The sequence below is a fragment of the Molothrus ater genome, chromosome 3 (assembly GCF_012460135.2).
Source record: "Molothrus ater isolate BHLD 08-10-18 breed brown headed cowbird chromosome 3, BPBGC_Mater_1.1, whole genome shotgun sequence".
NCBI lineage: Eukaryota > Metazoa > Chordata > Aves > Passeriformes > Icteridae > Molothrus > Molothrus ater.
The window spans coordinates 49,963,914-50,085,809 of record NC_050480.2 but is presented as its reverse complement, the minus strand read 5'-3'; the positions used below and the strand labels follow the sequence as shown (position 1 = coordinate 50,085,809).

General features: G+C 42.0%; 3 protein-coding genes across 3 annotated transcripts; 2 read left to right on the top strand and 1 right to left on the bottom strand.

Moving 5' to 3' along the window:
• Window positions 1–11,464: 11,464 nt before the first annotated feature.
• On the top strand, window positions 11,465–21,998 carry LOC118685757 (p53 apoptosis effector related to PMP-22-like). Its single transcript, XM_036381427.2, has 3 exons — window positions 11,465–11,675; window positions 18,782–18,925; window positions 19,559–21,998. The coding sequence occupies exons 1-3, from the start codon at window positions 11,465–11,467 to the stop codon at window positions 19,792–19,794; spliced, it is 591 nt and encodes a 196-aa protein (XP_036237320.1). The 3' UTR covers window positions 19,795–21,998.
• A 7,850-nt stretch (window positions 21,999–29,848) lies between these two features.
• On the top strand, window positions 29,849–44,260 carry LOC118685758 (p53 apoptosis effector related to PMP-22-like). Its single transcript, XM_036381429.2, has 3 exons — window positions 29,849–30,059; window positions 43,582–43,725; window positions 43,978–44,260. The coding sequence occupies exons 1-3, from the start codon at window positions 29,849–29,851 to the stop codon at window positions 44,190–44,192; spliced, it is 570 nt and encodes a 189-aa protein (XP_036237322.1). The 3' UTR covers window positions 44,193–44,260.
• A 45,514-nt stretch (window positions 44,261–89,774) lies between these two features.
• TNFAIP3 (TNF alpha induced protein 3) lies at window positions 89,775–106,161 on the bottom strand. The gene is made up of 9 exons (XM_036379301.2): window positions 105,996–106,161; window positions 102,545–102,857; window positions 98,200–98,390; window positions 97,827–97,974; window positions 97,476–97,646; window positions 96,462–96,642; window positions 94,177–95,087; window positions 92,106–92,338; window positions 89,775–91,466 (listed from the first exon to the last, which is right to left on the bottom strand). Exons 2-9 carry the CDS (start codon window positions 102,855–102,857, stop codon window positions 91,182–91,184), a joined length of 2,433 nt encoding a protein of 810 aa, XP_036235194.1. The 5' UTR covers window positions 105,996–106,161; the 3' UTR covers window positions 89,775–91,181.
• Between the last annotated feature and the right edge of the window lie 15,735 nt (window positions 106,162–121,896).

Below are 121,896 nucleotides of genomic sequence, written 5' to 3'. Positions count from 1 at the left end.
ACTTTTATCTCCTTGATGTTCTTGTGATTTGTTCTTTTTGTTTGGTTGGTGTGAGATTTTTCCGTTTACAATTGGTGGCAGAGCAGATGGCAAAGGCTTAGCTTGCTCTAATATGTCCATAAAATAAGCAAAGCTGTCAGTGAGCCTTGTTTCCAGCTGGCCTATTCCACTTTGAGAAAGATTCTTCTTCCACTGGAATCAACCTCAAAAATATGATTTTAAGAAGAAATTAGTAGCTCTACTAGGAGAAAAATTTAACAGTTCTGTTGGTCTCTCTAAGTTTGCTGTAGAACTTCTCCTTTAGGGGAGGGAGGCAATACTTTGGGATTCTCTCCTCCACAAGGCAGTGCTTTTTGGTGAAACTTGTAGGAATTCTTCAGTTTTGGCATTTCTGATCTTCTGTCATTAAAAGGTGTTTTAGGGAAGTAGGGAGTGGCAGGAAGCTGGCAAAATCATAGAGACATCAGTTCTGCGTGAGTTCATGACTTGATTAAGCAAGTCACATGATTAAGTGCACTCTCATTAAGTTCTCTTCAAGTTTCAAAAAGCAAACAAACAAACAAAAGAAACAAACAAAATACCTTAGATTTTTGCACCCATTGGATTTGAGCTAATTCCTAAGTGTCTTCTGAAACTGTAACTTCAGAAGTTTTTTCTGTGGTTATTTCTGTTGCCCGGTGTGCCCAGTGTGTGCCAACGCAAACAACCTTGCACAGATAGACAGCAAAGACAGGCTTTACCCCAAAACAACATTTGAACAGGAAACACAGGTAAAACAAACTTCAATGTTGCTTATTTCTGAGCTAAAGAAATTATGAAATGCACTGCTTAAACGATTTCCAAAAGGCCACACACCAGGTCTGAGGCAGAGCTGTGAACAGAAAACTTCTGAGCCACAGTTCAGTGCATTCACCACTGCTCAGTGCATTCACCACAGCTCATCCTTCCTTTCCAGAGGACTACCACATAGGAACATATTATTCAAAGCTGCTGACAAGTCCAGCTAGCTGTTTTTCTAACAAATGAAGGAGTGGCAGTTGGCAAAAGGTGATAATAGTACTGGGCAGCAAAGATTGTAACTGCCTGTGCCATACACTGTATTGAACATTTTATCTCTAAATGCTTCCTTAGAGAAGCACAAACAAGAATACAAAGGAAGTGGAAATCTGACACCTGCTTATAATTTATAATGCTCATTATATTTTTGGGACAGCTATCTTTGGCAAGGTGAGTTATTTTATTTATAGGCAGGGGCTGCTCATGATTTGCATGGTAATACATCCACATCTGCAAAGCCTATAAATTAGACTCCAGCTCATTACAGCAATGCCATTGTCCTACTTGCCAGTATGTAATCTGATCCCAAATGTTTCAGATGTCCACAAAATAAAACCAGCCTGAGGGAAGAGCTTCACCGTTGCAGTATTAGCACACCAAAAAAATCTTCCTCCCCCGCAAAAAAAAAGGAAAGAAAGAAAATGACTGGATGGGAGAAAACTGCTAAGTATTTCAAAAAGATGAGCCCCAAAGCCTAACACGCAAGAAACTGGAAACATTTTGCCATGTTTTAAGGTGCTTATGCCAGTTTGGCCAAAAGAATGAATTTATTGCAGCTTTTTAAGGGGTTCCAAATAAAAGCAGCTTCATAGAAGATTAAGTCACTTACTTGGCTGTGCATTCTGATTTTATCCTAATGTGTCATACTTGAGCACTTGTATTATTACTGTTTCAAGTCTGGTTGTGCACAGCTCTCTGAAACAGATGCTGATGTCCTTTATTTTGGTGAACCTTATAAAGACAGTCCCTACTTCCAGGTAGTCAAGAATTTACAATTATGTCAAGATTTTGCCCCTTCATTAAGCCACCAAAAAGATGAAATGCAGCATAGACAAAGGAGGCTTGTGGAGCACATATCCCCTTCCATCCAGATATGCAGATGCCTCCAATGTTAATTCACATTGTCAAAGGTCACTGGATGGTCAAAGATTGCTGTACCCCAACTTCAGCTTCTGAAATATCTGAGGATCAGCTTTGCTATGGTGGGTATGAAGAAGAGGGCTCTCCACTAAACTTGGATAAATGCTGGTTCACTATTATATCCTCCATCTGGCACATGAACATACCCATCCTTAAAAAAGAGAAAACTGAAACCCTTACAGTCACAAGCCCTGCCTACATCATTGGAAAGATCTTTAACAGAGTGACAATGCCGCTGTCAGCAAGCTCTCACCCACTGCCCAGACTTGCTTCTGCATTACCCTACTGCTTACCTCCTCTGGCTTTTTCATCTCTTCCATCCAACCTCTCCACCTACTCTTCCTTGGCTGTATAGTCCTCAAAAACCTCTCTTCTTTGCTGGCCTACTCTTATAGATAAATGACTGCAAATGAGAAGAAGGCCTGAAATAAGGGAGCTTCAGCAAAAGCTTCAGAGTGGGAGGGGGCAAGGCACAGGTCACTGCACAAGTGTGATGTTGGATTCAGGATCCTGATGTGCCTGCATGTAGGATGTGCACCAGTATATTAAATTTCTGTATTGAATTCTGGTTGATAATAATAACTGGTTATTTATTTATTTACTGTAGCTCTCTTGTTGGTCTCAGCAGGTGGGAGAGCAGCAGAAAAACAGGGCTCTGCATGAGTCATAACCCAGAAAAAGCTCTGCTGAGAATACAGCTCACACTCTTCTGCAGTGTAGCCCAGGTGATAAGCATCAGTGTTGCTATTCTCTCCATGTTGTTGGTCTCATATTGCCATGAATGATACTACTCACTGTGATGTAGTCTAATATTCACTGTGCTGTACTCAAATGGAGCTGTAGGGACAGATATTTAGGGATGTCTCCATTTCATTTTCTTCTTTTCCATGCTAACATGAGAGAAAGGAAATGCAGCATAAAGAAAAAGAAATACGTGTTTAGAACAAACATAGAAACATAAAAATAAAAGGTGTTACTTCTAAATCCAGGATTTTGATCTCACTTCTGTTCAGTTGTACTTTTGATCTTGCAAAGAATTGCACAAGGCTAGATCCAGCTATGGGCCCAGAGAGGGTTTATACATCTCTGCTGCATATCCCACTGCATGAGTGGGCAGTGCCCACTTATGAGCCACAGCCTGTCACCCCTGCAACCAGCAGCTAGCTGGCAGGTCTTTCTTTTAAACATAGGACAGTCCTCGTGAACTCTGTGGGACCTTTCTAGCAAAGAGCTGGGCACAGACTGAGGGAACATGAAGGCCTGGTGCTCTCCCTGAAATCTGCAGTTCCAGCACATGTTTAAAGGCAGCCTTCCTGCTCACAGTGGGAGTCAGGCTGCTCAGTGCTGAGTCTGGAATGAACTTTTCACACAGGGTCCCTGGAGTGGTCACTGCCGGATGTGGACAACTGCACACATCCAGGGTGCTCTGAATGTGCCAGGCTGGGGATGGCAGCTAGCACAGATCTGGGTACCTCTCACCCTCACATCTGTCTCACCCAGAAACTGAAAACTATTTGGGGCTGCTGAAGTGCCAACCATATCCAGCCCCGCATGTCCCACAGGGAGTGAGCAAGCTCTGGCTGTCCTTGGAGCTGCCCTCTTGGGCTGAATTTCTGCACTGGTCATTCATTTCACACACTGGCCTCCTCCTGGCCTTCATCAGACTGTACAAACAGACTGTGAGTAGTTGAAAGGGATTTCAGTATTTGAGTAGTTTATCAATTCTTCCCATGTTTAATGTGCTTCTATTCCTAGGAGAATGGAGTACAGGATATACTTGGGATTGCTGTTTAGATACTGCACTAAGAAGTATAGTGCCTGTGGCTGCACAGAGCTGATTCCTGTCCCATTTCTAATTGCATTCACTCTCTAAACATGGCATAATCTCCTTTACAATAATATGTGCAGGAAAAAAAATTTTAGTAGCATTTTCATTCAGACCTCCTGTGATAAAGACTCCTTTTCTTTTTCCTCTGCCTATTGTGCTTTAAACTTTTACTGAACCTATATTTTGTCCCTAGTTTCTTCATGCTTTGTACTACTGAGATCCAAGTAATTATTTCCTCACAAATGGTAGCAAAAGAAGCACGAAAAAACTAGAAAGAGGGATGCTGTAAAGAGAGTTTAAAAACATACATTTTCCTCTGTGTGTATTTAGCAGTTTCCATCTTTGCCATATGTTCTTTTCCTCATCATTTTGCCTTTTAGATTGTTCTTTAACGCTTGCCTGTTTTCTTGCTTCTGCAACAGAAGGGGAATTGATCTTTCATTTGTTCTGCAAATATTCCTTATTGTCCCAGGTTTTATAACCCCATCTGTTATTGAGTGATCAATTAAAGTCTCTGGTGGTCTCACTTTTCCAACAGATCATGCTATACCACAGACTATATTTCATAGTAACTGCTATCTACTGTATGATGTGTAAATGAGAGAGAGAGGAGCAAAAAGACAAGGGTATTTTTCCCCTGCCTACCATTCCTCTCTTTCTATGTAAGCACATATCTTCAGTGCTTACTTTTTATCAATGACAGCATTTAAACTAAATCCCTCATCTCCACTCTTTTCTACATGGGTCCAATGCCTGTACCTCAGTGTTTGCTACTACAAAGCACAAAAGCTTTGAGCTTTTGAGCTTACAAAATAAGCTCACCAACACTTGAGGGAAATAGGTAGATGCTGTCACACTTCCTTGCAAACATCCCCAAAATAGAAACTTCTCTGCCCAAGCAGTATTTCCCCGTTCTCTCTCATCCATCTCCCAGCCCTTTCTTACTGCTCTCAATAGTTACTCTTGGTCATGTATGTGTTAACTCTGTGTGTAGTTTTAAAATTACTTCTTCTCCCATATTTTTAGGCATATACAACACCATGTTCTGCACAGTCCTGTTTCCTCTTCCTGCAGTCAACTGTCTGTCACAGCAAGGAGCTTAAGAAAGACATGCTTTTAAAATTAGAGGTACAGCATGGTTTCTGCAAGGGGAAGTTAAACCCCACAAGTGTGATCAGCCTAGTGTGAAGAAGGTGAGTTGTCTGCAGCAGGACGAATAGATGGAAATTTCTTCTCTCTGTCCAGCACAATGGGAGAGAAAACTCAGAATTATAACTATTTATATGGTTATGCTTTTCTTAATAATAGAACAAAGTGGGTCATTGCCAGGGAGAAACACAGAAGCAGTTCCTGGTGGAACAAGGCTTGGAAGAAATTGCGTCAGAAGCAGCACCCCTGATTTGCCCCTGAAAATAATGACTCAACGTATTGACGTTCATGCATGCTGTGTTAATCCAGTGTCATATCTACATGTGCTGCTAATTTAGAGCTGTGATCTCTCATCTGAGTATATGTGCCTAAAGACCAGACTGTATCTCTGAAATCAGGCCTCAGTGAACTGAGCTATTGGGTGAGTCATTTATAAAAGCTAAACAGAGACTTCAATGTGGAGCTGTTCAATCAAAGGTACTCTGTCTTCTTCTGGAAGTGCAGGTGGTGATTACGTTTACCCAAAAAGCTCCTGATGTCACTCCTGGGAACCAAGATGCTGTTTCACAAGAGCTAACTGTGCTGAGGCTGGAAAGCACAAAAATGGCAATTCTACAATACCATGTGGGCAGCTCTGAGATACATGTGGCTTTTACAGAGAAGAAGGAGGAATGGAGACAGGAAATACAGATCGATGCAAGAAAATGCAAATGTTGGTGGAAAGAAAAACTATATATCTATCATGCCAATTTTTCCCTGAGATTTTGGAATGAAAAACTCTCGGAAACAGGGAGTTAAATACATACATACATATATACATACATACATACATACATATATATACACACAGAGGTCTGTCTGTGTGTGTGCATATATGTACATAAAGGTAAAATCTCAGGGCTAAGAACGGGCAGCAGTATAGGGGCTCCCATCTCCCTAAATGAACTCAAGCCCATGGATGGAAGGCAGTGCCACACTCGCACTGGAAGGCATACAGGTGCTAGGCCCTGCCTTGCACACACCAGTGGTGCAGGTGTCTGGGTGGAAGCTAACGCCATGGCCTGGGTGACCCTTCATCATCAGTGGTGAGACAATCAGAACTTCACTTCAGCCTCAGTCTAAAACATCTGAGTGAGAATAACTCCACTTTAGGTCCTTGGCCTGCAGTTTCAGGGGAGATGAGCACCTAAAAGCCAGAGAGTCATAGAATCATTTAGGTTGGAAAAGACGTGTATGAACATTAAGTCCAGCTATTAACCCAGCACTGCCAAGTCCACCAACAAACCATTTTCCCAAGTGCCATATTTACATACCTTTTAAATACCTCCAGGGTTGGTGACTCCACCACTTCCCTGGGCATCATGTTCTAGTGATTGACAACCATTTCCATGAAGAATTTTTTCCTAGTAGCCAATCTAAACCTCCTCTGATGCAACTTGAGGGCTTTTCCTCTTGTACTGTCACTTGATACCTGGGAGAAGAGGCTGACCCCCACCTGGCTACACTCTTCTTTCAGATACTTGTGAAGAGCAATCACCTTCTTGTAATGAGGGGCCCAGAACTCAACACAGGATCTGAAGTGTGGCCTTACCAGTGCTGAGTAGAAGGGGACAGTCCCTGCCCTGGTCCCACTGGCCACATTATTCCTGATGCAGGCCAGGATGCCATTGGCCTTCTAGACCACCTGTCTTGTTGCCAGAGGAGCAGAAATAAGGATGGCTGAAAGGGCCCCACTGAGCATAGCCAAGCTGCTCAGGAGGCTCCGGGGTGCTGGGCAGAGTGTCCCAGGACACGATAAGCCCCTCTGCGGGCAGGGGATCTTGGTGGGAGGCCGCCCTGTCCCCTGGATCGCATCCCCTGTCCCAGCTTTCCCAAGGTATCTCTGCCTCAGGATCCCATTCCCGATCCCAGCTTTCCCCAGGTGTCTCCTGTCCCCTGGCGGCAGAGGAGCCGCCGGCCCCGGCCCCGCCCCGCTTCCCCCAGTCAGCCGCGGCGCTGTGTTTAAATAAAACAGCGTCAGCGCAGGAGAAATCTTAGGTATGAAGGGGGGGGTTTAAGCGAAGAAAGATTTCCAGTTTTGCATCTGATATTGCACAAATGTGATATTTTCCAAGACACATCTTCTCTTGATTTATCAGATGTGAATACAAAAGTCGGAAGAAACACAAGCATACTGTTCTGCAATAATTAATAAATCTTTCCTGTTCTTGAATAAACCAAAGTTTATCTTAAAAGAAAACAAAGTTAAAAGCCAGAAAAACCCTCTGGCCCCTCAAGCATAAGTACGCACTGTACCTTGGGTTTCCTTGGAGGGATGGTTCAAGTGAGTAACAACTTCAGGAAAAAACGTTCACACACTGCACCAAGCTCCCATTTCTATAGGAATAGTTCCAGTGTTAGCCAGGCTATTGCTAGCATTTTGTAACATCACCCATGAAGACAGCCAGTTTGCAACCTTGGAAAAGGGTTTATGAACAAAATTGAAATCAATAAGGAGATAAAGGATGACACAGTTCTTTATTTGATGATTTCTTTTCTTACATTTTGGACATGCAAATGAGAGGATGAGGCAAAGGAGGAAAAGTTGCAGCAACAAGCCCATAGAACTTAGTTGTCTGGAGACCCTCATTATCCTCTGGGTATGATCTAAGTGAGCCTGAGGTCTTTAGAAAGCTTTGGGGTAAAATCCCTGCCACCTGGGTTTCTGCCATTTCCTTAACTTGATGCAGAATTTCACCTAGTACAACTTCAGGACAATAGAGAGATCTTCGCACAACCTAAGTGTAGAAAACTTGAGTTGGCAAGCACACATGTACCTTTACTACTGTATGGCAACCATGAGCACTGCATGCACAGAAGGAGGACTCTTTACTACTACCCTTTTATTTCTAAGATTTTAGGTCATCTCAGGCTGATGGAGTCACACAAGTTGTCCCTTGCAGGAATGAGAAAGGGTTAGTCACACCTCTGCAGGTTGAACTGTTGCTCTAGTATTTCCACAAGGCTTTTGAAGTAGGCTCCATGGCACATCAATTGCAGAGAGCTTATTTCATCTATGCCAGCCCCAGAGGAGTCTGTCATGTAAACTGAGTTCAGTTAAGGGCTACTAACAAGAGCTGGCCAGAAAAATTGCTTTCTTATAAATTCACATAATGCCAGCTTTTGAGCACACATGAGGAAATTGAAGTTAGATCTGGAAACACTGATGGAGTGGTTGTTGTGGGTTATACAAATTACATCCCATGCCTATCCTGTTTTATGGGTTGAGTGACTACCCTGTTTAGGTGATGTTTATTAGGTGGCTGTGATGCCTGAAGAGCAATTAAGTAGAATTGGGGCACTTGGACATGGAGGAAAGTGAGCATAAGACGCTGCTGAAGGGCAACACCCATGAATCACAAAGGAATTGGATTTACAACAGATATTCAGTCTGTGGACTTGTTTTTCTGATTTTTTTTTTTTTATCTGAGAGGTAAACAGGCTAGAAAAAAACAGTGTGTAAAATGGATAAAGGAAAGCATCCAGTCCCTGAGGGGACTGTGCAGGGCAGAGGGATGCCCTTGGCACTGTGCTACCCACTGTGTCCCACTCCCCTCCCCTCCCTCCAAATGCACTCTTGGTAACCAGCCTGCAGATTCCCGCTGGTGTATTTCAAAGCCTGTGAGAGCTCAGCCATACCTGTCTGGGCTGGAGCTGATCCCTGACCTTCTCTCAGTGCTACTTGGTTTTCTCTGATAGCTAGGTGAATGATTGCCAGCACCAGTAAATGATTTACTACATGTAAAGCACTGCCTGCTAGAGAGGCATATCCCTTGTTACACTGCAGAGAAAAAATATTTCTATAGGGCCACAAAGATTATGAAATTAATTTATTATTTGCATAATAAATAAATAAAGGCAAGGGTAGTGGTGGTGAAAGTAGCTTATGATGCTTTTTAACATGGCCAAAGATAAAATTGGGGAAAGTGTTCTTATTTTCATTAGTACAGAACACGTAGCTGTGTTCACAGCTGAAGATAATGTACATTTGTCAGTGCAGCTTGATCCAGAATGCTCAGCTACATTCAGGCTGGTTTGGTGTTTAGGAAAGCAAACCTCCTGTTTGTTTTAGTATGTATTAGGGCATCTTCCTCATAATCACAGCACTACTTGTTTTTCATGCGTGTATCATTGCAGCCCCACAGAGCTGACTCCTACCATCTGGTCTCTGGAAGATGTGGGTTATACAGCCCAGAGGTGAGAAAAGCTGCATATGTTGCTGGAGCTGCCTGTTTTGCTGCAGGAGGCACTGGTTTGTTAGTTCTCTAGATCTCTTTGCTAATAAATCCAAGTGTCATTGGGACTGAAGGCAGACAACTTCATTGACTGTGTTATAGGCCCTCACTCATACAGAATGGAATCTTTGGGGTATTATCTTTTAACTTCAGCTGGATTTCCTAGTTGTTGAAAAGCCAAGGATTTAAAAAGAAAAGAGAAGATGGCATTTCTTTCTTCATGGCGTCACTGGGAGTAGGAGGATAGGCCATAGGCAACACAAGCCATGAATGCCAGAGGTGGATTTGGAGGCTGCCCTCAGAGCTTCTCATCACACCACTGGCGCATCTGGGCACTGAGGCACTCCAGGTGTAGGACAGCCTTGGGAAACCAAGTGATGCAATTACTAAAAATTGGAGCCAGGTCTATACTCCTGTCTGAACTGGGGGAACTCCCTTACTTTTGACCTTATAATGAAGACACACTTTCCTGAGTGGTGCATTTCATCAATGGATGAAATTTACTCTCACTTCTCTTCCAACAGCACTCAATTTCCTGAAGAAAATACTTTCTCTATCTCCTTCTGAGGTGACTTGAGTACTGATAGTGAGACTGCTGGAAAATCACTGCTTGGTACTGCACAAACGAAGTTCTGCTGTAGTGACAAAAAGAGGGGATCATAGTGCCCAGTTCTGCCATTATTTCTCTGGCATGCAAAACCTGTGTGCGGATAACATAGGCTTGCATGCAGTTCTGGCAAATTTTATTTATGGCTCTACTTTATTATGAATTTGGAATGAAGTCTGAACAGTGGGAATGAACATCAAAAGGATGTTGAGAGAGCTGGTGAAACTCCACATGATTTGAGGTACCCTGCCTGAGATTTTTGCAGCTTGCCTATAGCGATATCATCTTATTGTTCTGATTTTAGTATCTCAGTCCATTCCCTAATATTTGTCAGCAATCAGATGTCACTCCTCACAGGTCACCTCCCATGAATATCTCTTGAGGAATTGGCGTTGGGCACAGTTTAATTATATGTGACGTAGGTGTGACAAAATCCCATTTTATACAGTCCAACAAGAACTCACATGCTCCCGTTCTCCATGAAGCACATGTAATCCCCCTCACCCGCTCTTATTTTCAGTCCTTCATATCTCAGAGATTTGTCTTCCTAATGTCTTCTTTGGTGAGGCCTGGAAGTTGCTCCAGGACTCAATCAAATGTGTGTGAGTTGTGTGCCCAAAACACACATTTCTCTAGTCCTGTCATGGGCACGTGACTGCTCAGACAAGGAGCTTGATTTGATGCTGGGCAATGGAGTGACATGATGGGATATGTAGATATCTTACTGTGGAGAAGTGCTTCTCCTATGACCAAAATTTTGGGTGTCCATTCATGCCATATGATGGGGAAACATTCATTTTGGTCATCTGGCATCTTGCAGTGCATTTCCACACACAGAATGGGAAAGGATCAGGGCGGATGGGTCCTGAGTACCACTGCTGGGCTTCATCCAGTGCCCAGAAGAGCCTACTTGGAAGCCAGAGCACAAGTGCAGTGAAACAAAGTGCTCATTAGATGGCCCATTAGGAAACATGCATTTGTTTAACGCTGACGTGATGTGAAACAAATGATGGTTTCCTAGTTAATAATGTCATATTCCCGTCCTCAAATGACACCTTTCTTTAAGATCTCTTTTTTTTGTCAACCGAAAAGGCAACTTTTTACAAGCTTTTGGTACCTGCAGTGGCTGACACCATCAGTATTATCAGTGTTGGGCAGTGCTGGTCAGTCTGTCAGAGAGGAGGACGATGGTCTCCAGCCCCTACGAGGAAGGCAGGGCTCGTGGAACCCCGAGAACCGCAAGGTTTTCCGCCGCGGTTGCGTTTTTTGCGGTGTCTGTGCCACGACGGCGGAGCGGACAGCGGGAGGAGAAGTGCGAGGGTGAGCCCGGGCGGGCCAAGAGAGGGCCCGGGGCCGAGCGGGGCCGGGCCGGCGGCCGGGCCGGGCCGAGCGGAGCGGAGCGGAGCGGGCTGGGCCCCGCTCCCTCCTCGCTCTCCGCCGGCCCCACCGGTCGGGGCTGCCGGCGGCGGCAGGCTTAGTCAGAGGAATGTGGGTGGGACTCCCTCCTCCCCGGCGCCTTAAAACCCCGCTCGGACCGGCCCGCTCGCAGTCTCCCGTCCCGGCGGAGCGTCCCCGCTGCACCACACCCGCGACGCCCGGGTTCGCTGGGCGCGCCGCCGGCCGGGCACGATGGTGGTGTGCGGCCTCGCCTGCTGGAGGTGCAGGTGGCTCCTGCCCCTGCTGCTGGGCCTGGCCATCATCATGGGCATCATCGCCCTGGCGGGCCGGGGCTGGCTGGAGTCCGAGTCGGAGCCCTACGTGCAGCAAGCGTCGCTGTGGGAGAGCTGCACGCGGGGCGAGGAGGACCTCAACTGGAACTGCGAGTCCCTGATGGACTACGGTGAGTGAGGAGCCCGCCGAGGAACCGGGGCAGCGGGTGCCAGGCTATTGACCTCCCCTAACTCTGCTGTGGAGCAGCTGCTTCCTGGAATGGAGTATCCATGCTGTTTCGGGGCTTAAACCAGCTCCGAAACACGGGGCTAGACTACTCCAGAGCGATTTTTTTTTTTTTTTAATCAGTACAACACTGAGAAGCCGGGGTGTTGATATTTTGGGTTTTTCTGAAGTTATTTTACAACCAAAGTAAGATAGCAGCTGGCTCCAAGTCTGTGTGTTTGGTTCCCCTGAACTCTCATCGGGCTGCAGTGCCAAAGCCTTACCTGGCTGCTCCCTCCCTGTGCCGCCGGATTCCCTGGTCAGGCGGCCAGTGTGGAAACCTCCATACAGGACCACGCCTGGACAGTAGTGAAATGGTATTTCCCCGACCATTTGGGGGAAGAGAGCACCTTAATTTAACCCTCCTGGCCAAGGGAGTGCAGCTATTAAAATGCCTCCTGATCTGCAGCTTAAAATGGTCTGATGTGGGTTCGAAGGCAGGAAAAAAAAATGCTCTTTCCTTTGTACCTCTCTGTTGCACTGGGGCCTAAATCAGGGATAAGTGTGCCTCTGTTTTAACTTGTTTAGCTGCTTCTGTATCTGGCATCACCACTGTAACATTCTTACTTCACACTCTCAGTTTCTAGGTCTTTTGGGGGACTTTTTGTTTTATTGCTAGGACACGTGGGTCTGATTACATCTGCTTTTCCCTCAAACAAAATATTTCTGGACAAATAAGCAGACCCGCCTTAAGATCTTGGATGAGGGTTCTTTAGGGACTGGGGGGCTGGAAGGGTGTGTTTCAGCTGGGAGAGCTGGGACTGTTTCCCTGCACAGATGACTTGCTGCCTGAGCACGGCAGAATCACTTCCAGAAGCTTTTCATTGCAGCACTCATGCACAAGCTAAATCCTGAGTATACTGTAAGAGAAGTGGCTTTGTTTCTCAGCTGGGTGATGACTTCGGGCCTTACTGCAGGTAGAAGAAATCTGGCTAGTGAGATGAAAATATCCATCTCCCCCATCAGACAGAGAAGAAAAGCTAGTGCAGTTGCTAAAATTTGCATTGCACAGGGGAAAAGTGCTAATACAGTACAGCCACTAGAATTTGTTTTCTCCTGTAGTGACATGGCTTCACACGTCCCTGAGTACTGATGGGTGTGTGCTTTGCGTCAGCCCTCAGCACTGTGGGACAAAAGCAGTTTTCTGCATTTTTTTCCTAGTTAACAGCCTGACACAGAAGAATAGCATCCTTGACTTCACTTGTTTAAGTCTTGGCTTATTTAAACCAAAACTTATTTAAATCCTTGGCTTATTTATATGAATTTGCCTGTTCTCAAATTTTCATAACATCAATGCCACTGTCTACTCAAATAGTATTTGCATCTAGAGACAGGATGTAACACATGAATTCAGGTTTGATTTGTTTTGTTTTCTTTTCTTCCATGCTAATGCAATTACTGTCAAAATAGGTGAGGGCATTTACAAAGGAAAAAATGCCTAGCAGGCATTTGTAGCACTGGAGCAGGAAAATAAAGGTTAACTAATTGAGATGCATAACTTGTGTTTTGCATACAATAATTGCTGTGGACTAACCATCCTGCACCTCTCCTGATGAAATGAAGACTTCAGAGTGGATCTCCATTAACAGAATGTGCCATTAGACAAATTCTTAATTGAGCTGTGGCATGTGTATGAGGAAGAGGTAGAAAAAAAAGCAGGCGAGTCACTTATTTTAAATGAGGGGAAAGGGGCAGGAAAAGACAAACAAAGATTTGCAAATAGGAGTGTTTCCTAAACACTCCTTAATGTAGCTCCTTAATGCACATTTGCAAATACCACATGAGAGGGAAAAAGTGAAAGGGAAAAAGAAGAGTAGGATGTCATGTGGCAGGGAGACAGGGAAGGGATATTGTTTAGAGTTCTGTGCTGGTTTGTGTCTGGGAAGTGCCCTGGCTGGCAGCGTCTATGTATTATCAAAATGTTGCAACGCAGAAGTGCTGCAGTGCACTAGAGTATGACTCAAGATGACTAGGTCTAGACCATTGCAGGATTTAACTGTTGACTGTGTGTTTAAAACATATCAGCAAGCCATCAGCTATGACAAAGATTATTTGCACTGTGTAACTTGGAAAGATGATTGTCTTTATAGTGATGAGACTGTAAGTTTAGAAGCAATATTTATGGGTGGCTGCGCCCTCCTGGTTCTGAATGACTGGTCCCAGTGACCTTGCTTTGAATTAACACTGTAAAAGATGGGTGTGTACATGTGCATTAGGTTAACTCCTTCTTAACACTAAGAGCCAATTGGTATTCATTTGGTATGTACCAGCCAACAAAGAAAAAGGGAAGCATTTTTCTGGATCCTTAGTAAGTGCCAGAAAAAATAAAAAAAGAGCCCAGCCTTTGTGAATCATGTTTCACTGGAGCTGTGCCACTGTACCTATGTCCCTAGAGGCATGGACTTTGATACCACAGATTATTGGTGAAACTGAGTGCATATGAAGACTTCACTGAGGGGCCAGGTAAATAAAGGAGGAATGCTAGGTGTGTACTTACCTTTTCAATACACCTCTTTTCAGGCACACTTTTGTCTGATTTAAGAACACCAGGATGCATTCAAGACAAACTAACATCGTGTGTAGTGTCAGGCAAGTGCAGGCACTTGGGAAATGCTGATGTGAAAGGTGTAGCAGTTGGCGTCGCTGCCTACACCCAGAAAACACTTACTGCAACTTCCTGGTAAGAGATCCCAGTGAAATGTGAGGCTGGTGTCTCTGCCAGTGCACTTTGCTGGCTCCTGAGCAGGCACACTTCCGCTGCTAACAATCCAGAGACTAAAAGCTGGAAATGTGTAGGATTGTGCCTCTCTTCAGCTCTCAGCTGAAGCCAGGTTTATACTAGAAGGCTTGCATTTAATATTTTGGTAGTTTAGTAATTGCTTTTCTTGCACTCCTAAAGTCAAAACAGATTGTGATTCCCAGTATTAATTTCCAACCTGCCCTCCCAGCAAACCTTGGATTCTGGGATCCTCTGTGCTCATGGTGGATATGCACATAGCTTCCTCTCACCAGTCATGCTACCATGGAAGTTCACACATTACCTGAGCAAGAAAGTAGTGCTGACTCTGCTCTTTTGCTTGCAGTTCACTACTCCTTTATGACGTCAAAAAAGTCCAATATTTTTGGACATTCTGTGTAATGGGCTCTTGAGGCCAAGCAAGGATTGCTACTGCCATTTACATACACAAGAACATTACAGCTACATTGCGAAAACATGCCCAGTCTCTGCAGGTTGTGATAAAAGCTTCCACTTACTCACAAGCTAACAAACTAGCTTTGGCTTCTGGAAGTGAATGAACAAATATGACAGTCTTGTTAGTTCAAATCCTGTAGCAGTTCATCTTCCTGCTAGACTATTTTCACAGCCCTTTTATTGATTTCTAAAGAGAAATCTAGATTTAAATATCTTAGCCTGTAGAGATTCCACCTCCTCCCTGGTGACGCTGGGGCATGGCCAGATGAAGTCAGGAAACACACTTAATGCTAAGGCACTGTTGCTTGCTTTCTTTTAATTTCATCATATTACTGGTGCTCATCATTAACATTTAGTAATCATGACCCCTCCTAGTTATTTGCATGATAACATTTGCAGCTGAGTTCCTTCCCATAGTAATCATTAATGTAATGTAATTCTATGTAATAAAACTCTTAAGCCTTCGTAATAATTACAGACCTTCTGAACAGTTGTTTTTTAAATGTCCTTTCAACACCACCTAATAGATAAATACTGTTCTGCTGATTAGATGCAAAGAACTTGACTATTCTTTGAGGCCAAGCTGACCTGGAAACACTAATACCCCCAACTATTTCTCTACTTTTCTGCTCTCCAATTCTTCTGCCTTTCTATTTATGCAGTTCCAAATCTCTGTGGTGTTCTTGGTTGATTTCATAAACATACATCATATTTATGTTTATTTTGCACAAGAAATACCCTCTCTGACAAATGAATGGGTCTGTGAATTTTCTATGTTTATGGAAAAGCTTAAATTCCAGCTAAATATCTTATGATTACAAGGCACTTTTGAGCATAAACCATATAGAAAATGGGGCTAATCTGTCATTCTCTGACTGTGAGCAGGTCCCTCCAGCTCTTATGGCAGCAAACAGTGAGAGGGTAAACCTGCACCTCTCCCCTCCTGGCAGCTGAGACTTGTAGGGGAAGGATCTTTCAGAAAGACAGGAGAGCTGGGTGCCTGTGGGGACTCTGTCAGCTCTCAGAAGCCTTTGGGAGGAAAAGGAGCTGGGAAAGCCTGACTTGATTGGTGTGGGGATGAGGGAGATCCTTCATGGAGAAGCAGCAATTTCAGTTTTGGCTCTGCAGCAGCCCCTCTAGTGAAAACTCTCCCTGTTGGTGGGGGTGGCAACAGATCATGTGGATAAGGAAAATCCCAGGGCTGCACCCTATGCTTGGGAAAGGTGCACCCTCCCACCCCAGTCTCTCCCATCAGTCACTTATTAAGAGACTTATATATATACACAATGTAAGAGAAATCTCAAAAATTAAGTGTAAGTCCTGTGATTCCCGCAGGGGATCAAGTGTTTGGCTGATAGTTCAGTGTCTGACTACACTCATCCAGCCAAGAGCACACCCATCTAGTGCTGTGGGCAGCACCTATGACTCAATCTTATCAAGTCTTGTCAGCATCAACCTGCTGCAAAGTGATGTTGGAAAAGATAATCCAGCTGAAGAAAGAGCAGAAGGTCCTGGGTCACCATTACTGAGCTCTGTCACACATGAGCACAAAACTCAGAATTTCATGTTGGTGCTACCTACTGCTGCCTTGTTTCTGAAGACCTGAAGCAAAGCTGAGCTTGATATTAATCTTCCTGACAAGATATCTCCTGCAGCTATCTGTGTTGTCATTTTCTTATTGCCAGAGACAAGAAAATAAATCACTGTGAGCAGAGCCTGGGCTGACCTGTATCCAAAAGCTTATTATGCTTGTAAAGACAGTACAGATGCTATGAAAATGGCAGAGAGAGCACTGGGGGCATTCTGCCTTGTACTCCTCCAGCTGTGTTTGTGTTGCTCTAAACCTCAAGGTGTCTAACATGCAGGTGTATTTGAGTTTACAACTTAAATTTTATCAAAAAGATGCCAGATTTGTCCTCCTACATCTTGTCAGCATAAATAATGCATCTGAAAGGGAAAATGCTATGGTAACTTGGTGTTCCTTCTTGTTGTGCTTTTTTTTTCTTAATAGGGCAAATATTGATAAAACCTTGTCTAAATCATCTAGTCTGAATGGGTTTTCCTGAGCTGGCTGTGTGTAATGGTTACATATCCCTTTATATTATTTATCACTAAAGAAATCCTATTGCGGAGACAATATTCAATACCTGTGTTAGATATGGCAGAGAATATTTTGTGTGAAAAGATTTTATCAAACCACTGACGTAGCTCTCCAGACACTCATCAGTCTCCTCCCCACTTCTTCCCCTCAGCATTCCCTCAGGGAAGTGGTATGAGACATGCACAACTATTTGAAGAAGAAGAAATTTGAGAAGTTTTTACTGTCTTGAGTAGCTCCAGGAAGGGAAAGGGGAAAGAAAGACTTTTCCTTATCTTTTCTATGTCAGTTTCTTTTTTTTTTTGTCTTCAGGTAGCAGTGGTGCTAGTTGGAAGTTTGGCAGAGATTTGGTTGATGTATTTTACTGCTGTATTTTACTTTTGCTGTTGGATTAGAAATAAAGAAACCAGTTCAAACAGATCTAATTAAAATAGCTGTAAAATAATGCTTTGCTTTCAGACAGAAAATTGCAGAGAAAGAGTGGAGACTACATTGAAAGCAGAACATCTCCAAAGTCACTTCAACTGTGATGGAATGGACAGCTATGATGAAAGGGATTTTTTTTTTTTCATGTTCTGACCTAGATCTCACTGGCCTCTTTATTCCTACATTAGAGGGAGCTCAGGATCCGGCCCTACCTCTGTCTGAGTGTGTGAAAGTAGAAACCCACAATATGTAGATGTGGGAATTGAACTGTGATGACAGCTGACTGGAAAACAAAGCACTAGCCAGTATGGTTTAGCCCTTGTGGGCAGGTATCCTGCCTCCAGGGCAGGAACACTTTTGCTTGTAGTTGTATGCACTGGGCTCACCTAAATTGCTTGGTTTCTGAAGAGGACAAGGTGTGCGAGAGCCTTTTCACAGGGCCGTGTTACTGCCAAAGCAGAATCGCTGCCTGTTTATTTAGGAGGTTTTCCTGCCCCTGCTGCCTTGGCCCTGCCTGTGCCGGGTGAGTTCTGGATGCTGGTGCTGTTCCGTTGGAATACAGCCCTTGCTTCATGCCTCAGCCTCTCCAGCATGCAGTAGCTTGATACTAAGTAGCTTGATACACCCTGTTCCAGCAAATGTCAAAGTAATGATTCAAAGAGGATTCATCAACTTTTACCTCAGATTTTGCTGTTTCTCCTCCACCTGCTACATTTTAGCTGTGAATAGATACTTATTTTCAAGAACATTCTTTTGTCATCTTTTCAGCTATTGCAGGTTTATTTCTTTTTGGTCATGCTTATTTTGCTTCCCATGCCCTATTCTTGTCATAAACAAACAGAAATGTTACGCAGACAGCACTATTATTTCCCAGCAGTTATCTCCTGTGGCTTTCACACTTCCTTGTGCATGGAAGTGCTTTTGTAAACTTGAATATCGAACAGGAGCTGTAGTGATAAAGGACATTGTCAGCAGTTGTGTGCCCTATCTGCTCAGGTATCTGTGGGTGTCTTATAGATACAGAGTTTGAAGGTATTATCTCTCTTGTATGCTGCACTCTATCCCCCTTTTCAGCAAGACAAGTTATCAGGCAGGGAGTCCTGTGCTGCTCCAGCAGTGATGGAGCCCCCTGCTCTGCAGCTGTGTGCTTTGCAGGCATTCAGCATTGCTTTGACATAAGGACATGCTTTTTACATGAGTTTCAATAAAAAAATGAATAAAGAAAACCAAAGAGCTGCAATGACCTACAGGAGAGTACTGCTGTGTGTAATACCTTCCTTGTTTTTTCTTCAAGGCTGGGGGAGAGCAGCAGCTGCCACATACCTCGTTGGCTTTGTGATCCTGGTCATCTGTTTCGCCCTTGCAGTCATCGCATTCTCGATCGAGATCCTCCGCTTCAACTTTGTGCGAGGAATTGGAGGCCTGCTCTTTGTTGTTGGTAAGGCTGGGCACAAAGACAAGGTTATTTTCGATGTGAAACAGGCATCAGCAGAAAAACATGCTAGATGGAGCCTCCCTTATGAAATTAGCTGTCTTTGTCTGGTTTATGACTCATTTTCGTGGGAAACAAGGGAAGGCTGAGTTGCGCTCTGAAAGCATAATGGATAGGGAAGCTCCAGTGGCCTTTGTCAGTTCTCACACTTTCCCAAAAGCAATTCATGGGGATGCCCAACACCTTTAACCCTTCACGTGACATGCTAAGACTTAAGAGCTGTGGGCGCTTCCCACCTTTCTGATGGGAGGAGGAGGAGGAAAGAACAGGGCTCTGGGAGGTAACTGGCTGGGCAGGGTTGCCGGTGCTGGCTGTGGGACAGGGCTGGTCACAGCATGCAGGTATGAGCCTTAGCAACCTGGCAATGGGCAGCTGAGGTGCTGCAGCAGCCACATGGGCGTGGGGATCTGCTTGGGACAGAAGTCACATACCTCTGTAACAATGCAGATCTGATTGCAGGTCTGAAGCTAATCCTTACATATCTTAAGTATGCAGTTATCTCCAGGTACCTTTTCTTAATGGGAACCGTAATATGTTCACTCTAACTTACTCCTGGTTTTCTTTCTTTTCTCTCTCTAGCTGCATTCCAGATCATTGGCTTGGTCATTTACCCAGTGAAATTCACAGAAGACATTCCACTGACAGGAGATAACATGTTCAGCTGGGCCTATGGTTTTGGCTGGGCTAGCACTGTTGTTGTAATAGGTTGTGCTTTCTTCTTCTGCTGCCTCCCCAACTGGGAAGATGAAGTCCTGGGAAACATCAAGCCTACCTATTACTACTCCTCCCCAGAGAGAGCACCATACTTAAATTGAAAGATTAAGTCTAAGTACAGTCAACTCTCAAAACAGAGGAGTGCCTCTGATGTGCATTTGGTGTGATTGTAGGAGACTAAAAAACTCACCTTATTTTGCCAGTGTATTTCTTACTGTGGCTGGCAATAAATTAGGAAAAACATTGGCATCTTAAACCAAATAGCTTTTACCCAAAGTATTATTTACATATTTTCATGTCAATTCAGTTTGGGTGGTTTACTTGCTCCTTCCCCTCCCAATTAATTGAGTCATCCTTATTTTATTCAAATATTTTCTTATGAATATAGATGATAGTGTTTAAAGTGTAGAAAGGAAAAGGATAGATTTTAAGCAACCCATTAGTGTGTCCTGTGAGATAGGTTGTTTTTTTTCACCTCTGACAAAATTGCTTTAAATGGAGCTAGGAAAAAACACAGCCTTCCAATGAACACTTTTTGTTCTGTTAAAGTCAGTCCCAAGAAAGAAACTTCTGTGATACTATCACAGTCATCTGCTGCCTAAAAATCTTTTCTCATTCCTGTTACTGGACTGTTGTTGACTACTAGCTATTTGAATTAAGAGGAAAATAAAATTAAAATTTATTTTCCAGCAATTGGTGCTGTTGGACAAGGTCTCATCCAAAGCATGGAGCTGGTGTGTATAACATAAGAGTGGCTAATTTAATATTGGTGGGTTTGTGGCCACAGAAGGACTTGTGATGGAATCACAAATGTGTGTTGTAATGGATTCAGATGCTAAAGTACATACATTTTTACATGCTATATGAGAGATGCTGATTTTGAAAGTATCTTTGAGCAGAAACATAAACTATTCTACTAGTCTACCTTTGTAAAGTTGAAGTGTTTTAATTATCAGTGTGCTTCGGAGGGAAATTTTAGCATAAGGTGTTTAAAAACCTCCAAAAGTTTCTAACACTGTTGGTACCTCAGAGTTTAGCAAACTTGGGCTGCTTTGTGAGTGAGTAGGGGTAACAGCTAGAAATAGAAAGGCAGTTCTGTGAGCAATTTACATATGTAAACTTCATACAGACATCAGTGTTGGAGTAATCTGGCTGCCTCCTCATTTGTGTTTCTGCAGCCAGCAGTTCCAAATAAATATTCTAGCGAGGCGTAGTCATGGACCTGCAGCATCTTACAGCAGATTTAATTGTGGTCTGTAATCTTCGTCAGGGCTTTGTTCAGCTGGGGAAGAAGGAAGAAGTTCATTTTTTGAACTCCTCTTCCAGCTATGGGGGAAGTAGCTTTAGCAAAGACAGACTGAGGAGGATATAAGTGGATTGGAAAGCAAATGCTGCATGTTTCTCTGTGTTATTTCTTACTCTCATGAACCTGGTACTTAGGAGAGGGTAAGTGGTGGGTATGTGTATTCATGCACATGTACAAAATAGAACTTAGAAAGCATTACTCAACAGACTGTAAAGCTAAAGTAATTTACAACTGATCTTTTGCAATGCCCTGTATTTCTTGTATTATATATTGTATAGCTTTCCATGTTGTAACACCTTTTTCAATTTGATAATGCAATATATTGCATGTGATCCTGTTTTAGAGAGGCCAGGTGATTCCTGAAGGTCCCTTCTAGGCCTGTATTTTATAACTTTACAGAGCATAAATGTCTGCAGATTTCAGAATTGTGTTATGAGCTCAGTTGTGGCATATACAATCAATTGTATTTATGATTCTTGCCAAATAAGAGAGTTCCATGGCAAACATGTCCTTTTAAATTTTTTTTCCCATTTCTGTACAGTACTGCCTGGTGGGGAATACCGTGTAGACTTTATCATGAGAAATGATAGTACCTACTTCTAGTGAATTCAAAAGACAGCAGAGAATCTCAGGTGGGGAAAACCCTTGCCCAACTAAAGCTGAAAAAGAGAAGAAAGTGTAAGAAAATGGACACCTTTCCTAATGACAGGGAAGATGGAATGGTAATATGGTAATCAGGATTAGCATAATTTAAGTCTTTTGTATGCTTTTTTTATAAGCATTGGCATAACTTGTCAGAAGAGGACTAATGTAAAATAAACTTGGCTCTGAATGTACTGGGAGGGGTAGAAGCATAACGAGCATGTTACACAACTTCAGTGTTCCAGAGAAAGCTATTGCAAAAAGTTATTAATGACTTTCAAGTGATATTAATGTATGTGACACTCGTTTCAAATGTGGTGGCTTAATTAAAAATGTTTTAGCTGATGGTTGTAGAAACTTGGTGATGTTTGTGGTTCATGGATTAATTTCATAAAATCAAACAAATAAGCCATTCTTTTCTTCTCCTAACTTGAATATCCAGTGTCAGGTTAATAAAATGAAGTTAAAGACCTCATGTCCAGGAGGCAGCAACTTCATTTTCCAGTCAAATAAGCTTCAGAATACACTGCAAAACATGTCTGTGCGCTTTCATTGAAGTGCCAGGTATAGAATGTTCTTTCCTAAGCCAAAACCTCTTAAGTGCATCACAGATAAGGGGGAACTCTAAACATTTTAAATACACAACAGTCTACAGGAGGTCTCGTGTGTGGGAAGCTTGTTCTTTATCAAAAATGTTCCAAGTGTCTTTCCTACAATGATCAAGAAATTTAAATAGTGAAAAAAAGATGGTGTACTGGCCTGCTATTTTCAGTGGAAGGCTGCACTTCTCCCATGATTAGAAACCTTCCCACTTCTAATCTCAGTTTATGCATGGCCCATATTATAACCCTGTCCTAGTGATGTTTTTTAAAGAGAGCAAATCAGTCAGTCACTGCTGTCTTACACCAGCCTGTGGCTTCTGATTTCTGGAAAAACAGGTTCATCATTCTCCTTTTATTATTTTTTTAATCGATCCTCTTCCCTTTTTTTTTTAATCTATCCTCTTCCCTAAGTGTCTTAATTTTAAAATTCATTTACTACCCTGAATTCTGGTGCCTTCCATGTGTTTCTTTTTGGGTTTTGGTTCCACATCTCCCCATTTTTAATTACTTCTAATTTTAAATAAACAAATAGGAAAAATATTTTGGTTTCTTTTAGATTTTCCTAAATGCTCTCAAGATAATTGCAAGGTTTCTATAATGCCTTTTTTTCAACACAAGAAAATTTGCACTCCTGTTTACCTACCAGTCTGTATTAAGCTGCAACCTAAATCTTTGCTCACTAAAATCACCTGAATATCTTCAGTGAGCTTCAGGCTGCAGGGTTGCTCCTTCTAATCCAGTTTGTGAGAAGAGAGAGCAGTTCAGGGGAATCTGAGCACACTTGACCCTTGTCCTAGGAGCAGTTATGAGCAATCAAAAATGTGCATGACTGAGTGCTAGGGAAGACTAATTGACCTGAATGGGATGATTAATGCTTAAATCTCATGGATATGGGAAACAGCTGCCACACCCCACTGGGATTTTGTATTTTTAGCTGATGTAACAAGTGACTAATTTTTTAGACAATTCATTGACAAGACAGAATTCTAAAAGATTATTCACCTGACCTTTACATCCTGCACACAAAGGCTTTTGGATGTAGAATGCATACATAAATCAAGGGAGTGTAGTAACAGATCATTTGGGAGCAGGGAGGATTGTTATGGTGATAAGCACTCCAGAAACAAAAACAACCACGTATTAAGAGAAAATGTTGCGCACACACACGCAAACAAAGAGAGTTGCTGAGGTCATTGAGCACTTACAAACTAATGATGAACCAAGCACACATATCTATGGAAACCAAAATGCTCCAGGAGATGCACAACATTTGAGAGCTGAAGTACTGGTCCCACAGCTCAGAGCAGTGGGGGTTCCTGGCAATATGGAACAGCACCCTGAAAAAACAGGTTAATCTGTGCCAGTAGGTGAAATTGCACATGTTTTTAAATGGACTTGGAAGATGATACTCACAACCAGAATAAAGTTTAATCAAATCTGGAGGATGCATTTGTCAAAAATATGGATGTTGAGTTTCAAAATTTGATTCCTGTAACAGGCATCAGTACAGAAGTAGTGAAATCCATGTGCAGTGGGTTCACAGAACCTGGTAAATGCCAGTGATACTGCACAGGTGCAGCAGTTTATATGCATAGATCCCATGTCCTGCACGTGTGCCGTGTATTTATGAGATAATTCCAATGACTCCATGATGCACATCTGCAGTGGTACAGTAGGCTGCCTTTTGTCTGGGATTCCCTGGTGTCCTAAGGTGTAGGCAAAGCTGCACCACCTATGAAGCTTGACATCTAGAAATTCCAGGCAAAAATACAATGTCCTCAAATTTGGCCTATACAAATTATATTTAAATTACTTGAGAATTGTTAGAATAATCCAAAGGATTTTTTCATTGGGATTTTTGATTGCATAAATTTTATAAGGCTGTATTTATAATAAAGACTGTAGAAGAACACACAGAAATGCCTGGAGCTTTATAATATAAATATTACGACTATAAACAAGATAAATAATAATTTGTGACAAGAACTATGCTTTACATAATATAATTAATACATAGAAATTAATTCTATTTCTCATGGGTCCATCTCTGCAGGATTGAATAACGTGAAGAGAGCTGGTATGGCTACTGCTTTTTGTTTATTCATGGGAATGGGGACAATATATGATATTTTTCACAGAATTTTTGTGAATAGAGAATATTTTATTAGTATCAAAGTTTGCTAAAACTCAAGGTGATACCTTGGAAATCAGTGTTCACTGAGTTTGAGAGGGCCCAGAAAGGTCTGGAGTGAGCATTCAGATGAAACTGAGCATAAAAGCCAGGCAAGTCCTGTCCTACAGTGTGCTGCTCTGGGAAATGATCATGGATTGAAGTAGGCTGGTTTGATGGTCACAGTCCTGAATACACATGGAGGCAGGAGCAGGAGCTGACCTTTTCAGGAAATAGCCTATTTTTAAGCTCTCTTTGGAGAGGATTTAAACAATCCCTTACAACAGGAAATAAGGAGAAATTATAATGAAAAAAATAATTTAGGTGAATTTTTATACATGAAATAGAAAGACAAAACAACTCACAAAACAAAATTTGGGAAAATCATAATTGGCATTTGGTAATAAGACAGTAAGTTGAAAATGTTGCTAGGATACTTCTGTTTTAATTTTAGCCCTCTTGTCAAATCAATTTCACATCAAACATTTAAAACTGAAGACATCATTTCCATGTAACACATTAGTTTCAGCAAAATCCTTCTTTTGGCTGAAGAATCCCAAAGTGAAAATTTGTGGCTGAAACCCCTTAAGACATGCTTAGCATGCATGTCCTATCTGTAAATCTCAGAGTGTTTAAACAAGTAGCTATTCCCAGCTGACCCATAAGACAGAGCAGATAAAAGCCATTTCTTTGACAGAGAACTGTAAGTAGCAAGGCTGTGGCACCAGGGAATTCTCTAAGTGAAGCTGATTTTATTCCTCTCCTAAGGCAAAGTAAAGCTTTATGCTTTATAAGGAGTTACTGTTATGATCCACTACAACAGGACAAGAATTTAGTTAGCTTACCTATGCCACAGAGAAGTTCTGGAGCCCAAAGAAAGTACTTTTAGTAAAATTATCCCATATGTAGAACAGGACTATGCTGTACCACTCTAACTGTTTACCCATGGGTTCATAAAATCGCTGTACACAATGTGCTATGATTCTTTCATTCTATGATTCTATGTACTCACCAGAGAGCTTGTGCTCCTGACAGCCGCTCAGGGAAAATACAGACACTCACAATGGTTACAAGTGTCCAGAGGCCATCTCAGCTCCTCACTGATTAGCTGGTTTACAGGACACCCTTGATTTCAGCCTTTTGCCTGGAGAAGGGGAGTTGACTGAACTGATTAAACTTCTACAGAGCCTCTGTAGGAAATTCCTGGGGATTAAACCTTGTTCCATCATATAACTTATCGTGTCCTTAAGCAAAAACTAGCTGACAATTAAATCCATGCTCAGGCACACAGAGTCTTTGTACTTTCCTAATCTTGTGTTTTCCTTATTTCTGTTTTCCCAATACAGTCTTGAATTGCTCACATAAAATACAGTCCTGGATGCCGCCCCATGTTTGCATCTCAGGTGTTAACACTTACTGGTTTGCACATGTAGCCTTGCTAAGGAGAGGAAGAAAGCCCTTTTAAGCCTAAGCCTTTGTCCTGTCCAGGCAAGCCTGCTTTACTGACAAGAGCCACACAGTGCTGCATGTGGGGCAGGCTTCAGAGGCCCTGCAGCAAGCTGGTCTTGGATGACTCTTGCTAAAAATCTTAACAAAACCCTGTGGGAATTTTCCTCTGAGCTCAGCAGTCAGTGAAGAGAGGAAGTATCCAACATCTGCAGAACTTTGCTGTGCTGTGTGTGAAAGCTTTCCCGAGAGCACAGCAGCAGGACTGAGCACCCACCATTCCCCAGGTCATCATAAGCATCATGGAGCAGTCACAGTGCCTGGCCACCTCAGGAGAGTTCCTCAGAAAGAGTTGGTGTAGCAGAATTACAAGATCTCAACTGTGTGCATTTTTGCAGGAGGGTGTTTTTATTTTGCAAAGATGTAAAGTCAGGTTGTGTTCAGAATGTATTTCTACATGATGACTTCTACAGTGATGTCTACAGGTCTTTTTCTACCTGTGCTTGCTATGGATGAAATATTAGTCACACGGAGAACACTATTGCCTTACTGCCCAGGGAGTGACCACAAGGTACAATTTGGCTGACTGAGTTGCACCACTGTTTGGGCTGTGGCTGTAACAATAACAGCAGTGCAGCCCTTTCCAAAGGGAAACAGTAGGCTGGCAGTACCGGCGAAAGAGAAGGACCTATGGTTGTAAATATTTTAATAAAGATAGTAATAATAGTTATGAAATTTATGCTCAGAGTGACTTGTTAGATGTAAGATAGCAAACAAGAGAACAGACCATAAAACAATTTTAGCAAAGCTTTTTAAATTCAAACTCTGGGGACTTCTTGTTTATAAGCAGTGTGACTATAAGAGAATGAAAATGTGCTTGCCGCAGAAGTCATGATCATGCACCACAGCCGGTCAGTTTATGCCAATCCAGTAATTTATACAGCTTAGCTGACTAGTCAGAGACTAAAGGTGAACAAAAGTACTCTGCCAATGACTTGTTAGCTTCTCCCACTTTTCTTCCAAGAAAACCATTTGTGTCTTGGCCAAAAATGCATATTTTTATTTCTAACTCTAATGCTGTAGAGTTGTTTGCTTTATCAATATCCTCCTGCTTACTTGGTTACCTCAAGTAATAATGAAGATTCATTAGCAATATTTTTAGGTGCAGAAAGTGCACTACAATCTAACAGTTTTAACTTTGATAATATATATCTTCATTTTCAATAGATGATGTTGGTGTTAACCAGGAGGTTCTATCCACAGATAATGGAGAAGGAGAACAAGCATTTGCTTTCGTGTAAACACCCAGCTTATACATTGTAAAAGATGAAGCATGGCGAAGATTAGTCATCACTTCACTTAAAGTTTCCAATCATTTTTCCCTGTTTGCCATAGAAGTATCAGAATTATGTGAGATAGATACAAAATTTTGTTATCTTTGGATGTATGTCCCTCTCTACTCTTCAAGATATCTCAAATTACCCTTTTATTGAACGTAATTCTGAGTTGCTTAAGGATGACAAAGGTGGGCAAGACACAGAAATATTTGTGGTGACTGAACACTACTCACCTTTCTTTCACAACATGATGATGTTCTCTGTGGTATCACCTTGCAAATGCTAACATTTGTGGCAGCATGCATTCATCCACATGTGAGCTGTAATAGAAACTGATGACAAATCCTTCAGTAAGTGCCTACCTGAAACATTGCTGAGCATTCTAAATTCAGAGAGGACCATTTTAGTCCTCAACAGACATTGGCTCTCAAATGCATGACAGCACCTGTCTTCATACTAGATTTCAGGTACAAAATTGCTTTAATTTGATTTGCCTATATCTTTATAAAGCCATAATTTTGTGAAAGGTTGAAACTTGGCAAGAGACTAGATACAGGCAGCTGAGTGAAGGCTTGTCTACACTCTACTGCCACATTCACAAGTATTTCTGAAGCTATCTTTTAAAAACCATTTAATATCCAAACCTGTGTTCTCTCAAACTTTTGGATTCTATTGTGTCCTCTTCTACCTCAGCTGTGGCAACAGAAAGAATGCATATACAGACTTGGACAACCTGTAGTAACAGCATAGCATACTAAGGTTGGTCTTCAAATGATACTGGATTTAATGTAAATATTTAAATCATGCATTTAAAAATTGTATATTGCAGTGTTATAGAGCAGGTAAATGATATTTTAAACATTAAGTAAATGATAACTGAATTTGTGGATAGCACAAATGTGGGCTACAACTGAAGATACATTCTATTCAAAGGGAATGGTTGTTCCCAAAAGTTTATTTTACAAAAAAAAAAAAAAAAAAAAAAAGAAAAAGAAAAAGTGAGATTTTCCCTTATTTCCAATTCAAAACAGCAGCTGAGGTGTCTTCATAGCTGGCTGTAGCTTTCAGCAACACTCAAATTCAATGGTCAAAACAGTAAAAATATCTCCTGCTCTCACAGAGGCCTGTTGGATACCCCTGATGGATCTCTCACAGCCACAGGGATATTGGACTATCTGTGCCACAGGAAAGCTGCTGGCAGGATGCTTCAGCTGGCCAGAATGAGAGATAAGGCAGCCACACCACTGCTACTCTACCAGCAGGCAAATAAGGTATCTGATGAGAGATAAGGCATGGTGTCAAATTTACTTCTTCAAATCTAATTTTTCATGGAGTTAGTGCTTCACTGTGCTGCAGCTCATTGATGTGGATGTTCCAGTTTGGTTCAAGCTAAATACCTCTTCAGGCACAGTGTATCAGTGCAATGTAAATTATTAATTTCCTTTATTTAGGCCATTATTGATTCATGAGTATTAATTCAGAAAAGTGCTGTGCAGTTCACAAACAGTTCATAGCTGTCACATTCCACCATGAGAGCTGCAACACAATAACAAATTTCTTTGAGTAAACGAGGTCAGTACTTGGATGCAGCCCTACCTGACAAAATCCACCATGGGAGCAAAGGATACTTCGCATCCTCTGGGCTTAACTGTGTTTCACACAAACCAGCTTTGATCAAGGGCTGCAGCTGCTTCCAGACATAAATGTAATTGGGCTCTAGCAAAATACTAGGTTGTAGCACGTGTTAGTTCAAAGGGAGAGTGCAGGGAACATGGCAATATCTCTTCTGAGCCGACAGACAGGAAGCTCTGCCCTTCACTCACTGAGTGTCCTCCCAGGGCACAGAGGGGTGATGGCTCATCTCTGCCTTGCACTCCTGGCAGCTGCAGACAGGCTCTGACAGGCCCCAGGCAGTGCTTGTACAGCCAGATCCACACTCAGGGAGTGTTTGTCAGTTGAGGCTCAGTCAAATCACAATTCAGCTTTTGTTCTCCCATAAGGCTATATCCAGATCATACTATAGTTTTCTTTTCCTCTGTACCTATGCTCCAGAAGGGGAAGAGCCAACAGTGACATTCTTTATTGCCTTAGCTTTATAACAGCTATGGAAATTTCTTTAATACTCATAAATAAGGTAAAAAAATAAGGTATGATTTTATTTTTAAATGGAGCCCTAGAAAGGCAGCTCACAGCCTCCAGGTGGCAAGTCTTAGAAACATCCACCGTGTCATGCAACTGTTCCCTCTTGTCTTTGCTTTCTCCTGCCATAATGCAAATCCCTTAGAAGATGGAAAGGTGGGGAAGTCAGGAAGGAAAGTGTTAAATGCTGAGGGTAAACATCTCCTGATTTGTTACCTAGTCAGCAGGGCAGAGAAGATCTCACAGATAAACCCAGCCTCGAAGCTTCTCCCCAGCTCAACTGGTTATTGCTCAGCGGCAGCTCTTACTCATCTGAATCTAGGTGGAGCTCCTTCCCTCCCTCCATCCCTCCCTCCCTCTCTGCTGTGTCTGTCCTGGCTGAGAAGCTTTTCCCCAATATCTGCACAGGCGTTCTCAGGTGCCGGCAGCGCCTTTCCAGGAGCTCAGCAGAGGCAGCCATCGCTCCCAGCCTGAGGCAGAGAGGCCTTGTCCTGCCAGCAGCTGCCCCCAGCCATGGTGAAGTACGGCCTGGACTACACGCGCTGCAGATGGATCCTGCCCCTGCTCCTGGGCATCGGGGTCATCTTCGGCATCATCGCGCTGGCGGGCTGGGGCTGGCTGGAGTCGCAGACCTTGCCCTACGTGCTGCAAGCGTCGCTCTGGCAGATCTGCAGGAGGGGTGACCAGGGTGGGCAATGGAACTGCGAGTCCCTCATGGGCTACGGTAAGCGCCGACAGGGGTGGCGGGAGCAGGCTCTGAAGCAGAGGGTCACATCCCCCAGGTCACCTTCCCGCAGGTCTCCTAAATGTATCACCCAATTTATATATGAAGCCACGGGCAATAGGGACTGTCACTGAGTACACCGAGGCTTTTGACTAAGCGGGTGAAGAAATAAAATGCCCTCACTCCCCTGTGCAGAAAAGAACCTAGAGGATTACCTAATACATAAAAACCCACACATGGTATGGTACCTGTGCAAAAAATAATACAGGATTTTTTTTGTCTCTCAGAAGAACCTGGTAACCTCTTCTCACTAATCACTGCTTCTCAAAACTTAACGGCTACTGGTGATCAAACATCCAAACAACAAGTTGTGTGGGGAAGCCTGGCATTAGTGTGACAAGCAGGTTTGAGTGCCAGAAACAGGGAGGTAAAAATGTAAGATGGCAGTAAGATATTCCCAGGGAGTGTCAGGCTGCAGAATGCTGCTCTGAAACTGCTCCGGTAGGTGGGTTGTGTGAAAGAGTCTCCTTGTGATTATGAAAGAAAGCTTTAAAAGATGAAAGGATTTCTTGTTCATACTAAGTTTTGGTGAAGCATGCTATTAAACATGTTGACCTGGGTGCAATCTTCAGCTTGAATAGATGTAAACCACAAGTGTGGGAGAAGAGAAGGGTCATTCTGTATGTGCTCTGTTTCCTTTTTATATTTCCTTTTTTTCTCTCTGTATATTTTCTATTGGCCATGGTTTGAAGCAAGTAATAGTGAATGAAAGGCTGTTAGCTTGAACTGGAATGGAAGTTGAAGAGTTCTTAAAATTTATGCTCATTCAAATTAAAAGGAAGAACCTTTTCTCTAGGGCTCAGAATTTCAGCCCTTCTTGTTAAAAATAAGAGTAAAAGCACTTGCTTAAGCAATCTCAGGGATCATTTATTACAGCACTTCAAAATTGTTCCTGAAGGTTTATTGTATGTCATGAAACTCTACCTTCTATGCACAAAATTCAGCTGTAATGAGTTAATTGCAGCAGGCCTCTGTGAGTGTAGGGCTCCAGGCATGACCAGCTCCACTGAGCATCACCATCCAGCCCTGCTCTCAGGGCTCCAGCATCAGCTCTGTGGCTGGGTGTAAATCAAGCCAGCAAATGGTCCTCTGCCAAATGGCATGTGAGAGGAGAAAGAACATGATGCTTAGTAGAGGGCTTCTCCGTCCTGAGTTTCCTCCTAGTTTCCTGAAAAGCAAGCCCTCCTCTTGATCTCCAAGTTAGGCCCTGGAGAATGCTATGAATGCCAGCTTTAACTGGACAGGAAACACCAAGATGTTTCACCTTGCTTCTCTTGATAACACAAGAGAAATTTCTCCTTACTTCTGGGACCTAGATTTGGTATTTGGCATTTCATTTCCTTATCCTGCTTCACTCTGATAGCTTTAAATTCTGCAGCTGCATGCACAGTTTCCCTGGAAACTGGACAGCATCTACAGACAAATCAGGGAGGTCAACCTCTGTGAGGACTGTCCTGCAATGTCTGGGGTTACCATGAATCACATCCACAATAAGTCCAGCACTTTTTACACTAACATTGTGGACTTGGTACACACATGCAGGACACAATCCAGTAGGTACATTGGAGAGTCCATTGACTATTCTGAAAGCATTAGAAATGCTGTTTGTGAGCTGCATGACTGCATTATGCCCTCAATAGGCATGCATCTATCACTTGAACTGTTCAAGGTTGATTAAATACCCAGGAAGCCTAAGCAAATCCTCAAAGTCCTCCTGGACAAAATTTCCTGGATATGTCTGGCACAATGGAGTCACCTAGCCAGTGGGAGAATATGTGAAGGCTGTATGTAAACAAGGTATGCAAAGGCCAGGTAAGAGAGGGTTATGCTGCCAGGCTTCTGCCTTTGCCAGATTATGCCATTAAAATGCAGACCTTGCCCTTCAGGAGGTGAGTTATCCCTGACCAAGAAGTAGACCTGACTGTTAAGGCTGCAAAATCATGTCACTGTCCTGATCTCTTCCAGGCCTTTCCCTTAGACCCCTTCTTGACAGTGGGGTGTGCTCAGATCCAATCCTGTTCTACATTTTTCCATGCTCAGTGATGCAGGGTTGGGATGTTTCTTTTGTGACTCCCACCTTTTCTCATGCAGGGCAGAGGTGGCTGATGCTGGTCTTGGATTCCACCCAAAAGGCCAGGCCATGAGAATATCTCATTTGTGAGCATCCAGGTCTTCTTGTGTTGAGCCTGATTGTACCTGCCTTAGTGATGAAATAGAGGCTTTTAGTAATTCTGGGATTAAATTTATCTACTGTGCTCCAGAAAGGTCATGGAAAACAAGCATTCAGCATCATGTTCTGTGGGATGTTTAACTTTGTGCCAAGCTAAACACAGTGCTGGTTAAACAAAGTGTAATTACATGCCTTCCTGAGCACAGAGACAAAGATGTGATGTAAACGTAAAGGACAGAAATGTTTTACAGCATTCCTGAGATGAGATCTCTTTTCCCCCCTCTGTTCCACAGTTTCCATCTTGTTTCTTCTGACCTTTACTCTCAGCTTCCCTGCCTAATCTGCCACTGGCTGGGTAGGTTCTGAAATTTGGCCCTCCTGCAGAGGTGGTTTCACTGATAAACATTTTATGTATGTGTACCCCAGCAGCTGCCAGCAAATATTGTAAACATGACTTGGACAGTGTAGTTATCTTAATCCACTACAGTCATCTTCATCCTATCATAATTAGATGTAATTGCAACATCCTTGCAAGTCGTTAATTATAATGTGCAAATTCAAATCAAATTCTGCATGTGCAATGTTTATAATTCCCCTTGAATCTCAGTTGTTTGGCTCAAGATGTGTTTATACAGTTGAAAGGCAAAAACCCAATGTCACTGAGGTTGATTATATTGGAAGGGAAGAAGGTTGACTATTTCATTGGCTGCATCAGTGCAATTCAGAGGTTTTGATTTATTTTTCTTTTTCTTTTTTCTTGAAAAGGCAGTGGAGTAACTCCACTGGTACACTTACCTTTTGTGAAAGAATCTGCTAACCCGTGCTCTTTTGCAAAGTTTATGAGCTCTGTGGAAAGTGAGAATATGAAGAGTTTATACACTCTGTTATCTTCTCCAAGACTTCAGATCATCTGCTTTAAACATATGACACTCACGTAGACTTTATCAAGGACTGTTGCTTTTCAAGCACATTTAGTTCAAATAAACAGAACTTTCTAGGAGAAAATATCCAATGCATTAGACACTTACTCAAAATGCAGGAAATTTAGGATGAGGGACTGAGAAATTCATTGCTCTTGCGCTTCATTGTTCTTGCACTTGAAAAAACAAAGGGCTCAATCTGATGACATGCTTGAACACATACAAAGAGAGATTAAGACTTTTTAGATAGATAATGAGCAATATGGAATGTACCTCTGTGGACATGGATGAGCTTACAAAGAAAATGCACAGGTTAAATCCCATCATGATGCTGGCACAGCACTCCTTTGTTTTTCTTGTTCTTTGGCTGTATTACCTGTCTTGAACAAGGTGTGTCTTGCAGACCTGAGACATTTCTTCACTATGTAATTTATTCCACTGCAGGCTTTGAAGATGTTTAAACATGTGTAGGTAAATACATAATAAATAATGTGGGGAGAAATAACTGATTTTATTCATCTGAATGTGATGCACAAAGGGTGAAAAACTTGTGACTACACTTGTCCCTTCTTATCTTCCATCCAGCCTTGCAGTTCTTCCATTTGCAGATGCTGCCATCAGAACATCTGAAATTTTAAAGTGTATGTTGATGAGGTCATCTTATTTGCATAGTGCAAAAAAGAGATCTTGGGGAAAAAATCAGGAAAAGGCATTTCCATATGGCAAGTGAAATCCACATCTTCAGTTATTTTCACATTGTAATATTCTATTATAGATTTCTCCTAGGATGCGTGGAGGGGTTTGTAGCTGTGGAGATTAGTGGAGGGATGAATGCTTTTGCCATCTGGAAGGGACCCCTTTGTGCAGCTTGTCTTCCAGGCAAATAATGGGCAACTAGATATCCAGGTTTATTTTGGTCTATGAGTATGAATGCAATATTACAAGATAAGAAGGCTAGTATGGTATGATTATAATGAACAAAATCTACTTCAAATATGACAGCAGATAAGTATGGCTACAGGATAAGTGAAAGAAGGAAGTGTTGCAAAAGTAATATCCTTTTGAGAAAAGAAACATTCTGCATCCCCATTGATGAGTAGATTTTTTCCCCCCCACTTTTCTTGTACCAAGCTTTGTTTCCATGGAATCTTTTGCTACAGTGAAACACCATTTATTATCCTGGAGGAAGAACACAATGGAAATCACTTACTAAAAATACACAAGTAGTGATACAACAGCAAGGTTACATGGTGTAGCTGGGATCAGTTTCCAAAGTCTCTCTCTTGGTACTACACCTAGCAGTGCCTTTGCACTGCTGGCCACACAGCTCTCCCTCTGGAAAATGACCTTCTCCATCAGAGCAGTGGCTCCTTACACCCGGGGCACAGGACAGACCAGGCACCAAGTTTTGCCACTGCCACACTACCTGCATAAATCTTTTTCCTTCCCCCACATTCCCATCACATCTGACAGCCAGCATCTAATCCCAGCATGGGGAAATTCTTACTTGCCCCAAGATAAAGCAAGCACTCTCAGCAGAGTGACATGGGGATATTTTCAGAGGGACAGGATGGGATATAGCAGAAGGAGGACAAACAAGATGTCCCAGTGTCTCTCTGGCATCTGAGGGTGTCTGTACATCAAAACAGAAATGAAGTAAACAAGTAGCTGTGCTTTTGAAGTAGGGATCAGCTCAAGTCACCAGGCCTTTATTGCAGATTTTTCCTGAAGTCAAGGTTCTGCACTTAACAGCTTTCAGAATTTGGTAACATCCATGTAGTTTTGCAAAAGTGTCTTTGCAGCTGGGAAAGAGGCTGGGGAGGTTTCTGAGCAGATCAAGAAGCCTGTGGGAGAACCCAGGATGGAGCCCAGCTCTGCTCTGTACATGGCCTGGATTAAAGAGCAAACCTTGACTCCTTTGGCACAGGGTGAAATAAAAACAAAAGGCTGCTGCTGTTCCTGCTGTATTGTAGCATAAAATAGTTATATTTATATAAAGTGGTTGTCTGTAGTTTTAATTATAGTGTGTAGAGAAGCATATGATTTCCTAAGACATCATTTTCCTTAAAGTATAATGTTCCCTGGTATTAAGCAGTGAGAAATGAGATTACAAGATTAGTTACTGAATAATGTAGAATACTCAATAATTATTCTAAGCTTAGAATGAGAAAAAAATACAGTTTTAAACATATAGCAAAAATACAGTTTTAACATATAATGAAAAAATCACAACAGTGTTTGTAAGGAATAATGCAAGAAGGAAAGAAAACATTTGATTTTTCCCCAGCTTGTAGAAGACACTCCGTTGTTTCTGAACAGGTATAAGAGAAAGGAATCAAGGCCAGAGCATTTAATTACTGTGAAAATTTTTATTCCTTATCTGCAATTTCTTGTCTGCTTTCCCTTGTAGTTTTAGAGTTTGTACTTTTATAATTTCTGTGGCAGACTGACTTAATCAGATTTGTTTCTAAATAATAGTAATACTCTTGAGCAATTAACACTCCAGAGAGCAATTGCACGTGTAATCCCACTGTTTATTATCCAGCCTTCCCTTAATAATTACGGTCAGATTATGTGGAAAAATAGCAGTCATGTGGAACATTCTCATCTACCCATCAGGAGATATGAACTGCTGGTGCTGAGGATTTTGAGGAGATCCTCAACACTTTGCATTTTCAGGCCCTGAAGTCCTGAAGAGAAGATTCCAGGCACTTACATAGGAGGCATCTCTGCTGACAGCATGTGGAAACTTGTGGCCAAACTCTCAATCCTCTTCACCTCATCTGTTCCTCTAGTTTATTGAGGTAGTCTAATACAGCATTTCCATAACAACATCTCCATAGTCTGAGCAGTGATAAGGGCTGCAAGATGCATTTCATATTCCAGTGTAGGTTTAAACATATTACTTAAGTGAGAAGGTGTTAAACAGCAAAAGAAACAAAACTCAGAACATTCTTTCACATTTCTGTATCACTTTTTACTGGCAGCTTGTGCTGTTCTGAGATGCTTCAAACACACTTACTCAGTGAGCATTGTAATGCCATGTTTCTTCTTCATCAAGTACCATTACAAAATAACTCATTGCTCAAAAATTCCCAGGAACTCAAAGCAGCTGGTGGAGTGCTGATACTAGCCTGTGTTCCAGAGGTATCTGGCTTCCTTCTGCTAGTACTAAATAACACTTCACTTCAGTCCTGCTGAATTACTAATCTGAAACTGAGTACATCTAATGTCACCTACTGTGCTGACATATGCATGCTGTGCCCAAATCAGGCCCCAGAAAAATAGGAAGTCTCTGTGCAGTTAATTTAACAGCCTCATCAGCAGAAAGCAGAAAGGGACAAAGATTTTCAGGGTGCATTGTAAAAGCCGTTTCATTAGCAAGAAGAGTAAATAAATTCAATATATTTTTATGAGTACAAAGCATGACTTCTGCTTATATTCTAAGGGTTTTATTTTGCAAACAGTAAAATTTTGCTTCTATCGGAAAATCAGATCCAGGTTCACAGCTGCTGTCTGTTAGTGGGGAATTCCCTAGTGCAAAAGGTGATTTTCATTAAGGTTTCAGAACAAAGTTTGCTCACAGCATGAAAACTGCAGATCAAGAGTGACAACAATTCTTGTTGCACATGGAAATAAGATGTAAATTCAGTGTTCATTAGTCCCAAATTACTTTGGGAATATAAAACTTAAAAAGAACTTTTTTAAAAAAAGGTTCCACTCTACTGTTTTGATTAAAAGTCCTAGTTCATAGCCTGTATTATCATGGAAATCGATGCTGTTTAATTCACATTAAATATTTCAACCCACTCAGGGGTAATTAGGGAGCAGGTACATCTTGCTATTCTCATTAACTGAGCTTATGTAAATTAACCGATTAATCAATACCTTACTTATTTTATTTACTTGACCCTCCCAAACCCCAGGTACACATCCAAGTATAAGTAATCCTGCTTTAATTTAAAATAAATAGGAAAAAAAATAGGAGGAAAAAATGTTATAGCAATAAAGTGTATGAGGCTGAGCTTTAATCCTGAGATTTTCCCAGTGTGTGCAACTGCTTCTGAAGAGAATGTGAGATAGGGGTACTCCCTGACTCTCTTGTGAGCAAACCTTCAATTTTGAGGCACTGTATGTGCATTATATCTAATATCTAACTTACTCCCTTGGTGCTCCCTTTGATGATGGCTCTAGCCCTTCTGCCCCTTCTGCTTTCCCAGCACTAAGCAAGCATCAGGGAGCAGCCCTCATTAATGCAGGATTTGCAGAAGCCAGCTTGTAAGTCAAGCCTGTACACGCCTGAGTTTATGATGAGATGAATTTGAACCACTCCCTCAAGACGTAACTGCTCCTCCCCTCAAATTCAACTCAGAATCGCTTCTAAGTTTAATTGCTTGCCTCAGTAAGAAAGGAGGGTTTCAGATTACATAAAGGTTTTGCCTGTGTTTGTTGGTGGGTGAAGTCAGGGGTGAGGAATTAATAGGTTTTTCCTTTAAAGGAGTTAAAGCCCAGCAAGCCACACTGAGCTATCATTTTAGCATACAGCTATGGACAAAACACTGCCTTCTGCTAATGTATACTATGTTTTATTGATAGAAGAACTACTCATAAATGTTCTTTTCCTTAATGTTGTCACCTAAAATCATTATTATGGGGTAATTGTCCTAGTGTCCTAATCCTTTCTCATTTATATGGGACCTGTTACTAATCCTTGAGAAACTTTGGCCATGACATTATCCTAATGTGAACCTAAATAGGTCATTCTCTGTTTCCATGGTTGTCTTTTAAATAGTGGCAAGATAAAAGCTGGTTCTGGCTTACACAAAAATGACTTTCATAAGACAATACTCTGTTATTAAACAAGAAATCCATATTCACAGCCGATGCATTCTAATAAAGTAATTCCATGGGGAAAAGAACAGAGTTACCAAAGAGGATGTCATACAGAAAGACTAAAAATATTGTATTCCATTGCAAAAGATATAAATTTCAACCAAAAAAATCCTCCAGTATTGACTACCCATATGAAAGATATACAGAGAATGAAGTTCTCTGAATGAAGATCCAGATGCAATGAAGACAGAAACTCGGAAAATAGTACACATGTAATCATACCTTTAATATTATTTTCCTCCTTTTATTCTGTTCATAAATTATCCATTACTAATATGTGATCTTCTTCTCAGTTGTACAAACTTCCTTTGAAATAATTTTCAGTCAATGGCTTTCAGTCTGCACATGCAGTTTATTCAAAAGAAGCTGCTTTTGGTAGTTTCTGATTTATCTTGGCTGTATACAAACACATGCACACTGGTATTTCCATGCCAGCTCACGTGATCAGCAAACAATTGCAGAGATTATAGTGTGCATTTGTTTCCAGAAAGAGCACAGAAATTCCCCAGAGCTGGCATGTTACAGAGTCAGTATTTCCAGAAGATAGGATTTTGCACTGTGTCGTGTTGCACAGGTAACACAGGAAATCCAGAGTCCTGATGAAAGGGTGTGCATGCACACTAGCAGCTTTGGCTGGTAGAGATGTGGGTTAATGGGTTTGATGGACCACCTTAAGAGTCACGCTAAGGGAACATGAGTTCTGCTGCAAACATGTGCACTTTCACATGGAAACTTACTTGAGGAGAACCAGCCAAAGGGAAATGGGTAAAACCTGGCCAAAGTGGTTCCTTTCCAAAGTGAAGCATGTGCTCTGCAGTGCTCACCACACCCTGACAAAGAACGCCAGGTTGAGAAACTCAAGTGAGTTCAGCTTTGTTTCCAAAATAATACTCTTTCCCTTTAATCAGAGAGATGTTAAACAGGTTGAGCTCTGCAAACTCAGCCTAGAAATATCCTCCTTACGTACAACACAGAGATGAATCGCTACCACAGCAGATTTTAGTTCTCCTAAGAGTTGCTTTGCAAGACTGCAGCTGGAACTGCAGGGTCTATGTTTCTTTCCCTCCGTGGTATGAAGAATAACAGAGCAAAATGTCTGTTACATTTTCTTTCACCCCTCCCTGGTTCTTGTGAATTAAAGCTACCCTTCCTCAAATTGCTGCCCAATTCACTGCAGTGTGAAACTGATCAGTCAGCAAGAACCCCTAGATAATTGTTGGTGTCTTTGAGCTGACAATAAATACTTGTTTTTCTTTCCAATGCTAGTTGTGTATTTAGCTTCCAGCCAAGAGGAAAATTTGGAGAAGTATGTTCTTATTGATCATACAAGGAGCGGTACTTCTGAACTCTCTGGGGTTGCTTTCAAAAAATGTCACCCAAGGAGAAACTCAGCAGTTTATGTGGTGTAGGAGTACTAGATCAAGAAAAACATGAGAATGTTATTGTGTTTTCCAATGTTATTGTGAGTGTTTTCCCGTGTTTTGAAACACATCCACCAGGAACTTGGGCATTTGTATTTGTCATGGAGGAAGTAAAGCTTATATGCTATTTTCAAGACACAACACCCCCTTTTTTTGAAGGATAGAGCTTTTGGTGCATGAAGATGACAGGCTAAGGAAATACTAGGTTTGGTGGTTCAAAGTTTTGGCTCAACTTACTGGTGAGCAAGAAAGTTTGTTTCTTTTTGTGTGAAGCACCGACAGTATTTACATTTTCATAAACTGTAAAATGTGTGAGGGAGTAAAATAAGGAAGGCAGGAAACTGGAGATATTCTTAGACCTGGATGTCTAATTAAGTCCATCAGCTTCCCTATGGCTGCAGCCAGATATAGGATAATCAAAATGTGTTTATATGGTGCAATACAAGAGGTAGTCATGCTGCCTCCAAACTGAGTTAGTTTTAATAGCAGAGTAATTAATCTGTGTTATTATTGAATTTTGTCTCAGCTAATTATGTAGCTCGCAAAATATCATGACCTCTGTCCTGGCATGGAGGGCTCTTTCTGGTCTCTAAATTAGCTCAGGGGTCTTCTCACAAAGCAGGGAGCTGTAGAAGTCAGGCAGTTATTTCCATTTTCCAGTGGTCACATACTACTGTATTCACTTTGGGCAGCCCAGACTCCCACAAATCACTGCTGATTGACATACAAAGCTCTGTTATCAGAAACATTGTCCTTGCCCGCTTGAGACAGGTGTGAGGACATGGGTTCCTCTTGCCTGTTTGGGATAGCAGTGTCTTGTTTAAGACAAAATTGCCCAGAAAATTGCCAGTTAGAAGGAGTTTTGAAGAGTGGCTGGTGTGTAGCTGCCACAAACCCTTTCATAGTGTTCACTGGTGTTCTTTCAGCTGTTGGAGGAACTGAAAAAGGGAAAAATGGGACTGGCACCGAAGCGTTACAAGATGATGCTGGTTGATGCTGGTATTCAAGGACATTTTTGTATAAACAGGTTTATTTTCTCACAAGCACATTTTAACTCTTAAACAGCCAAAAGATCATTACCATTTTTGGGGCTGAGAAAATAGATCTCAAAAACTGCTGAATATTTTTACAAACTCAGTTTGATATCCTGTAAGCTGCTGCTCCCTCTGTTTCAATTTTGATTTGGTGACAGGTGGACTGGGCTCTTTCAGGTTTTAACTCACTTTACAGCCAAGAATACACTGAATTGGTGTTGCACCTGTGAGGATTCCTTGGCCTAGAGTTCACATTTTTAAGAACAAGCTTTGCAGATAGAACAATTTATTTCTATTTTAACTCAATATTAATGACAAAAAAACCCCACAACATTGAACGATTGGAAAATATTTGGGACTAAATTAGCCACTTGCTTGTCAGTGTATTTTGACCAATTTAATTCTTCTAATTCTGACATTTTTAAGAAATTTTAAGTCTTGGTTCTATTGTAAAGAACTAAACTATTCTAGTACTCCTGGCCGGCACAAGATAAAATAAGCATCTGAAATACAGAAACAGTTGCAATTATTGGTGCACAAAGCATTACCTTTTACTCTAGAAAGGTAAGATGTTTACACACTATGGTCTTAGAGTACTGATAGCTGCTGCTTTTTGCAAAGGGCAGATGAACTCAGAATACTTTTCTTCAAAAAACCCTGTAGAGACTTACTCTTCATGCACTCTACTGTCTTGGAGCTGCGTGCTGTTTTTCTTCCAACGTTGAAGGGGTTTTTTTTCTCTTTTGTAGAACTGGGAGACACAAAATTGGCTGTCAGGTGATTGAGCAATGCCTCCAAATGGTGTAAGCATCCTGCAACAAGCATGTCTCTTCTTGCCACATAGCCAGTGCCCAGCGGGCTGGGCATGCGCCCAATCTGCTTCCATACAGTCACAGCATTTGGAACACTGCTTCAGGAAAAACACCTGGCTGAGCCTGGCGGGGGAGGGAGCTGCTGGCATGGGCAAGGTGCCACCCCACATGTCTGCAGCCACCAGGCACAGCCCCCTGAGCCCCCAGCCCAGGTGCTGCTCCCACCCCAGGCTTGGTGCTCTACTGTCAGCTGCTCTTGGCAAGCAGGGCTGAGCTTTGGCAGCAGGGGAGATGGAACCCCCAGGACTCCTGGTGTCTCAGAACTTGCTGGACAGGCAGCTGTGCTCTGAGTCTGCTCCTTTGCCTGGACCACAAGCAATTGTGCACCTAAGAAGTTCTAGACGTTCTTGTAATTTCACCTTTTTACCAGAAGTATCCAGAACTCTTGTATCCAAGAGCAGTGAGGTCACCGTTGCTGAGAAACATCTCTTATGGCCAGGTGCCCCTTTATTTGCTGTTTTAAAGGGGTAACAGAGAGACTAGGAATAGGAACACCTTCAATGGGGTATATTGAGGAGTATAAGAAATTCCTGTCCTTGACTTTTTCTTTTGATACTCTGCCTGAGGTGCTGTCCTCCCTCCTGTGCCTCCACACTGCACACTCTACCTCTGAGCCCCCTGTAAACTCCTAGAGAGAAGAGCTTGAGCTAAAACACTGGGCTAGAAAATGAGATGTAACATCACAATTGCTGTTCCTTTCAATCTTCTCAAGCAGCTGCCTGTTTACTGGGAAAAACAACCCAGTTGAAAAGCCCTACAAGCAGACAGAAACTTTGTGGAATAAGAAAGAGAATGGAGATGAAATAAAACTGAAGATATAGTGCGATAGCTAGAATAGAGTAGGAATCATAAAGCAGGGAGAATGTTGAAAAGCAAACAAAAGGGAAATTGGTTCTGATGGACTGAGGGGTAGAAAAGGATAGCTGGAAAATCCTGATCCATTTTTCTTGCCTAATAGTAGTGGTGGTGTGGGCCCTGGGGAAAGACAGCTCAAACACCAAGCTGTCACTCACTGAGGACAGGTCGTTTGCTTTCATGCTTACTTGACTCTGGTCAAGGGAAAGACAAGACACTTTGCATTTTATTACTTCCATGCTTAAAGCAAACAAATTGGTAGGCTACTTACTCAGTTTCAGAGGGAACTTTTACTGAACAGCATGCACTGCATTTAAGTTGAGTTGTAATTATTGTCAGGGTTGTTTGGGCTGTGATAATTTTTTGGCACTGCTGTTGCATATTTTTGGTTAGAAGCCAACACTTGATAAAGACATAGTGGCTTAGATGAGGGGATGAAATCTGTAGATGCCTAGCAGACTTTAACTGCTTACTCAATTTAATACATAATTTAAAATGTGTCAGAGTGGCTTTTCTACATCCAGAAAATTTGATCTCTTTGAGCAGTAGTTGCTCCTCAAGTCTTGAAATATTAAATAAATATTATTTTTCCGGTTGTATTATGCCAATGCAATATGCTTTGCTTTAGCATGTTATAACATAAAAATTTATAATTTGAAAATGAAAGAATTAATATCTGGAATAAGCTTTTTGAATTGAAGTTCTAAATTTGGACCAAAATCAGAGATCCAATTCCCCTACAAAACAGATTCCAAATCCTTAGCTCCATTTAGGACACAGAGCTAAACTAAGGCTGAAAGACAGAAATCACTGAATTTTGACATTTATGGGCTATTTCCAAACCTTTAAGTTTGCCAGATTGGTTGTGCTTTTATAAACACTTTGTTTTGAAGGAAGATTTTATTAGTTCCAGGGACAGTTTAATTCTCCTTGCCTGTGCAAAAGGAAGCTGATTTCATGGCATCTGCTGAGGACAGCATCCAGTTTTACACCTTTAAAGCCATTTCTCTCTTAATACTTAACTGTTAAAACTAAACAGTAAGCTTGCACCCAAGCCCCCATTTCATTCTGCATGAGAAGACCAATTGGAATTTCATGCCTTCTGCACTTAGTGCATGATTTCTTGTGAAACTGAAATGCTCACGTCACAAGAGGAGAGAAAGCTCCCGTGCTTTCTTTCTTGGGAGATGATCCTTTTTTCTCAGGTTTTAAAACTAATCCTTACTTACTAACCAGAGAAAACAAGCCTTTGTTTTTGTTTTTGTTCCTTTCTAATGTATCTTCCTTCTGATTTCAGCCTGGGGAAGAGCTGCTGCTGCCACATACCTGGTTGGCTTTTTACTTCTAGTCATCTGTTTTGCACTGGCCATCATAGCATTTGCCATCGACACACTTCGGTTCAACTTCATCCGTGGGATCGGAGGCCTGCTGTTCGTGGCTGGTAAGGCAGCACGTGGAGTCAAGTTTAGCTTGTGCAGATGTATCCATTCCAGAGCTGATACTTTCCTCAGATTAGATACCCAAGTCTCTGCCTGTGTGCAATTGAGCTCTCTATGAAAAATCAAAGTCTCTCATGGCACTGGATTGATTTTCAGATCCTTCAAAACATCGATGGGTTTAGCTACAGGGGTTATGGAGGATGGCAGTGGTGCTGGGTGTTAAACATTTTTTTTGTTTTCTCCTGTTTCCTCAGCTGTGTTCTCCATCATGGGCCTGGTCATTTACCCAGTAAAGTTCTCATCTGAAATTGAGATGACAGGAATCAATATGTTCAGCTGGGCCTATGGCTTTGGCTGGACCACCGCCATTATGGAAATATGCTTGGGATTCTTCTTCTGCTGCCTTCCTAACTATGAAGATCAGATCCTGGGTAATGTCAAGCCCACATATTTTTACTCTTCCCCATAAGCACCAGGAAAAATGTGTTCATATTCCAGAGATACCTGACAGACTAGCTACGTTTTTCAGAATATTGTCATCAGATGTTAGTAGAAAAGGCTGGAAACTTTTCTAATGTGTGTAGAAATATGGCACTGGCATCTGCAGCAAAGTTATCTTCTCTATTTTGGACCTTCAGATCTGATGTGGGTTTGTCAGATAAAGCACAAATGTTAAAACCCCTTGGTTTTCCTCATTCATTCCCATGAGTGGAATTTATGCGGATTCCATTGCATTTTAAATACCTTCACAATTGTAATTAAATTCAGATAAACTTATTAAACTGGCAATAAACAAAACAACATGTATCATCTTCCTGAAGGAAACTCAGAAAAATCCCATTTTGTATGTATCATCTTTAACCTGAAGACTTTGCACAATTTTCAAAAAGTCAAATACATTTACCCACTGACTGCCAAATAGTAAATTAGTCAGCCAGCACTTCATAGCTTTGCTTCTATTTTTCATTCATTCACTTAAGCCAGAGATAAGGACAGAGTAAAGAAGGGATTAAAGCTCCCTACCAGAGCCAGCATCTTGACTTTTGCTCATTCATGTGGAATGTATTTATTTCTAAATATTTGCAAGAGTAAGCAAGAAACACCAGTAAAGCCTTAAGAATCCTGGTGTGCCATTGCTGGTGCCAGTACAGAGTGGGCAGAGGCAGAAGGGATTTCAAGCCACCCTGCAACCTGCAGACCTGGTTTGATAAAGCCCCTGTTGTGGCTTTCTTCTTGGGTGTCTTGACATTTTTTTTTCTGCTGTATCAAAACCTATGACTTTAAAGTGCTCTGCTATATTGGCCCAGCTTTTTCATTCAGTGTAGAAAGGTCAGGTTTGATGTCCCTGCACCTCAGGAGTTGAGCTGGAGCAGTGTGAGTGTAAGTATCATACAGTTGCTAAAAGGCTCCTTTTTTGTTCATGTGCTGTTCTTAAGTATTTTAAAAATGGAAAGTGTATACTTTCATATGTAACTGTAAAATGCATAAACACCCCTTACCAACTCATACCAAAGCTCTCACAGAGAAAATCACATCATAAAGCATTTTCCAGCATCCTATGCTCCACAGTGCCTCAAGCCTCAATATACTGCAAGGAATGAAGTATACTCAAGACTCTGCTGGTTTCTGCCTTGTTAAACCTAACTTTATAACATTCAATTCATTCTCTTAATTGAAAAAAAAGGATTATATGTTATGTGGAAAAGGAGTCTCATCTAGATCCTTAACTACTGAGGTTTATTAGCTTGTAACACATCTGCAATTTTGTAATTTTGTGTTCTATGAAAAGCCCTGCCAAGTGTTCTTTGTTTCAACAAATTAGAGGTGGAAAATTTTTCAGTTAAACTTTTTTGGTAGCTAAAATTAATAAAGACACAGGGCTTCACCTGGGTTGTTTGGAGTTTTTTGTTTGTTTGTTTTGTTGGTTGGTTGGGTTTTTTTAAGTGGTTAACTCCATTCACTTTTATGGAGTGTCCCCTAGCCTTGATCAGTAAGACTGAGAGATGGATAGAGTATAAACAATGGGAGAATATATGCAACAAGGAATAATTAGGCAAGAACATATAAATACTCTTAAAAAATATTTCCTAGCTGGAAGAAAATCAAAGTGAAATACAATTGAGAACACAATTAGTATAAAATCACTTGTAATTCTTGTTGTAATATTATCCATTCAGGAGAAAAAACTTATAATAAATATTTTCATTATGCTTATTACACCCAATAAAATACAGTATCTATGTATTATTTCAAAAATAAGTCTTAACTTTTGTTCTCTACTGAGAGTAGGGAACTGTGGAAGCCCCCAAAGCCTCCTCTTCTCAGGCACCACCTGGGAGTCCCTGAGTATGCTGGCTGAAATTTGACATCCAGCATCACAACTACAGCTTGTGTTATTCTTCAGTCCTATGCTGGCTGTCTCCCAAGGCCTTGTTCAGAAGCACATGAGAATAGTGGACACTTATGGACTGCTCTGTTTGCTTAGGGGCTTATGGAGCTGCGTGCCTACACATGACTCTGGGCCTTGATGTGCTACAGACGGTAACGCACTCGTGTTCACCGAGTAGGAAAGCAGCGCGGTCCTGCTCAGGGCTTTTGCTCCACCAGATGTGGCAATCCCCTGAGGAAGCTACAGAGAGCTTAAGCAACCACTGTTTGTGTTTACAGTTTCTTTTGCACTAGCTGGACACTGATGCCTGAAGGAGGGGAAAGGCGCACAAAACAAGGTTTAGGAGTGTGACTCCAACCTTGATGAGACAGCAGAGCATAATTAAAAAGCAAAGAAAATCGCCGTTGATCATCCCCCTTCCTCTCTCCTCTCCCTTGCTGATCTTGGCAGTTTCATCATCTCCTCTCTTCCTTTTTCCTCCTCCTCCTCCTCCCTAAAGGTGTCTGAGCAGTGACAGGGCTGGTGACTCTGCAGGACACAGCCCCAGTCCCCGTTTCCCACTGCCACTTTGCATTCCTGGGAGAGAGGAGGAATGAAGCAACTTGGCAACCCCAGCACAGCATCAGGGACTGTAGCCTGGTTCCCCGCCCCAGGCCCTCACTGGAAAGGCTTTCCCTAAAAGAACAAGGTGCACAGGTGGGTGGGTATCCAACAAGCAGAAGTATCACAGGTATTAGTAGTCAAATGAAATCCTGCCTTTAGGGTAGTTTGCTTGCAGTCATGCCAGGCCAGTTCAACACAGATTCCTAGAAAAACACATCTTAAACCCTGCAGCAGAACAACAGTGAGAAAGATAAAACTATTTTACAGATGCCAGTGTTGTTTCCTGTGCCTTCTGCAACAAGGGTGCATGGCAAAAACAGCACACAAAATATAATTGGTTCTGACAGAAATGGAAGCTGAATCCAGGAGCCAACAATGTCCCTCAGCTTAGATTATTAAAACTAACTATCAACTGCTAGATTTTGAACTAAATTGTAAAATTAGTCTAGTAAGGTCAAGTACAGTGTTAACTAAGCAAATTGTTAGATTGATTTGAGCTAATTCACAATCAGAAAGCTTGGATTTTCAAGAAAAGGAGAAGTTAGACAAGACAACACCTTAGTTCTTCACCTCTGTTAGCCAGGTTTCTCGATTCAAGTCTTGTCTGTAAGAGAAAAGGACACTGAAACACTAAGAGCAGCACAATAAAGGACTTAAAGTTTCATTGTGCCCAATGGCAATGCTAAAGAAAGAGCAGGGAAGTACAGATGTCTGAAGCTTATGGGAACATTAGGTCTGCTACAACAACAGAAATAAAGATGACTGCCAAAGGCATTGCTTCTATTCTTGTCAAATTAAGAATTAGGGAAACATCCTCCAACAAACAAGTTTTATCTAATTCAACTTCACCACTGAAAAGCAATGAAGAAATTGTGTTGAAAACAAGAGGAATGTCAAGCAGCCCTACAGGTACAAACTGAAACAAAAAAAAAATAATGAGAACTTCCTGCTGGTAAGTTAATATCTTCAATTTAATTTCTGGTGTTTCTGCCAGCACTTGAACATCTAAGTCTTTTCAATTTTCTCTGCAAATACGTCCATATTTCACTTTACATTTCTCAGGCACCTGTCACTTGGTCTTAAAGTACATCCTGCTTAATCAATAATTCAAATGCAATCTAGTTTGCAATTGTATTTGTTGTGCATATTTTGTTGTATGAGCTACTGACAAGACCGAAGTTTTGACCCCACTGACATCCCTTGCAAAACATTAATTTTTCTTGAGTGTGACATTTCATTGTTGAAGTGCAAGTCCTTTATTTTATGTGTTCAGAATCAATAATATCTCTAATGCATGCTCCATTCAGCAGCTTCGTTTACTTCTGGAATAGGACCCTGGTACATATAAGATAAGAAAGAAGAGTCACAGCTGACATATCATTTCCAAAATAAAGGACAATTCAATGTGTGTAAGATTAGCAGAATTTGGGTCATAATTAAATTGTGTTTTGTTAGATGCACAAAATGGTCACATGAAAAAGATTAATTTTTCCTTTTGACATATCTCAGTTGTGTGACAGTTATTACTTGTAATTCAGTCTCTTGGAACACTTCCTCACACATTTCTATATCCAGTGGATTTCTCTGTGTTCTGAAGATAAACAGATTTAAGAAGAGAATGAAACAATCAAGCTTGTGAAGAGGGAAAAAGGGATTGGCCCATTTGCACACTCTGTCAGAAAGTGGGATTCAAACCATCTTGTTAGAAGGATAGTGATCTGAACAAAGAGTTCCTTCAGAATCATATTGGAAATTCCAACCTGAGATTTAAAAGACTGAAAATAATGGGGAGAGATAAAATCAGTTGGGTCTTCCTTTATCTTTTTCCACATTGTCAAAATACTGCTTTTGCCGGAAATTTCATTTTCAAGAAAAAAGCTGTTGCTTTTGTGCAGCTCCATAGGAATGTCTGGGCCTCAATTTTATCTGTAAAATTCTTCAGTGCTAAGTGCCAAAATGCAAACAAGCACCTGCATAACCTTAAGGCTGCAAATGATTCTGATGGGGCCATCAGAGCCGTTTTCATAGATGGTTCCTTAAATGACTTGACATATTAGGGCTCATATGTCCATCTGCACACAGTGGTTAGTTAGATTTCCTACATACAAAGTTATGCACTAATTTTTTTCTTAATTTTGTTTTTCATTTTTCAAGATCAAAGTGAAAGTGTGGATGGATCATAGATTTTGCATGTGACTGCTGGGAGTGAGGAAAATTTAGAGGAACAACTTTCAAAATTTCAAAGTTGCAAAGTTTTCCTGTGTAACATGAATGTGTTGAGATTAGATCAAACTGTCCTCTCGGGTAGCTTTTATGAGACATCCTTTTACTTGTGCCCTAGTTTGCCCAAGCCATCTGTTTTTTTGTAAAAACAGTTTTGTGAAAACCTACTCTAGTATCATAATGAAAGGAAATTATATTAGGTATCCATGGAGAATCCATCATAAAGCACTTTAAATTGCCCTTGATTGTTCAAATGCAGATCAGAGAGGCAGATGTTGTCTGTAGGATTTTTCCACAGATAGTGTAAACCCAGAAGATTTAATTATTGGCTGTAGACCTGGTTTACATGCCCAGCTCCCCATTTCTTACAAAGTAACTGGTGCCCTAGAACCTTGCCCTCAGGAAAACATCAAACAGGTAAAATGCAAACATGAAAAATGAAGGAAAAATATTACATAAAGTATTTACATGAACACATCCATAGTATCACAATTTAGTCCATAGCTGACCTCAATGTGAATGAGGATGGACAAAAGTTGTGTAAATCACAGTTGGATCTGTGATGTTATTTCCAGTTCTTCATTCTTGTATTTTCCCATACGGAATTCTTTTCACCTCACTGCTGTAAAGCCTTACTACTTTTTTCATAAGCTGTCCTGATTTTACCACACCCTGTCTTGACAAGAACACATGTGCTTGCCAGGCTCATACCTGAAGCTTATACAAAATATTAATGCAACCAGGTTTTTATCCCTTAACCCTCCTTCTCTTCTTCTTAAATAAAAAGGCTTGAAGGAATAAAATCCTGCTGACATTAGGAAAATTAGAAGATTGGAGACTTTCTCAGGCTGTTTTAGAATTAACTCTCAAAAGAAGAGAGAACCAAGAACTGAGGTCCAAGAGAAAAACCCAGCTCAGTACAAAAACATTATCCCAAAATCTACTTGCAGTCCTGACAGCAAAATGGCTTGGGGTGATTAGCAGCCAAATTACCTTTGCAGCCCCCTCCTTCATGTGAGTGTGTACTCTGTGTTGCCTGGCAGTCTTTCAGGATCATCAACAAACCTCCTGGGCACTGGTTTCTGAAGGCACCAGTATGCAGAAGGAGGAGCTGCCCATCATGTCTGCCTCCTACAGTGCCCAGGAAGGGACTTTGAAGGTGGAGCCCAAAGGACTCATTCAGCCCTTGTGTGACATGGCTGGTGTCCTCATGGCAGGATAGGATAGTTGCCCACCTGAGTGAAAAGTTTCCTTCTGTTTTAGCGTACAGTCCCAAACAAGTTACTAGCAAGTGGAAACTGCCATTTTATTCGTCTGAGATGTTTTTGTGTGGGGGCAGAGGAAGGTTAGAGATTTGGAGGTTCACAGTGAATTTTGTGAATCAAGGATTAACTGTGTCAAGATTTACACCCTTCCTTAAAATACTCCCATGTATAATACACAGAAAAAGTGAGGGAACAGGGACACACCTATTTATATTCATAATTGTTAGGCCTGATGCTTTGACACCAAGAAATACTCTGGGTTAGTAACAGGAGGAGGAGTACAAAGAGGTGAAACTTTACACTTTGTCCTGAGTCACTTACAGCTGAGGATCTCCTGAGTCACCAAGTGCTGCCTCTGGCTATCAGAGAAAATAGCTTATCATCTTGTTAATGATCTTGTCCCAGCTCTGCTTTGCCATCCATCTGTCATAGGAGGCTGATCTGAAAAACAGTCTGAGGGTCGGCCTCTGATTTCCACCCAACATGTATCACTAGCCAGACAACAAGAACACCTAAACTTCTGGCACTGCCTATGGGAATATCCCAGGGCAGCATTGTCACTCAGAGGTGACAATGTTGAGTTTCTTCCAGCACAGCTTCTTGTTTCAACCATAAAAATTTGCATTTTGTCTGCTCCATACCTTTCAAACCATTCTTCCTCAACCAGCAGACTGCCTTCCAAATCTGTGCTCCTGTCTCAGCTGCTGCCTAATTTCCCGTGACTGCCACAAAAGGTAATTATTGTCATCCCCAGTAGTGTCTTGAGCACCCTTTAAGCCCTTTCTCTTGCCCAGCCTAGAGCACAATTATTCTCAGCTGGCCATGAAGCAGCCAGATTTGGAGCACTCCTCACCCTGGCTGTGTGAGCGGGCTGGAGGGGAGCCTTGCTCCTCTCTGTGGCAGTGCATGCTTAAAGAACATCAAGGCCAGCATGAGGGAGCAATGGGGAAAAAAATCAAACAAACAGGAGAAGAAGAAGGTTAAAACAAACTTCTTTGGTTCTCCATCTACACAGTAAAGACAAGAAGACAAGTAAGGATTCATGAACTGTTTGCTAAAGCTCTTTTTGCAGTGGTGGACTTGAAATGACATGTTCTGCCTTGACTTCCCAAGCTCCTGGGGGCACTTGGGAACTGTGGTGCTTGCAGGAATGAGTCCTTTAAAGGTTAAAAAAAAGTGGAAAGAATTCTTTTTAACATACATTTCCACCTCCTCCTGATGAAGCAACTCAAAGCTTGCTCTGGAATCAGCAACAGGAATGTAACTAACACAAAGAATCAAACCAGAAAAGTTCCGAGGAGGAAAGGTGGCTGCAGGCATTGTAGTGGACTATCACCTCCTATATATAATGTTAGTTTACACAGAATATTACACAGATCATTTACAGTGTATGTTTTGGAAAAGGATGGCTTGTTCTAATGTAGTAAACATTGCTACAGCTGGTGTACCAGCTTGGATTAATATTGGAAATTTGGCTTGATATTCATCAAATTTGTGTCATCAAAACAGCTTCAGTCTGTTTGGTTGCAGCTTACCACATAAAAAACCTCAGAAGTCTGATACTAATTTTACTTAAATTATTGATTCTTTAGGGATTTTTTTTGTTTAGCTTACTTTCATGAACATCATCCCAAAACAAAATGCCTATTTCAGCTTCCTTTTCCTGGAATATTTTATTCCAAATTTTAGAATAATAAAATTTTGAAATGAAAAACTTAAACCTTCTTCCAAAGTATGTAGGCATGACATTTTAGATAATTAATTTTTATTTTTTACTGCATGAGCATAGTCATAAAGATTTGAGAAGCTCAGATCTTAGTTTGTTTTGTAGTGAGTAATCTATTTCCCCAGAACTGGCCTGGTTCTATTGTAAATACAGTAGCTGCTTTGCTATTAAAAACAGTAGTACAGCTAATGTAAAGCTAATGTAATCCTAAGAGATTCTTTCAATCACCATCCAAACAGAGAGGCTGGCTTTGAAGGTTATCAGATGAGAGATCACAGAGGACTAAACCAAGTTACAGATGACTGGGCTTGTACGAGGCTCCTCCACATTTACTCTCCTGGTTTTGAGAGTCCCTGCCAAGTCAAACACAAACAGAAAGGCTTTTTGACAGCCTGTGAAAAACATTTTGAAGGCAGAGAAATGCCAAATAACACAGTGCCTCCGCCTTATGCTCCTGCCACTAAAAATGTGACCTGTGCCTTGCTACAGCTCTATAGGTGTTTTAGTTTTCTAATGTAAGGGTGCTTCATTTTATCTGTAGGCTGGCCTAGCAATAAAAAAAAATGAATGAACTAACATGAAGGGGATGTTCAAAAAGGGAATGCTTGTGTTGTCAGTCTCACAGAGCTTTATCATCATGCTTCCTTCTTCCCCCATGGCTATGGTAAGTAGGACTATTATCCACTTCTTGCAAACAAAAAATATATGAATTAATATCCCTTAAAGGGCAATTCCCATGAGGCTTTGGGACTGACAAAATACTATATAGATGCAAATAGTAGGCATCTAGAACATCTACTCACATGAAATTAAGCTCAGCATGAAGCAGTTGGTCCGGGCAACAGAAAGTCTCTCTTTGAGCTTTAGGGCAGCCAGTGCATTTCTACTGTCACAAGAGAGTAAGAAATACACTGTGCTGTCCTAAGGAGCTGAATCGACAGAAAACCCTGGGCTGAGATGCTGGTGATGAGACATTCAGTATCAGTTCTTGGGTAGAAAATGCCCCTCAGGCTAGGGCTGGGTTACTCCAAACCTCCTTGGCAAGGAGACAGGAGGCACAGTCATCCAGCACTTGGTGCTGGGGAGCAGCTCCTCTGCAATCGCTTGAGGGCAGTGAGACAGCTGGCAGAGAAGCCATCACGGCACCGAAATTAAATTTACAGGCTGCTTTCCCATGGCTGTGCTGGGACATAGCAGGGTGCTTTATAATTATGTTTTAGGAGCCTCCACCCTCTTGCCCTAATTTCCAATTAAAGTTGTACCCTTCCCAGGAGAGATTGCAAACATCCTACGAATAGGGGGAGGAGGCCAGGAAGGACCATTCTGTGCAGATCAGGAGTAGACAGCAAGCTGAAGAAATTACTTTTATGCCACAACCAGCAGCTACTCAGCCTTGTCACCTAATTAATTTTCTCTTCTAGACTTACTGATGGTGTATTTAAAGCCAAAAGGAAAAAATGGACACCGAGTGGAATGGAAAAGTGGTAGGAACAAAAGGAGAGGGGAAACAGACAAGGTAGCAAAGCAGTGGAAAAACAGCAGTGCTTCAGTCTCTATGCTCTTCCTATTGTCAGCCAACTGTGACTGTCTAGAGTGGAGTGCTAGGCCGGATGTATCAGCAAGAGATATTCTTTTACTCATTTGTTTTCCTAACCATACCTAGATGTTAGTGTCTTCTCCATAGGACTCCTCTCTTTACCCCTACATCATCCTAGGTGACCCAGATGCTGAACCTAGAAACCAATGTTGTTCAGCAATCTTGATCTTTTGAAAGGTAGAACATCAAAACTGTACAGCTTATAGTATTTTAATATACTTTTCCACTTAAGTTTTGTGAATAGACTCCTATTTTTAAAAACCACTGCAGGCTTATATATATATTTTTCAAGTGTTGGCAACTTCTGATTCAGATTCAGAATGCGTAAGACCAACATTTTCATCTCCAAAAGTTTGTCAATAAAAATTTCCTGGTGGCTTTAAATGACCAGTAAACTGCTCTGAATGCCAAATGACACAGAGGAAACTTGTGGTTAGACATGTGATGGAGGCTGGCAGCACCTGCTTTAATGAGGAAGAAAGGTGCATGTAGCTGCTAAGAACCCTCTGTTTTATCCCATCTGGATAGGACTTCCTGCCCTGGTGGGTTATGTTACTCGGTCAGTAGGTTGCAGCTGTGAAGGAAACATCTCTTACCCAACACACAGATCTTCCTCTGACATTCTCTTCTCTTGCTCCTCCTCATTTGCATCCTCATTTGCTCACAACTCTGCAGCATCTATTCTTTTGATGTGGGTTTAAATTAAGGAAAGACCATAATCTCATGAGTGCCATTTAAAGAAACAACTTTGCCCATTGTACTAATAATAATAATTTAATATCTCCTATAGGATGTTAAAAGGATGTTTCTCTCTTCTTCTATGTAATAAAGAGTTTCCTTTTAGCTTTAATAGTCCTTGTTCCATCAACTGTGACTAGCAGAATGTGTTATTATCAACAAATATAATTCATATAATTAGAGATTTATGGGCTTGTACCGAACCCTTTAGCAGCCTGCTTCTGTTTCTAGACATTGCAGTTTTCTTGTTTGTTTTTGCAACTGATAAGAGCCTGTATGGCCACTAAAACTGAAATTTAAAAAAAAAAAAAAAAACAACACAGAAACCTTTCCCACTGGAAAAAGCCGATCTGGATAAAATAAGACTGTAACCCTCCATTCACAGACTTTGGAACTTAATTGTAATATTCCTTTTATTCTTGTAGAACAACAAAAGCAATGCTTAATGAGATTAAATATTTAAGAAATATTAATTAATTCTTATTAATATTTAAGAATGATTAATTAATATTTAAGAATTTATGAAAATCACTTCAGTAAATCCTTATTTTTTGTTTCTAAATAACTTTTCCTACAGATTTTTTAGATTTATCTCACAACAGATGGAAGTATAAAAAGATTAAAACATAAATAGTAGAAAAGAAATGTCTTCATTGACCACTGTCAATAAATGGAATTTTTAGGGACGAGTTTTATGGAAGTTTTGATTCTGGTGAATCACCATGACTTAGTTTTCACTAAGGAACTTCTATACAGGAAAAAGAAAAGTGAGTAAATGTGGAAAAGATAAATGTTCTTGCAGTTAGACATAATGAAAGGAAAAGGTGGAAGAAATGTCCATGCTGGAGGGACAGTGAATGTGCTGTCCATTTGAAGAGTGAGGACCAAACCTCGAGCTCTGTCAGTGGAGCTGCAGCCTCTTTGTGTAAGTCAGACACTGCCTTAGAGCAAAGCCGTGCTCAGCACCATCTGCTCTGCTTGCACCTGGCACATCAGGCTCAGGTCAGCCTTAGGTCTGTATGAGGAAAAGTCTTGGGACAAGACTGTAGGGGGCACACAGCTGGATCCAGGGACAAAGCTGAATCCGGATCTGCCTCTTTGAGTGGGAAGTGTTGCAACATGAGCAGTTTATGACCAACGTGGCTGCTATTGCTGAAGATAATATGTTGGGAAATACTGGATTCTTCTTCAGTCCAGGGTGACATCCATGATGTTTCCTTTGCTCCCTGCCTAGTACAAGATGGATTACAAGCAAAGAGAAGACTATTAATTGTACAATTAGCAAATTATATGTGTTGAAATGTTACTAATTTAGTAACAGCAGGAGCCATTTCTCACATAAAAGACAAAATTTTTGCTCATTTTTTTCAATTTTTGCTTCAGGAGTTATTAATGTTAAGGCTTGTTAAAACTACCCAGGACTAAAAAGTGGACTGAGAAATTATCAGCTGTTCTAACTGGAAATCTCTCAGCCATCAATCAAGAAAGTTGTGGGAGCAAAAGACAAATGCACATGCTCTAGACAAGAGTCATTCCAGTTTCAATTAGTTAATACTAACCTACTTTTTATCTGATCTTGTCTCATTACAGTTGAAGTCCTCTGAGAGCAGAAACTCAGGACAACTTGTCCTTCCAAAAAATTACTTTTCCTAGGTATCCTAGTGAAGAAAACTCTGAAACCACACAGAAATTATGAAAAAGATCAGGAGTTACTTCTGTTTTTTGCTTTTATTTTCCTCCAGAAAACGCAGAGTGACTGTAGCTGGTCAGGTCAGTAACTGAACTAGAGAAGATGTGAGTGATGCTGATGAGGAGGCCATCCTAAGAGTCTTTTTTAAGAAAAATGTGGCAGTGAGGGAGCAGCTCAAGAAGAGTTTGAAATGGCAGGTAATCCTCATGTGAAATGCAAAATTTCCAAGTATGGCAAGGGTTTGCTCTTAATGTTATTAATGTTGTTTTTCAGCTGCATCTTGCTACTGCTGCAGCTTGTGATTCATGTGGGTGTACTATGGGGAAAATTTTAGTGAGCTGAGTGTGCAACCTGGGCTTCCAGTGCAATAGTTTGCTTCAGGAAAGTCACCATCTTTCAGCAATTTGTTGTGGTGAGAGTTTAGGAGGAAAGGGAACCTATGGAGGGCTAGCCATCTTTTGCAGAGTTGTTAAAAGGAGGAATATTTGAAAGGTACACTGAAACTGTGGATGTTTTTGAATTTAAATGATTTCTAAAGCTGGCAAACAATCTGAGCCTGTTGTTCCTTAGGATGCCAACACAGCCACTCCTCAAACCCAACACCCAAGGCAACAAAACCTGATCTGAAAAGAAAAGAAGAAACTGCTTTCCTTCCTCTTAGTCCTCTCTGTTCTCACATCCCAATTTGCTTACATCAGACACCAATTGAAGCAGGTGAAGCAATACTGCCTTTTATGTCCTTTCCCATGTTTTAGAGAGAGCAGTTGTGACAGCTGAAAATAACTTCATTAGAAGCATATTCAAAATAGCAAGAATATTTTCAATATTTCACCTTTTCTGGATGAGTCTGAGCAGCCTGAAAACTGTTTGGGAGTTGTATATGTTCTAGCAGAAACCAGCATCACTTTTTGCAGACCTGGTTAAAAGTTCAAGCTCTTTATTGCTAGAGAGGTGGAAGCCTACCCCTCTGTGATCAGCAGCAGTAGTGCAGTGCCCCAAGGACACTGGAAAGAGAATCCTTGTGGCATTAGCAGTGCTAGTGTGGCATTAGCAGTGCTGGTGTTGTCATTCCCCTCCCAGTTTATGGCACAGCAGTGATTAGCCTTGGCTGTCTTGGAAGTTTTGGTGTGACAGATGTTGGTTTGTTCTGGTAACTGAGCAACACGTTGCTGCTGCACGAGGGGATGATGAATCATGAGGGTGTTGTTCAGGCTTAGCAGGGTTTGGCTTGGGGAAAGCACTAAACAAGCCTGACAAATCTAGTACAAATCCAAGAAAACACAAGTGTTGTCATTGTCCAGGTCAGGGACCAGCCTGTGCCAAAAACTACTGTCTATTCACAGGAAAAATCCTCTGGCTGTGCCACGTAGCCAGGTAGTGACCAGAAAACAAACTAAATTGTGTGTGTGTGTGTGTGTGTGTGTGTGAAGATGAACATAGAGAGACTTACAGGATCCAGCCCATAGCTTCTGGCAGAACAATATCTTTAATGGATTTTAGGGCTCCCGCAAGAATTAGAAGCTTTGAAATTTAGTACCAATTTGAGAAACTTAAGTAGATTTAAAGAATGTATTCTTTTAATAATTTTTTCTTTTAACTTTAAACAGATCTATGAGAGTTTAATATTCCATAGTAAGTGCTATGCAAATATTCCTATTCCCTGCTAATGAAACAGGAAGTAATGAATGGTGGGGCTGTCTCAGTTACACAGCTTGGTAAGTCTGGCAAATAAAGAAGCAAACAACCCATGAAATGCAATTTTTGAGTGATTATGTGTGTAAATCTATAATTTCACTAATGGGAAGCTGTGCAAACAGTGATAAATTTGGTTTTGGTTTCGGCTATATATATGAGCTGTGGCAAACCTCTTCACCACGGAGTCTCTATGAGAGAATGTAAAAGTAGCTGACTGAAAACTTGTTCTCTACACCATGTATCATGGGGCTGTATCTCAAACCACTAATTTTATTGTTCCTTTTTAAACATAAATCAACCTTGACTGTGTTTGAGCCCAGATATTTAGCAATCCCTGTTTTAAACTGAGCTTGCTTGAACCATAAGGATTTCTGTTCATATCAGAAGCTCTCTGATTCACAAGTGTTCTCATTTGTCAATATCAGAAAACACTTTTCATCATAAAAATAAGATGAGACTAGAGCTCTTCCTTTCCCAGAATCTGGCAGTGGCTGTGACAGTCTTTCAAACCTGCAGAGATGGATCTTCCAGTTAAATTTCTTCTTACTCCCTTTTCTAGCTGTCATTACCTCCTGCCACTGGTTATACCTCACTGATCTGCCTGCAGAGTGACTTGTCTTAGTGTTCCCTACCTAGTTTCAAACATGGTCAGTTTAAATATTTCAAACTTTTTTCCACCAAGTCTTTAATTTCCTGTGATTTAATTTCCTCTGAATTAGCTTTGTTGATTTACAGTGACAGGAACTAGAAAACACTTTTACAATTGTGATGTTAACAGAAGAGCTGTGAAAGAAAAATGTAGCTGAGAATCTCTTTTTCTACTGTCACTGGACCCAGAAGAAAGCCCCTCACGCTGCATTATGAAGTGCATCTCTGAAAGCATCTCTAGCTGGGGCCTACCATGTTTTCATCAAGGTCTTTGGCAAGCCCTTCTTCAGGAATATGTGACTGTGATTATATTTTTCAAACTACACCTAATTCTTTAACTGCTTCCTTCAACATCCCACAGACCTCCTTTAGAAACACTTCTGTAAGGTGACAATATAAAGCAATTCTCTGTAGCCCACACATGCAGCTCTTTCTCCATTAATGCTTTCTCTGGTTTCAAAGCAAAAAACTATTGCACCCTGGGGGGAAAAAAAGATACCAGAGCACATAAATGGTCAAGATATTTTCAAGTGGGCATGTAAGTTACCTACTGGAGCTCAGGATCTGCCGGCTCTATCAGTATTTATAATATCTGTATTTGGTTTGGGCACTCTATCATTCTAAGAAAAATTTGCCTTTGATGCAGAAAGCCAAAATTGTTTTCCATGAGTCCCAAAACCACAAATGCAGTTAATTGATTGATTGGCACCATCAGGAGGAAGGAGCTGACTGAGCTGAGGCAACCTTTCTACCTTCCTCCTTTCTTAAAACAAGAGCTGGAGCACACTACCAAAGCAGTGCTGGGGAAGATCACATTATTGCTCCTTATGCTGTACCTGCTGGTAAACCAAAGCCAGGATTGTGTCTTCCACCATCGTCAGTTGGGTGCATTTAATAAGAAATAAGTGTGAGGAAACATGAAAATAAGGAAAGTTAGGAAGAGACCTTTGACATAGATCTGAAATAAAATTTTAGGCACAGTGCAGCCTCCTTTGACAGTCAATAATTTTCTAGTTGTCAGAGTCTGAGGAAAACCATCTCCCTTAAGGGGGTGAGCCCTGATTGAGCAACTTTGGCATAGATACCTGAGAGAGGTTAACCAATCTACCTGTCGGTCTCATTTTCTCTTAATTCATGTATCAATGTTAGTGATCTCAGATTTCAAGGCTGTAAGAGACTTACCACTACAGTCTTGCCTCTTGAATGACACAACAAATAATGCTATTTTTTTAATGAGTAAAATGCCAATAGTGCCAAACTCAGGCCTTTATAGTGAGATCACTTTTTCAACTTTTTAAATGCTTACTCTTTTGATGAATTAATAGGACAAAATAAACCAAAACAAAACCAAGCAAACCCTCTCTGCTTGTTCTAATCCCTGGATCATCTTAAGGTAGGAAGAAAATGCTGTTCAGACTTCACAGCTTTTTTTCCATACTGCTGAGTTGGGATCAGCTTGAGACTGAGTTCTCATGGAGATCTGAGCCTTACGATACCATGCTTTGCTGAGACCTCTTGACCCAGAGAACCCTGCATAGGCCCAGGATTTCCTGGCCTGGAACAAGCTGGGAGTGACACCCTGAGGATCAGGAATTGCCAGGAAGGAGAGATGAGTCTCCATTTATTCTGTAGGGAAGGGGCTCAGTCATTAGTCTCCAGCAGACCTTGGGCACAGAAAGCCTGTAAAACAAAGGAAGAACAGAAAAGATTTGGTTTCAGTGCCTTCACTGGGAACATTTTAATAAGTCTAAATTAACAAGTCTAGTCTGTTATCTAAAGTCATAAGCTGTATGTAAGTAAGACTGGAATAATTTTTTTCTCTAGGAGAAGAAAAGGCTGAGCTCAATGGGGTGTAAAGCTCATGGGGTGTAAATCTGAAACCTTTTTGCTTGAATTTCTAGGCTTGTATCCCTGAGAGCCGGTGACATTGCTGGATTCCAGCACAGCCATCTCTACACTGCTCCCCAGCAGCTGAGGAAGCCTACTTCAACCAGGCTGCCAGGAAGCACAGCAGTGCTAACTCCTGTGGGTTAGCATGTAAATGATTCTGCATTTGTGGCCTCTGCAGCTTCTTGCAGGCCTCTTCCCAGTGGAATTGAATTGCAAAATTCCTTTTGACTACATTTTATGGATGGCAGCTCAGTGGTTCATTAAATCTCCTTCTCCAGAGATGATGTGATCCTGCTTTCTGCAGCCAGAGCTCCATAACATAACTTAAATTAATCCTGCAGCCACAGACACAGCACAGGAGCTCATTACTTTGGTTCTTTGCTTTACACCCCATTGAGCTAAACCAACCTTACTGATGGAATTTCTCATTCATTCCACAAAAAAATTCCCCCAAAACCCACTCAGACACCTTGCCATAGACATTACAGTTAGTAGGGGACAGTGCACATAAGAGAAAGAATGAACTGCAGTATTCAGAAAGGCTACCAACACTTACTGGCACTGCTCCCACCTGACAGCAGAATGAGCAACCTTCAGGTGCAAACTTATTATTAGAAAACCCTGCCAAGCCAACCTTCTGCAACTACAACAGACTACCAACAGACCTACGCCACTCTGTGTTGATTTTTCTTTTATGGCACAAAATAGTCAAAAGACAGGGTTTAGAAGCACTTTTCACTAGGAAGACTCACAAGTTCAGCTCCAGCTTACCATGCTCTGGAGTTCTTTGAAATTTATCCTAAACAAATGCAGGTAAACAATAATTAGCTGTGCATGGGTGTGGGTCTTAATCAGAGGGCACAAGAGATTAATATTTATTAATCCTCTTCTACCAGGCAATTTTATCTTTCTGGTAGAAAAGTTCTAGGACTTTCAATGGCTCTCCTAAAAATATCTCACAAGAATCTCATGGATCTTACCCTTTTGAAACTGCTCTGGAAGAGGCAGGCTGCTTTCTAGTTTAAGTACAAGAGCCAGAATAGTAGCTTCTAAAGTTAACAGTTAACTTTGCAGTATCAATTATTGTTCAAACCATGACAGCAGCTTGAGCCTTTCCATATCTGTGGCAAACAGGGAAGATATCGCCCTTGTAACAGCATTTTGTGAGTAAGAAGTTAGTTGTTGTGTAGGAAAAATAATAATTTGTTATGTAAAGCTGTAACAACTTTAAAATTGATTGGTGAGTCATTCCCTGTAAAACTTGGTCGAGGATCACAACTTAGTTTTTGATGAAGTGGCTGGTTGATTTCTGAATTTATAGTTTTCTCTGTTTTTTGGAAAGCAACCTTAGCTTTCTCTATCATTAGTGGCTAGACTAGCCCATTTTGATTTCATTTCTAGAGATGTAGTTTTTGTAGTAAGGAGGCTGTAATCCCTGTCAGGGATTATCTGGCAAAACATAAGCATCTGCTCTCAGCTCGTTTCCTCAGTGGACAGGGCCAATTAGACCTTGTGGCTGTAAAGGTGTGCTGGTTTTTGGAAAGAAGGGCTGTAAACATTAGTGCAGATGGTCTGATGCTCTTAGGGAGCCTTTTAAGTCTCTCAGCCACAGCATTTAAAAATTTAGTTGGAAATCTGGAAAAATTCCTAGAAGGTTCCAGTAGCCAGTGATTATTGAATTGTCTTATGTCCCTTTTGGCATTAAACTGAAGCAATGTTGGATCAAGAATTTGAAATAAGGACACAGAATTTCACATGAATAAGGCTGAAATTCAGTCTCACAGACATTTGAATGTCTCTTGTTCATTTGTTTATTTTGGAGCTGATCGTAACTTATGAGTTGACATAACAGAAGGAAAGATTTATTTGAAAATAAGAGAGAAAGCATGTATTTTTAAACAGAGATTTGCAAATCTTTCCAGTTCTTATTAATTTTTAAAACAATTGGGCTCCCAGTTCCCTTCAGATTCTTTGAGAAGCCTGCCTCCACTGCTACAATTTTAGACCATTCCTATGTATTTGGGCCATCTGCATTTTAGCTGTCTTGTCTAAATATTCCATTCACCTGCTCTTATGGAAAGTTTTAGCATTTTTCAATGGACATATGCCTGAAACAGCTTACACTGAATTTTTAATAAGAAACATAAAGACTCAATGTTATGATGAGTTTGAAGTTTAGGAGCCAATTTGGTAAACAGTTCAGATTTCATTGTTCTATAAGATGGAATTATTTCCTTGTGTGTAAATAAAATCACTTCTTCCCCCATATAGGAAAGGATGATGGAAATGTTGTAGTGACAGAGAGTGGCTCCTCTGCCTCCTTTGGTATCAAATGGCTTTTGTCGTCAGGTGCCCAGGTTGCAGGTCCAGCGACCTGAGTGTTTTTTGAACGTGAACATGGTGATCAAGAAGGCTGAAAGTTCCCAGAGGCCTAAAACCTGCTACCAGAGCTGTTGTGAGTAATATGTCTCATTGTGAGTAATTTGGTCTCATGTTGTCCACACTCAAGCACATAGCAAAACCTCAGCTGATTCCAGCTAGAAGCAGACCAACACACAGAGCTGTGAAATTATCAATCAACTGTTTAGATGGAAAATGTACAGAAATCTCCTTATCCATATATTCTCTGACACATTTTCCAGTGTAGGATCCTGCTCAACTGTGCTAGACCCTCAGGCTGAAACCAAGACTCAATTTCTCAGTTCTGGTTTCAAGTGGTTGACAGTGAATCATGTAATGGACTGGCCAAGTCCTGTAATCATGTGCCACTTGGTGGGCACAAGTCCACATTGTTTACAAGATTCACACATTTGCAACAGGTGAGGGCATTGTTTCCTTCTTTCATGTCACATTAAAATGACACTGTTCGCACATTAAGAGCTATTAAGCTCTTGCAGGTAAGGGAAGTTACAGAGCCATTCTACAATCCACTTCTATTCAGCACATTAGAGAAGGGAAGTTTCCATTTTCCAAACTTGCTGATGCAGAACGAGTTGCGTGTTCATGTGTGAGGGAGAGTGACCTGTAAGGGTACAAACACAGGAAGAGTGATGTGGTCAGACTGGTGCTGCAAACGAGCAGGTTGCATTAGGTGCTGGAAGGGAGTCATGCTCAATAGGAGTGCTGTCTGCACTGTTTATCAGAGGAAGAAATGTGCTTTATGCAGTTTGGTGTTGCTGAGGTGAAATAACAGAAGTAAAAATCATAGAATCAGAGTGGTTTGACATAGATCTGTTGGAGCAGGTCTAGAGGAGGGCTGTGAAGGTGATCAGAAGGCTGCAGCACCTCTCCTTGGATGAAAGGTTGATAGAGAGATGGGGTTGTTCAGCCTGGACAAGGCTCCAGGGACACCTCGCTGGGGCTTTCCAGTATCTAAAGGCAGCTTGTAAAAAAGAGGGAGAACAACTTTTTACACAGGCATATAGTGCTAGGACAAGGTGCAGGGAGGTTTTAAACACTGCATCTCTCTGCCAGGTGGCACTTATGCTCCTTCCTGAGGTGGGGACACTGAGGAAGAATAAAAGTAACTAAAACAGCAAAGCAAGAGATGGACAGGATGTGCCCTGATCTCAGAGATTAGCATACCTTGAATGGCTTTAGGAATCCCGTCTAAGATTCTGTCTTTTCTCTAAGTGCTGGTTATACATTTAAGAACTGGTACATAGACATGATTATGTGCATATATTCATGTTCATGGACAAGGGTGGTGATAATTCAGTTTCTTGGTTCTCTCCCTTCTCTGCCACATGAGCATCTTCACTGTGCTGTAGAATTGTGCCACCTCTGCAGACCAGTGCGATGTGAAGTCATGAGACTCAGCACAAGAGAAAGTGCTATGGCTGTGTATTTTGTGGGAGAGAGCTGAACCTCAGGCTCCCTGAGCGTTGTGAACAACTCTGCCTGCTGGAACCTGTCAAAAAAAAGGCACTTGTGGTATTTAGAAACCTTCAGGAACAGAGAGCAGCTGAACAAGAGCTTGCTGATCTGAACATGTGTGCTTCACTCTGACAATGCACCATTTATTACCTATGTCTTTTAAATATCTCCGTCTTTCTGCTCAATATTGAAGAGGGAGATGAGAATATTTATGAGTAAATGGCAGGAATAAGCCTACCAAAAAGTTGCAAAATTAGAATAAAATCACTTAACATGTTGTGATCCCTGAGTTAGGGATAAAGTAGTTACCTAAGTGATTCCTTTCCAACCAAAGCAAGAACATTAATCACATCTAATGATACGATTTCAGCTCGTGTAGACACATTCTGGCTCCTGTCCAGTTACTGAAAATCTTAAATCTTAACCATGTCATAACCACATTTTGATTATCTCTTGCTTGGGGAATCAGCTTCGGACCTCCCAAAGCCACAAAAGAAGCATGAGCAAACACTGTCAGGCACTGCCTTTATTCTAAAAGCACTTTAAGAACTGTGATGGAGATCTCCATCTCTACTATGGGATACATCCTTTCTCCCAGAGCAGGTGTCTTCTTCAGCTACTGCCTCTGACTGGAGCTCTGTGCTAGTCCTGGGGCAAGGAGATGGTACTATTTCTGTCAAGTGCCTATGGTGACAAAAGCCATTGACTTGGGAAGAAGAGTCACTGCTTGCGTGCTTGCAGGAGGGGCAATGAGCTGTTAGACACCCACCTTTATGTCTGATTAACAAATTGTTTGGTAAGGCAGCATGGCATTAAGGAGTTAATCATAATCGAGGCAGAGATTAATATCTATTTGTACCAACTCCAGGCAGCTTAATTTGCTTCCACTGGCTTTGTGACAGAGTGAATCCTGCAACTGAAGCCATGTGAAGCCTGCTCCACCCAAACTGGGGTGGTTTCAGACAGAAAGCACCTGTCAATCTGCCCGTCCTGCCTTGTCGCATGCACAGGAGGCAGAAATCATGTACAGCTCTCCAACTCCTAAGCTCCTCTGCACTGAGGCAATTACCCATGATTATATCCTTGGTGGAAGCTGATGTCTCCTCAAATGGGTTAGGCATGTTCACAGGTTGGAGAAAAGATAAAGCAGCTCAGTGATTTGAGATTAGTTTCTGCCTCCCTTTGTTGGAGCCATATTCACAGCATGCTGCCTCACCCCTGGGCAGGAGGGAGAACAAGATCAAAGGGATTTGTACAAAGAGTTGCAACTCCACACTGAAATACTCTTTCCTCATCTCACTTTTCTGCCAGTCACACTCCACTGCCTTAACTCTGGAGTTAGGCCAGACTCAGGAAAGGAACAAGGTGGCCTGGATTTGGCACTGGGGATTAATTGTGTACCTGCACATCATTTTGGAAAAGATTTACAGAAGTGTGTCCACTCTGTAGCAGCTGTCTTTCAAAGGGAATCCAGTATCACCAATTTGTACAGGAATTTATTTCTCATCTCTCCACACTGCAGGTTTACAGCATACCACAGCAGTAGGAGAAGTGGGAAAGTACCTACATGTTGCATTAGAAGCGACAAGGGTGGTTGAACCTGCAGGGGAACTTCCAGTACACTGCATAAGGTAACTCAGATTGGAATTTGACAAAAACCCCAGATTATTTCCTTTGCTTGAAGAAATACATGATGGTGACCCTGAGGGCTTACACTGCATGAAAAGCTGTGATCTTCCAAATATGGTTAAATCAGTCATTCACCAAATTAATTTGAATCACTTTTCCCAGGCAAGGCCTTGTCTGCTTTAGGAGACAATGTCCTTGACAGACTTAATTCTGATTATTATGTTTGTTAGAGAAATAATTACTTCAGGCTCCCAGCTCAGAGTCCTTGACGTTAGTTCTGATACAAAGTGCAGAGAATATTTATGAGCAAACTGTAGGCATAAATATACTGAAGGGTTGTGAACTTATGTGATAGTGTCAAGCCCACGGTGACTCCAAGCTATCACAGTGAGGGCACTTAAATGGTGAGCTGCTCTTTGAAGGTGTCACAGACTGCAGCAAGTGCCACTTTCAGCTTTTGTGGAAACAGTTACTCAATTCTGAGTGATACCATGGGGAGATTTGCTATGCAAAATGACATGTTTTGGTTTTTTTTAATGTAAGATCATAGAAAGGTTTGGGCTGGAAGGGACCTTAAAGATCATCCAGTTCCAACCACCCTGCCATGGGTGGTTGGACACTTTCCACTAGACCAGATTGCTCAAAGCCCCATCCAACCTGGCCTTGGCCACTTCCAGGCATGGGGCATCCACAACTCTGGGAAAATTGTGCAAGTGCCTCACTGCCCTCAAAGTAAAGAATTTCTTCCTTATATCTAACCTAAACATACTTTCAGTTTGAAGCCACTCGCCTCTGTCCATTCCCCATGCCCTTGTAAGAAGTCCCTCTCTAGCTCTATTGTATGTCCCCTTTAGGTACTGGAAGGATGCTGTAAGGTCTCCCCAGAGCCTTCTCTTTGTTCTCTTGGCTGAACAATCCATCTCTCTCACCCTGTCTTCACAGAAGAGAGGTTCCATTGTGACCCTTCTCTGAACTCACTCCAACAGGTCCATGGCTGTCTCATGTGGGGGCTCCAGAGCTGGATGCAGTAATCCAGGTGGGGGTTGGAGTAGAGGGGAAGAATCCCCTCTCTGGCCTTGCTGCTTTTGACACAGTCCAGGACATGTTTGGCTTTCTGGGCTGCAAGTGCAGTTTGCCAGGTCATATCAAGCTTTCCATTCACCAACACCCCCAAGTCCTCCTCAGGGCTCCCCTCAACCCATTTTTCACCCAGCCTGTACTTGCGCTTAGGACTGCCCTGAGCCACAAGCAGGACCGTGCCTTGTTGAACGTCATGAGGTTCACACGTCAAGCCTGTACGGTCCCTCTGGAACGGCTGCTCTTTCACACCTGCTCCTTTTTAGATGACAAAGTAATGTTTCCTTTGGCCAGTGCGAGGAGAGTCGGCAAACCTTTACAGCCGGACACATGAGAGCTGCCATGCGGAAAGGAGGGCTGGGCTGGGCTGCGCTGGGAAGGGCCTGTGAGAAAATGCTTCAGTGCTCAGGGAAGGAGCAGCGGAGAGAGGGAGAAGAAGACGGAAAGGAGATGAGGGGGAGAGAGAAGGCAGCGCCTGCCTGTCTCTGCCAGAGGACGGAGCCGCATTTTCCTACAGGCACGCAGCGCTCAGTACAGCGGTTCCCCGGCTGCCGCTGCCGCCTCGCTGCGCTTCCCCCGCCTCTCCCACCGGGCCCGCCCGCCCGCGCCTCCGCCGCGCCGCCGCTGCCCGCGCCCGCCCCCTGCCGGTGTCCGGCGGCGCAGCAGCCGCGGGGGCACCGCCACCAGCACCGGCCGGGCCGGGCAGGGAGGGGCCGGGTCCAGCAGGGAGGGGCCGGGCAGGGCAGGGCACGGTAGGGCAGGGCCTCGCCAGCTGGGCCGGTCTCGGCTCAAGGCAGAGGCGGAACAAAGGCTGGCTGACGCTTTTCCGCCTTGGGCAATCGGCCGTTGAAAAACTGGTAGGAGGCCGGGCCTTTCCCACGGCCGTAGGGGAGCGGGCTGAGCTTTTCGCTTCCCTGAGCAGTGTTGAGGGCGCGAAGGGCCGGGCCGGGCGGCTCCCGTGGCCGGAGCAGCTCCCACCCGCGGGACGGTGCGGGCGGGTGGCGCCGCGCTCCTTCGTGGCCGCCGCCGGGCTCTCAGCGGCGATCCTGGCTTCACTGCCCTCAGCTGGGATTAGCAACACCAGGCAACAGCCTGGAAACTGCCTCGTCCGGCTGGTTGCCGCATACTGCTCATACGAAACTTGGTCCCAGAAGTAGCTTGGACTTAAAGCTAGGCCTTCCCCAGATGGGAGCAGACGCGTGCTTGGTGACCTCTCCCCAGGACGAGGAGGATGCCATAGATGACCCCTCTCACTGCTTTGGGCTGTAGCTTTTTTCAGGAGCTGTGGACACACACGGAGACCTGTGGGGTCAGTTCCCAGCCAGCCCTATAATACTTGAAAGCTTGGTGACACTAAATAGCACAAAAATAAAATAATTTTTTACAGGAAGGCCTTGAGCCCTTCCTTCTCACTGGGAATCTTGATGTGAAGATCACATTGTATCAGTACTATGTTCTCAGTTCAGTACAATTTGTAACTGTTTATTTCCCATTGCAGGAATATTATTCACACTCATTTGCAGTTAAATCAAAGGCTGACAGTGAAACATGGCTGATGTGATGCAGGAGGTTATACCAGGGAGCTGGAATGCTTCCTCTAACCCTAGATGTCTACATTCAAGCCATATGTATAATCCATATATATAAATCCATATGTTCTCCTATGTTAATAACACATGCCCAAAAGGGCTTGTCCTCGTGATGTGTCTATAATATGCTAAAAAAGGATTTGGCTTTTTAGTATGCATCCATATAAAAATGCTGATTTGTTTCTCTACACAGATTGCCACACAAGGTAGAGCAAACTGCACTGGAATGAGAATACACACATAGCTGCTAAAGGTTATGCTGTTTAATTTTATTTTTGACCTTTTAGATCTAGACTGCAGTACGTGTCCCTGGTTAAAGCGAACAGCATTAAGAGATGGGGTGGGGAGTCCTGCCTCCTTCACCCATTGCTCTGAGGTGCTACAGCTTTGAGGGGCCCCTGAATACCTCCTCAAGCACAGAGGCAGTGGAGCACTGGGGGGCTTATGGCTGGGCATAAGCAACCACAACTGCTATTCCTTCTGTCTGGCTAAAATACACCCAATCCTCATGCTGCCATCCTCTGCATGGTGCATAGGCATGATTTGACTGTTGTCACACATTTCTGCAGTTCCTTTTTATTACTTAATGATTTGACTATTAGCTAAATAGTAAGTGTTCCCACATAGCCTGCTTGGGATGTATGAAGCAATTTACCTAAAATAAAACTGTTTAAATACATGTATTCTTTTTTTATTTCAGCTTTTGTGCATTTCTTTAAGACTCTTGAGTCTTTGGTTCATTTCTCTGGACCAAAGTGGAAATGCTAAAATAGCCTAAGATTTTTAAAGAAAATAAGTAACGAAGTAGTTTATTTAGGAAATGAACTCGTTATGTGTAAAAGAAAAGGATCAAAAGTACACCAGGATGCTAAGTGTTTGTGTATGGGGTTTTTATAGCTAAGTATTCACATAAAAACTGAATTAATGAAAGGAGCAATAGAACTATTGCCATTTCTGTTAGGCATATCCATTTAGTATTGATGGGCATTCAGTGCCCCAACCTTACTACAGCTTTTTTTCCTTTTTTTAGAAAGTCTGGCAATATCCACAAGAGGGGCAAGACTTACAGGGTAACTCTGTGTGAGGTATGAGGAAGGAAATTTTCTGGCTTGTGCCCCATCATTCTCTTGGTCTTCTGTTAGCACAGCTCTCTTTTGAAACCTAAGCAAGACACAGCCACTAGATGTCTGTATTCAGCAACAAAAGGCCACACATGCCTTCTTATTCTACTGTAACCCATAATAAAGATGCAGTATCATTTTCATAAAATCAATTGGTCTTTTCATAGTAAAATTAATGTGGACAAGCCAAAGAGGCAGGACAATCCACCCTGATAAAGTTCTTCACAAAACCAGCTTGAACAGGACAGCTTGGACAGCGTGGAGCTTGAGTATGTAGGTCCTGGGCTGTCCCCTAGTGCTAGACCCAGCCTGATTCTAACGGAGGCCAGGGGTGACAATTCCTGCCACACTCTGGGGAGACACCCCTGACTCAGTTTGAGATGATTCTAGAAATCCCAGATATGGAGCACTGGTCTGTCAGTGGCTGTGCCAGCCATACTTCTGGGTGGCAGAGGAAAGGTAATGCAAAAGTATGACATCTCTGCCCCTTCCCACAAAGGAGAAGTCCTTGGATGCCAAAAGAAGGCTGTGGTGGGTTAATCTTAGCTAACAGCCAAATACCCACCCAGCTGCTAACTCCTTCCTCCCTCCCCTCCTTCTCCTGTAGGACACAGGGAGAAGAAAATAGGATGAGAAAGATCATTTGGCCAGGATAAAGACAGGGACAGTGCTTGCTAAATGTTGTTATGGGCAAAACAGACTACCTAAGGGAAAATCAACGTAATTTATTGCAAACTAAAATAGTGAAAACAAAAGGAAGAACATTAAAACAACACCCTTCCTTTCCACTTCTCCAGTCTCAACTCCCTCAATCCAGACTCTTGTACCCACTCCAAATGGTGTAGAGTGGCAGGGGTAGATATGATCAGTACAGAGTAGTTTCTCTCTGCTAATCCTTCCTCCTCACACTTCCCCTGCTCCACTGATTTGCCCATGAGCTGCAGCTGCTCTCAGGAAAAATCTGCTCTGATGTGTGCTCTCTAAGATCTGCAGTCCTTCAGGAATATTCCTGTGCTCTAGTGTGCATCCTCCATGGGCTGCTGGCCAGCTGCATGGGCTCCCATATGGAGCTCCAATATTCTACCTCTTCCCCCTTTCTCTGGCCCTCATGTTCCCTCTGCTGCTTCTCCCTCATTTTTGCCTCCTCCTTAGTCTCTACTCCCTCAGAAATCATGGAAAAGGAATACCTAGTGTGTCTACTTGGTTTTGAACCTTCTGTCAATGGTCAGCTGTGAAGAACCTGCCCGTGGGTACACTGAAAAGTGCTCTACAGCCATGGGAGCAGCCTGAGCACATCTGGAATTTCTTCAGTGCCTCTGAGAGGGTGTGCAAAAGTGGTACTCTCCCCTGTTTGAAAATGTTGATCCATTCCATAGGGGAAATATAACACTCAGAGTAAGAAACATTGCATATTAATAATTGGCTTGGTTCTATTATGATTTAAAAATCAAATTCTTGTGTTAAAAATTTTAGAGAAAGAAAATTAAAAATCAGTAAGAGGGGCTGAAGAATTTCTTCCACAAAAGATTTTGAAATTTTTGAAACCTGAATATTGAACTTGTCACCAAAGAACTCTAGAAAAGTGATAAAAATTCAGCAGAGGAAGTCTAGGCCTGCATTTACTCTAGCTGGAATTCACACAAAAATTTCACTTTAACAAAAATCTGTAGTTGCATTTTTAAGTGTGAATTTTAAGCAGATCATCTGATTATGTCATGAGTTTCTCACTTTCTATGAAATAGTATTTTGGCAGAACTGACATCATATTGCAAATACTGCTTTGATAGCATTGCTTCTTTTTAATTCTGAAGTGTTGTGTCAGGTTTTTTTCAACCACTTTGGATGCAGTTTACTTTTCTAATGCATTTTCTTCCTGACTGCCTGCTTTTTAGAACTGTGATGATACGCAGGCTGATTTCACAAGCAGAATGTGGAAACCTGGTCTCATAGACTGACAAGAGGAAAATCCATCATTGACTTCAGTATGGCAAGGTTTTTCCATCTATGATCCCTTGATCTGTCTCATTCTTGGTCAGGCAACTAAATTACTTGTTTTAAGGATTTTTTTTTTCCTTGTAAAGCAGCTGTTTTATTTCTACATAGATTAGAAAAAGAAGAGTAATTTTTTTTTAAATATTAAATCTTGAACAGCTCCTTGTACATTTAAAATGTGAAAATTGTGGATTCGTCTTAGGAAAGGAGCCAAAGTTCAAGCCATTTCTCTCTGAGCTGAAGCAATGCTGCATCCCAGTTGCCAAGGATTGAGATAAATGCCCAGTGATAGGAAATGTTTGCTTCTCTATCTGTGTCTGATAAAATCTTTAAATTAGGTTCCTATTTCTTGACATAAAACAGTGAAATGTAAGCAGTCAGTACAGCACTGGGTTAATTACTGGGGTTTTCTGGAGGAATAATGTGGACCACAAACCTTCTCTGCCCAGCAAGGCTGAGTCCCTGGGTGGGAACTCTGATGTGCACTGCCAGGATTAAGAAGAAACAGTGATGGAGAATGGCAGGCAGGCCAGACAATAGCTGTGAAATAACTGACCCACAGACAGGGATTGGTGTAACTTGTTGACCATGACAATTGTTTTCAAAATCTTGTCACAAATTCCCTGATGAAGACAATAGTGTTTCTTCTACAGCTTTTCTCTGCTTCAGCAGTGAGATTTGAATGTACAATATTCAGAATAAAACTACTGAGGTCAATGGAACATGTCTACAATGAGATTTATCTGAGGCTGAAGTAGTTTAATCGAAGTTTTACCTTCATCTTAGTCTTTCAGTAAAAAGAAGGTTCTTTCTCCAGGGTATATCATGTAAACTGGCAACGACAAATCAATTTACAAAACTTAATTAAAATTGTTCAAAACTCTTTCAAACATTTCTTTATCAATGCCATGCATTGATATGAATTGGAATAAATTTCAAAGTATGCAAATAAAATGTTACACAAGCATACTCTCGAGACTTTTCTTATGCTGAGTGGTGATTTATTTACTAACTTTTTGTCCATTTCTGTCAATTGCCGGTAAGTGTCCCAAGTTCTTTCTGTTGTTTCTAATAACAGGAGCAAGACTCATGCAAATTTGGAGAAAACACATAATTGCAGCCTTCTAAAATGGGGAAATGATGGATTTCTTAACAGGCTGTCAAGCTAATCTTGCATCTCTGTTTAGTCAGTCCTGGATGAAACCGCCCATTGTGATGCCAAATAGAAAGTGAGTTGAGATTATGAGCCTCCCTTTAGTGCTTGTCAGCTATGAGTTCTGGTTCTGGCTATCTCCTTCTCTTATAGAAACATTGTACCTTTAAGAGATGAGGGTGATTTTTGTTTGCTGCACCAGCATTAGAAGATGGGATGGGGTGTGCATATATAATATATATTTGTATAGAATATCTCAAAACACCTGATATAGTGTATGAAACTGTTATGCAGAGCAGTGTTGCTAGGAATGCTACTTAAAAACCCAACAATTTTTAACAAAGATTAGATGACTTGTCTAGGTTATATAGGAGAATTGTGGGAGACTTAAGAACTGCCACACATTCTCCTAAGCTCACAAAATTATCTTATTCACAGACAGGCCTCTAAAATGGATTCATCTAAATGCAATATTCCTTGGAAACTAAACTCCAATATTTATTTCCTCTCTCCATAAAATGAATACTTTGTTCACCTTTTCCTGCTTTCTCTCTGGTTTAAAGGGGCTACAACAGCTGTACCGTGTTTCTTGTGGGTACAAGAAGTACAAGGTATTGCTTGTTCTGCATTCCTCTAGCAGCTGTCATCAATACCCATCAGCAAATGTTCATATGAAGTTATGATTATTTCGTTAAAAATATGACACATAACCTCAAGGATGAACATGGGTGAAAAAGGAAGCTTCAGATACTGATTCAAAAGGCTCAGGACTGCTCATCTGGAACTAAGGGCGCCACGAGGTCAAGTACTTCCCCTTATTCAACCACACACAATACCCCTGGCTGCTCTGTATTTGTAGTTTTAAGCATTTGCTATCTTTGGTATCAGATTGTTCCACCAACAATCAAGGTTTGAAGTGAAGAGGAAGCTTTTCTGGAAAGCTTGTGGTCTTAACCCAGGCATTGGCTTGCTTCTTGAAGCTATATTTTAAGGATGGCAGTGTAAGACTTCAAGCTGCAAGTAAAGTCAGGTCAGTTCTGTATGCTTTTATGTAACTGGGTGAAGGTGACACCAAGGAAAAGGATGTTAAGTTGTAAAACTGCAGGCAGAGAGGCAGAGTGTGGCTGTGGGGTTTTCTAGGGCCTTCTTTATGGAAGAACTGAAGTGTGTTGACAAGCAACATCTTGCCTGGCTTGTGATGCCCCTTGGGACAGTAACAGTATTAGTGGCCTTTGGGTCACTTCCAGTCTCAACACTGAAATTTGCATGAAATTTAAGAAGAGATTCCTCTCTGGTCTTCTCCTTTTCCTATTTTAATCAATGAATGAGGATGCTTAGGTAAATGTGCCTTCCTGTGCTGTCTTGGTAACCCAGCACTCAGGGGGATGGATTTGAACCTGAGGACTTCCAGTGACTCTGCTCACTGGGAAAGCTGTCACTGTCTGCCTCCTTCAAGCTGACCACAGTGCAGTCCATAAATTAAGTGCTCAGGGAAGTATGGGTTGTTTACCTGATTCACATAATCCCTCTTTTTTTTTCTTTTAGATAGAAGTATGGGTAAAACTTCTCACGAAGCTCTAGCCCTAGCTAGCTAGCTAGCTCTAGCTCTAGATCAAGCTGTAGCCCCCACTACTTTATCTTGCTCATTGCTGTGGTATGTGAATGTTTTATTGAACTCTATAATGCATGATGGCTATTGAAGCCTGTGGTATTTTTCTCTGCTTTCAACAGACACTGGAAAGACATGGAGAACATTATTGAAGAGGAAGGAAACATTTACAAATAGTAGCTATGTTACTTTTCAAGCCAAAAAACAAACCAACAAAACAAACAAACAGAAAAAGGCATAGTTAAATGTCAGGAAGTGGTTTTAAGGGAATAATTCTCCCAAGGTCTTGTACCATTTTCAGCCTTGACCATGTAAGCAGAGCAGCTCTTGAAAGACACATGTGGGCTCCTGGCTCCATGGATCATGTGCAAGCACACTGCACAGTCTGAGTGAAGAGGGAGAGAGGGCACCTGCGTGCCTCTGGGGAAGGGACACCTCAGAAAAGGTAGGTAGAAAAATGTCTAGGGATGTGTAGAGGATTACATACAACTAGACTCTTTCTCTTGGAAGTCTAGAGAATTACTTCTTTCATTGCCTATTATGTAACAAAGTTCCCTGGTTTTGTTATGATTAGAAATAAAACCTCATCTTGTGCCAGAGCCGCTGCAGTGCTGGTTGATCTGGCTAGCAACGGCCGAGGTGAAGTGGTGCACTCACATCACATTTCCCTGAATCACAGACAGTGCAGTGGAACAGTGTGAGAGCCAGCCCTGCCTTACCGAGCTGAGATGGAGCCCCTTCTGTCTGTCCCCTGTGGGGCAAGGGAATGGATGCAGCTCACCTGGGGCCTGCCGTTGCGGGGGGCCTTTGCATGGCTCTTCCCACAAGGTGAGCATGCCTTCTGCCCTTCCCACTGAAAAGAACCGCAAATGGCTCAGCACAAAGCAAAAGATTGGGTGTGCTCCCTAGCGCATGGTGAAAAAAAGATACTCACAGCTGGGTAGGCTGCTAATCACTTGGTGGAAATGTTTCCTAATTATGCAACAGGCAGCCTTAAATAACCTCCTAGAACAAAGTCAAATGCTTCTTCCCTTTTGATGCCACACCTTCTTAAAGAAGGAGAGAAGCCCTGAGATGTAGCAGAGACAGGCAGCACTGTGAAGTGCTGTGGGCTTCCCAGAGCAGCTGATGGTGGAAAGGAGTGGTGCTGGAAAGCCGGGTGTTCGGGGCAGGGCTGGCTGGGGCTGGTCACAAGGCAAAGGGCTCCTTTGCGGAGGGGAAGATGAAATGTGGCAGGCAGGCAGGCCAGCTGCTGGCCAAGCAGGGAGGAGAAGGCTGTGACAAGCAAGGGTAGGCAAAAAAAAAAAAAAAAAAAAAGAGGAACTAGGAAGGAGAATCTGCCCACTAGGAAACTTATTTTAGCTGCCAGTGTGAACACTCTCACTGCATGACAGCAGCTGTGCTGACCATGGGCACTGCCCCGACGCCTGAGCCGGCTCAGCATTCTGAGCACACCCAGCCTTTGCCATTGAAAGCACCATCACGGGGACACGGAGATGCCAGAGCAGATGGACACCATGCACACAGCAAAGCTGTGGAGGTCCACCAGCCCCTGGAAGACAGTGGAGCAGTGGGAACTGAGGGCATCATTTGAGGACACCAGATGAGTGTGCAAGATGTGCCGCTCCAGTCAAAGGCCTGCTTCCCATCTGACATCTTCTGGCCACAATCACTTTTGAAATGTACGAAAGTACCTGTGACATTTTGAAAAAATATGACAATATTTTTATGTTGCTTGGAGAGATGTGGCTGGAGATAAGAGTGTGTCTAAAACAACTCATAATGAACTGGGTTGTAAAGAATAACTGAGACTTATGTATGAGTGTTTCCACCTAAGGTACATAGAAAAGTACCTAGATAAAGTGTCTGGGGAACTAGAACTGCTTTCACACGGGAAAGGAAGAGGTTGCATGAACTATTATATACTTCCAATTTAGATTTTCAGTAGAGAGGTTTTAAGGAGGAAAGATGCAATCTAAATTTTGCAGAGTTTGTTTTTAAAACCTCCATCTGTAGAAATCCTAGACTTTGGACAGAAAAAAGCAAAGTGACAGAAATCAGAATAAACCACTCAGTCTAGCAAAAAGCTGCACGATCCACTAAACCCTATCTTGTGATGACAAACCACGTGAAATCTGTGCAGATAAGCCATCACCCATTGCTAGTTTCCCCTGTGTCTTACTGAGAAGAGGTGGGGAGAATATGCGTAATTAATACCCAGGGGAAAAGCAGGGAACATATGGTGAAGTAATCCCCCATTACACTCAAGTGGGTATTGATCAAATGAAATAAAATATGCTTTTGTAGCAATATTCTTCTGGAGAGAGTCCAAGCAAAGTAGCAGGGGAGCTGCGATGTGGCCTGGTGGAACGTCATCCCACCAATTGCTTCATGCCTGGTGGGGCAGAGGAGGTGGGATAGAGGGAGATCTGCTGAGAGGAGCCCGTGAACTGCAATGCTGATGGGCATGAAGGCAGACTTGTACAGGCTAGGTGAGTATTTAAGGGTAAATTTTTAAATTAAGTGTTTCACATGGTCTTTGATTAAGCTAGAAGTAGAAGGACTAAAGTGAATGTTTGAAGGCTGGAAAAAAATCACCTGCAAGAGACGTTTCTGGGTGTGGTGTGACTTATCTTTTCCTGTTTCTCACTGTTATTCAGTGAGAAGATGGCTTTGTAATTGAAGTTATTATCTTTACGTGATAAACTTAGCTCTGGTGACAAGATAAATAGTGTAGTAAGCAAGACCTCATTTTCCTGTTACTGGTTTCTTTGGTTAAGTAACTTATGTTAGTTATGGAGGAAGGCAAGGTACAATGCAAATATACCTTGTCCTCTTATCCAGCCTCTCAGTAATATTGTATTGTGCCAGGTAAGGACTTAAGGATTTGACATTATGTACAATGATATTAGAAAAAGCTTATGTTGCTTTTACAGAGATAACTTTACAATGATAATCTGCAGTCTGAAAAAAAACTCCAAAAATCAACACAGCAACAAAAGAGTCTGCTTTCTCTTCTTCATCCTGAACAGAATTTTTCAGGAAAAATTACATCTGCAAAATTCTGCCTCTTAAATTTGTAATTATGAATTTACAGTTTGAAAATTTAAAGCCTGGAATTATTTAGGGCACAGATACCCTGGTTCATTTGCTGTGAGCAAGGCTAAGAACAGCTCTGCACCTTGGTCTGCCCCAAGGGACTGGTGCAGTGTAAATGTGTCCATCCACACTCATGCCTCCAGCTATCTAGAGAATCTTTCAGAAAAGAGATGAATGGATGAACCAGACTTTAATGGCAAAAAAGCTTGTCTATTTGTGGCTGACTGGGGTGATGTCAATGGTTAGAAACTAAGATCTAACTCATGCTTCACTGCACATTTTGGATTGGAGTGAATGGCTGGGTTGGTCAGGAGAAACATTGCTGAGGTGTTCCTTCCTCCCGTGCTGGAAACACATTTGTTTGGGGATTTTCCAAGACATATGCTTTCAAAATTCACAGAAAATGTGGCAAAACTTGAAAAAAAAAACCCAGCAGATTCAGCCAAGACTGTGTTTATGGAAGCAGCAGACAAAGGTTTTGCCATATACCTTAAAGACCCTGGGCTGTTATTTTGAGTGGTATGAAGGCAACTGATGGAGGCTGCATTGAGCTTGGGGTGCAAATAGGATTAAACGAGCTGATTTTCCCTGTTTTCCATACTGCTTTGAGCCCGCAGGGAGTGCTCTGCCTTGCGCTTGGGGATCACTCAGGGCATTGCTGGAAAGGTATGGATTCCCTGGCCTGCCTGAGTACCCTGCCAGGAAATGCCTCAGCTTACAAACATGGGGACTGCAGAGTAAAGTGGCAGTGCTGGTGTTTGCTGGCATACAAAGTGTGTGGAGATGACAAAAAAATTGGAAGTCCTGCCAAAGGTGAGGTGGCCAGGTGCCAGCTGCACAGAGGTGTGCTATGCTCTCCCAGCACCACCACGCTGCCCAAGCACCTGGACACTGGTGTGAACTCCTGGCTGGTTCACCCAGATTCTACCCAGCAGTCTGCCCTGAGAGCCAACTGGTGCTGTTGTTGTAACTAACTCTTTTTATGCAGGCAGTATGGTAATCTCCTGTGGTCACAAGTGGGAAACCCCCTCTTTGCACACCACCTTGTAAAAGCACCACTCAGACTCTCCCCAGACAGAGCCAGCAAAGGGGAGAATTCCTCTTTAGACCTATCAGGCAAGAATCTGATGCAGAAAAATGCTCCTGAGGTATCCTTAGTCCTTCAGGCTGCAACCTAAAATGCTCAGAGCTGAGAGCGACAGGGAACTCCAAAGGGATGTTCCTCTTGAGTTAAAGTCTTAACAGACTTCCCTTGGATAATGTCCAAAGCCAGCTCCAACACCAGCCCACCACTGAGTGGGGCCAGGGTGTGCTTCTTTCCCAGAGAAAGAAATACCCCCTGTAGAAGAAGGGTTTTTCATTTCTCCTCTGGGGACGGGCTGTGCTATGCTCTGTCCAGGTGAGCTGCCGCATATCTCATCTGTTCTGTGGCAGCACCACGCCTGGGATCCTGCCAGGAGGGGCTGCTGATGGCACTCATGACATCTGAACACAGCCCAAATCTGGGCTGGGCTTGCAAAGAGGCTTGGTGCTGGACAAGGGGAACCTAGCAACCTACCTCGGGATTCAGCAAGCATAGACAAGTGTAGGGGTGGCCATGCTGACTTCTAGTCACCACAGAGCACCCCATAGCATAGAGGCTGATGCTAGTTGGTCTACTGAAAATTTGTCACTTTTTATTTCTTTTAATTAGAAAAAGAAAAATATTTCATTTCTTCTTAAGGTTTTTTTTTCCTCCTGCATATAAGCTAATCCAAGAACTATTTAATTCTCACTTTCATGGCAGTTTTGCTTCTGATAGCAAATATACTTTAGGTTCTTTTACTTGTGTTCCTATTAAATCTTAGTGCAAATATTTTAATTACTTTTTTTTTTAATTAATGCTGTCTTCTTGAAAATTTTCAGAGACCTGATGGAGGAAACCAACATCACACTATTTTCTCATATTGTGTTTGCAGTTCATTTAGCCCTGGAACAGCAGCTGTGTAGAATTAAAAATAAAGAGCATCACATTTTCCAGACTGAGGGACCAAAAAGTCCTTCCCTCAGCTGGGCTGGAGCAGCTCAGCAGAGGAGTTGCGTGGATGGTGCAGACATGTAGGAGTAGGGAACTTTTTGCATTGCCACATAATGCCAAAACTTGACGGTTGAACCCTAACCCAGCACCCTGTGTGTCATCCATTTGTTCTTTTGAAATCTGACTTGTTTACAGCATGAACATGTCTCTCCCACATAGAGGGATTGAAACTCCCTGAAGTCTAACTTCAGACGCCAGGAGATAGGGTGGTTTACACCTTTTCCACAGAGGTAGGTAAAAAGTTTTACCTAGTATGAAACCTTTTCAAGGGTTTGACTTTGCTTGTTTTTCTTGTGGTTAGATAGGTACACTGGGGCTGCTGAACATTAATGACACTGGAAAGCCTTTACACAGTAGGTGATGTCCCTAGGTAAATTTTTGTCTGAAGTCAAAATTCCTTGCAGCTCAGAATTGAAGGTCAATGGACTGCATAAAATGATTAGACTTTTTCAAAGGAATTCTGCTTTATCAGAACATGAACATTAGTACAAGGATGACTTTAGGAACATTTCGTATATCTTCCCAGATCTGAATTGTGCCCACATGGAGGGAAATCTAAAAGCAATAAAGGATTTTTATAATCCAATTAATACCAGCCATTATCCTATGGAGATAATAAAATTCTAAGAATAGAGAAAATGTTCAGCAAACATCTTGGTTCTGTATATGACATTTTCCTTAAATAATAATGTAATGTAAATTATTGTTCATATGTGGTACGAGTAAATAACATCACTTCTTCTTTAATCCACCTTACACCCACAAGTCCTACAAGAGTTGCTTGAAGAAGAAGGAAAACAACCAGTCTAAGTCTGTATTAATTATTAGAAAACAAGTTTTCTTTAATAAACCTGATTCAATGCTTTGCTGATGTCAATTTCTGGCCTGGTTGGTAAAAGCAAATACAGAGACTTTTGTGAGATATTTGTATTGGTAATGCAGAATGTTTGGACAGAAAAAGCTTGCTGGCAAAAACTCCCATGCCCATTAAACTGAGAACTGATAGCCTGGCATAATTACTAATACATCGACCATTAGAAATCTTTACCACATGACTTGTCTAGTTGTTTTCTGCAAAGATCAGTGCCAGATTTGATCTCATCTTACATTTTCATCTCTGTCCAGGAAGAAAATATTAAGTCAAACCAGAGATCCCAAAAAAATGGGAAAACTAAGTATGGATGAGGAAGAGGAGTCAGACAGTGTAAAATAGCTGGATTAGCAAAGTAGACCTGCTGAAACAAATGACTTTAATACAGAAAAGTACAAAGTGAGATATTACATCCTGAGAGCAACAAAGAGAATTGGGGGCACGGTGAACAAATAACACAATATAAGCTCACAGTTTTACAGGGGTAAAACTCTTTAGGGATGTCCTGGTAAGCTAACAGAAATGGTGTTTCTTGCCCCTGTATTTCTCATTGCTGAGATTTTTTTTCCATGCTTGGAATTTATTAATTCCAAAACTTTTTACTGGTTCTTCTCAGGTATCACTAAAATCACAATTTTATCTTTATTATGAAATTTTTCCATTACAAAGAGGGTGTTTATCCCTTGATTATGTCAGTAAGTCAATACAGAAACAGATAAAAGCCAGCTAGATAAACTTCTCACCTCACTTCCTTGTTCATGCCACAGTGGTTTATTCTCATCTCCCTTGATAACCTTGAAAACCTCAGAGTAAACAAGTGGGTCCTCTATTTGCCCCAGTTTATAACATTAATCACCATGTAAGCCGGATACAAATTCCCTGGTACATCTCAACTGTATTATGATTCAAAGAAGCTGAACACTGATCTGAAGCCAGCTGCAAGTGGTGTACAGAAAGTTGTGACTCAGTACTTTTCCTCAATGTTTGAAAAAAATTCAGATTTTTGTTTTATCAGAAAAGAAACTGATAAGGGAGACAGGTAGATGTTTGATGCAATTCCATTGACTACAGAGGAAAACTCTGTTTTCTTGAATGCATTATTAATGCATGTCGAGGATATATTGGTTTTGGCAACTGCCTTGCCATCAACACTTATTCCAAACAGCCCTGTCCTGATACATCTCCATTTTGTCTGATTTTCTACACTGAGAACATGTTGGCCCTGAAATAGGAATTTTTTTCAAATTCAAATAGATTTCTAGAACACTGTTAAAATAACCAAGGAAATGGTAATGAAGCAGTGGTAATGAATGGCAATTCATTAGTATTTAGGTGTTGTCCAGTGCAGAGACATGTGTGTGGTTTCACATGCTCCCTTTGGGCAAGCTTCATTTTGATTCCTCTATATTCCATGGAGTACCTGAAAGGAAACAAGACAGAGTGACTTCAGAAAAATGAAGTGTCTCAAAACAGTGATATTCAGTTGATATCAAAATTGTGTGATTATTAGTGTGCAGTGAGTACATTCTTGATGCAGATAGAAATAATTATTATTATTTACATATCATACCCTTCATCTCAGAATGCTAATGCATGTTTTGATCATAAATTAATTTAATATCTTAACTACCGAGGAGAACTAAGTGCTACTTCTCCAATTCTATTTGGACCAAATGTAAATTAAAAAAGTGAGAAGTTAATTACCCAGAAACACAAGGCATTTAAATGCCTAGCACCCATTGATTTCAGGAAGCACTTGTTGCCGTCATTTACTGCATCAAACGGATTAGTCAGGAATGTGTATTTCCTTGATTTTCTAACTTTCTCCTAGAGGTAAAACATCTCCTTAGGAATGTATTGTGAGATTCAGTTCATCAATCACTTGGACACTCTTGGTAGTCAAGGAGGGGTAAGACAACAGAGATGAATTCCACCCTGCATGTCTGCACCGCAAAAGCGGAATACCAAAACACAACCTACCCCAGCTGTGGTCATCCACTTACCCTTGATATACAGAGATTCACTGGAAAAAAATTACAAAACATATCCAGGGGATTTCCACACAGTCCTTGATGCTATCTTTAGTGTTCTAATTCAGTTTCAGAATAAAGCACTCATTTGTATTTTTTCTTGTGTGTACTTGCCTCTGCTTCAACCAGCTCAAAACAAAGAGGTTTTAAAAACTTACTGGCTCCACATGCCTATAAACGTATAATTTTCTCATTTTTATGATGTCTCTGATGTCCTGTGCTTATTTTCCATTTATTGTAGGCTTTTCTGGATTAACTTTATCTGCTGATATTTTCATAATTGCAGTATTAAAACAGAGATTTAGTCAATCTTTTATACATTAGCAAGTATTTTTAAATGGTTTATGGCTTTTTGGCTGGGGAAAAATAAATCACAATGTGATCTAGCTAGACTTTCTCTGGAACTGAAAATATTTAGTTACACCCTGAATTGCAATAGAAAAAGCATATTGATAAAAGATTAAGCACAAACACACCTCTGGCAGCTATAATACAGATGTTACTATTACAGACTGAGATTTCATTGTCAACTAGAAGAAAAGAGATACAACCTACCCATACCTGCTGTGTTTGCTGCTGGACTTCGTTGAGAGCTTAATTTGAAGTTATTTACAAATAGGAAGTGCTGTTAACTCAAAAGGATAAATACTGTGAAATTGGGAAGGTCAGCACTTTGCAGAGCATGGCCGGACTTCTGCATTTCTACAGATAAATCCGTCTGCAAGACAAAGAAGGCAAGCATAAAGGAGGAGATTTAGGGGCTAGAAATTTTCAGGAAGCTGCATTTGTGACCCTCACCTTCTCCAAAGCCTCAGGGAATAGAAGAATGTGGTGCCCTGGGAGCTGGCTCAGCAGCGGTAGCAAATGAAGATGCCCCTAGACCAGCACAACAGCAGGAAAACAGTGAAGCAGAAAGCTCATGGCACTGTGAAATGCAATCACATTGGGAAGTCAGCTAAAACTGGAAATGCTCTGTCATCTATTTAACACATGCAGATGTGGGAAAATATAACAAAGCTCTGCACATTAAAGATCATACTGTTCCTGATCCCAGCCGATGGATGGCAAGTTTCTCTTCTGGGAGGGGAGAGTGAGCTTGTTTCAGAGGACAGACATGTGGCAGTGAGATAACATTGTGGATGGAAGTCAACTTAGAGTGTGCAGGGGCAAAACCAAACCAATCCTCAGAAAAAAATCTTACCATTTTGAGGAGGACTCAGTGTATCACGGTGCTCAGAGTGGAAAGCTGGTGCAGCCCCTTTGCAGAGGAGATGAGCAAAGATAAAGGTCTGATGCAACACCAAACTATCTGAACTGAAAGTTGGTTAATTAAATCATGGAAGCCTGGTGACAAGAAATTCTGCTTTGATAGGTCCTCTCTGCTGAGTGCAGAAAAGAAAAAGCAAGAGGAAGAAATTTTGGTGATGAATATGTTAAATTTGACATTCATATAGACTTAGGCTTGGCCGGGCCTGATGGGGTTGTGTTACATGTTTAATGTGAGTAATGCATTTTGAACTTTAATGGTGCACATTTCTGATATGACTCAAATGCACAGGAGTGCCAGCAAGCACCACAGGCTTTCCTGCCTCCCAGCACCTGACCTGGCACCAGCTTCAAAAAGAAGGGGTTATCATTTATTGTTCTATCACAACTGCCCAAACTTCCCTTTTCTTAAAAAAGTCTCTGGAAATAATGACTTTTCTTTTAGGCAAATGTAGGCTGGTCTAGACATACCCATGACTGTTAAAAAGCTATGCAATTTCATAATTTTCTTTTAGGCTGCACCTTGATAATACGTAAATGAATAACAATGTCATCTCTTCCCACCAAAAAAATTAGCTTTCTCCTCATTGCAGGTAATAAGTTACAGGATAAACAAGCTGTAATCTATCATGCTGAAATATCAGTTTGACTGCTTTTGTTGCCTTTTAAGCAGCTGTGCATTCAGGATGACAGCAAAGGCCAAAACACCTGTTCCCATTAAACTGTAACAATCCACCAAGACATGCATCCATTTAAATGCAATGACATTTAACAACATGGTTTGCTCAGGTAGGCATGCCTTTGTGGCATGAGGGTACCAACAGCAGAAACTTAAGGTGCCTCTTTTCTGTCCAAAGTATAAAAGGAAGTAATAGACTATTTTAAAAACATTATCTGACCAAATAATGTCAGATATTTCCATCTTATTTATTCTACAGAATATCTCATTCCTCAGGGACTTGTTGAACATTGGTCAGTGGTGAGCAGTTGAATTGTGCATCACTTAGTTTTCTCAAGTTTTATTCCTCTCTCTCTTTTTAGTTACTATTATTATTATTATTATTATTATTATTATTATTATTTTGTTTTTGTTAGTAGTATTTTACTTTGTTTCAGTTATTAAACTGTTCTTATCTCAACCTGTGAATTTAAAATTTCTTTTCTGATTCTCCTCCCCATCATGAAGGTGTGAGTAAGTGGGAGTGTATATTTTCACTCCAGAACATGTAAAAGGAGTAACAGACTATTTTTTTATATTAGTTGGCCAAATCCCCAACAGAATACCTGGAGTAAGGCTGCAGAAGCAAGTCAAACTATTACAGCTTCAAATGGATACAAATGTTATTGGAGTTTGCAGCAAGACATTTATCCAGCATCACTGCAGTTTACACTCTTCTGTCACCAGTGTGAGGCAACAGGAAATTAAATGAGTCCCACAAAAAAGAATGTTAGCATGTGGGATCTCTGAGCAGAAAATCTCATGCTATGCTATACTTCATGCCATGACCAAATTCTGCCCCACGGTGCTCAGCAGCATATCTGACAAAGGTCAGTAGGAAAAGCATTGTTTTCAAAGCACAAAGCACCACATGGAATTGTGCTCCTCTTAGCAGACCCCCATCTCACTGGCTTTGCTTTACATTGGAAATGAGAAGGGGATTTTGACTCCTTCTTGTCTTGTCATGACACCCAGTAGTGGTTCTTTTAAAAAACAGTACTGGCTGGGAACTGGACTAACTCATGATGTGCATTTCTATGAGCTCATGTGAATCCCTTGACACTGAGCCACAAACAGAGAACAAAACCTAAGATCCCCCTTCCCTGGTAATTCACCAGGGGAAATCTGAATTCCTGCCCAACACCATGTATGTGTACTAGAACTTAACCCAAAAAAAAAAAAAAAAAGTTGTGGGGAAAAAACCAGCCAAACTAGTAACAAGAAGCATCATTGCTGTCAGAGATGAGAGGTGGTGGGAGGGAGGGGAGTTTGCATTCATAACATTCACTTTAGTGAGGCTGGAGGAGGGGGGCAGTCTGGATAGCATGCTGTAGATTGTCTTTCAGTATTAGACAGAGGGAATTTTTTTAAAAAATTATGATTAGTACAAGAAGAAATCATCATAAAACTCCCAAGCAAAATTACCTGTTCTTATTTTAGATTTGTCTTTGACGGATGGTACAACAGGTTTTTTTTAGTATAGATACATGTATGTATACCTAGAAACTTTTTTCCAATTGACATTCATCTTGACAAATGGAGATCCAATCACATGGGGCTGACCAGGTTTCCTACAGCAGCTGTTTGGTGGAAAAGGGCTGCATGAGCCCTTGGCAAGGGTGCTGGGCTGCCTGAGAGGCAGTAGGTGGAGAGCCATGGCTCTGACCAGACATCAGCAGCAGGCAGCTGCTGGAACCTGGCAGACTCATGGAGCTGGCTTCACCACAGCTTGAGGAGTGATAACATTTGTGTAGGTGCAGGACTGGCCTGTGAGGTACATATGTGTGTCCTACTGCATTGAACAGCTGAGGAACAGCTGAGTGAATAACCCATCTGAGAGCCAGAGGCAGTCTTCTCCAAAATAACCAAGAATGGTCAAGGAAAGGGGAGTTAATGAAGCAGCAATTAAATAAATTAAATGAAACTCAATTAACCCCTCATCTTTCTTACTATTCAGGTAGAACAACCCTTCTGAACCAGGCAGGGTTGATGCTATGAGTATTTATCACTGATGTGGGAGAAAGGATCAGCACAGGAATGACTGAACAAGTTTAGTTTAGTCCATTGAATATGCTCCCATCAGAGACAGGTTTGCTGCTCCATGAGTCAGAGGTGGGACCAGAGAAATGGAGCACTCCAATGTACTTTTAACTCCAGATTTTAAGGGGCCTTTGCAGTTTAATATAATCTGAAATTACAACTTTTTGTGTTGTGGTTTTCTCCTTTGGTGATTACACTATAATCTCCTACCCAAGTATGCAAGAGAAAATTATGCAGCCACTGCTCCCCTGTGGCTCTCACCTGAACAAATCATGCATTATACCACCATGATGAACTCATGTGCGCAAAATTATGCTCAGCATGACTTTTCAGGGGATTTATACCCAAAACACATACTGAACATCTAAACACTAGGGAAGTCTCCATGAATCCTCTCAAATCCTTCTGCCTCAGAAGTCCTTCATCACCTTTGTCAGTAAAATCTCCAGGTACTGAAGGTATCAGTGGTGAGTCTGTGTCCCAAGTCCCACACTGCAAAAGCCTTCCTGCTGCCAGAGTCTCAGCAAGACTCTCAAAGCCTGGACACATGGATTGCCAGGTCTTGGTTCTACCAGATATCCCTGCTAACTCATGGCCTCCTAAACACAGCTAGAGATGAGCAGGAAAAATTTATAATTTTTGTTTGGTAGGGTGACTATCCTTTTGACATAGCTGCTCAAAAGTCCCTGCTGTGCCTGTTCAGAAGAGGAGCTGAGCGTCCAATATCCCAGTCCCAGATAGGAAAGACACCTCAGCATATCCCAAGAGTTTTGGTCCCATGATGGGGGCCTATTTTTGTGTGTTTGTCCTCATCACTGAGTTGCCCTTTCTCCTATGCCCATCACTGGCAGTATAAAGGCCATAGCTGCCAGGTAAGAGTGGTTTAACTGACTTCAGACATCTTTGAGGAATGGGGTGGTAGAGATTAGGACAGTCCACAGCAAATGCAGGGACATCAGGATGAAAAAAAGCTGGCAAAATGGCTGTCAGGTCAGTAGCTCAGTGTTAGGTGTTTCAATGTAAAACAGTACATGCTGTTTCATGACCCCAAACCTGTTAAGTGGCCGAGTACTTTCAGATCATGCCAAAGACTTGCCAGGCTGAGCACTGAAATATCAAAAGATAAATCTTATGTACTCTCTACACTGAAAATGAACTAAGTTCTTCTTCTTGGTATCATGTTATCTGTGAACTGAGTGGTTATATCCCTGAGAAATCCAGAAACATAGATAATATTCTGATCGTCTTATATTCATCTGAAGTATCCTTTCCCCAAATAAAATGAACATGTAAGACTGCACAGCAATCCCTTCCTGCACTATATTACAGGGAATTCCAGTATAACACAAATAGTCATTAAGCCATTTGTTTCATTTTGGGATTGCTTAGCCTGGAGAAAAGGGGGTTTGGGAGAGACCTTATCATGCTCTACAACTACATGAAAGGAGGTTGTATTCAGGTGAGAGTCAGTCTCTTCTCCCCGATAAAAGTGTCAGGACAAGAGGAAATGGCCTCAAATTGCTCCAGGGGAGTTTTAGATTAGGTAATAGGAGAAATTCCCTCACTGAAATGCTTATCAGGCATTGGAACAGCCTGCCCATGAAAATGTTTGAGTCCCCATCCCTGGGAGTGCTCAAAAAAGGCATGGATGTGGCAGCTGGGGACTTGGTTTAGTGGTATTAGGTTGACAGTGGGACTCAGTGATCTTGGCAATTTCTTCCAATCTTAACAATTCTATGATTCTCTACTAGTTTTGCCTTTCTGCTAAGGAAAAAATCTCTGGCAATCACAGATATGTGTCTTACAAAAGAGCCTTCTTTTCTAAGTGAAGTGGTCACAAAAAGGGAGACTCCAAATAAAAGTCCTCTCTTGCAGAACAGGAAGGAAAAATAGATGAACTTGAAGAGTTGTCTGGGCAAAGAGCAGAAAGCATCAAGAGGGTCAAAATCCCCTAGGGACATAAGGGAAATACCAGAGTATTTATAAAAAAAGGCCCCACTACCTTTAATGTTCCCACACAAGTAAATCACAAGAGACAGGCTGGGCACTCATTTACATGGGAGCTTCAGAATGAGACCAGCCTCATGTGACACAAGGGTTATGAGTAATGGGCCCAGAAAACAGCAGAGAAAAATCATTGGGATCTGGGGCATTTCATCTGAAATCCTTCCTCTCTTCTGAAGCTGCAATTAATAGCAAGTGGAGTAAATCAGCCTCCTGACACTGAGGGTGTCATGATGGAGGTTCTGTCTTTTCAGTGGTGGGGGCTGGTGGCTGCTGAGAATGGATGCCATGAGCTGCCTCCATCTCCTGCTGCCTGGCTGCAGACATCCCACCCAATCTTTGCCTGTTCTTTCACCACTGAGGTGTCTGCCTGGTGCAAAATTCAGTGAATCACAGGGATGTGTGAGTTGCATAAGTTGTAAAGAAGGGGTAAGGTGTGCACTGGTCAACAGTCAGATTTTGTAAAAGAGAAATATGCTGTAGAGATGGGGTTGGTGGGTCCAGCAGGCTGTGCTCTGGGGGGTGTAGGCTGACTTCTAGCTTGTATGCTATGAAAGCAGAGGTAAGCTCTGTGAGTGCAGAAGGAGCTGGGCTATGGCTAAAAGATTTAACCAGGACAGATGGCAACTGAGCTGAGAGGTCAGCCTCCTTGGAAGTGTCCTCGACTGCACAGGGGTGTTTGCAGCCTGGGCTCATATTTTTGTTTCAGGTGATGAGCAACACCTAGAAGCCATGATAGTGTACAGTACTGCCTGTTTAGGCAGAGGCCTGAAACACCTGAGTGCCAGTACAGGAGTCATGGTGCAGAAATCCCCTGGCAAGGAGGCTGGGCTAGGCTGAACATGGGATAAGAAGAAAACACTGCTTTCATGTAGTTTTTGGCAACTTGCTCTTCATGAACTCCTGAGCAACTCCAATGCCAGGGCTTCCCTGCTGTCCCTGGCAGAGGGAAGGCTGTAGGCCTGGTCTGTGCCTCTGGGGCTGCACACACAGCTGTGTGGAGGCTGGGATCACGTGCTGCCACCACCACCTCCCAGGGTGGCACTCAAGCACCACTTGTTGGGAATTCCTGAAATAACTGATGGAGTAACACAGAAAGCCAAGGCAAGCCAGTGTGGCTTAGGTTTTGTTGCAGTCTGCTCCTGCACCATCCATACTCCCCACACTCATTCTTCTGGGGTCTGAAAATGCTCTGCACTCACAGGAATGAACTCCCTACGCCCAGGTCCTTCAACAGAACCAAGAGCCCTTTCTGAGAGAACACCCACTTACAGCAAGTTATCTATCACCTCTTCAAAGCACTTGGCTGCATCATCTGCACCAAGGAGCAGTAACAGGCTGAATGGTAGTGCTGAACAGAAAGGCTTCCTTCTGGGGGTGTCCCATCCTCAACTGTGCTCTCTCGCATAGATATAAAAATAACAAATTCAATCCTTCAATAATTTATTTCTTTATACCAGAGAAAGTTTATACATTTAAGTTTGTAACTTTCAACACTAGAGTAAATATATGTAAAAAAAAATCCTGGCTGTGCAAATTTCAAATTGCATTGTATCAAATAATATAAATATTTTAATAAAACATATGTTCACATTAAGGTTCGCAAAATATATAAAATTTAACAGAAATAAGTGATGAGTTTTTTTTTTTCTTTTTAGAAAACAGATTTTTAGTAACTAGAAAAAGATTCTAAACTTGAGAAGCAAGTTAGAAGAGATCTCACCTCCAAAATCATAGCAGCAAAACAGATGCTAAAAACTTAAAAGGTGTAAAAGGAGAAGAGAGAAGCAGGTAACAGGCTCAGTGGTAAAGCTGAGGTTGCTAAAGAAATTACTGCAGATTGAGAAATGGATGCATAAACTTCAGGAGTACAATCTCAGCCCTGAAGAACTCTTGTTACTGAGCTCCCAGCTATTTGCATGGTAACAGAATCACATTAAGGATGACAAAAAGTGTGACAGAAATGGGGAGGGAGGGTACAAACAGCACAATCATACTCCTGACATTTGCAGTGCAAGAAAGACAAGAGCCAATCTTGTTTCAGAAGTGAAGACAAAGGGCTTTGGGGTTTTTCTTGTCTTTTGGAGGTAATTCCTTCCACACAAGTGGAAAATGGCAGGATACATTTTCACCATCACATGCATTTCTTCTGCAACTTCTGTCTTTCCAGCTGTCTTGCGATTTGGGAAAGGGTCTAAATTGGGTTAGGTTAAGCATGTTAAAGGAGCAGATCAGTGCTGGTCTTGTTTCTGGCCGTGGTTTGCTGAGGGCTCTGCAAACACAGAAGTGCTCACTGTTATCCCTAAATGCCCGTGGGAGCTCCTGCCCTGTGAGTTCTGTAAGAATAGCGAGGACATGGGCAAACCAAACCACGTTTCTTCAGATGTCAACTGGAAGTAGCATCAGTCTGTCCTGGGTAATCCCATTCAGGAAGGACTTGCCCCTGACTGATGTATGCAGCCATAAAAATGTCCTGCACCTCTGACAGTAGACATGGCTCCTTCCCTGGGAGAGGGGAGGTATTGAGAAACAGGCAGAACTAGGAAGTTCTTTGGATTCAAATGCTTCATACTTCCTCCTGGGAAGTCCAAGAATTAAATATGGCATTGTAGGAGCTTAGTCATGAACGGGAGCTCTGTGCAGAAGGCAATGTGACCTTCTCAGCAGTCCTTGTATGCAGTGTTTAGAGGAAGTAGAAATTTATTCCCATTATTGGGAATAAACATGATCTGAGCAGACAGCTTATGTTTCCCCTCACCCTCCCACTCACAGGACTGTTAAGTGTTTTGGACGTAGCACCATTTCAGGGAGGGAAGTAGCTGGTATTGGTTTCTTGTTCTCCACTAGCCATAGATCTGTTTGAACTGGTAGCACTCGTTGCAGTAGCCGTTGCACTTGGCATTACCATAGTGATCGCAGGCAGGGGCTCGGCAGCGTTGCTTGGGAGGCTCCTGTGCTCCCGGCTCCCTGGCACTCCCCGGCGGTGGCAGCTGACCCAGGCGCCGGCACTCTGGGCACAGGTCGTCACTCCTGCAGGCCAGGCTGTTTCTACACGAAGCCACAGCACACTGTCTCTTCTGGGCACTCAATGCTGCTCGCTGCACATCTCCTCTGTGCTGCCCTGTTCTCTTGAAAAATATTAAAACACATTGTCAGCTGCTGTGCTGGCAGCACAAAAGGCTTTTCATTTCCTTTTTACTCTGCTCGTGGTTTGTATAGGTAACCACCTGGGGATTGTTCACAGGCACTTCTACAAAGTGCAGTACCAAAGAAAATCACAAATTCTGTCATTTCTTAGGAAAAATATTGGCTCTTTTACCTTTGGCAACCCTCAATTCTAAAAGGACCAAAACCAACTGAATTAAAAACCTTATCTAGGACAAAGACAATCTGTGATGGACTCAATCAAAAATGCAACTTGAACCCCTTGACACAGATGCACAGCTCTAAGGGTAAGAATGAAAATCTTTCCCCAGTCAACAAAACAACCTAGCTGTTGGTCCAATTGCTTCCACTGGAACTGCTGGCAAAATCCCAGTGGAGGTAAAACTGAGCATGATCATGGACAGCCCTAAACTGAGAATGACTTTTTATGAGGGCCGCTCAACTGCAGCAGAAAAAACTCATGATATGCTCTATGCTTGTCTTTCCATGATAGTTAAGATGCAGCCATTTGAGGATTTTCTAGTATGGATTCCAAGTTGCTTCCACAAGAGAAAAACATCCAGCGCTAAACAAGAGGAAGATTTAGAGAAGTTCACACTTACTTCTGGCTGCCTCACCAGCTGCTCTTCTGTCCTTCTGGCTTCTTGGAATCGCTGGTTCTGGGCTATAATGAAGCAGTTCTGGCAGTAGCCCTCGAGCATTGTGCTGCCCAGGGTGCCGCAGTCGCGCCGCTGGCAGGACACGGTGTTACGGAAGCCAGCAGCGGAGCTCCCCGTCTGGTCTGCTGCTGAAGACTTCCTCTGAGATCTCCTCTGGTGGCGCAGCAAAACACTGTCTGTAAAGCAAAGCATGAACAGGAGCAGTTTGAATGTGCCCAACAGATCTGATGACCCAAAGCAGCTACAAAAAGCTCTCCACCTTAAAAATGAAAATAAATTTAAAGTATCAACTAGCCTCAAATATGGGTTTTTGACAATCCTGAGACTCCCCCAGTTGGTACATCTTTCTTCATGTTACATACATAAGCATGCTAATGCAGTCTGACACAATTTGTTGAAACAGATGATTTGGGAAAAACTTGCTCTAAGTAGGAAACCTAGATCACACTGAAGTCAAGACGAATTTCACCTTTGACTTCACTTTGACTGTCATCTGTGACCTACCCATTTCAGCCTCCACCATTTCAGTCACATTAGATAATTGAAGTACAGTGGTACAGAGCTTAAGGGGAAAAAGTGCATTATACTTTTTAGTCTTATGAAGCAATCTTATATATTCCACAATCAGAAGGAAAAAAAATTTCATTGTGAGCAATGCTGGAAAATAAGGTATTGCAAGCTGGCACAGACGTTCCCTAATCTGAACGCACGTGGAAAGCTCAGTGTTGTGAAAGATGTCTCTGCCAACAGCAGGGGGGTTGAATTAGATGATCTTTAAAGGTTGCTTCCAACCCAACCTATTCCATGTTTCTTTATTTGTATCAGCAAACTTACGAGCAATAAAATAGTCTGAAGAGATAAGTAATAATTGTCTCTTACATACACCTTTCAGCCTCTACACCTAAGGGTTCTTTACCTGTGAAACAGGGCAGCAGCATGAAAGATGAAGATTTCATGCTGTGATTTATTCACAGACTACTGCCCTTTTTAAAGTCAGTCTTTAAACACACGTGCATGCACATGCAGGGTATTACCAAGGAAGATTTCAAGGTAGAGTGTACCAACACACTCCAAAGTTACTCCAAAATACAAGCTAATTACCTACAGTCAAATTCTACTTGCTCTGCTTGTCAAGACAACTACAGTTGTTACTCCAGAGCATTATACCTGTTACATCCAGAACAGATAGAGATCTACAGAGTCTTCAAGGCTTTTTAAACACCTTCCTAACATAACTGATTTCAGTACCTTCCATACATTTACAGCATTTCCTTCACTGACCTCTATAATTTGTCTAGCTGTGAAGAAAATTCATACCAAACCATGATTGCAGTGGATGATGGCGAGTATCAAAAGCCACCCCCTCTTAAGTTGGTTTTGCTTCCATCAAAGCTGAAAGAAGTTTTACAAGGATTTCACAGATTTCTCATACTGCTGCCATGTGCCCCTTTATGGTATGCTGGTTTTGGCTGGGGTAAAGTTAATTTTCTTCACAGTGGCTGGTATGGGGCTGTGTTTTGGATTTGTGCTGAGCACAAGGCTGATAATATTGAGATGTTTTTGTTATTGCTGAGCAGGTCTTACACAGTGCCAAGGCCTTTTCTGCTTTTCACACTGACCTGCTGGCAAAAGTGCGTGGGAGAAGACACAGCCTGAACACCTGTCTGCCCATAGCAAGTAATGAATTAATTCTTTGTTTTGCTTTACTTATGTATGCAGTTTTTGCTTTTCCTATTAAACTCTCTTTATCCAAACCCATGAGTTCTCCAGCTTTTACACTTTCTCTTCTCTACCTGAGCCTGCTCGTGGGAGAGTGAGCGAGCAGCTTTGTGGGGCTTGGTTGCTGGCTGGGGTTAAATCATGACAATGGGATAGTAACAGAGAAAATCACCTTCTCCTCACACTGTTTTCATCCCCCCCTGCCCTTTTATCACCCAGTGCACACAGAACTTCACAGTTCAAGGAGGCTGATCTGCAGCCAAAGTGTGTCAAAGCTCACTCCATCTCCACTTACCATGGTTTTCCCTGTACTCAAAGAAACACAGCGTGCAAAAGCCCTCATTTTGTGGTGTCCCAAAAAACTTGCAGCCAGGTTTCCTACAGAGGCTGCCTCCCCTGTTCTCCTCGGGGGACAGCGCTGGTGGCGGGGGCTCCTTGCCATGGCTGTTGGGAGCTTGATGGCAGGAGTGCTGGTGGAGGATCTGTGAGATCTGGGACGGGTCAGATGTTGATCTCTGGTGGCAGGTGGGCAGGAAAGAGGGACTGCCATTTGGGGACTGCTCTGTAGACCTTTTGAAGCAAGTGCTGCATATACCATTGAAGGTCCTCTTGGCCTTTTGGCGGCACATTTTGCATGTGGCATAGTTTAAGTGTCTCTGGTCATCCAAGTTGTTGCAGGGACTGAGCTGTCTGGAGTTGTAGCAGCGTTCACACAGCCCATTGTGTTGCACATTCAGTGTGAAGGGGCAGTCTGGGGTCCTGCACTTCATGGCTGTGGTTTCACTGTACAGGAAAAGGCTCGGAGCAGTCGGAGGCGCAGAGCGAGGCTCTGTTACAGGCCCTTCAGATGTCCATCCCCCAGGTTCACAAGTATCCCTACGGGAGGAGCCTGACCCAGCTGCCTTCAGCTTCTCAGGTGCTGCTTTGGAGGTCTGCTTTCTTCCTTTGCTTCCTTGGGACCTCTGCTCAAAGCATTCGTGGCAGTAGGGCTGGGTGTTCACAGACATGTAGAAAGGGCAATTTGGCGTTTCACATTTCATCTGTAAGAGGGAGAGCTGGGAAAGTGACAGATCCTGTCTGTTCCTGGAACATGTCTCTCGTCTAGCAGGTTCAGCATTCTCCTGCCACTTCTTGTACTCATGCTGTACCAGTTGAAAGTAATCTTCCACGAGGTTTATTTCTTTGGGTAGGTTGCCTTCATCTAACCTGACAGCCAAAAAAGGAAGATTGTATCAGTGGTTGAAAAGAGCAGATGGTGGGGGTGGAAGCAAATATAAGCAACGTGGGAAGGAAATGTAGACTTAATGCACATCCATATTACTCAGACAGAAGATCTGGGATGTACACTGTTGCTGTAAATGGAAATAATTTTAAAAGCAGGTGTTCAGTGATGGAGACTTTCACATCTGAAATAAATGTCCTGACACAATGCTAAACAGAAGTATTCTTAAAAGGCTTTGCTAAGTGAGGATTTTCTAAGAGCTGTTTGCATAAAGAATATGGGTAATCTCAGAAGCAGAAAGTCCCCCAAATGGTGAATTTCTCTGAGGATCAGTGCTCAACTGAGCATAATGATACAGTTTATTGTGAAATCTCCTCCTGGTTCTGCCCTGTTGGGTCTGTATCTACCAGCAGAATTCTTCTAACAAACTGTGGGGCTTCAGTGTGGTGTGTGAAATGCTAGCATCCATCACACCATCCTTATTGCCTCCAGCTGCCAGGAAAACTCTACACCGGAGTTTCACCATGCCACAGTTGGTAGGATGAGGAGCTAACATTTCTGGCAATATTCCAGAGCACATCTAGGCAGAGCAACTAGGGAAGCTCAAGTGCTACCCTTTACGTGTGCTTACATGCTTCAGGTAGAAGGACTTCAATTTTCAAGGCCCCTACACCAGAGCCAGCCAACGGCATGAAGATTTCTTTCCGTGGGGTAGTGGAGGCAAAGACAGAGGATACAGGGAGTTACTCCCTCCATCAGTTCTGAGGGGACTGGTTGGGCATCACTGCCAGTGCCCACTGCATGTAAGAAGCTGATGCCAGCTGCTCCCTGCATGTTTCCTGATGCTCAACCATCAGGGGGACAAGCAGAGATGCTGGTTCCTCTACTGGCCACAGCTTCCTGCCTGCTGCCACACGGAACAGCCCAGGGTGTTGAGGCATCTGTGCTCAGAACATACTGCCAAGTACTTTACCCAGGGCAGCTAAAATTACACCAACTGCCCATTATGCAATGTGCCCTTACACAAAGCACAAGAGCTTGAGCTAACTAGTTCCTGCATTTAACTACTTTTTAGCAACCCTCCTGTGTAATCCAAAAGTCACTGAAACTGATCAGATGGATTTTTTTCTCTAAAATGCTAGTTTCAGTTTGAACATATTTTTGCTTTTAAATTTAGACTGGCCTCAGCTCATACTACTTCAAAACGTATCAACAGTAATGCCAATGTTTCATATTTCAGGTAGTAAAAACATGGGCCACCTAGGAAGGAAGGAAAGACCAAAAGAACACACTGGGCTGCCCAACCTGTCCCACCTCTGTAAATAAGATAACTTTGAGGAAACAGGAATGACACTCACTTTGCAGCATTAATTAGATGAGTTGTACCATGATCCCAGCCTTGCACTGGAATTTCAATCACTATCAAGTAGTCTTTTAGCAGCTGCTCTTTCTCCCTCTCTTCTGCATCTGTCAGAAAGTGCACATTCAAATCCTCAAATCTGCCTTGCTCCCTGGTGACCAGAGGGACAGCCCGGATTTCTGTGGGGAAACAAGATGGATTAGCACATACACACACAAAAACACACAGATATATATATATGTGTGTGTGTGTGTGTGTGTGTGTGTGTGTGTGTGTGTGTGTGTGTGTACGTATATTTACACAAACATAACCAGCCAGTTAGGAATAACCATAAAATACAACACATGGAGATACTACCACTAAACTTTTGAGAGAGAGAACAGCTGGGCAGAGCAAGGAGTTTCTGCATGGTACCACCAGTTTCTGCATGGTACCATGGTACCAAGCAGGGGGAGGTTGCAAACACAGCTACATCACAAACTTAGTCCCATTGCACAGTAGTTTTAATGTCCCCATAGCAACTATCTTCTCCACTTGAACAGGATTGTAGATCTTTGTTTGTTATGCCTTTTGGTGGGATAATGCTGCAACCTGAACCTAGAGAACTGTTGTCCACTCAGAAGAGATGTGTTAAAAATGGTAAAGCATATATTTTATTAGTCCTGCCAGGCAGTGGTACCCTTCTGTGAGACTGCATCCTTCAAAGCTTCTTCTCTTACAATGTGGAAAGGAGGCCAGAACACAATAAAGCGGAGGTTAGCCTTTGACCAATTCCAGCCTGCAAGCAGGTGAGTTGCACTCTACTTTCAGTGAATATCTTGAAGGCAACCTTTAGTTTCTACTCAGATTCACAGACAAAGCTTTTTCTGCTCACATTTTAGGAATATATTTCAAATGAATCTAATTTAACTTTAAAAATGCAAATCTAAACCAGATCACATTTCAAATGCTTTATCAGCACAGTGGTTTTGAAGAAGTAACATAAATACCAAACGAGGTACTTGAAAAATACCTGGCCCACTGTCCTTCAGAGTCACCAGTGGTGTAAAATGCATGTTGTCATAGCCAAGCACAATTGGGTATCTGTAGCATTCTTCAGCTGGCCACAGGAGAGGCAAGTAAACACCGCCAACATTCAGAGGAGCAAAACTGGAGCCTGACTCTAAGCTTCTAACCACTTTATCTGCATAAAGAAGAAAAAGAAAACACAAATAAGTATGTACTACAGGCAAGAGAAAATGTATGCTGGGGGTTTTATAATAATTGCTGAAAACACCATGTTCTGAAATGCATCTACCTGTTGACTAAGATTACTAACACAGCACAAGAGTAACACAGTGGGATAACTGGCCAGGCAACTCACCTGCAAGGACAATGATTGGCCTTCGGAGGATGTTAGCAAGGATGAAGATGTGGATTTCTTCCAGCGCGTTATAGGGAAGTCTATTTTGAGCCCCAGATATTTCTGGGGAGGTCAGTTCAATGAGGTATTCCCACTCCTCCTCCCAGTTCTGAGGAAAGAAACAGCTGTCACCAATGGTTCAAAGACACAGAGGTCAGGAACCAGCTGCAGCACAGCAGAGCTCAAATAATCACATTTTCCCATTTCCTCCAAAGGGAGACTATTTCTGCTCTCCATTAATGGCAGCATCCATGAAGCCACAAAGCAAACAGAATCAGCAAGGCAATGCTGGCAAGCATTCAGAAAACAGCACCACTCCCTCAGGCTGCCTTACCCGGGTGTCATAACGGAGTCCTGTTTCTACAAACTCCTGGGATTTAACAGCCTCCCGCTGCCAGCGGAGCTTGAAGTTCCGTGTGTCAATCTCCCTGAGAGCACTAAACAATGTTTTTCTTAAGACAAGGTCAATATCTTCTATACCCCACATGTACTGTGATGCAGCATGCATAAGGCAATTTCCATCACCTGAAAAAAAAAAAAAAAAAAGAAAGAGTGCATTATTTTCAAATGGCTATTTAAATAAAATGCCACAAGCCTGTGGGACGTAGAATTATACCTCAATTATGCATATTACCTGTGCACTTCTCTCTAAGCCTCAGACAGAAGGGTGGTAAAGAAGGAGACCAGAGTTATGGTCTCTGTTCAGAGACAGAAAGAAAAAACTTCCCTCCCTACTGGATTTGTCTCTGCACCAAGTTAACCTGCCATCCAGCAATGCCCCTTACCTATCTTACTTAATTTTGACTGATATCACAAACCAAATTTTAGGGTCAACTACAAATGTCAAACACAGCTGAAATAGCGTTTTAAACACAACAAAATCATCTTAAAATTACAAAAAAAATATGTAAATCTCCCTCATTGGTGTTTTTACAAATATACACCCAATGGCATGAGGTTGAGATAATGGAAACCATTAAGACAATATTATAGTAACACCATATTCCCTCATGAGCACTGCTTGGCACTTGATGGCACTTGGCTTGATGGAGGAATTGTAATAAAAAAGGAGACAGAAAGGGAATGGCAGGTGATTTATGTAAAGCAATCATAGGAACACCTCTGGCCTTCCTCTCAGAAATGATTGCGTGTTGGGTTGTTACATATATTATTTAGAGGGCTGTTTTAAAAACACAAAATTAAGTCAATGAAAAACAGTGATTCGATTTTCTTTTACACAATCTCCTTGCATTGAAAAATTCCTCTTTACAGGTAGGAAGGATTGTGATATTCTGCAGTTTCAGATGGGAAACTGAGACTCAGAGGAGATAACTAACTTAATTAAAAGGTGTGACAAGAAATACATCTATGGCTGGGTTTCAAATTCTATCTCTATCCATCTTCTTCAAAAGGGGATGTCTCCCCTGAAAGGGAGATATCAAGAATGATTACTGTCACATCCTTAGATGCAAAACTAAGTCTGATGTCTACCACAGTGGTAAACAGATTCACATAATACTAAGAAACCACAGCAATTTTCTTGGAATAGAAGACATCAACCCTGGTAAAGCTACTAGATTTTTCTCACATGAAAAAAACCCAAACAAACCCACCCAAAGAACTCCCACAAAAGAATTAAACCCAGTTTGCCACATACATGATGAGTTCAATTACACCATTAGTGAACACTTTTACTACTTATTCTGTGAAATTGCAGAGAAAAGCCTACAACAGAGTCCAGTTCCCAAATAAGATATAATTTGAAATCTACTCAATGCTTCATAAATTGTTATGGGATTGGTGCATATCAAGTTCCTCCAACCGTCTTCTATTTTATGCTGTCCTGCAAAGCTTACTTCAATTCTGCAGGCTGCTTACTTGAGCTCAAAAATCAGGGAACAACCAAGAAGACAGAAAAACTGACTGTGTTTCCTTCTGACCAAGAAAGATGACATATTAATCCCATTAAAATTTTCCCTTTGCAAAATCTAGAGCAAAGATAAGACTAATTTTTTTCTCTCTCTGAGAGCTCACTTTCGGTTCTTTATTTAGAAGCACTGCCCAAAATTCCTTACACAGCATTTGGAATTCCCCCACACCGTTTGACTAGCAATTGAGCAACAGTTGTACTTTTTGTTCTGCGGGTGCAGTGTGGCCTCCCTCGGACTTTCCCAGGGGGTGTGGCTGGGCGAGCTGGAATGAATGCCAATTCATTATACAAGTGAAATCTCTTCAGCCAATAGATGCTGGAATTTTTCAATAAAAAAAAAAAAAAAGAAGAAAAAACCCTAACAGTTTCGATTTTTGTACCTCCTACTGCTTTCCTTCTATCTCCATTCAGATGTCTGCAAAGAATTATGTGGTGATTAATACGGCTTTTTTAATTAAGAAAACCCCACCACTCCACAGATTCACAAACATACTACATCAAAAGATCCTGTAGGAGATACTTTCTCTGGTTTCAACAGCTACAACCTTAATCACAAAAAAACCTAGAATCTTCTGAAGAAAGTCCACTATTAACTGAGAGAACTAAATTATTCTTCCCATATCTATGGGTTAAGCAGCCAAATGTTTAAAAAATATTTTTTCATACCGCATGGTAGAAAAAAATAAAGTTGTTTTCTGGGATAATACAGGGCTTCTCCAGGCTTCTGCTCTTCTTTCAGAGATCCTCTCCTCCAGTCCAATCTACTTTCTTTCTCCTACAAAGGTCCTTCTATGCAACTACTTTGCATAACCCACAGGTTTCCAAAGCCACTCCTACTCATGCACTTAATGACCCTGAAGCACTGAACTGAAGCCAAGTTCTTTGTCTGCTCAGTGTATGGGGAGACCACAAATCTTGCTTTGCCTTCCCTCAACCTGCCCTAATATTTCAGCACCTCGTATACAGGTACGCCTGTTCATGGGCGGGATCCAAGTCCACACTACTCCCACGTGTAACACTGGCTGATGGCCATGAGACAAAGAAGGAGGGCAGTGCTGCTGAATGTAATGTGGTCACCAACAAGGGTCTGTCCAGGCAGCCTTAACCCCTGCAGGATTTGTATTGACTGGAGATGGGGGATTCTAAAACTGTTACTCTTTGCCCTGGGCAAAAATTGTGCACATTGTCCATTTTCCTAGAAAATCTGTTCGAGTGAAAGATGCAACACCTGGAGTGATGTTACCTTCCCAGTATACATGCAAAGCACTGCCTGCCCTGGCTGCAACTCTGATCCTCCCAAAGCTCAAGATTCCGTGACTTCTGTGCACACACCTAATTGCAATCATGAGGATTTTACACCAATGCAGAGGCAGCCCAAAAAGCCCACCAGAAGGTCAATGCCTCTACAACAGTTACAGACATGCACATCAGCATCAGGCTCTAGGTTGGGCAGTGACATTTACTCAGTGAGTCTATTTTTATGGCTTCTGTACAACACAGCTGTGTAGAGTCAGACTGAAAAATATGGCAGAACTTGGAAAGAAAAAAATGTGGACTATGAAGATAAGGGCAATGTGTATACAAGCAGATATGAAAAGAAGCAAACCCAGAACACAACATGGATTTCAACAATGCTGCAGGTCCACCACACCCAGTGTTTCTATAACTGCTGTGATCTGCTCCTTGAGCAAATAGTAAGTATTTCTCATCTTCTTGAAGTCCTCACTGTCCCAGTCTATTGTTCCTGGTTAGGGGCAACCTGTGCTGTAAGGAATCCTGAGTCCAAGTTTGCAGCTGCATGACCACAAGTCATAGCCATTACTGAATCTTTCCTCCACTGCATGCAAAATGCCCGTGAGTCTTACAGTCATGTGCTAAGGTTTCCTGCTCAAGATTGTGGAGAAACATAACCTGTTCAGGAAATCTTGGCACTACTGCTGTGCCTTTTCATTTGTAGCACTTGATGCAATACACACACAGAGTAACCCAAAAGACAAGTCCTGAAACCAGCACCGACTGTTGAGAGAAAAGGGCACTGCAAAATTTGTGTTGCACAAAGATGGGTGTCAGTCACACACACGGGACTTAGCAGTGGGTGCTTAGGGAAGGCAAGAGCTGGCAAACCCAGGCAGGGAGCTGAGGATGAGGGAGAGGCCCCAGAGTGGGGCGCTGAGCCCAGGGACAGCAGTGTCAGGTTCCTGGGAGGCTCCATGTTCTGACTGCTATTGCCATCACTGTTGTTAAAGCTGGATGAGCAAGCAAGCATTGCCTGCCAGCTACAAGAGCAGGGCTTATTGAAAGGATATTAGCTTCTGCTAAATATACATGGGAATGCATCCCTGGTCACTCAAGGCATCTGAAGGCTCCTCTTGCCTGGCAGTAAAGGATGTTTGGCACTTCCGATGAGGCAGCCAACAAGTAGGAGTCAGATTCATGGGAAGGCAGTAGCTTCCAAATCAAGTTTCCCTGCCTTGTTCTTGACTCTGATGTGCCACAGGTTACTGATATTGTGAACATACCTGTGAAATTTCCACAATATTCACATACTGGCAAGGGGCAAGGGTCTGCTACAGCCTCAGAACAGCACATCATGTGGAAAGAATTTTAATTTCAAAACAGATTGAAAGGCAGCACATTTTTAAAGCCATGTGCTTCTGTTTCAGTAATGTGAACTCAGATGCTATTAATAAAGCTGATACATTTGTATGACCTGTTTTACTGTGAGTGCAAAGACCTGCTCAAAACTTACCATTAGTCTTCAAAGGAATGAGTCTCCGAACTTCCCTGCACCAGTTGAGCTTCCTGTGGCACTCTAGTGAAGTCTGGGTAGCCTGGTCAGTCAGGGACTTCTGAAGCATTTCCCGAAACTGGGGACAAAACTGGCACATTCTGAACATTTCTATGGTGTATCTGTGCATAGTCCTGAAGTGATGAATTATTCCACTGGGAGGTTTGACTAGATCCTCAGGTGTCCTCTCTCTGATCTTCATAGCCTTCAGCATATTGCTCTGATACAAAGCTTGAGGAAGGATGTGTTGGCCAGCCATGTTTCTAGAAGACATCTGAAATGAAAAAGGATCCTTTTATTGGCATGTTAGTGTCCTTCTATCACAGTGCTATCACTTCTGCAGTGACTGAGAAGAATCCCACAGCACTTTCAGCGTGGGATTCTGGATGAAGTTTTGCCTAAAACAAGTAGAGTGGATGCAGCCCATATGAGCCTTTCATAAATAACAAATATAATAAGTTCATATTAAATTCATAATAAGTTTTTTCAAAGCTCACATTCACTAACTTTTCTGCATTACTCAAATACAGACACTGATCAGCTTATCCCACTCATTTGCTAATATAATTTACTATGATATTGAAGAGGATTTATACATAAGTAAGGAAACTGCACCATGATTCAAAAAAAGCATTTAAATCAAAATAAGGATAAGAGAAGGCAAGGTCAAGGGAAGGGAAAATTATCCTGGAAACTTAACTAATTGATAATTGCACAGTGTAATCCCATATGCACTTGCTGAATTTCAAGACCTTTCAAGCTCTTGTTTTGATAAAATGCCAAAAAAAAAGCAGTTAATGACCATTTCAGATTTCCTCAGCCCCACACATTCTGAGCAGTGATGGTCAGAAGAGTACAGAAGGAGCACAAAGAATTGCAGGCTGTGCTAGTATCAGTCCCATACTTACAGTGGCCAGATATGGTGGATGAGGAATTTGTCACTGGAGGACAGGCTTAGGTTACTTTTCTTGAAGCTCTTTGTATTTTGTGAGCGGCAGAGCTATGGCTCAGAAGTGCTTGTGCCGTGTGGGGGTGCAGACTGCAGTGCCACTATTACTCACTGGTAAGTCAACAGAGCTGAAAAAGCATTTCCATTTGGCTCAAAACCCCCAATATATTTCCACAGCAGGACATGTAATGTTTACTGCCCTGCATCCCTTTCTTCAGTAACTCTGGCCTCAGGGGGTACAGTAGGAAAAACAAAAAAAGAAACTCATAACCTCAAACCTGCTACACTCTATGAAATACTTGCTCAGAGGACACTAACTTTGTGGCTAGTTAGAGCCAAATGTAGGGACCACATCCCTCAAAATCCCTGTGCACTGCAGTAAGAATAACAATAACAACAATAATCTGTTTTTACAGGGAGAGACTCTCCATGCTGTCCACAAACATTCTTGCTTTGTTCAAAAATAAAAGTATGCATGCTTAAAATGTTTAGAGTACAACTAGTCACATTAGGAGAACCTACCATTGTGATTATGAATCTAGGGACAAGTATCAAGCCATATATGTGTATCAATCCTGGACATCAAGTACAGGGAAACAAGAAGCAACTAAAAATTGTTTATGCAACTATTAGGAAGTTTTCTCATGGAGATGGGAGGCACAGAAGGAAGAAGAACTCCAGCCTGACAGACTGACCAGGAAGGCATTCCCAGGTCTATGGAGGCAGAAGACCCCTCCTGCACAGAAGGGCTCTGGCACCTTCTTTCCCCCAAGGAAATAGTTGCTCTCTCCTCTTCATCCAGACACTTCCATTGGCAACATCAACCTCCAAATGCCCAGACAAAGCTTTTGAAAAGACCTTCTCAGGGTGAGAGAGGACCTCAAACTCCAGGTGCCAAGAGCTGAGCTCTATAACCTCTCTGAGAACCAGCTGATGGAGAGATACAGAGGATAACCCAACAAGCCCTAAATAGAGACAGTTGAAACAGGCGATGCTACAAAGTCCTGCTTTAGGGTGATGTCATTCACACACCCTAAGAGCACTCTGGACCGTGAGCACAGCTGTCGCATCTTGCAACATATGGAAAAGCTTTCCTTTAGGTAATAAAGATGGCATATTCTTATCATTCCCTCACCAGCACACAGCCTTAAAATGAAAATTACATACTTTCTCATCCACTCTCCTCGCCAATATAGTTTTACACATGCTATTTATGTAATCCTTCATTTAAACGTATGAATGACTCTAAAAAGGAAATATAAACAACCCCCTACTAATCTATGTGATAACCACAGCTCTGCTTTGCTCTGAGATGACCCAAGTACTGAATTACTTACTTATGTTACTAGAAACATTGAGTCAATGGGATTTTTTTTACACGAATAAAGATTAATCACATGACTAAGCACTACCAGCATCGACTCTTGAAATGGTTATTTCCAGCTTTAAGTAACAAAAAGTACTGAGTTTACAGAAGCATTTACTGAAACTACATTATTCGATACTATGCTCTACTGGCACTTTTTCCCCTCCACAGGTGGAAATTACTGCCTGTGCTATTTACAGTCATAAATGTGAACCAAGGCAAAAGCCAAGCAGCCCTTATTTTCAAAGTCAATGTGATGAAACAAACAGAGCTCAATACACATTTAGCTGGACTCATTTAAAAGTAGAAAACTGAGCTACAGTTATATCAGTTTATAGTCTACTGTGCTTTGCTGTGTGCTATGCTACTTTAACCTTCTCACAGGTAATGACTAGGAATTCCCAGAAAGGAACGGCTTGTAAACAATAATTAGAGACAGCATCCTTTCCAAAGGTGTAATGCTGAAGATGCTGGGCTTGGGAAAGCTGAATACTGTTCTGAGATCTGCCAATGGTTTCATAAAGTCATTTTCATTTTCTGTCCTCTATCTGAAAACCGGCAAGTAATAAACTTCTCCATAAAGTGCTAAAACTTCTAAAACAAACATGCTTAATACCTTTTAAGCCCCCCGAGATTTTTCTGCCTGAGTCTTTGCTCGGTACAAACCAAAACACAGTACTACTCTTCCCCAAATCAGAAGATGAGGAGCGGGGCTCTTTGAAATCCCACAGGACTGGTATACACACAGTAAGCGTTCCGCGTTCTTAGTTCCCTGCCCTAGTGCTCCGCCGGGGGCTGGGCGTGCAAGCTGGCAAGGTTCAACGCGGCCCGCCAGCTTCCCAGGAGAAGGAGCCCGCAGCTCCGGGGCGGATCTCCCCGCGGCACTCGCAGCCAGCCCGGCCGCGCTGTGCTCGCTCTGCGAGCCGCAGCAGCCGCGGAGCCCCCGGGGGCCGGGCCGCAGCAGCAGCGGGCACAGCGTCCCCGCCCGGCCGGGAGCCGGCACAGGGGCTAGCGCCGAGCCCGCCGCCAGAGCCGCCCGCTCCCCGCGGCGCCCTCCTGCAAAAGTGCTCCGGGATCCTGCCTAGAGCGGCGCTCACCTCTCCGCGGGCGGCTTCTCCTCCGGCCGATCCTGCCGTGACTCCTGCTCAGCAGCGGGGCTGAGGCGATGGGACCGAGCATCAACCCCCACCGCGCCGGGGCTCCTTCCTTCCCTCCTCTCCGCCGCCTCCCCGCCGGAGCTGCTGCTGCTGCCGCTGCCGCCGCTGCGGAATGAAGGGCTGAGCCCAGCCTCTTGTTTTTTTCCCTTTCTGTTTAAGCGCCCGGGTGAAAAAAAAAAAAAAAAGGAGATTGAAAACACAACACAAAAAACCCCCACCGGGGATTTCCACCGGCAGAGCGCCGGGACTTTCCGGCCTGTGACAACCGGCGCGGACGGGCGCCGCCAGGGGGCGCCGCCGCCGGGCAGCCCCGCCGCCTCCCCGCCCGCCCGCCGTGACTCAGCCGCGGGATTTTCGGGAGCCGGGATGTCATTTCTTCCTTCCTTATTCCTTCCCCCCCGGGCAGGGGGTTGCCCATCCCGTCCCGCAAGCTTCGCTCCGCTCACGGGCCGGCCCGGTGTTGCGTCGCTGGGTGCGGAAGTGCTCCGTGTCCCTGCGCAGAGCGGCGCCCCGGCCGTGGCCGGCAGCCTCTGGCTGGGACAGGGAGAGGCGGCGGCCCCGGGCGCCCTGCCCGTGCCCTCCTCCTCCTCCTCCTCCTCCTCCTCCTCACGGGCACGCGTGGCAAGCTTCTGCCCCGGCGCACGGGTCTCGGGCTGCAGCTGCCCGGGGGTAGATGCCCACATCCCTGCCCCAGCATTCCAGCAGGACATTAAAGGGCCCGTCCCATGGAAAGTATTGCTCTTCCAGAGGTTTTCAGACCCAAACAAGTTTTGTTTTGTTTTTCTTGTTTTGTTTTGTTTTTCTTGTTTTGTTTTGTTGGTTTTTTTTTTTTTTGGGGGGGGGGGTTTGTTTGGTTTTTTTTTTGTTGTTTTTTTTTGTCTCTTTATTGTAAGTAACCACAAGTGACTTCAGTTCTTCAATTAGAGGTTAGGCCGATATAGAACCCCGTAGTCCCAATACGCTGGCATTTTCGGCAGATGTTACATGTGCTTTAATACAGCCCTGCTTGGGGTCAGATTGTTGCAGAACCTTGCGCTAAAACTGTCAATTCGGGGAGATCTTAGTGTCTGAATATGATTGTAAATTCTTGACTGCAACTAGCAGTTTGTTTGAATCATTACATTTAATTGTTGTAAACAATTAATGCACACTTTTAAAAAACGTGCTAATATCTGTGCAGTGAAAAAACTCACCGAATAAAACCCTAATATTTAAGTCCTGTTAATATAATTTGTGGATGGGATGTATGCTGGAAAAGGGGCAGTTTCTTGCTCAACAGCCTTACAATCTGAAAGCACCTAGAAATGAAATACAGCGGAACAAAGTTTCTTGAAGTATTAAAACACTTCATCTTCCCAGATAATGAGCTCCTGTTCCTGAGTATCCACCCCTCCCAGTGGCAGGATGAGAAGCCAGGGTTGCTGCACACCTTGAAATCAGGTCTTAAATATTGACTCCTTCAGAGAACAGGTGGATTTTGGATGAGTTCAGCTTTGAACTCCTTCACCTCGCCTCCAGTAGCAGCAGCTGGCTCAGATCATTTGCTTGTGTCACACAGCAGGGTTATGTGGCAACATGATCTTTCCCAGGGTTTACAGGTCTGTGCTGGCTCTGCACAGCAGCCATCCTTCTCCTCTGCCTGTGTTCAAAAAGAAGTCAGGGATATGGCCGGAAAAAGAATAATCCCTCCTGGTTTTTTTTTTTTTTTTACTCCTCTCCTTGGAGAGTTTTCTTTTAAAGGTTTTTGTGGCTGTGTTTTATTTTTCTTTTTGCTCCCCTAGTCTCTCTACTGTCTTGGAAAGTATAGTTGGGTAGGAAGGCTCTGCATTTGATGATTGGTAGTCTGAGGGGTGGCTAAAATCCTGGGAACTGGATGCCTGAGGGAACTGGGCTTGCATAACTAGGGCAGCATCTGTGCTCTGATTTACACAGTATATGTTTCTGCCAGCATCTTACTGTTCCCTTCTCCTGGACATTTTCCCCTGTCCTCTCTTGAGGACTGAGGTAGCAGATTGCTGAAGTGATCTGATTAGAGAAAAAAAATATTTTTATCCAAAACATGTCTCTCATGTAATATGAAGCCCAGCCCCTCACAGTGTTTTACAGAGAGTACTTGAAGTAATGGAGGGTTTCACTGTGGAGTAGGAATGATGAGCTAAGGTGGGAAATAGGGAAAAAAGAACTGAGTTGCACCCTGCTTTGTATAGGAAACTGCAGCAAATAAATTAACAAGTAGTCCTAGCCATGATGGAGATGCTGAGACCCAGGAAAACCTGAAAAGGCAACAGCTAATTTTTGGTTTCTAAATGGTAAGCATGTCTGAATATTAATAATTACTGTTTACGCCTTGATAAACTCATAGTTGATTGCACATTGCTGGAGCAGATGTTTATCAAACAGGTCTGAGCAGGATGGCAGGAATTCATTTGATCTGAGTTTGCACAGCACAAAATAAAGTTCTGTCTTGTCAACCATAACTCCTCAGCAATATGGGAATACATTAAAAACATCAGCAACATCAGTAGTTATAGAATGCATGAATATACATTCCTCTTTTCTGAATGACTCCTGTTTGGTTTTTTATTTGTAGTTATATCCTATAGTTTATCTCATCATTTATGGTATAATGCTTACATTTAATGAATATAAGCATATATAGATATGTATAAAGTCAAGGAAAATTTTCTTCTTTAAAGTGTGTGTGTAAATACGCACACATACGCACACATAACTACGGACATGCACACACGTATTTTTAGGTAGGTATCATGTCTGCATCTCTTGAGGAAAGAGAAAAGTTCTTGGCATTAAGGACAGAATAAGAAATATTTTAATTTTCAGCTATCTACATTCTGGTTAAGCATAAGGGTGAAAAAGTCCACCCTTGTAAGTGGTAATATTTACATAACCCTGGAGAAAGCTGTCACTGGGAATTGCAGAATATCCATTTTTTGTGAAAATTTAGGTAATCAGTTTCATGCACATCAATCAATAACAATTCTTTATTGTACTTGGGAAAAAAAAAAAAGAAATCTCTCCAGGCCCCATTCGGGTTTGGATCTCTAAATTATTTTAATTACTTTGCTTCTTTTTACTGTTCAGGAAGGAGTAGCTCACACTCAATAAATTAAACCAGGACCTCAGAGTGTTCAGAACATCATTGCCAGATGTTTGAGAGGCTGCACTAGGAAAGACTCAATGTTAAGACAGTACTCACATAATATTCAATGCTAGGATGATGACTATAGTAATATTTATGGGTAGTAACATCCAGGCTTTTAATAGTTCAATCATTTGCTGTGTCTTTTAATATCAGATAATTCTGTAAGAGGTGTGATTCATCTAGTAGGGAGGGAAAGGATCATTAAAGGGAAATCCCTTTTAATGCAAGAGCAGTGCTTGAGGTCATGCTTGAGTTCAGCACTTCTGTCTTCCAGGAGCTGTTCCGTTGCTTCTTTTCCTGGTGGAGAAGTGATAAGAGCTTGTCAGTGCAAAGGAAAGAGAGGGGGGAAAATCCCCCTAAACATCTCTCAGACAGAAAGATGGTGCTTATTACTGAATCAAGTTATGATGGTAAAACAAACAAACAAAACCAAAAAACCCCAAATCATGTCTGCCACTGAGATAGCAAGAGATGAACTGGTTTTGGGTTTTGTGATTTTTTCCTTTACACTCATCTGAAACTACAGATTCCAAAGAAGACTATTACCAGGGTATATTGGCAAATGACTGTACTGGAAGTAGGGATTCTTATTTGTGGCCTGGGGCCAAGGCTTCCTCTGCCCTTTTTTTTTTTTTTGTGTGTGTGTGTGTGAGCTCATTTTCTCCTTCTTTTTAGTATTTCTGAGAGAAGTGTCAGAAGGGCTGGAAGTGCAGTGGGTTCAAAGAGGCTGAAAGTTCAAATCTTGCCTCAGCCCCTTTTGTTAACCTGAAGGTTAAGCAGTGAGGGTGGTATTCTCCCATTAAGGATGGTGAAGCAGTGTGAAAAATGAGCTATGGAGGCAAAAACTGGACATTTCTAAGAACAGATTTTATCATGTGTAAGGGGATTAAGTATGGCATTAACCACACTGAAGATTTGCCTTAACCATATACTTACCTCCTGGTCTGGAGGTAAGTTTCAGCAATATTGTCTGTGAAATGCACGGAAAAGTTTAAGCGATGATGATAAAATCGTTGTAACTTGTTTTTTATTCCTCTGGTATCTGTAGATACTGCAGCAAGGCTCAGGACCCCTAAGAACTGCAGACATAGCTATGTATAGCTACATTTGAGACAGCAGCACAGCCCAGCATTACTGACCCTCTTCAGTGCACAGTACAGAGAGTTCCAACAATGCCCCAGCAAGAAATAAGAGGAAGACCAACATTATTGCTGCTTAGGAGAGCAAAGTGATTTCAGTAGATTTTGATGCAGGCTCAGACTAGATGTGTGGCTAAACTGAGTAAGTACAGCAGTAGAAAGCTGAATCAAAGGCCCATTCACCTCACTGCCTTGTTTCTCACAGAGGTTGAGAAGCTGTCCAGGAAAGAGCATAGAAACAGGCCGGATTGTTCCCAGTACTTTTCCATCCTGTACTTTGTTGCAGTTTCTTGTGGGATTTGGGGCTGTGGCTTACATTCTGGCACCTCAATTTCTCAGTTGTATGGTAAGTTTGTGAATGCTTCTTTCCTCACACTTTTCTGTTATCATGCTTGTTTAACTTTGACTACAGACTCTTTAGAATAGAATCTTTTCTTGTGTTGTGTTTGCTGTACTTTAACACCTAGACACATGGTTATTTTTGCTGTACTTTAACACCTAGACACAGGGACCACCTAACACGTGGTCCCTGCTTCCAGAGAGTTACCATCCATGTGTAGCAGTCTTCATTTAACTGTGAACTACTACTGTCAGAATGGTCTTTGATTTAGGTTGAGGGTTGTAAGCATAAAGCACTGCATAGATAGCACTAGAGGGATGGATTCTGCACAGGTATGTCTTTGCTTTCTAAAACTGCCTTAATGCACAGAGCAGTGGCTGGGTTTAGGTAGTGCAAGGCCAACCATTGTAGTTTTTAACTTGATCTTTAGGCTGGCATGACTGCTGTGCTACCAAAATGTCAGCGCACACCAGAGCAGGGGACTCTAAAGCAGAGTCTGGTTTTGGAGCTGTTTGTTTCAGCTATCAGTTCTGCATCCATGAGTCAGAAAGTGGTTAACAAATAAATAGCTAAAGATAATGCCTCATGTGAAATCAAGCAGAGACTACTGTTATTTTCCTTTCTATATTCCTATCTGATGAGATGATCAGCTATTCTAACTTTAGGTATGAAGTAAGTATTTAGCACAAAGCTATATTCTCTGGGAGTGGATGGGAAGGGGCAAGGAATGCAGCTAGCAAACACTTGCTCACTTAATTAAAGCTCTTACTCCTCTCTCCTCTGTTCCTCGAACAATTCCAACATGTAATGCAGTCAGTAAAACTTTCTTAGATAGAACAACCTGCTGTTCAGCAGACTTGCCAATCTTCCAGATCTTTAGTATTCTGTATTTCTTTCCCAATGAATTCTAGTTTCACTGGAAGTTCTTACTTTCTGCCAAAATATAAGCAGTTTGTATGATCCAAATGGAAAAAAAAACCCTGCAAACTGTTCTCATTTCTTTTATGTATGTCCAATAATGTATTTTGTTACCTGTGTTTCCATTTATTAAACTAGCCTTACACTCTTTAAAATCAGTGAAGCTATGTTGAATTGTTTTTAATTTCCATGTACTTGGTACATATTTGAATGAGTGACTGTATCATTCCTTTACAAAATGGGAAAACTGCTGATACTGTTTTCTCTCAAGATGGAAATATCTCTTCTCAGCAGCTCTTAGTGATGGAATTACATGGGGAGGGCTAAGTGAATAAAAAGTGACCATGTGAAGGTAATCTTTAGTCATGAATCATAGAGCATGAAGCTTGTCATTCTTTTCTTCCGTAATTTTTGTCATTTCCCCCAAATCATCTAAATGTGGAGAAATAGCCATGAAATACCAGTTTCTACAGTACTTGGTGAATGCTTCTGGCTGGCTTTTATGTTCACAATTTTCTAAACATGACAGCACCACAGCCTGTTGAGTTTCTTGGGCTGTATCGGGCCCATAACTGCTGCCACATGGCCAACATCTCTTTCAGGAACAGACTGTTTTGATTTTGTTAGAGAGAACAGGATGGTGTGAGGGGTTTGTACCAACAGCACTTACTGCAAATCCTGTTTTAGAGTTACTAGTTTAGATGTGAGAATTAATCTCAGTTGGCACACCCTCAAACCAAACTGTTCAACTGGAGTTTTACCTCAAAAGTGCTAAGCATTCAATAGGTTTCAGAATCTCGTGTGTTAAGAGGTTAACTACATTCTGGGACGGTTCAAAGCTCACAGCCTTCAGGGACAATGAGGAAGTGAATTCATTCTTGAACTTTCAAAAGCAGAGGAAAGGCATTTCCTTTGTGTAGAGCACATTCTGTGCATGGGGAATAACGTGAGAGGCTTTATGCGTGGCCAGAAATTCAAGTTAGCTTTCCAAATGTAGGGAAAATCTATCTGCCCTGTATCAGCAGTGCCAGAATTTCCCCAAGAAAAATACTTCCAAAGAAGGATATTTATTTACACATGGGAATTTACCAGCATATGCTGAACTACATAACAGAGTCCATAGATTTTTTTCCTAAAAGCTAACAGTCATCTCCCATCAGGGAAATGGTGAGTTTGCTTTGTAAACATGGGTTTAGTCAATGTCCACGAGCTGACTCTGATCATGTGTTTTAGCTCAAAAAGTACATTGTTTTCTTCTGATTTCAGAGGGAAAGGACTCCCCATTTTTGCAATGACAGCACTTACTAGTAAGGCTAACATAATCATTGATTCCTAACTTCACAGAGAGGATTTTTAAAGATTTCTGGTATATACACAGGAGGAGTGTGTTTTCATGTCATATGCCCCCACTTTTGCAATTTTTGATGCTTCAGAAGCAAAAATTGTAGCTGCTTGCTACAAATTCCAGTTTACTCATTCAGGTGGAGAGAAGTAAAAGTAGTCTCAGACAGCTTTGAAAATCATATAGGAAAAGGTAGTGTATCATGCCTAGGAGACATTGTAGAAATATATGCATCTGTGGTGTATGTGGAACATCCCAAGTAATTATTTCTGTCCACATGGTTCTCGAGCATTAACAAAGGACTGTCTGATCTGGATCACCTGGTCCATGTAAATGCATCTCTCTGTGCTGACCTTCTTCATATGGAACAGGACTCCCTTTTGATGGGGCAGTGATGGAGTCCAGACTGTACAGGACAGGCAGCTTCTGAGAGGCCATAGGTTTAAGTTTTTTGGTATGTCTGTAATAGTTCATTGTCCAAAAGCATTTCTCATGCTTTGTAACTGAACTGATGAATTTGTCTTACACTTAAGAGAAGGCACTTCTTTATTTGGTAGACCAGTTTTAAAGAAATTTGCTTTCTCTATTGCAAAACTTTTTTTTTTTTCTTTAAGGGGAGAACTGCTGAAGTCCTACTCAGCTCCTCACCATTGTCATCAGAATAATTTACCTTTCAAGTCCTCTCTGTACAGAAGAATAAATGTTGAAAAAAAAGAACAAATAGATGCTTTTGCATAGTATCTAGAGTGAAGGAAATACGCTGCTGTGGACAAGATAAAGATTGGAAGTTCATTGCCAAAAATTTAAGTGCACTGCTTTATCCTAGCTGAATCAGGCCTGGTTTGTGGAGTAGGAGTCAAACAATTTAGGAAGTCCAGCACACATCTCATCCTGATCTCCTCAGCCTCCTCTTTCTGCTGTTCTGTCATTTTTTCCCTTTTATGGTCATGTACTTTGCCCAAACTAGTTCTTTTAAAAAGAGATGAAAGGGAAACACTAACTTTATGGCTAATTCTCAAATTTCACTTCTTGTGAAATTCCATGAGAACTTGTGGCAGAAAAACAAGGAGCCCACAGTCAGTAACTATTCCATGGGATTTGTTACCACAGTAAAGGCCTGCTCTGGCCTGTGATGTTTCAATGAGGTCAATTACATCTGCCTACATAGGTTTTCCCTGGCAATTTCAGCAGGCTTATGGCATCCTGCCATTTCCTGGACTAAATAAATAATTAGGTATACACTGAGGACCAGTTATGATATTCTCCCAAAGAAACATCTGCATTTGAGGGTTGGTACCTGTTTACAAAAAAAAAAAAAGAAAGAGAGAATGAGTATCAAAGAGTGCCCAGGGTCACATCATCTGCTGAGAAATACACAACAGTGTATGCTGGATATGTGTGTAAACAGCAGTTATTCTATCAAGTAATGCATGGGCTGTATGCTCCAGTAAGGATATACATCTATGCACATATGAGTACAGAGATGGTACAGAAATGGAGCAGAGAAGGCTAAATCATAAGGTGATAGAGGCAGCAAAATGCAAGCAACAGGAACAGAGACTGTGTGGCACAGTATTTACGGAGTGGATGGTTCTCACAGCCTCCCCATGAATCCTTTGACCCTGTCATTAATAGCTTTTCAGCTCTTCCCCACAACTCCTTCGAACCTTTGTGCCTTTCTGTTGTTATGACTACGGTGTCAGGATACTGCACTGCAAGTCTGCAGGCTGTACCTGTGGGTGCCCCCATCCCTGCTGCTCAGATCTGCCTGTGTGAATACCCCATGGCTGCTGACTCTTGGGGTTGCCAGGACAGTGTAAGATCAAGTCTGTCTGCCCTGATAGCATCTTTTCTGCTCATCTTGCTGCCTAAGCAGGAAGGTAACTCTTTTAGCATATCCAGTGGTTCTGACAGCATTGTGATCAGTGATTGCCATGATTAATAAACTGTACCCTGAGAGGGGCTTAATCTGAGTCACTTCAGTGTGATGGAAAATCAAACTGAGTGATAAGCTTCAAGCTTTTCTAGTGATCCTTCGAGATTGTCAGTCCTAGGGACAGCATGTCAGCATCTGAGAGGCTCGCTAGGTATGCTCTGACATGGTCCCTCTCAGCATGCCCCTGCAAGTACACTCAGCCTGGACATGTCTGTTTTATAAAAGTTCTCCACCTGAAAAAACAGCCATTAGTTATTCCTGGTCACAGGCCAGGACCTAAGCATGCATCATTCCAGGAGTCCCTGTGCTTCTGTGACTGTTTACTTCTCTGGCTGCAGGTCCATTACATTTGCCGTGGGGGCAGGTGTCTGTATGATCCATCTGTGTTTTCTTTCTATGGTATGTTGAACCCCTAGAGGTCCAGGGAAGAAGTAACCCCTGCACACTCTGCCTTTGTAATAGATTCTTGTGGAGATTCTTGCAGAAGAAAGTTCTTCCCTCCTTGGCTGCTTGGCACGTGTATTTAACTGGGCATTAATGAAAACAGGGTTATCTCCAATCTCGTGTTTGGCAGAGATTAGTTCCTTTATAGATAGGACAGATGGCACCATAGTGGGAATAGTTTACAACAGGATAAAGTAGAGCTTTGCTGTTACTTCAGAGTTCAAAGTGTGAGTCTTCAAACTCTGGAGAAACTTCCTGATACCAGAGCCATCCTGGGCACAGAGGGGGATTCCTTCCAAGGAAGTCCTGCAAAATTCTAATGAAGCTCTGAAGTAGTTTATCTACTTCCACTGAACTCTGCATAAAACCCCCACAGTGCTGTTGTAGTGCATAGCTAATTTAACATCTGAATTGCTTATCAAAGGTAATCTCCTAGCTGAACATTCACCACTGCATGAGCATTTTGCAGGTTAGAGGCACCTACGCACACTTAACCATTTCTTGCCTTGTTTCAGAACTCAGTGTATCTGCTTGATGTTAGGCCAGCACTGTTATCATTAGGAGAAAGTTGATTGGTTTCTTAAGAATGAAATTAGACCATGTGTTTTCATCTTATGTCTTAATTATAACCACAATCGGGCAAAAACAGTTTGGTGAAGTGTTCAGCATTGCTGGCATTAAAACCCAGTTTCCTGTTTATTTCTATGTTTGTCAACCCCTTTTTTGAAAAAATAAAATATCAGATTGGTCTCTACAATGAATTTGGTAAAGGGAAGAATGAGGGAAAGCCTGACTTAAAATAGGTAATTCTTTTCTAGGGACAAGACTAAGAAAAAAAGCAACATAATTTTGTCTTTTAAAAAAATGTCACTAATTTTTTATTTAAATTGATCTGATGATCCGGTCTTAGGAGCAGAGACCTGATTTCTTGCAATAAAAAGACTTATTCATCAGGGATGAGCCACTTGCCACTCAAAGAAATGTCAGCCCGAGCCTACTGCTGTTTGCATTTGTGGATAGAGACTTTTTGCCTGCCATCCAAGAAATATGCTCTGGTTGACCTGAAACTGCCAAGAGTCAGATTAAATACTTCCTTCCACCTGTCTCCAGGGTGAAGGCAAGCAGAAATACCAATTCCCCCTGTTGCACAGTGGCTGGGGGGAGGTGTCATGTACCCAGTGTTGCTGTTCCTACCTCTGCCATGGAAGTCCAGGTGAAGGCAGGGGCAAAGCTACCTTCCCTTTACCCTTCTTGGTGATGTAAGGAAACCTGCAAGCTACGATGGAGGACAGAGTATGAAGGAGTCTTTCAGTCCCTCTTGTTCAAAGTGTTAAATAATTTTTTATTTTTTGGGTAGGAGAGAAAACACCATGGAATTAAGTTTCATCATAAACTAACAATGAGAAATCTTACTGAGGCTATTCCAATTAAGAGTTAAACATTTCTGAATAGAGTAGGTGAGACTCAATGTGCAAGGCTGGGAGCACCGTACCCTGGACTGTACCATCAGGTGATATTAGATTTAGAAAAAGAGCCTGTGTCTCCTCACATCCCAATATACTAACCAAAGGGTCCTTAGTTAAAAGGTAGGGGGCTATAGCACTGTCTCCTTGTTCTTTAATTTGTGCCCTTTGTTTTTTATGCTTCCAATGCTGCAAGTGGAAATTAAAAGTTTTCTAATGAGTAAAAATGCATTACTGTGATTGTAATATTTTCAGGTTAATAAAAGGAACAGAAAAAAAATCTATATTTTCTCACAGATCAAACCACTTTTACTGATTTTTTTTTGTTTTTGTTCTTACACTAAACCAGACCAACTTCATCCAGGGGTGGAGTGAATTGCCATCCTGTAACTGTGTGCTCCCCACAGTGTGATGGAGCATGTTCCATCCCCTTTCAGATCCAATAATGCCCGCTAGGTGCAACTGTGCAGGGTGATCCAGAGTGGGTTTGCTGCAGCCCAGACCTGTAGGGCAAATCTGGACATCCTACAATTCCAGCTCCCCATTGGTCCAAATCAAGGTGGTAGGCAAAAATTATATAATGACTTTGTAAATGAAAAAATGGAATTTGTCCCTATCTCATAGTTTTAGTGCCCTTTGTCTTGCTGGCAGGCATTGTAGAAGAAGGGAATATCAGTGACTTGGGAAGAGCCTGGTGTTACCTGAGTAGCAGTTGAGGCTTGGTGATGATTTCTGGCAGCTGAAGTTGGAGAACACCCCACTTCAAAGCTGGGGAGACTGTGGATGCAGAACAGATTCTGTGGGAGATGGGAAACTGGGAGCTGAGAAGCTGAATAAGGGAAGCAATTCAGTCAGTCAGTTCATTCATCAGCAGAGTAGAAACAAACTGGGATTGGGAAAATAAGTGATGGAAAAAACACCAGGTCTTCCTTGGAGCTAAAATATGGGATCACAAAAGGAAAGAACTAGAGAAAAAAAGATCAAGTAAAGGAAGAACTGAGTGGAATGGGATAGGAGGAAACATAGGGAAAGGCTATGATGAGGAGTCAGAAAACAGAAAATGGGAAGGTGAAGGCTATCAACAAAATGTCCAAAATTACAAATTTTGAAGTGATGAAGACTTAGTCAAAAGGGTTAGAAGAAGACTGGAACTTGGTAAACCAAGGAAACAAGAACTTGGTGGCAAAGCTTGAGGAATGGAGACTGAAAGCAGAAGACAACAAAATTAGAGGGATAGGAAGAAGCAAGTGCAACCTGAACAAGGAGGAGTGAAGGATGAAAAGGGGAAAACGTGAAGCAGTGGGCATAGACATTTTGTGCCCCACTGCACAGTCTGTGCTTCAGCATGGTTTGGTGTTCCAACTCATTGAGTTTTGCCATTTCTACACCAGAGATAGAATGTGCCCAACACCTTTGTCCCACACTTCTACTGCTCTCCCTGAAACTAAAGAACACTAAAGTCACTAAGTGTGATACAGAAGAATGCCTGTTTCCTTCACCTAATGCATTTATCCTGAGGAATCAGGGATATGAGACAGAGAGAAAAGGACATCCCCCACATGACCAGGACCTCCACCTTGCTTGCTGTCTTGTCCTGAAGCTGCAGGCTGAAGAAAGATTGCACCAAGAGCAAGCACAGCATGTGGTGAAGGCTGTCACATGCTGCCCTGGGAAACTGTGCTTATCCTCCTCTTTGCCGCAAAATTTCTGTGTGGTGCTGGAAATTTTTTTGAAACCTACCTTGTCAGAGGTGATGACTGGCCGGGTGCTCCTTGTATTACGCATGTGTGGGTGGAGATTTCATGTCTGACGTGAAGCAGTGCTGAGTTCTCACAGCAGAAGCTGAGGTAATACACACTGGGCTTTGGAGACAGAAAGTTGAGTCTTAAACAAACTGAAAAATGAAGTCCCAAGGAGTACAAAAAAGTAATGGAAACTTTTGACCTTAATCACTTTGGGCTTCAGTTCCCTATGTGTAAAATGGGGATTGTACCACCCCCGCATACTGCAGGGCTTACCAACAAAGATTAGCTCACACTTAAAGGTACTGAGATGCTTTGGTGATGAGGCAAGAGCAAGAGTCCCTGAGTAATTTTATTTTTAGAGCCATGTTTGATGAACAGGTAAAGTGTGAGGCTAAGCATTGAGCAAAGAGCAGGACATGAAAGCCCAAAAAGCTGCTCACCAGATAACTAGCTTTGCAGCCTGTGCATGCAAAGAGATGGCAGTAGGGTGGGAAAAGTCATTGTGAGATCATGAAAGAGCTCTTTCCTAAGGTAACTAAATTTTACAATTGTCTATCCTGAGTGTTTGGTTGCTAAATGCCCAATAAACATTTTTGTGTGCAGTATAAACATGTGCTGGCAAGATGTTTGGTGAAGTAGACATTTCTCTCTGCCTATAATGTATGATGAGTGATGCTTTCCTCATCATAGAGTACTACGCTGTGTTGGTGAATAATTTTGATATTAATTCCATGATCTTAATTAATATGTTGGTGTTCATAGTAGTAGGTTCCTAGAAAAGCAAGCAAGTATCTTGACCATTTTATATATCTATTCTATCAATATTTGAAATGTGCACAGAAGAGTTGGAAACAAACCCTAGTTCCCTGGATCTTGCTCTCTTCCCTAAAGATGAAACAAGGGATGAATCGTTGTTCCAGTCACGTTAAGTTAGAAACACTGCATAATTAAACAGGTCTGCCCTTTACCTTGGAGTCTGGTGGTTGTCTCACCATTTAGCATAACTAGGGTCAAGTCTGGGATAAGTAATTATTTAGGAACACTGAGCAGAGCAGAGGAAAAATCCAGATCTGATATAGAAGGAAATCTAAATAAACCTTGATTTTAGAGAAGATGGATGGTTATGATTTGATGGAATCAAAAGAGCTTTTGGTATCAACAGCTGAAATCCAGGGACATGCATGAGGAGTCTGGCCTTGGAACTAAAGGCAGTTTCCTAGAACTGACATCTACCTGAACGTTAATGAGGAAAGGGGTGCTCCTTTCAATTGCACTGAGAGTGTGTGGAATCCCCTCTGATAACTGATCATGAAAGTGTCACTGATAGTTTTAAAATCACACATTTGGTGGTTTGTTTTTTAAAAATTTCTGTGAGTCACAGGAATCTGTGAGGCCACTTGTGAGCAGGGGAAGAAAAAAGAAACCCTCTACAATGTAGGTCACTAATTCTCAAAAAAGTCAGTGGAGAAAAAATAAAAGCCCCTAGTATAAGTCCTTGCAGTAGTCACTATTTTGGGTACAGAAACATTTAATTTCTGAGCAAAAAAAGAATCCACACCCTTGTTTTCTTCTCCACCATCATTTATTCCAAATGTCATTATCATCTGTAGATTCAGAGAAATGAGTCTGACAGCACATAGAACATTTATTAACATTTAGTAATATCTTAATGCTAAATATACACCATTTTCTTGTTGCATGTCTTCACTAGTGGCTTCTCTTAGTCTCAGACTTGAGTTTTCTCTTTTTTATACTTTGCATTCATAGCAGGAAGGGCAATGTCTTTTCTACCTTTTTTTAAAAACCTTTTGTAATGTTTAAAAAAGCAGCTTAAAACTAAGGCCAAGCTTTCTTTAATTTCACTGTGGAAGTAATGAATAAAAGGCAAATGAAGGGATTGTGCTGTTCTTTACCCTGTTCTTGTGCTGCAGCTCTACCTACAGCTGAAATAGTTTCCATCAACTACTGAAAAATGTTTAATATTAGTTATTCTGTAAGCAGAAAATACTGTAGGCCTTGACCTGTAATTTTTCTTCACTAAAAGCTCCTTCTCGCCAATCTCCTGTATCTCCTTTAGATAGCTGATTCTTTGCTGCATTTGTTGTTTTGGCATATTAGGATTTGCATTCAAGAAGTGCTCTTTGTACGGGTTGGTACCTGTGGCATGGAGGAAGCAATGAGTATCAGGAACTCCTAAAAGGTATCTTGGGATCTGGAAGAGAGCACAGAAACAGTAACACAGTTCAAGGAGTTATTAAGCTCTAAGATTCATCTGCAGCCCCATTAAGGACCCTATTAATGAGGTTTTATCACAAATATGCTGTTAGGGAGCTTCTATATTATCTGATTAAACTTCTGGAAGATTATCTTCCTGGCATACTTTCTCCAGCAATAATTTATTTTTTTTTTTAAGGATTCAGCAGCAGGACAGCTGATTTTAGTTATTTATGGTGCTGTTTCTAACATCGTACATTTGAACATTTGGTTTATAATCTGGAAGAACGTATCTATTTGTTGTATTGGCCTACTGCATGCAAACACATGAACTTAGGCCTTAAACTAATTTTTAAAGAACAGTGAAAAAAATTAGGGGGCAGGTCAGCGTAGGCAGGGTTCATATCTTATCTGAACAGCTGATATAGCTGGCAAAAACAGAGGAAAAATGGGATGCACAAGCTCTTCCTCGGCTTTTAAATGGAAGATTCTGTTTTCAAATGATGAGGCATATTTTCATGTTGGATAAAACATTTTTCACTGAGAAATTTAAAAGGCATAAAACTTTGAGCTGAAAGATCAGCTTTGTCTTTGATAGGCATCTCCTAAAGGAGACAGGGCAAGGTGCTAATGGTAGAAAAGTCAAACAAACCCCAGTGGCTGGAGGTCAAAACTACAGGAGTTCAAATGAGAAATTAACTGCTCATAACTAAATTACAGTTAATCATTATCAAGACAAATACAAGATGAAGCCAAGATCTTTTGAGTGTCAAATCAAAGCAGGACAGCTCTCTGGATGAAGAGTGTCAGCCAGACACCACTGAATGCAGATAACTGTATTTGGCACAGGGGCAACTTGGAGACTTGTAACACTGGAATAGGTGAAGGATTGGATTGTGTTTACAAAGCTGTGAAGGTGTTCTATGCTTCTATGCTGGAGTAAAAGACAAAAATTATGCTGACAGAAGTTAGGTCTTTTTAAATAAACTATGTCTGAAGCTAAAATTGTATGATTCCAGTAAAAAGTGCACCCCTAATTTACAAAGTTACTTGCCAAAAAATCTGGGGTTACCTGAGGAGCAAAGTGACTCTTTTTTATCTTCTTGTTTTTTGTTTTATTTTCCTTAATTTGGACAC

Coding starts and splice junctions, on each gene's coding strand:
- LOC118685757 (XM_036381427.2), top strand. CDS start 11,465: ATGGTGGTGTGCGGCCTCGCCTGCTGGAGGTGCAGGTGGCTCCTGCCC. Junction 11,676..18,781: donor CGAGTCCCTGATGGACTACG/GTGAGTGAGGAG, acceptor TTTTTCTTCAAG/GCTGGGGGAGAGCAGCAGCT. Junction 18,926..19,558: donor AGGCCTGCTCTTTGTTGTTG/GTAAGGCTGGGC, acceptor TTCTCTCTCTAG/CTGCATTCCAGATCATTGGC.
- TNFAIP3 (XM_036379301.2), bottom strand. CDS start 102,857: ATGTCTTCTAGAAACATGGCTGGCCAACACATCCTTCCTCAAGCTTTG. Junction 97,975..98,199: donor GACTCCGTTATGACACCCGG/GTAAGGCAGCCT, acceptor TTCTTTCCTCAG/AACTGGGAGGAGGAGTGGGA. Junction 91,467..92,105: donor AGCTGGTGAGGCAGCCAGAA/GTAAGTGTGAAC, acceptor ATATTTTTCAAG/AGAACAGGGCAGCACAGAGG.
- LOC118685758 (XM_036381429.2), top strand. CDS start 29,849: ATGGTGAAGTACGGCCTGGACTACACGCGCTGCAGATGGATCCTGCCC. Junction 30,060..43,581: donor CGAGTCCCTCATGGGCTACG/GTAAGCGCCGAC, acceptor TTCTGATTTCAG/CCTGGGGAAGAGCTGCTGCT. Junction 43,726..43,977: donor AGGCCTGCTGTTCGTGGCTG/GTAAGGCAGCAC, acceptor CTGTTTCCTCAG/CTGTGTTCTCCATCATGGGC.